Here is a 121,896-nt window from a genome sequence, read left to right as displayed (position 1 = left end):
AATGGCCAGTCAGCCACTTTGCTGAACTGCTGACTTCACACATACCATTTCCTTTTTCAGGTTTTTACAACCCCACATCTTCTGACTTTTAAAGCAGGATGGGGAGGGGGGGAAAGCTATTTTTATTTTCCACTGGTAGCCCTAGAGCAGCTCTAAACTTTAATTTTTAAAATTACTGTCAAATGAGTAAATGTTGACTCTACATGACATAAATTGTTTCTGTTGTCCGTTGATACCAGCTATGCTGTTTAATTTGGAGACCTTACTTTTATGCTGTTCTCATTTATAAGTATTTATTTCTCGTTTCAGGAATTTTTTGGAGAAATCTTTGGTCTGAACCTTGTTAATGTTGCTTTTTAAAATACATAATGCCTTGCTCTGTACTGAATAATAAAGTTAGTACGGTTTGAGAGTTTAGAGAGATTTTTGCAGTCTTGAAATGTATGACTTACTGTAATTACAGTTGCTCATATTCTAAAGCAGATCGTAAACTTACTTGGAGAGAGGGCAGAACATTTACAGGCAGTGTTTTACTGCTGACAGCTTAAAAGTTTGTTTATGCTAATCACTTCATAAATAGTGAGCAGTGCAGTGTTGGTGACTTTCTGAGGAATTTTGCAAGTGCAGAAAATTTCTTCTTGATGTTAAGGCAAATGACATTACAAAATGATATTTGTAAAGCACGAAGTACGCAGTCCCTTTAACAGTTTAAGAAATATTCAGACTTAGTCGTTGTAATAATACATATGGCTAGCTAATATTTGCTCTTCTGAAAGCCTGTAAATTTGAAAAAAGCCTATCTTTCCTAGTTCTGTTTTTATCAACTAGAAGAGAAGGTGTTCACATATATCAGCTCATTAGAAGTTCTCCCGTATGAAAACATGGAAGTTTAATTTCCTTTCATTGAAAGACTCTCACTTTTTTTTTTTTAACAAAGATTGTGACCTAAAAGAGATTCCAACTTGGATCAAATTTCTTGTCAGAACACGGACTGGTTATATATTTGTGTGCATAAATGAAAGAAGACCTGATTTTTAGGTTTTGTTTTGAAATCATATATGTATAATGCTAAATAATACTGATTTTACAGCTACAAAGCTTATGTTACATTTTATAATCTTCTGATACATTTGTGCAAGTTGTTTTTTTTTTTCTTTTAGCCTTTGAGATCTTCCTTTTCTATAATGATGCCACAGTGTGCTCTAAAAGGTGTAAACTGATTCTCTCTTACAGAAAAAAGGAAGTATATGCTGTTGTGTCTTGAAGTATACTAAATGAGTCTACACACTGGGTAACTTGCTGAAAAGTAAGTTTTCAAGTATTGAAAATTTGGAAGTATTGCATGTTCTAGAAATACTTCTTTTAAGTCTTACTGTCTTTATTTTCCTCTTTTCAACTGCTTAAAGACTTGTGAAAATGGTATGAAGTAGGTAACTAAAGTTAAGAGATAACAGATGAATAGATGATTAGGTTTAAAAAAGGTGTTCCAGATTTACGAAGGATAACTTTGAAGGAATGTAGTTCACTTTCAAAAAAAAGTCACACTTGTTTGGGAAGTGACTGGTGCCTGTAGGTACACGTTACCCATGCGGGGAAGCTGGAGCGGGAACCGCAGCTGCCGCACTGTGTATTGGTCCACGGAGGAGGCTGTGCAGGTCCTTTTCTTGAAGGGCTCTCTGTTGACCGTAACAAACAGGAAGAAGGAGGCGAGGAGTGGTAACAGCAATGGCAGCGTGGTGATACTGGCTAGCAGTTGTAACTGGTGGCTCTTATGTTTCTAAAGCTAGCAGCACGTGAGTGCTGTTGGTGAAAGCAAATGTAGGACTTAAACATATGAAAGAGTTGGGGGGGGGGAATATTTCTTTACTTACGTTGCGCCTATTCTCCATCTATAACTGGTTTTGCTGTTCAAACTGCATAATTCTCCCCCCCCCCCGCGTATGGAAATTTGATGCAGAAGCATTTGTAGAAGAAAAAGAATGAAGAAAGAGAGGGGCAAGTAAAACTCCTTGTTCACATTGAGCCTGAAAAATGTCTGCCTGTATTTCAAGCTAAAATTAAGAAGAACTTAATCGATGCTTCAAAGTCGATGTTTTGTGGGATTCCGCTTCTGCGCTGCGTATCTGTATAAAAGAATAGCCTCACTCCCTATGCAGCAGAGGCTGCCCATTGGTGACTGTCCCCTCCTCCCTGGAGGACGGCAGCAATGTGGTCTGAGTTACTGCATTTATACCAGTGGTAGGGTTAAAAAGCTAACTGGCTCTAAAATTGGTGTCTCTGTCTTACCTCTGAGCCTGAGATGCAGAATCATTGACACAAAAACCTTAATCTTTTTGGTGGGTACTAAGCCCACAATCTACTGGTTGCTTAGGCTTCTTTTAAATGTTATATTTATCTCCGTAATTCTGTGCTGTGTATTTTTATGAGCAGGCATGCTATCAAGACAAACTTGCACTGGGAAGCCCTAAATATGCAGGATATTTTTCAGGACATTTGGCTTACTTGAGTGCCTGACTTACAGTGAGAAGGATAATGGACATGCGTAGCAGGCAAAACAGAATTATTTTGACATTTTCTGTAGAGTACTAGCTTCTTTGAAATACAGCAATATGTGTCCTTCGAGTAATTTTTTCAAAATGACGAGAGTAAAGTTAGACAGGAAAAATGTTTTCCATCCTGTTTTCTGACGCGTATTATTATGTAGTAGCAATGCAGAGAGGGCGAAGGCTTAGGCTTGCCTGCTAATATATTGCTTTCTGACAAAGGGCTCGCGCAGTGGGAGGCGGCTAGTAGAAGTGATTTGGGGATTAACAATGAAAACTTCAGTAAGGAATTAAAGGCAGATTAATGCTTTCCATTTGATTTTTTTAAAAAAAGTAACTGATGTAAGGGAACCTAATCAGCGAAAGAATAAACTCAGTTTACAGGATGAATTGAGATGTAAGTGATGCAAATAATACAGTTTGAGTGTGGAGATCCTTTGTGGCTCTTTAAATTGAAGATATTTTGATGATGAATTCAATGTTATCCTAGGTTCATGGATTATGTTTTATTCACTTTTTTTTTTTAAATTTCCTTAATTTACAGCAAATAGTTTCTCCTTGGTGTACGATATGGATTCTGTACTTCCATTCCCTAAATCGGTGGGGTTTGGGTGTTTGCTGTCCGTGACTGACAATCACTATGCTCAGCTTGGTTTTTGTAACTTTGGTTTTCATTCTGCTGCTTTGTGCATCCTAAAGCCATTACGCTTCAGCCTTGCCATTACATTTCTTTGTTTGCTTGTATATTCCTGACCTTGTTTTGTTTCATTTTGCCCTTAGTTTCTAGAAGCTGCTAGATCGATTTCTTAACCCCAGCTTTCTGTATCACTGACTTGGCTTGCTTGCCGAGGTGCACATACAAGAATGCCTTGAGCTCTGTCCTTTCTACATAACTTTGCCAGAATGTCCCTGGAGGTTTCTCCCCTGTATTTGCTGGTGGGTTTCTCCTCTTCTGTGGTGGGTGCGCTGTGGGTTGAACCAGGCTGGTGATGGTGAGTGCAACATAAGAGGACTCTGTCTTGGTTAGCAGAGGACGTAACAGCCTTGCTTACGGTTTGCTGCTTAATTACACGAGGTGATGGAAAGCTTTTCCTAGGTCTGCCCCTGCAAAAGAAGTTATACTTTATTTCAGACTGACCCTGCTCTGTTTTGGAGGTAACTGGTTTTCATTTTGCTATAATTCAGCAGCATGTAGTGGTTGTTAGCTAAAGCCTCAGAAATACCGTTCTTGAATGTTTTCTGTGACAAACAGCACTATCTACAAGCTAATTTAATAGTGGCTCTTAACCTGAATACTGTAGGTGTAACTGGGTTTTGAGTAGCACCTCTTAGAAATAGTAATGTATTGTATTCCTGCAGTTGTGTTTGCCCCATTTCAAACAGCGCTTTCAGAACTTTCAGTTGTCTTATATTTTTAACAGGCTGGTGGGCATGCTGTAAAATAGCCTATCTGGTACAACACAAGCTAATGAAAAGCTGGAATCCTTTTTATGTTCTGACAGACACTCCGGTTGTGCTAAACTTGATGACTATCACTGCGGGGTTGGAATCTTTATTACTGCATGAAGTGCAATCTGGTACTTGGAACAAAAAGATAAAAACCATGCACTGCTTTAAAGTAATCTGTAAAAACAGTTACTTTGACTCTGCATCACCTTTCACGATTTATTACTTGCAGCAGAAAAGCTTTGAATTTTTGGGGGGAGTCTACTAAAGTATCAAGTATTTCAAATTTATTTGATGGCTTAAAAGGATTTCTGTTCTTAATCCTGTTGATCACTTATGCTATGAATGCTATTGTGTAGCAAAACCTGCTTATTTTATGGTAGTGTTCAGTTTTATTTATAACTGCTTTCAAGTCTCAATCCTGAGAGTTTTTGTAATAACTGTCCAGCACGTTCACACACAGCACACTAAATGAATTCTTCAGTCACAGGCATTTTTAAAACCATATTTAATTAGCTTTAACCATGGGACTTGCACTGTATAAAGTTTTCATCATGCAATCCATCACCATAGTGTGCAAGTTCCTCGAAGTTTCACTGAAATGTCGCAGTTTCAGGAAAATACTCAGCTGTATGATGCCTCTCTTATATGCTATATGAATGTGTATTTTTTTTTTTTAGTATGTGAGTATAAGATTAAAGAAATTCCAAGTAGATATTATTCCTTTTATGTAACACTGGAAAGGTGTAGCTTCTAAAAATGTTTCCTTTGGCAAAATTAATCTTGAAAAAAGTATGCATATATATAAATTTTAAAAAAAACTTGAACTTTTGATGATGTCAACTTTAACCTCATGGGAGTTCCTTGAAAGGAAGTGATCAAAGAAGATAATTCAGAAATGTGAATGTATTTTACCCATTATTACTTGAAGAGTTAATGGAAGAGGATAATTAACTTGCTGGCTTTGTTGCTGCGAGGCTAAAAAGCTTCAAATGAGTTTGACTTGAATTGAACACAGTCAAAGTTCAAAAAAACCCTAGATGCTGGAGTAGAAAATCACAGTAACACACAAAAAATAAAGTTTGTTTTTGCTGTTTTACAATAGTTTAACTAATTTGTCCCTTCTAGTTTCTAAACCCTACAGGAATGTGGCTTGTTGCTTTTATCTGCAGTTAGCGTTTCCCTAACAGGTTCTCGGTGCTCTGTTACAAGTCGTAGTGGGCAGGGGTATCACTGAGCACTTGGGCCTTTGTGTAGATTTCTTACATCAGTGTTTTGCTCCCCCTTCTACTGTAGTTGTCCAAGTTAGTGTGTTTTACCCAAAGGTGTTTAAATTGATGATTGTTTAACTCTGTGCAAGTGAGGCAGGATGAGTAGGTTATGTATAAAAGTCTTTCTTCCATTTTTCAGTAATGTTTGTTGGGGAAAAAAAAGGATTAAAGCACATTTTATATCTTTCTTTGATTTGGAAATCCACAGAAAATGCAAATCATTATACAATGAACTGTCTAAAACAATGAAATAAAAGTGTGGGTTCTGTACCCTTGCTACTTTGATATATCCGTTGTTTACACGCTGTTCTTCTACACATAGTTTGTTAAACGTTTGCAACTTAAAACCAACAAGATACTTATACACCAATACAAAAAAAGTCCTCCTTTCCAAAAAAAGAGAAAACCCAAACCCCAACAACAATCTCCCCCCTAACTTGTTGTATTACTACTCCACAGGAAACTGTTGTGCTGAAAGGAAGAATTAACTGGTCTTTCAACTTCAGCCTTTTTATTGTGAGAGGGGAGATCACAGAAGTGTTACCATGGGGAGAACAGCAGCTAAAGGTAAGGCCTGGTAGCTTTTATCCAAGTGGAAAGAGGGAACCTGCTAAATTCTCTTTTTGAAGGTGGTGGGATATTACTTGACAGTTACTATACTGTTAGATTAAAGAAGACAGTTTATGGTATGTACTGAATACAGGTAGGTTCAAACTTAACATTGTTTTAGAGTAAGTATGGTAAATTTGGCTTATCCTGGAGTTCGACAAGTTCAACCAAAGCAATTTTGTCCTGTGACAGCCTTGAAGCCATTATACTATTCTAAAATTGAAGAATGTGTCTAGGTGTGATATTAAATAACATGTAGTGCTTTATTCTGTAACTGCATATAATTTACCAGGACAATAACTGAGTAGTACAAAGAATCAAATTTTACCACAAATGGCATTAGCAGCTGTCTCTTGAAGACAAAATTAACATTTTAAAAGAAGTTCATCCACAAATGCACAGTGTACTACGAAGGTGTGATTTCTGCTTTGTCACGTCTGCAGAAGTTAATTGTGAGTTAAGCGCTAAAATAAAGAGTGAGACTTAAGAAGAAACAAGGGTGTTTGTGTTGGTGAAACAAAGAGAATGTGAAGAGAGAAAGACCCACTGTCTGAAACCAGGTTGCTGCTGCTTTTCAAAGCTTTCAGATGGGTAGTCCTCCCCCATAAAAGGCTGCTAACACTTTTGTACTTTTCTTGAGCTTTCCACCTCAAGCCCAAGCTGCTTTATGTGCTTGTGCGCTCCCTTGGTAAATAATTGTCTTTTGCTATAATAGATTTTCTGTAATGGCAGGAGTCATCCATTTAATTGTTGCACCAAGCGTTTATGGAGGAAGTCTGTCCCTTTCTCTTCTAGGTTTTCTGCATGGCTGTTGTCTAAATACACTAAAGAGACACCCTGTTCCAGGCAGATAAGATAAGAATCCCACTAGGGAAGCACAAAAAGAAGGGAAAGGAGACATTCATACTCACTCTGTCTTGATATCCTCAGCTGTGTGCACTGAGGCTTGGTGAAAGGTAGTTGAAATGGGCTTGCAACCCTGTGTGGTAGGGAGTGAAGGAGGCTCCTTCCTGGGCAATGGTAAGTCTTGGTCTTGTTTTAGTAAACTTGATCTGAAGGCGAGTAACTGCGTGGCGTGGGAATAGCAAATGTTTCTGTCACCCAAAGGTATTTCATGTCCATCAGGAAGAGACAAGGGATTTCTTTGAAAAAAATGGTCTCCTGCCATGTTTTGAACACCTGTCAGAGTTGAAGACTTTAAGGTGGCTAAGAAATAGCTGCAGAAATCTCGAAAGCATGACTGAACTGCTTGATCCCTGCATTGGACAGCAACCAAATAGCAAGTCTTAGAAGATAACACATGTAAGCCTCCTCATGTAGCACACCATTCTGTGGTTGAAACGAATACGAACAAAAGATGTGATGCTTGCCAGTACACAGACAAAGCAATCCTCTTGTTTGTTGAAAGGTTAACTCTTCTCAGAAAGAAATGTTGTGGATTTTTAAAGCATCTCAGACAAGAAGCTGGAGTTCAACATGGGAGTTTATAAGAGGAACTATGCATTGGTCACCAGGATTATCTTTACCAGACCTTATAGTCTAAAGGTGCCTTTTCTGATTGGTTTTTTTTTTTTGGCATTCACAAGTCGGTCAAGATAGCTTTGTTTTCTTTCTTCCATGTCTCTAATTTCTTGCATGATAGATGTGGTTGCTCTTGCCTGTCTTCTGTTGAGTAATCTTATCAGCAGAAGAATTCTGTGGTTACAGATAGGGTGGGAGTAGTGTAAACACATGGAGTTTTGGATCGGTAAGCAGAAAGCACTATGTTAAATAATCTTACTCTAATCTTGTTTTGTATCTGCAGCTTTAGTTTATGAAGTGCACTGTAGAAAAACAGTTGGTGAACAATAGAATATGCTACTTTTGTAATTTTAGCATATGCTGTATTCCAATCTTGCTACCTAGAAGAAAACAATCTTTCATGGGATTTTGAAAATAAGTTTTTAGCCTGTATGTATTACAGTCTAAATGTATGTATATTTACATAGCAAATATAAACTCTATGTACTTATATGTATTACTATATTTTTAAAACTTTCTTTGAAAATGGTATCCCATTCTCTGTTGTTTTTTTAAAGAGAGCTAAGTAGCATGTGAGTAAGTTCACATTTCATTTTCATTTGTGTTTTGACAAAATGGTCTGAAACATACTGTGCTTTACGTTGGAAAGTAGACTGCAACTTGTCTCTTTAAAAATGGACTTTATGAATAGAGGAAGATAGATAATGAATTAAACTGACCTATTTTTTTTGTCACCATGAGCTTCAAGACTCTAGAACTAGTAAGTCTCTTCTGTGTCCAATATATCAATAAAGTTCCCCTTTTCAAGTCCACTTTTCAGGTTTCAAGGAATTAGTTATTGAACGTGGCTAGGTGAAGGAGATGAAAAGAAGATACTTTTTTGTACCTGCAGAAGTATTTCCCTCTTTCATAACTTCATTTTTGAGGTTTGACCTCAAAGTTTGACCAAGCTGAGGGTCATATGCTGAGGGAGACATCTTCCTCAGCCCAGTGATTTGATATAATAGTCTTCCATGTCTTAATTTTGTTTTCAGTGATCTTTCGAAACTAAATTCACTAGAACTTAGGATATCAAAATTTCAAATGTAGATTGGCATACATTTAAAAAAAAGAAAAGCCAAAAAAAGCGCATTTATTTCATTTTTATAAAATTGGATTTTAATAAAATCATTTTTTTTTATGTTGCTTTTGAAGATAAACCATAAATTCTTATCCACCCTAACTACTGACATTGGAAGAGGCATCCCAGACCAAGGCATTATAGCAACTGTGAAGTATAGACTGGGGGAAGTTTTCCGAGGTGGTAGTAGATACAGGGTATCTCATGTGAAAACAGGTTAGTAATTCTTGCTGCTAGTAGCTTTTCATCTGCTTAGACAAAACACTCCATCGTTGTAATGGTCTTCCCAGCGTTGAAGGTTAGAATGCAAGGGGAGCCTTTGGCAACAATCTTGGTCTTATTCAGACTTAATTTTGGATGCTTCTGCATGTGCTGGGTGAGTTTTACTTGAGCATTTTAAAGTGTAAATTTCTGGCCATCAAAAACAAGTGATAGTGATGGTGCTTTGGATTTATTATGAATGAAGATGCCTCTACCTGAAATGAAACAGATGTTTAAATTGCTATTGAGGAATCCATTTCTTCTCGTTAATGTCATCATCTCTTCTTGTTCTCATAGTTTTCTAATGGCTGACGATAAGAAAAATGTGTTGCTGAGAGTGTTCCATTTCAGCGTTCGTATTTATTTGCTGTGATATTTGTGAGATAGGCACTAAACCTAACTGTACAGGAAATAAATAATTTGGGTGGTGGTTGTCAGCAAGAACTCATCTGGTGTCCAGGCTGCAGTTTTTCACATTCTTTCACCTGTTCTTGATGTCTCCCTTCATGAAAGGCCGTCATCTTGTTTGAAATCTGGCACCGTTGGGTAGATAGTCTTTCATGATTCTGTCCTTTCAAGCTTTGGGTGTTCGCAGGAAGCAGTTACTAGTTCTCTTCTTCAATAAGCCTCTTATGTGGGACTCCGTTGGATTTCCTCTTCCGAAACAGGCGGATTGGGAAGTTATCTATTCTGTAAGCTGTCGGACTGATGTCTGCAACAGTCTCATGACCGTTTTTGGGAAAGCCTGACTAACTGAGCTTGTAGAACATTGCAAAAGGCTCTGCTGGTGATTGCCACCGCCCAGTAGAAAACTACCTGCATTCAGCTCAATTCCAAAGAGGCTGGATAGAATATATTTTGATCTGTAGGAGGGAGAAGGTGAATGTTAGCCTTGTGTCTTGTCATTGTTACTGAACTAGTTTTAACACTATCCCTTCTCAGATTCCCACTGGTAGTTGTTGTCAGGACGTAGGGTGTCCACTTCTGTGGGTTAAAGCCTTATTCCTGAGGAAGTACAGGGGTTAGAGCTCTGTGAGCACCGTCCAGAAGCATTTCAGCAGGTCCATCTGAAGTTGACCTCCATAAGGGAGGAAACTTACCACGTAGAAAATGTTTCAAAGCAAACTTTTTCCAAAAGAAAGAGCATGTAAGTCAAGAAAGAAGGCTAAGTCAAGGCGTAAACATAGCATTTTCTTTCCTTTTCAAAGGATCTGCGGTACTCCCCATATCTGCTTTAGGAGAAACAGGTGATACTTTTGCAGCATCTTTTGAGCAGGTATGTAGCTGTAGGTATATTTTCTGGGTTATTCTTGGAAGGTGTCTTGGCCCTGAGTACACTAATAGGCTTTAATGGCCCTGACCAACCTCACCTGGGGCCTCTCCCTGCCCTGCTCAGGGCCCAGGACCCAATGTCAGCCCCTGCCCCAGCGATGCCAGAATAGGGCCAGTCTCCAGCTCCCCACAGCCCTGCCCTGCCTGGCCATGGGCCCTGCCAAGCTGGGCCCACCTGTGGGCACATGTCCCGTCCCAGCCTCGACCTGTACCCAGGGAGGGTGCCCAGTGCTGGGGCTGCCCTCAGTGCCTCCCCTGCCGGGATGGTGGGGTGGCCCTGGCTGGTGAGGCCCTGCCCGGCCACCCCTGAGGGGGCCCTGGCCGGTACTGTGCCCTGGCCAAAGGAGCGCTATGTCCTAGCCAGCACAGAGCCAGGTGGATGGCTTATCCCTTCCTCACTGTTGGATGGGGGACGATTTTGTGAGTGTTGACAGAAGATTGTTATGATTCAGCTCTTGCTGTACATGGCAATTCCTCAATAAATAATGAAAGAAGCGGGACGGAAATTATGAATATCACTTGTCGCTCATCAGTACTCTCTGTTTCAAGACAAGCCTTTCTTACAGAAAACACAGAAGAGAAACACTATTAGGGCTTAATCTTTGCTGCAGAACAACTCATTGTATCTCAAGTGTTTCTGATCACCAAATGCTTCTTATTCTAAGTTAGGATTGTTTTTATTTCAAGTGCAAGCCAATCAATAGCTAAAGATTTAAGTGTGGGCAAATATAGGAAGCAGCTACCCCCACAATCTTACAGTACAAGCGAGCCATCCCTTCACCTGTAACAGTTCAGGTTAACTAGGGTGACCCAACGCATGAGCTGAGGCACAGGACTTCCCAGAGGAGCAGCCCCATTCCTGGTGCTGAGGCGTTTGCAAACAGAGAGAGTTATTTTGCCACACAGAGCTTGATAACCTTTCTAAGTCAGGAAATGTACTTGCATTTTTGTTGCCAACTCAGTGTCATATTTGAATTGTGCTTGAGTCCATGAGTGTCAAAAGCAGGTCACCAAACCAACAAACTTTAAAGACTAAAAGGAACAAGTGGAACTGGCTCCCTCAGTTTTCTCCATTCTAGCCTCCCAGTCCAACTTTGTCTCTCATACATGCTGAAACACGCAAAAATGAAATGACAGCCTCCCTTCTGTATGTGGGTAGATATGAATGACAGAGAAGATGGAGTCTTCTGAATGATTTTTTTTTAAAATAGCTGACGTGCACTTAGATAGCTGCCTGCATTTGGGTATTCAAGAATTTAAATGTAGAATGGAAGCTTTAACTCAGAAATATGCTTTTAGGGTGGGTTTGTGGTTTTTTTTTTTCTTGTTTCTCAGTTCATAGTGGTCTAGACAAGTTGTAAACAGATACTCAGTGATCTTGAGGATCTCAAATTGTGTGTAGGTTCAGTAACGCTGTTAAAAATTAAGACAGGGTTGCTCTTTGTGGAGCTAATACTACATTTTCTGCAACTAGATTTATTCTGATAATGTAAAGTAGTCAAAAGCTCTGCTTTTTCATGCTGTACTTCTCAATATATTTTGAAAGAGAAATAGTGCAGTGATTAAATTTAGAGTACAAATACCTTTTTGATTATGCACTGAAATGAATAAAAGAAAGTCAATATTTGGAACAAGACATCCTGTATTGTTTGAAAGCATTCTGTGTTATGCTGGACATCATTATGATGTGAATATTACATTTATTATGTAATGGAATCTTGTCTTTTAGATTCAAAGAATATTAAAAAAGAGAAAGATGGAAAGGATCAGCAGGCAAACAACCCGTCTTTACAAAGTGGTAGGTATTGCAGCTGTCAGGTTATTAGTTAAGGTACCCTAAAAGAAAAAGTGTGTATTTGGATTGTACTATCTCCTGAGGCTTTTACTGGTGGGTTGTTAAAACCATATCACTGCTTTTGTCTAACTTTTAGGGAAGTATGTTTTGGTATAGAAAATGATGGTTAAAAATGCTTGACTTGAGCCTGATAGTTTTACTAGCCAAGACAAGTACTCTTTGTATATACTATCAAAGATGCTGTGTAAACATTAATTTTTTTTTAGATCATTACTGATTTGTCTGTTCTTCTCATCAGGTATTTCCCGTTTTCATGCCTTTTCTGCCAGTTATCTTCTCTTTCCTTAATATGTTTGCTGGTGCCAAAGAAAGGATTTTCAGTTCAATAGTCTGAATTTTTAGGATTGCTAACTGGATTAAATTGCCTGGGATTCTAATTTTACTTGAAACAATTTCAAATCAATTGTGTTTTTATAATAAACTGAGGAAACTACACACTTGCCAGAAATTATATAGCTTCTTATCAAACTTAGACAGCCTCTACTAACCTCAACAGGTGCTGTAGGGCAGCATATACATGGGATTGCTTGCAGTTTAGCTTTTATGAGCTGCAGTGAGAGGGCAGCAGCATCCTTATATACTCTTTGTATGTTCATGTTGGTTGCTTGAATTTGGGACAGTAAAAATGTCATGAGTGCTGTTGACTGAACAGAATGTGTTAGTTATTTCTCAGTAAAATGTCACTGGGTTACTTAAGCTCTCACTCTGCTTACATTTCTGTGCGCTGTGATGCCTAATAGATGGTCTGGTTCAGAGCTTTTCTTGGGTATCAGCGGAGGAGTTCATTACAAGTAGTGTAGTCACTGAACAAATGAGCTGAGATACTAACATGGTAGCTGGGTAGTTGAGGTGATAACTTTGCATAAAAGATACGATGCCCTGTTACCACCAGCCATAGTACAGCTTTCTGCTGTTACATTTGCCAGACTTAATTCTTCCATTTCTTGGGATCCTAGCAGTCATCTTTGTTAATCTTCCCTGTTACTTTGAGACAGGAAAGGAAGTGTATTTGTGTCTTGTTTTCCCTCTTCTTCAGCGTAAGAGGAGCTCCAGTCAAACTGGACTCGGATAGCATGTCTGTGTCTTAAAATAATGTTGTCTTACATGGCAGACGGAGCCCCATAAGATGCCCCCCACCCACCAACAAAGTGCTTTTCATATGTGGATAAGATAACCATATTTCATGAGTCACTGGAAAACTTCCCTGCCTCCTTCTGCAGTAGAGAGCAAGGTGTTGAAAAAGCTTTGTGGAGAAGCAGTGCTAAGCAGGCAAGCCTTATTCTGTCATCTGTGTTCTTCCACTCAGGACTATGCTATTAATCTAGTATCTGAGCACTGAATTTACTCATGAAATCTAGACTCAGCTCTGTCAAACACTTAGAGAGGAGTGCGTTGCTCAAGATCTCTGATTTTCTGTGGACGAGATGATAATTTTTATCCTGTGTTGTTGCTTGTGGGTGGCAAGGAAGAAAAAAGAGCCTCTTGATGCTGGATGAAGAAAGATGCCTTAGAATCCTTTGGGCTAGAATCCAGGAAACCTCCAGAGTTTTCAGGGGGAATGTGTGATGGGAGAAGTTGAAGAGGAGGGGAGACATAGAGATGTGAGAAGAACAGGTGAAAAAATAGACTAAAGTAGGTAGAGAAAGACAGGAGGAGGAGAAAAATTCTAATTGAATGATGACAACATATAGAGGAGGTACAAGGTATAAAGCAGGGTATGAAATACCTTACACTTAAACTACTACATTTGCAAAAGTATGTAAACCAAAATTAAAAGGAAACCTCATCTTTGTCAAAGAGAGATTGTGGGATGAAGACTAGAAAAGAGACATCTCTGTGTCAAAAGTCTCACATGCATGCCAGGGGAACCTAGGGATGAGATGAGAATACATGAGATGCTCTATCTGCTTAAACAGTGTTTAGCCTATGGTGATACTGTATTAAACTAACGTAAATAAACCAGGACCTTAAATTCTACCTATCTGTAAGTGACACAACGTTTAAATCTTTAATTTAAATTTTGTAAAACTTTGACTTAAACTAAACTGAAGCATTATGTACAGTAGAAGAAGAAGGGACCACTTCAGCAAACTGGGCATTCATATATTCATGGGAGCAGATGGGATGCCTCCAAGGGTGCTGAGGTAGCTGACTGATGTCACTGGGAGGCTTCTCTCTCAATTTGGAGAGATCATAGTGATTGGGGAAAGTTTCGTGATGACTGGAAAAGGGCAAATAGTATGCCCAGTGTCAATAAGGACAAGAAGGGAGCACCTGGGGAGTTATAGGGTGGCCTGCCTGACCTAAGTCTTCAGGAAGACTATGGAGAAAATCCTCCTGGAAGCCATTTTCAAGCAAACAGAGAACAAAGATGAGGTTAGGAACAGCTGAGATGGATTTGCCAGTGTGAAGTGTGTGTGACTGATAGCCTTTTGTGATACGTGATTCTGTAAACAAGGGGAGAGCAGTGGATGTTGTTCGTCTCGACTTTAGCAAAGGCTTTCTGTACGGTTTCTGTTCTGTCCTTTCAGCCGAACTGGTGAGATGTGGTTTGGATAGGTGGATGGAAAATCGACTGGACTGCCAGATGGTGTAAGATCCACCTGGCAGCTGGTGGCTAGTGGCATTTCTCAGAGGTCAATACTAGGGCTGATGCTATTTTATGCCTTACTGACAGATGGGGATGATTGGGCAGAACACACTGTCAGCTGCTTTGTGGGCAACATCTCACTGGGAGGAGTAGCCAGTAGGCTGCAAGGCAGGGCTGTTCTTCAGATGGACCTCCCCATGCTAGAGAAACTGTAGGCTGACAGGAACCTGTAAGATTCAAAGGCAAATGGAGAGTCCCTCCTGCACCTGGGCAGACTGGAGCCCCGCAGCAACGCCAGGTGGGAAGCTGGCTGCCTGGAAAGCAGTTTGGCAGGAAAGGCCCTGGAGTCCTGGCAGGCAGCAAGCGGAGTGTGGGCTAGCAGTGTGCTCTTGTGGTGAAAGACGTCAACTGCATACCGAGTCCTATCAGCAAAACTGTAGACAGCAGGCCGAGAGGAAGGGATTTGCTTCTTTTTGGTATTTGTGAGACCATATCTGGAGTACTGTGTTCAGTTTTGAGCTCTCCAGTACAAGGAAGACACTGCTATACTGGAGCAAGCCGGCTGGCAGCCCACCAAAATAATGAAGGAGCAAGATGTAAGCAGAAAACTGGTATTGAAACCAGAAAAATGGTTTCTTCAGCCACAAGAAGAGAAGGCTTATGGGAGATCACCTTGCTGTCTTCAGTTACCTGTAGAGGGGACAGAGCCAGGCTCCTCTCAGAGGTGCAGTGGAAGGATGAAAAGCAACAGATACTGGCTGGAGCATGAGAAATTCCTACTGGACGGAAGGAAAAAAAAATCTTCACATTGAGGGTGATGGAGCCCTGGAGGAGCAGGAGGTTGAACTAGAGACCTCCTGGGGTCCCTTTTAGCTTGAGTTACTTTGTGATTGCAGGTTTGACAAGAAGTGATAGGGTATTGATGCAGCATTGCAGAGAACATCAAGGGTCATTGACCCATGGGTCATTGCCTGTAATGCAAGCAACTATGGCATAAACTTATTTCCTCCATTTTAAGTTAGTCAGGCTGTTTGTCCATGCTGATTGTCTAAGATCACCTTTTTAGAGTCTCAGACTGTGTTGGTTACAAATGTGTTGGGTTTGGGTTTTTTTTGTTTGTTTGTGTTGTGTTTTTTTTACAAAAGGTCCTCGTTACTTTCTGGTGTGGTGGGTTTTTTTTCCCAGTATATGCTGGTTTGTTCTTCAGCTTAAAAATTCCTTTCTGTCTAGTTTTCACTTTGCTGGTAGGTTATAAAGTTGTGCTTGTTGCATAATGGGTTTTTCTTAAGCTGTTTATTTCAGCCTGCAGGTTTGAGTGGGAAGAGAAATGCATGTTAAATCATCTAGTGTGAGCTAATTTTCCGAAGGATTTCCATTTCTCAGAAGTTGCATGTTTTCAGGGGCTTTAGAATTAGAAATACATATAAAACAACTGCTTCTTTACCTGTGCACACTGAGAATATAGAGAAGCTTTGTGTGTAGAGGTTTTTTTCAACGTGATTATCTTCCTAGACATGCATCTTACACGTTGCAAACATACATTAATCTCCTATTTCTATGACTGGAGTAATTAAATAATAATTAGCACCATCTCTGAGAGCGTGGCTTTAATTTAATACAGCATATCTTCACAGGTGGAGAGGTTCTAATTTAAACTTCAGGTCACTTCTGCTTGATGAAAGAGGTTTTGATAGCCAGGATTTAAAGCAAAGAACCAGGCAATGTTGTTTTCCTCTTGACTTTATCTGCAGCTGGCTGCTTGTGTTACCTTATGTGTCTTTCTACTAAATGTTCCCTGGAAAAAAATATAAAAAAAGCTGTTTGTTTCCCTCTGCACTTCTGGGTCATCCCTCCAAATTTACAGTCCTGTTATAACAATTGAGATCATTTGGGAAATGCTGGAGGACATGAATGGGGGTTTCTCCTCGTGAAAGGTTCTGTCTCTGAAGTATCTACATTTATGTGGTCCTTAACACAGCAAGGCTCTGATTCGTGATTACAGCTTTTACATCATGTTAGATCTGAGACAGCTGGGATGTAGATGACATTTTCTTTTTGCTAGATTTAATTGTATTGAATTGGGTACTTCAAAGTTTACTAAGGTAAACTCTGATTAAAAAACAACTTTGTTTTTTTTAAATCAGAAGTCTACCCAAAGTGGTAACTTTATTAGTCTCAAAGAAGATTTTTTATAAGATGAAACTTCGCTAGCGGTTCATCATATTTAATTTTTGCAGCCTCCTTGGCCTATCAATGAAAAGAGCAACAGATCTGGAGGCTACTTTCTGGAGAAAGTTCTGAAAAGCTATTTCCTGAAATACAAATATCTAACATATGCTTAAGTTAATGTACCCTGCCTTTTGTGAGTAACACAAAATCGATGTAACTATAAATCTGTGAATAAAATTTTCGTTCCAAAATAAGTGGACTTCCAAGATGTTGTGTGGAAACATCTTTGTTACGAGCCTACATACAGTCCGGACCACCAAATTACCAACTTTTGAGATTTTACTGACTTGTTACATAGCTAACAACCACATCGCCTCTGCAGTGCCAAGGACAAAACACTGGTACACTTTTGCGTCTGTTATGCCAAAAAAAGAGGATCTTGGCAGGCCAAGGGGGTAGTTCTCTTCTCCTTGAGGCACTATATATTTTCAATTAAATGCTATGCTGGTGCAGGCAGACTCTGGGTTCAAGCCACCAGGCATCCTTCAGAGAAGCAGTGTGCGAGTGCTGGAAAACACTGCCATTTTCTGATTGTTTCTTTGCTTCTCCTGTGTCCTGAAAATTGCAGAGACGTATTTAAGTGTGCCCAGTGGTGTTTTTGGAAGGATTACTGATAAACCTGGTGCGGTCTTTCCATCATCACGATGGATTTTGCTATAGGCCATGTGAATGGCCTTTGCTGAGCCGCTGGGTGGCATCACTGCATCCTTTTGGGGTTCCTGGGTGATTTCAGGAACATGAGAAAAATGCCAGCGGCCCAAACAAGAAAAATAAGCAAAAGAGCTCACTTAGATGATTTAGGAACAAAAACATTAGCTGTGCCATTGTAGTTTTTCTCTTGCGCTTTATATTAATTTAAGTAATGTTTGCTTCTATCTTTTATGTTAGTACTTCATACTGTTCCATTCATGCAAAACTGATAACACTGATTAAATCAAATGCAGAATACACTCACCCATGCACATAAACAATGCCAATGTTAACACTGGAAAAAAATACCATGATTCTGTTGCTGAACATTGCCATAATATTTACCCTACAAAGAGAAACCTTTACCAGACTTCAGATGAAAAGAGACAAAGATGCAGTTGGAAGGCTGTGCTAATCCTTTTGATTTCTAGTGGACGGGGATAGTATTCCCAACACAGATTTCAACAGAATCAACGTGTGTCTGTTTTTCAACATAAATCATCTCAGGACTCCTATGAGGTTATCAGATCAGTCCTGCTGTTAGGGGAACTAAGATATAGAAAGGCTAACGTGATTTGTGCAAGGCTGCTTGGGAGGTCCTTATTCAGAGAATTGAATCTAGATATTGTGACTTGTATCTTTGTAAGTAGACCAAAAAAAAAAACCACAACCAAAACAAATCTTGGGGAAGGTTTAGATTGATTTTGCCTATTGTGTGATCGCCCCTATGAATTAACGGTACTCTTAAAGCTCCTTCAAGGGTTGTGTGTTTTTCAGAGGTGGAGTTTCCATTTAAGAGTAATCCTGTTCTTGAAAAAAAAACAAAACGTATTCTACAAGATAGTTGGGTTTTTCTGTCCCTTTCTTTCCCCAAACCCCTTTTAATGTAAGTTCTCTTTAAAAATTGTCTGTATGGTCTTTTTTTATCTTATGTCTTCCAGAACTGTTTAATTGGGATGATTATCTGAAAGAGACTGAATCAGTAGCTGCCCCTCTACATTGTTTCAGACAGGTATGCCAGATTGCAAGTTTGTGTGTGTATGTATGCATGTTACAGAGTGATCCTAGAGCAACTTTTATGTTTAGACTGATTGCAAACTTCCTATTTGACTTCTTTTGATCTCTAGTTATCAGTAGCTTACAATTTTGGCAGATGCTAGCTACTGAAGTTTTTCATTCTTGGTTTCTGCCTCAAACCAAACTTTAAGGGTTTCATTAAAATTGTAGCTTTGGACTCTGTTTTCCTTTAAAAATAAAAAGACTGGTTAATGAAAACTGATAGTCTTATCAGAGTTCAAAAAGATTTTCTACTTTTTTCAGTAATCTTAGAGGTACCATGCTTTTAGTGAGAATTAAAATTTGGCTGATTGTCAGAGGAGCCTTTCTCCTGCCCTGTTTCTGAAAGAGTCCTTTCAGTTCTGGCCAGCTACAAGATGTATATGTGTGTGTAGTAGAGTTTATTCACCACTTCTTTTCTGGATCTCTCAAATATGTCTAATTTTGTCTCTTTCTGAGCAGAGTGCTTTTTACTAAACAGTAACAGATATTGAAGTTAAAAAAAAATAAATCAAGGTGAATATATGGGAATACAAGGGAAATACTGGATTCATAATGAAGGATGTTTAATGTACTATTTTATATTTTACATTGTGCCCTACAAGTTTGATTTCCCCCCCCACTGCCTGATGATTTGGTATGTATTTGCAGTTGCAGTTTAAATCTACCATCTTGTGTGAGCTAATGACCTCCAGTTATTCGGCCCTCTGGAGACTGAGCTGACCTCTGCAGGCATCTTTCTCTCTGTAGAGGGAGCCAGGGCCAGTATTTTCCCAAACTGAGGACTATCTTAGCTGCGTGAAGTTAAATAGAATGAGTTTTGGTCTGTATGTCTTCACTGTTAGGAAGATAGGTGCTGAAGGAATTGGATAGTTCAGGTTGATAGAACTGTAATAGGCGTGACAAGCGGTGCATGTCTAGTTTAGTGGACTGGGCATGTTGAGAAAGGTATCTTCTAGGGTTTGTTGGTGGTCTGATGGTACTGTAAATGATACGGGCTTCCAGTGGGGACCAAACAAAAAGCAACACAAACGGAGTAGTCTGAGGAGGAGAGGAACCGTCAGTCAGTGAATCTGAAGTAGTTGCAGGAATGGAGAACAGGGAGAGAGAAATGCAGGTGGTAGCATTTCCTTGTACTAGATGTTCAATCTCAGCTTCCTCTTTGCAGATGAGGATAAAGGACAAAGAGCCCCTCACGTGCTGCTTTCAATGAGAGATGGCTAAGAATAGCAGTGTCCATAGCTCTGTTTGGAGCTTCAGAAATTAATTCTACAGTATGTGTTTTTCATAATGGATACCAGCTCAAGGCAGAGACCTCAAACTCTGCTTGGGTAGAGGCATAGGGCAGTAGTGTATCCTTGGATCATTCTGAGGTTAATGCCATACTCACAGACCGTAGACCACGATGACCAGAGTACCATGGTCTCAGAGAGACCATGAGACTGAGAGATGTAGCTACTGCAGAAAGCTGCTCAGAAGCCTTTCCTTGTGTCTTTCTTGCATCTTCCTTTTCTCTACTAATGCTCAAGGGGTCCAAACCGAACAACTGAATAACACCTTAAATAAAGACACTTAAGTGACATGCGTTGACTGAGATAGATAAATCCGAGTGTCCTGGATTGCTTAAGGGAGCATGTGGGTTGGAAAGAAGAGCTTAAGAGCTTTAATTTCTGTGCATAGCAAATTTCAAAACAATTTACATATGCAGACTTTCAGTTTTTCTAAGAGTTGACCTTTAAGTAGGAAGTGATATACAATGTTAATTAGTGCAGAGCTAGCTCCTCTCACTACATGATGTTCGCAGATTTTAGAAACTAAAGTGCTTGGGCTTTGTGTAGGACTAATTTGACTTTTATTGGGTTACACATGAATTGTACGTGTCATTATCACTCTGTGTGAAGCGAAGAAATACACTGCTGTGGCCAGCCAGAAGACAAATAGCAGAGAGAAGCTTAATTTGACAATTATATCCAGAATTTGTGACCTGTGGGAATTCTACAAAGTTTAAATTTTGTAGTAATTAAAAATTACCTGGGGAGCAATAAATTAAAGCCTCTACCATAAATGAAGATACAGGCACAGACAGCTAATGGAAATTGATTAAAGTATTTATCTTAATTTAGAAGGTATTTTATCTGTTGCTCTAAGTTGTTTTTAATTACTACTTAAGATTTCAATGCATTCCACATCTCTTTCTCTCACCCTGAAACTTTTTTTTCAAGCAGTTGAAAACTTTAAACAAAAAAGCTCAGTCCCTTGTGGTTTGAACACAGCTTAAAACAAGGCTGTTACTGAGCGGGTTTTGTTATTTTGCTGTAAGGGTGAACTGGCATGGAGGAGTTACCTTTTTAGTAGAATGCCTTGAGTTGGTATTTAAAAAGCTCACCTTTTCTACAAACAAACTAACTCCCAGTTTCTCAATTTCAGTTGCGTTTCATGGTTGTAGAATATAACAGCTTGACAAGCAATATCCTGAAATTGAATTGCCCTTTAAATTTAATATGCTCAGGCTCCCCTTTCAGACAGCCTGCTGTCTAAATGCAGCATTGGCAGATGCTACACTCAGTGTTCACTGAATATTGCTCGCCTCTTCGTTATTTGGGCTTGGGGTTCTCCAGGGCCCCTGCTGTTGACCTAGGGTGTGTTGCAGATAGTGCACCTGCACACCATAGTAAGCAGAGCAAGACGTATTTTAAAAAATTAAGTGTGGTGGAGACAAAATATCAGTAGCACTTGTTGCAGTAGCAAATTTCTTTAGCCTTTTCCTCTGTACCCAGACAGGTAAGTGCACCCTTACCTGCTTACTATGGGATCCCCACCTGACCTGGTCAGGCGGGTAGGAGAAGGGACATGGGAATCTTGTGAGTGTGAATGCCCATGGTTCTGGTTTTTCTACCTGCCTACTATATTAGGTTTCAGATTGTGTTAGTCTATATGGGATAGCTACTGGGTTTAAATGTCATGGGGAAGGCTGCCTTACAGTTCTCGGTATCTGTGTTCAAGAGCAGCTTTGTATGGGAAGAGTGCAGAAAAGGGCTTGCAGGGTGACAGGAGAATAGTCATACTCTCCTAAGAGAAACTTCAGTGCTTGGCTTATTCATCTTGTTGAAATAGTACTGAGAAAGGGTCAAGTTGCCCTCTGTAAATACACTGTAGATTTTATTATTATTTGCAAAGGTGCAAAAAAAATTTAAGTTAAATGATAGTGTTGGCAAAAATTTCTAAGAATAAATTTAGGCTGGAAATGAGGAGACATTTAAACAGAACAGTGAGATTCTGGAATAATCTTTCTACATGACTAGGTGAGGCATTCAATCCCAGTTAGTGTTAGTACAAAGTTTTGAACATCATTAGATGATACTATTGCCTATAGTACTACAGTAGGCAAGTAATCAGACTGTGATCCAGTCAATCGCTGCCAGTAGCGTTGTTGGTACATGAGTAAAAAATATTCTCCTTCTCTCTTATTCATCTTTACCTTCTGACAGAAAGCTCAGCTCAAAGACCAAGTTGCATTTGTCACATTTCTTTCCCATCTGCCAGTGTCTTTTTCAAAAAAATCTGATGTCTGCCAATTAAATTGGCATTTCATTGTATGTGTATGAATGTATTCAGTTCTTTATGAATAAGCACAAGCTGCAATTCCTGTCTTAACACAGAAGTTTTATGTGACTTTGGGACTGCCTGTTTTCTTTCTGTAAAATGCAGTTAACACTAATTCCTTTTTCTGTCTTCTTTCTTGGTATTGTAAGCTTTTTTTAATGCAGAAACTCTTTCTTGCCATGAGCTTTTGTAGTGCCTAATGCAGTAGGGTCCAAATTTTATTTGAATTTCCAAGACATTATTATAATGAGAATAACTATTTCTTGAAATTGAAAGCTAATAAATCTTGTGGGGGTTTTTTAATAGTTGAATGTCATGTTTGCTGATGTCCTTGTTTTCCCTTCACTTCAAGTATTAATCACTCCTCCTCCATCTTTATGTTCATATTTTCATCATGATTCCCTTGTTACCCTTCTTAGCAGTGCTTGTCTTTTTAGAAAGCAGCCATGTTTATGCAGTAGAAACATCAAGTATCTGAAATGATAGCTGTTGGGAGGTTATCCAACCTCTTTTTCTCGCTCTGTTAAACGCTCAAAGTTAAAAGGCTTCTTTTTATTTACCAGTTACGTGATACGTTTGGATGAATGAAAGCTGTATATTGCACTGGCTGGTAAATTTAGCAATACTAACAACAATAAGAAAAAGTCTTTTACCTTTTATTCTAGTCTAGAGTTCCACCTACGAATGATTTCAAAGTTGGCATGAAACTGGAAGCCCATGATCCTCGCAATGTTACCTCAGTTTGTATAGCTACAGTAATTGGAATTACCGGTGCCAGGCTAAGGTTGCGGCTGGATGGAAGTGACAACAAAAATGATTTTTGGAGGCTTGTGGATTCCTCGGACATACAGCCCATTGGGACCTGCGAAAAGAAAGGGGGCATGCTCCAGCCTCCGCTTGGTAAGAAACAAAGCTTCTCATCTAATGTGTATGGAGTATTGCTTTCATGAAGTCGATTGTACCTTTCTGTCTTGGCAAATTCAATGGTACCAACATTTCACGAAACCATTATTTAATTGAAAAAGAGGTAAGCAAACTAATTCATGCTAAGTGAATTGTGGCCTTTTCTTCTTTTTGGATTCTTTTGACATAAGAATGAGGAGAATAATTAGTTTGAGTTATGCTGGTTTGGGTTTTTTTTAAGTAGTCCCTTAATATTAAATGGGAGTGACCGACAGCTTTCTTAATTACGAGATACACTGTCATGTGCCCATTCTGTAAATGTTCCCTCATATACACCTTGTCTTATGAGCGTATATGGATGCAGTATTCTATTGCTTGGTGCTGTGCGTGCTTCTTTTAGTAGACCTTCGGCAGAACTGAGCCCTGGGGAAAGCTGGCTTGCCTTTTTCCTCTTCTGTAAATCAGAGCAGCCCACTAGAAGGCGCTCGCTGCTAACCGACCTGTGCAATGCTCCGCTGGGCTGCAGGAGGTGCATCAGTTCGGGACAGTCTGAGTGTTTTCTCGGACACTGAGCAAATTGGTTGTGGTTTGGGAAAGGCAGCATAGAGGGGTTTAACGACGGTATTGCAGCATTCTGCTCTGAGGCAGGAAAAATAGCACTCCAGAGCTTTAGCAAACTGCAAGCTTATATTGCATGTGGTTCTCATCTCCTCAAATCGACAGATGTTGGGGGATGTCTGATCAGGTTGTCATGACTAGTTTGTGAGCATGAAGAATACTCATGAACAAGGTGTAGCTTTCCTATGCTTAGAAATAGTATGCAGAATTTTTTTTGCCTTCCCTGAGCAATATGTGTGAAAACATTATGTGTTTCCCCAAACTGAGAAATAGTGCTTGAGCTTAGTCTTACTGAGGAAGTTTATTAAATGGGGAACTGTACAAAGGAATTCCTTGCTATGTGATGAATAGTCAGAGGTAACCTGGACTAACTGCTGGAGGTAATAAAGTGTGATATCTTTGCTGTGATTAATCTGTATATTTAAATCTGCATTCTTGTACCGTATTTGTTAGAGCTTAAACTTCTAGGTGTGGAAATCTTTAAAGAAACACACTTGTCACATTGGTCTGAAAATAGTTCTGCTTTTAAAAAGAAGGGAAAAATAATGACTGAATTTTCTCTTAACCCCCCTGCCAAAAAAATCAACCCACAACAGCAACACCCCCTCCCGTGTTATCCTTTTATCTTCTGTAATTTTTAGAAGATGCAAGGAGTAACATTCTTAATATAAGAAATTAACTGTAAACAGAAATTGGTTACTGCTGTTTTCCCATCTTATAGTTATAAACCTACTTCTAGTTTGGTATCATCAGTAACACTTACAGATGAGAAGTCACAGGTGCAGTGAAGATAGGTATGCTTTATCTTAGTAGCCTCTCAAAAAACTTGTCAATCCAACTTGTTAACAACTTTCAGATCTTATTTTTGAAAGGTGAAGTGAGAGTATCATTTCACTGCAGTATGAAACCATGATTTGCTTGTAGAGGGACAAACAGGTAACAGGAGCAGTTGACATAACCATTAAGACACCACATAGATTATCAAGGGTAGATTTCTGCACTGTTGCGCTGCTTTAGAAACACAAGAAAAGCAATGCAACTAGGGTGCCAGTCTGGAAGAATGTTAATTTGGGATAGATCGATACAGTTTGAGCCCAGAAGGGGCTTTTTTCCTCCTTTCCTGTGGATGTATAGAGGTTTTGAATGAAAGCACTGGAAATTCTTGACACCTGTGAGAAAAGTTACTTTGTTTAACCTCTCTGAAGTTCTTGGTATAACCTTGTAGAATGAATGCAGTGATACCAGTATGAAAGAGGGTTGTAACAAAGAAAAGTATACCTATTCCTTCAGCTACACATATGTACAGTGTTAAATACATGGCTTCAGTTCAGGAGCATAGTGCTTTTTTAAATGTGTTTCTAAACCAGCCTGATGAATAAAACTCTAGTTATGTATAATGGGGGCAGTCGATCCCGTTAAGAAGAGAAACTTTCCACAATCGTCAGTAGAAAGGTTGATGCCTTCTCTTCGGATACTGTTTCTTACTCCTATTCGGTCAGGCTGCTTGTACTGCAGCACCAAACAAGCAGCTGTTTCCCTGCACCCAGGCATGTAAGTTTACCTGCCCTCTGAACAATTGCTGGTTATTCAGAAAAGAATGCGAGTGCCGTTATTTTGTCCCTCCTGCCCTAGATTTTTCTAGAGATAGGCTAAATTCCAGCAATCAAACATTCTGGCATACCTAGATAAATTTTTGAAAAAGCCTTTTTGGCAGTTTTACAGCATCCTGTTCCTGGGCAAAGCTGGGAGCTAATTGGGTGTATAATTACCTCCTGTTAGACATTTAAGCAACTGATTATTTTTTTTTTTCCTGAGTAGTAGGGAACCTTCTGGATACTAATGTTCTGCTTCTCTCATAATAACTAGCTAAAATAGTCCCTCCTACCTGGTTTTTACATAGGTTTAATTATGCATGTTCTATAAGGGTTTTGAGAAAGTGATTAATGTAGCAAAGGATTCCTGTTCCAGCCTCTGTTTTTTATAGGTGAGCTTTTTCTGTTGTTGAGAGCTTAGTGTTCTCAACAAATTACGTTGAGGATAACATTTTCTCTGGTTTTACCAGCATGACTTAAAGGCCAAATGAAGTTAATTGAAACTGTTATTTAGTTGTCATTCCTCTGTCTTGCATATATGCCTTTTCTGGGCTAGGTGGTTAGGAATATTGTGTTTCAGTAATCACATGTATTTAGATTGTGTAAAGACTCTGATATCAAACCAGGACTGATAATCAGCTCAACAGTCCTCTAATTACGACACCATTTCTCAGAGGTGAACTTTATTCTCATTTGATTTTTGCATAGATAGTTCCAACTTGAAAACTGTTTATTCAACTGAAGATAGCTTAAAGCTACAAGTTAAAGAACCATTATACCATATAATCCAATTTTAGTTGACTTAATGATTTAACTGATCAAGAATGGCAAATATATTCCACCTTTCTAGTTACATTTTTTTTAAGAGACTTGTCGAGGCTTGGTTATGAGGGAACTCAGCAGTTCCTGGCAGATTCTGGTACTATTTGCTTTGTGGAAAAATTTCCAATTTGCTCTATTATGTCTGTTTTTCTGCAGAACTGTGCCAGACATATAACTGCTAAAGATGCAGAAAAAATGTCCACTATGTCTGTTATCTTACTCATTACTTTGAAAAATCCATTTGGAAAGCACAGAAAGCAAAAGGGATTTTTGTTTTGTTTTTTTAACTGGAAAGTAGTTGATTCTGAGGGAAGATTATCTGAAATGAGAATGTTTTCAGCCAAACCTTTGTTCTGCTTGAATAGTTCATCTAAACAAATTTGAATATTATTTGTGCTTTTTATTCACTTGTTAATGAAGAATATTAAAGTAGAAACATCTTCCAGTTTGTTTTCCAATATGATACATGCATTTATTAAAATAAATATATTTTTTTTCTTCCCTGTCATGTGTTCTTTGGTTTTTAAGGCTATTCATTTCTTTATTTATTTTAATGGGGGAGAGAGAAGAAACTGATTGTGCTTTTTGGTTTTTTTTTTTACTGTGGTCTGGTGAAAGAATTACAAGAGTCTTGAAAATAAAAAGGTATCTCCTCAATAAATGAGAGGAGCTGGAGTGGAAGATGTTGTTTTAGAATAAGAGCAAAAAGTGGCCCTGAAAAGTAAGCTAGGCACTTGTGCTGGGGAAGTGCCACTGAACCCGGGACTACATGGGACAACCTAACGATCTGTACTACAACGTCATTAAGTCCTAGATGTTTATCTGTAAAGTCACAAATTATGATGAGTGATTCTGCAAGCATGTCACTCAGAATGGAAAGGCATTGCACAGCTTTCTGCACTGATAGTGACTCTGTTCCTTCTTGGCTACTTTTATTTTGGCCAAGTCCAAAATAGAGGGAATGAGGCATTAGTAAAGCAGACTTTATATCCTTCTCCTCACATTTGATTTTATTAACTGAGAGTAGGGCTATTATATAGAAATAATTTATTTTTTACTCAGGGTTTCAGATGAATGCGTCTTCTTGGCCAATGTTTCTCTTAAGAACTCTCAATGGAGCTGAAATGGCACCTGCAGCGTTCTTTAAGAAGGTAAGAAGAAAGGCACTGCTGGTAAACAACTTACTGTCAATTGGTCCATGGTTACATTTTTTTAATGAGGATGCCAAGGTATTACCCTGTTGTCTGCAGCATGGGAAGGCAAGACTATTGTTTAAAATTACTTTGAACTGGATTGGCAAGCTACAAAGCTAGATGGGAAGCGATCTGCTTCTAGTCCATTGGATGGGCACCTCTTTTCCTGAGTTGAGACTTTAAAGTATGGTGTGTTATTTAGAAAAATTGTGTTAGCTGACTTTTTTGTGTCTCGTGGGTTTAAGATACAATGCATCTCACGTTTCTTAACAGCACCTTATTCATGTGATTGTGCACAGGAGTAAAAAAATTTTAGTAGGGAATAAAAGCCATTGGAATACAGTAGTGCTTGGAAAGGTTTTGTTAAACGTTTTCACTGGGCACATACTCGTAATTTAAAATGTAGTGAGAACGTAGTTGAAAATAGCAGAAAAAGCTGTTTGGTTTTTTAAACATGACTCTAGAGTAAGTTACTGTGAAACATGAAAAATAATATAAAACCAACAGTAATATTAAAATGACTTGGTTCAATTTTTTGTCGTGGTGGTAAAACCCTGCTGTCACATTGAATGACTTCATTTTTGATACTGAGAGTGACATTTACAAGTATGTCAGTAAATCAAACAGTTGGATTCAGACCTGCAATCCCATTGCTTGCGTGTTAACTTTATATAATTATATAGTTTTTAAATATAAAATTATCTAAATTTTCTGAGGCATGATGAGCCACACTTCCCTGTGCTAGACTACCAGCACATCTGAGACGGCTTTTGGATAAGGAGGTTCCTGAGGCTGAGGTGGTAATTCAGGTTCCATTGGGTCACAACTCCTGCTGTCACTTACGCTGGTCACATGGACTTTGTTTTTGTTTTTCTTTTGTCCACTTGGAACTGGTCCAAGGCCAAATGAGTTAACAGAGGCCTATAAATAATGTCTAACACTAATGAATTTTTCATGGATTAATTAGGAGGTGAAGCTTTTACCAGACAGTTATCAGTCCCCAGAAATACCCATTCCTTGCAAACCTCCTCTTCTTTATTAGCGTGTAATAATTTCATTTTAGTGTCTTTGCTGTCTGCTGCCCAGACGTAATGTATTGGGTGCAACCTATTGCTTATGTAAATACTTTTAGCAGGGTCTTTCTGTTGTGGAGAATTTTGCTAATTATCCCAGCTGTGTTTGTGGGAACAGAAGCTAGATTTTTGTAGTACAGAAGAGCAAAAGCAAATTTGAAGTAGTTTCCTTGAATCTACTATAACTTTTTGAGAGTAGTGAGTATAAGTATTAAGGATGTTAAAGAAAAATAGAGGGGTTTTTTTTGGTTTTTTTTTTTTTTTTTAAGAGGCCATAGAAATACAAATATTCTACCGCTCTTACTTTTGTAGGAACCACCAAAACCTGTGCCAAACTGCTTTAAAGTTGGAATGAAACTTGAAGCTATAGATAGAAAGAACCCATACTTGATTTGCCCAGCAACCATTGGAGATGTTAAAGGAGATGAAGTTTTTGTTACCTTTGATGGCTGGAGAGGAGCATTTGACTATTGGTGCAGATGTGATTCTCGAGATATTTTCCCAGTCGGATGGTGTAGCTTGACAGGAGATGCATTACAACCACCAGGGAACAATGGTAAGATGACTAATAATATTGCTTAATTATTTTTCCCCTCAATTACAGCAGAATCTTAAAAACCAGCTGGCTGTATGCAGATAAGACTGAAGATTTGATGTGTGAATAGCTGATGAGGATGAAATGTTGTTAAATTTTCTTTATGTAGTTTAAAGCTAATAGGATAGCTTCTGGGAAACAATTTTTGTCTGTTCATAGTAACTCTGGGAACATGTCTTACTTAATACTCTTAGGGAGGCTTTTTATAATCTTTAATTTTTGTGTGCTTGTGAAGAATCTTGGATTTAATACAAACAGCAAATCTAGTTTATAGATAGTTAAATGCTCCTGTGTAATGGTACTAATATATTTGCTGCGGCAGCACTTTATATTAAGCTAACTGCTAAGAAAGTAAAGTAGTCTTTGCTTCTGTGATGACTGAAGGTTTAAACTATATATTTAGTGTTTCTTCCTTCATATTCGTAAAATTCTGTCTTGAAGTTGCCTATTCTGAATGCTTTATCATCCTCATACCTTTAAGGATGTTTGTACATAGGGTTATAGAGTCCCTTTAACTAATAGCCACTGTGCTTTATAATGTACAGCTATCTACCTTAGAAAGAAGTGAAATGGAATAAAGAGGGATATCCCTGAATGCGACTCCTCTGCTACTCTGGGGACCTCTTATCATGTTTCTGTAGTGTAAGGCTTTTCTGTGAAACTGTTTGGGCTCTTCTATCCTCACTTCCTTCGAATTTGACAGAAAGAGAGGTTGTTGAAGAGGAGAACCGTATTTTAATGAATTACTTTAATATTGTTGACCAGAATAATTTGTTCTTATGGTGAGCATTTTCACAGCTGGTGTTAGGTGAGTAAAGGAACGAGTAGACTGGTATCACAGAACTCTCACTGGAAGTACCAAAGGAACAGAAGCAAGAAGGCAAGAAAACCTTAGCGATTCTGTGATTCTGTGAAATCACTTGTGTTTCCTGCCCTCTCCATCCCCATTGTTTTTCTCAATCTTTTACCAGCAGATCAAGAACCATATGGAAAATCTAAGTGAGATTAGTTAAGGGTAACTCTGCATCCTTGCCCTCCCCTACCTGTCGGTAGTTGCTGCCAACGGTAATAGTACCTGTAATCTAGTTCAGTCCATTTTGGCGGGTTTCGGCAAGGGAGCAACTATGTGTGTAGCTGTACTGGCAGATCCAAGATGATCTGCTGGTACAAATCTGCAGCAAGAAGGCAGGGGGAAGTCAGGTGAGGACAATCTACCTTTGATCAGATGTCATCTAATAGGCACCAAGCTGACCGCAGCCGTAGTGTTTTTGCGCTCCCAATTTGTAAAGTCTTTCTCAGCTTCTTCAGAAGGTTGACCTTGTCTTGGGACATCATGAATGAGATGTGTTGTTATGGTAAGTTAATTACGTTAATTATGGTGAAATAAAATGGCTTTATACAAAAAGGGCTGTGTAAATAAGTGGCGTAAAATTTTTAGAAGATATTTTTGTGACAGTTTAGATTGCCGCGTCCAATTGCGTCTTCTGGAAAAAAAATTATTAAATTGTTTAGTCTACTCCAGTTTCCATGCTGGAAAACCAGCAATATTTTGAGATAATATGTACAGAATTTTTCTTGACTGATTAGTGCTTGATAGAGAGCAAAGAGTTGATTAACAATTAATTAGTAAAGTTGATTATGTATTCCAGTTGTTCAGGTAATAAACCAAACAAAATTCTTGAGTATGTTCAAATTTGCTGAAGGCTTAAAGTACCTACCCAGGTATTTTTATGGATTCTATTGCTTTGTTATGAAAAACAGTAACACTTTAGGCATTAATAAAACCTGAAGCAAGGTTCTTACAGACTTGTAGTCAAAACTGAGAATTTTAGATATGATAGAAACTGGGGGTAGGGAGGTGCAGGCTGGGGATTTTGTTATTTTTAATTCTAAAAGTGAGCCCAAAGTTAACTGCAGTTTTATTAAAATTGTGTGTGCTCCTTTTTTCCCCTGTTCTTTGTTAAAATTGTGTGTGCCCCTTTTTTCCCCTGTTTTGAGCATAAAAAATGTGTTCTTTCAGTTTTGCTTCATGTGCTTATTTTTTATGGGCTCTTTGTGCATGTTACGCGCACTTGTCAAATTTACACACGTAGATGAAATATTTTTTGCTGTCAAGTTATGTTTGTCACTGTTATTTGATCGCTTTTGAGCCATTAAAGAACTGTAATGATAGTCCTTTATTAAGATGTAAATAATAGCTTCAAGGAGAGTGTAATCAAGTAATTTCATTTCAGAAATATGATAATGCTGCAGGATTCTTCATTAAGTCACATTAACATTGACTACTCCTGTTAAGGAAGAAAGTATGACAGATACTATATTGTGCGGATTGACTTGAAATATTATAGCATTATTCTGGCTTGGACTTTTTTCCTGCAGGTTAGTTTAGTATTTCTGCCTTGAATTACTGCATTAGAAAGTGAAAATAATTGACTGAGTGTGGCTTAGATTTCAGAGTGAATATAATGGGCAGTATTCTTGATTTTTTTGTAACTACTTCTTCTGAAAGTACTTAAATGTGTTAAATCACTAGTTAAAGGACTGAACACCCCACCCCCCCCAGCCCCCAGATCTTAGTGACCAGGCAAAACCAATACCCTGCTATCTAAGTATGAAAGCGATAAAAGATGCTTTAAATTTCATCCGTACCTAGGACAACAGTTTCCTGCCATGAGACTTATATTTTAGGGTCTAATTTAGCCCTTTGAAAGAGAGATAAAATGCAGTAAGGGAGACAATATGAAAATTAGGGAAGATTTTGTCTCGGCTGTTTACTGTCTTAGCCATTTAGGATGCCCAGAGAGAATGTAGGACCTTTGTCATGGGAATTTTTTAAGAACAGTTTAAACACAGGCTTCTTAGGTTTGGGTGAATTTATTCAGAACAGATTACGTGCTATATTTAGTCTTTCTAGCCTTATCTTCTGTAACTCGCTTTGGTTTTAGAAAGTTAAGCTCAGGAACTATGACGCAATTAATAGAAGACACAATTAATAGAAGGTACAATGGAGAAGGTGGGTGAAAAGTTGTTTTGGACCAACTGTTTGTAACATTCAGGCCTTAATCTTCATGTTGATCTTTTGTCTTTGGTCCTTATCAGATAATGTGACTTAGGTGAACCTGACTGGGTGTCAGGGTATGCGTACAGTGGTATGAAATGTAGCATTCAATATTTATACTAGCAGAGGCGGTGCTTAGCTAATATTGGAGTTTGTTTCCTTAGAAATATCTCTGATAGTAGTAATTCATGTTATGTATGGTTTGACAGCGGTGCTTGATGTCGGCTTGGCCTGCTGGCTGAAGATGAATATTTTAAGGATGCAGTAGATTGTTTTCTCTGTGTCTCTTGGTCACTTAAGTGCTTTTAGAGACGACTTGTCACTCAGACACATCAGTGTGAACTATAGCTGGTGAAAGAAGTTTACATGATAGTGTCTATGCTGGATCAATCTGAAGGACCATCTGCTCTAGCAGGCTTTCTCCAGCAGTGGCTGAAAGCAGATGTCTGAAGAAAAACATAAGCATATAGGAGAGAGGTTTGCAGAAGTATTCCTAATATCTGGCCATCTACCACCCAGCACATCCCAAGCCCAGAATAATGCTTTTATGCTGAGTACCTCCTGGAGGAGCTTGATCTATTTTGTTCAATTCTATTTTGGAGCCATCTGAACTTTTAGCACTTTTATCCTGTAGTAAGGAGTTCTGTACTTGAGTATATGTTCTGTGGGAAAGAAGATACTCTTTTTCTTGCTTGTAGTTTCATTTGTTGTCCTCATGTTCTTGTACTGAAATATCTTCTTGTACTTCCACTACTTGTACAGGAAGATACAGTAAATAGTCATTCCCTAATTGCCGCCTTCATATCCACCACAACTTTGTAGGCCTGTATTCTAGCTTCCCTCAGCTACCTGTATTCCAAACTTGTAAAATCCTGTTCTGTTTCATTTTTTCATTTTGTTCTGGAATAATTTTAATTCCTGTGATCACCCTGGTTCTTCCGTACTGTTTTCATTTCAGCTATGTCATTTCTGGGCCACTGGAACCAGAAGTGCATGAGGTATTTAAGACTTGGTGGCATTGTGGTGGTTTCTGGTTTGGGTTTTTTTTTTTCTGTTTCTTCTATAATTATTCATGAATTGATATTTGTGATTTTTGGACTACTACTGAGCAATGAACTAATACTGTCATAGAAATATTTATTTTAATTTTAAGATATCATTTTTATATGCATCAGCTAATAGCCCATCATTGATCACAGAAGCTGGGTTATTTTGAATTGCTTGACATTGAATTTCATCTGTTAGTTCCTCTGCTGAGCAACTGCTCAGTTTTACAAGATCTTTTTATACATCTTTACTGACTAAAATAATTCTTCAGCACTTGTTGCCATTTCATGCTTTACTCTTGTCCTAGATCATATATGAATCAAATGGCACAAGCCCAAGCAGAGATCTCATCAGGATGTCTCTAGAGTCCTCTGTCGACTGTGGAATCATGTCTGTTTATTCCTGGCTACTGTTTGGTATTTCCCAAGAAATTCTTTAGAAAGATCATGAGGATCTTCCCTCATATCCATTGCCAGCTAAGGATTTCTTTAAGAGACTGTGGTGTGAGATCTTGTCAAGTGCAAACCCACAGACTAGATCAGTTGACTTTCCATTGTCTGCTTGCTTATTGACTCCTTAAAGAAATTAGTAATAGATTTGTGAGATGTGACTTTTCTCTACAAAAGTGATGACTGGTTCTCCTCTAACACATTGTATTTATCTTTGGGTTCACTACCTCTGTTCTGTACAAGAGTTTTTAGCAGCTTGGCCAGTACAAACATCAGGTGCCCTGTCCGTACCTTGCTGGCTAGAGTGTTGGCATCGCATTAGCCACCTCTAAGTCTCTGAACTTGAGGCAATTTTAAGGACAAACTTGCACAGCACTATCAGTATGGTGGACATTTCATCTTTTCGTTTCCTTAAAATTCCAAAGTGCTGTATGTCCTGCCAACTCTCTACTGTTTGATTTGTCTCCATTTCCTGACCTCTACTACTGGTACTTCATGTCAGGGAACTTTTTTCAGATCCCTGTGAAGAGGGGTTCTGCTACGGGAACTGAAGTGATGAGCTTCCTTGGAGTGAATATGAACACAAACTAACCATTCAGTCTTCTTGTTGCTTTAGTATTATCTTCTGTGTTTGATCATGCTGAAATTTGATAATCTGTTGGGTCCATATAACTTCTGCTTTTCATATGCTTTAAAAAGGCTTTTAAAGTTTGATATCTTTTGAATTTTTTTCTATTAACTCTTTTTCTAAGCCAAACTTATTATGTTTTTCTAGTTAACCACCATAGATTGTAATTTTTATTTTACTCAATTGGATAATAGAAAGGTGTACTATGCCTAAGAATATTCTTGTATTGCACTGTAGCTAGTTGCATTTGAGGCTTGTTATTGAAGTAGATGGCAGGTGACTGGAGATTGTCAGAGCAGTTTTGGTTTGCTGTTTCTATATAAATTCATTTTACTGTTTAGTCATTACATGTAAATGGCAGTTACTTAGGCAACCCACCTTTTTATTTATAATAGAAGTAAAACCATTTTCATAAAAGAGAGAAAACAAAAGAACAACTGGGGACAAGCCATGTGGGAAATGATAAGTAGTTTCACCTGCAAAGATTAATTTCAGTATAAAGTAGTATCTGTCGTTTAGATGTGAACAGCATCTGGAGAGGGATCAGTTTCTATATATCCCTGATCCCCACAGTCTTAAAAAGCCTCATCTTTGATGGATGAAGGTGATGCAAGAACTCATGAAGAAGGAACTGCTGTCTGTGTTCTACAGGAGAGAATTTGGGTGACCAAAGGAAGATGATGTAGTAATCTAAATAAAAACAGTGATACACTGTAGCTTTTATCCTTAGTCCCCTTCCTTCCTGTCTCCCCTCATTGCTTTTCTCCCAATTCAGTGCATTTATTGTCAGAGCAATCTTCTTTAATTACACTAATCAGCCTGTGATGTTAAAGGTCTTCTTCAAAAGCTGTCTGCAGCAATAAGAATAGTAGAGGCTCAAGCACAGATTAAAAAGTATCTTGTTTGTCTGCTTTATGATTTCTTAGTTTAGTTTTATTTAATTTTCAGACGTGTTCTCAATGCTTGCTTTGTGCAGATTTTTCCAAGCTAGCTACTGGAGATGCACTTTTCTGTTATCGATAATGAAATTACGTCAGAATAGCTGTGCTGTATTTTCAGCTGAGTTGTACGCAAATGTGCAACATCAATATAAACTTAAGTACTACTCTGTATGTTTGCAGGTGAAACAAAAGAAGTGTTGAAACTTCAGACAGAGCTACAGTTAGATCTTTGAAAAGACTCTGTGTTGTTTAAAGTAGCCAAAAAATTCAGATAAGCATGGTAATTCTTAAGTTTCATCAAAGAAAAGAACAAATGCTGAAATGATACAATTTCATACTGCTGGAGGTTTCATTTTTCTCTCAGTGCAGCCAGCTTCTTTTCACGATCAGGCACATACAGTAAGCAGATTTATGCTGTCTTCAGAATTGTACATGAAAAGCTCCTCAGTGCTTCAGGCTAAAATCTGATTTGCCACATTCTCTCACATGTTAAGCTTTTTTATTTGGTATTAATGTTTCCTGGCATCTTGCAGCAAGGCCTGGATGGTGCTGCTACAGGGCAGTAATCACTTAAGAAATAATAAAGGGTTTGCCTTTCCCAAAGCTGTGACCTTACTGCAAGTCTGGTTTCCTCACCATCTTACCATGTTTACTTATAAGGTAGTTGTAATTTTCTTTTAAATTGGAAGTACTTCAACACATGTATTTTTGACTGTTAATGGAAAATACTTTTTATATTTGCTCTTGTTCAGGTCTTGTGGATACTAATGTCAACAGTGGTTGTGTTGCCCAACTAGTGGATGGGATTGAGTGGATTTTTTCCAAGTCTGTGTAGTACATATAAGCTATGTTAAGAGTATCAGTGCTGTCATTCAGATATTGGGACAAAACAAATTGTGGCATTGCACTAACCACACTCTGCATTTCTTTTTTTCTTCCCCTGAAGCTTGTTGCATTTTATTGTTTCATTTTGGGCCCACCTTTCATCCTGTTGATGCTATTTGGGGAAAAATAATGGCAAAGCCTGGGCAGAATCAGTAATGATGGAGTGAAGAATCAGGATGTTAAAAGTCTTACCCAATGTGTACAGCTAGGCTTTGCGAGGCTTATTGACAGATTCATCATCAGCACACCTAAACTGTCTTCAGGTAATTAAAGTTTGTGCTGCTTTGAGAGTTTGTCAGGTATTTAATTGCTCTCTTCCTTCTCAGCTTGTCAACAAAACACAGTTCTTTTTTGGTTTGTGTGGTTTTTTTGGTGGTTTTTTTTTTTTTCCCTAGTGTGGTTGCAATGGCAATGCTTTGTTGAAGGGTGAGACTAGAAGCTGGCTTTTCACAGTTCTTGGTTTCTGGAGATTAACTGGAGAGATCTTTCCAGAAGTCTTCCTTTTATTTTGCTTGTACTCCCCCACTCTCGCATGCCCCCTGCCCCAGCTGGGCAATTAAAAGTTGCTTTTTTGGAAGTGATGTGTGTTAGTTTGGTTAGCAGTGGGTTTTGATGGCCCTTAATTAGTATTTTTACAGGTCTGTTCCATAGGTGCTGGCTTGCCTAGCTCTTGAAAATGTGGGAGACTGGGGGTGGGGGTGAGGGACCGAAGGTGCTACAATGCTGCCTGGGGAAGTCACTACGAAAGAAATGCTTTCCTGTCCTCCGGTTTTGTCTTATGTTGCTTGGAGCCCTCCATTTCACCTTTCAGGGCTGTGAAAAGAAGGCTAGGCTTTTTCACAGAAGATAGCAAGAGACTTTTCTTTTTCTTTTGTTATACTGGTAGCAGAAATTAAAATCTAGAAAGAAGAAAATTGCAAGCTATCATGTCCGTGTCTTGCCAAGGTTAAGTTTCCAAGTGCAGTGTTGCTTTTCAGATAGCAAAATGATGACTTATAACTGATTTTGTATCATAGAAACATATCAGTTAGTATCTCGCAGCTACCTCTTAACCAGAAGTAATCCAAACACAGATAGAAAGAGGTGGCATGTATTACAGATACTTACGCTTTTGTATGGCTCTCTTGTTCAATTGAGACATAAGGACATAAATTTTTATAATCCATGGCAGTAAGCTGTTTTGAAAAATTGCTAATCTTTTCCACCTCCTTTACCAGTTGTCAAAATTATCATGATAATAACTTACTGTATTAAAGAAGGTTAATTTTACAGTTAAAATCCCAGGCTAGAACTCAGGAGGTTGGTTTCCATTACTTCTGCTGTGGAATGCTCACATGGGTTTAGGCTAAGTTGCTAAATCTCTTTGGCTCTTTTTTTTTTATCTGTAAATGGGAGAAAGGCCAGGTTTTTATATTTTCAGAAGAACATTCGGCTTGCATCTCAGTGGGGGCATAGGAACAATACCACAGTACAAATAGAATCATTTCTGTCTTGAAAGAAATGCTGGTTTAAACTCTGAATTACTGTTTTTACTGCCCTAATTGGCACCTTCACCTAAGGTAGCAATGCTGTGTTCACAGAATGTATGGCAAAATGGACCCCTACCTTGCTTTGTGTAATTTCACTTCAGCTTTTTAAAGTCTTGTCTTGTAGTTGCTGCTCTGTGACACTAACGGAATGGTAGACTTCTAATGTTTAAATATTACAAAACTGAACATTTTTTCCTCACTTTCCATAAAAACATGGAGTGAAACTGTCACTGTGGATTATCTGAGGGAATTTTACTAATTAGAATTGCATGAGAATTCAGGCTTCTGAGCTGTCATCTGTTCCATCCCCTTCTCAAGTGCTGGAGGTTTCAGTAGCTTCAGATTCCACAGTTGTCTGAAATATCTGGCTTATTCTGGCAAGAGATCTTGGGGATAACATTCTGGGGTCAAATTTTGCAGTCCTGCATGTGTCTGGGCAGTTTTTCTGCTTCTGCAAGCAGAATTTGGCCCTCATCTGAAGTCAAATCTTTCATGTCCTTCTCATGCAAATCAGCTCGGTTGACTCCAGTGGATCTGCTTGTGTGAATGAGGACCAAGTTGTGGCAATGCATCTTTAGGCTGTGAGTTCCAAGATACTGGATTTGGGGTTTCTCTTACATATGTTGGATACAAAGTTTATAGGTGTTGGGATTCTCACAGAACGGTTTGGGGGAAAAAATGAGACTGTTTTGAATGAGCAGTAATTGAAAGTTTGAAAGCTGTTTGTGTGTTGCATGAAGGTAGTCATCTATAGCCCTCACTAACATGACAGTATCACTAGAGCTCTGTGAACTTTGAAAACGCCATTTAGTTGCTGACATTACTATGGTAAAGAATGTTTGTGTAGCGTGATCTCTGCTCTTCAGTTATTGAGGACACTGGTACAGTTTTTGGGTGTAAATAAGAGCCTTGGGAAAGAATGCCATGCAATGCATCCCGCTCCTGAAACTGGAGCAGTGGATATTTGTGTAGAAGAGCAACACAACACAAATGCTTGATTTTGTTTGTGCAAATGAGAAGGCCTTTGTGATGCAAAGCAGCATCCTGAAAAGGCGAATGTGCTTTTTTGGTTGTAAATATCTCAGCTAAATACCACAGTAATTGCAAGCAGAGCTTGGCATTTTTCCTCTCTATTCTCTTTATCGTTATATTTTAACAAGTTCTCATGAGACTATTAAAATGTCTTAGTTTTTGGAACATGTGGCCTGGTGGGGATAACTCTGCCTACAGATGCAGTGGGTTGGCAGCTCGGTTTTGCATGTCTTTTCATTTCCCTCCAGATCCTGTGACCCAGCATAACCTTTGGTCTCCCTCTGAAGGCCGGGGTGAAGGAAGTATGAGCAGGTGACTGATGATCACTGTCAATACAGCCTGCAGACAATATGGGAATTACTTTAGCAGTCTCCCACTCCCTTGCGCTCCCCCCATCCTCTCTTAGATCAACAAATGCAAATAGCAGCCTCCTCATTTGCTGCTATCTCTGGGAGGCTGCCCAGGCAGCATGGGCTTTGTTGCAGTCCTGTCTGTTGAAAATAGCAGCTTCAGCCCTAGGCAGAAGGAAAAATACCAAATGGGACCTGACCGCCCCCTTAATGGTTAATGCTGCTAATATTTGGTCCTCTGGCGTATACAGGTAGGAGGATGCTGAGATAAGGGTACTTGATATGTGTGGTTCAAGAGGGCAGCCTGAAGTGGTTGGAGCTGTTTGCATTGTTACTCTTTGTCCAGTAAATGTTCTTCTGGAAGGGAATAGGGATTGCCCAGTGTCCCGAAACTCATACCTGTGCTCCTAGAACCTGTTGACATTGCAATTAGCTGTGTATTTAACCTTAGCTGTGTCTTTACTGTGCAAGAATAGAAATGCATTTGCTAGATTTCAGCATAGGCAGAGGCACAAAGAATTTGTGAAACAACATTTCTTTTCGAGGTCATGACTGTTTTGTTAAACGCATAGTTGTGTGGCACAAATAAATAAAACTAGCTGCATTTTACATTGGTGTAAGCATAATACAGGACGCAATATGTAGTACTGTATTGCACAGCATACAGTTGTTATTGTTTTGCTTTCCAGATGTACAGCTTAACAGAAGTTGTCATTCAGCAATTCAGAGACAATGCTACGCCAGCATTTGGTTAAATTTCTGTTCATCCTATTTTAAGCTGTCATTGCATATGAAAATAAATTTTGGCATACATAAATAAAAGGAAAGCGATCACTTTGCATATCCAGAAGGTGGTCCTTCTCAGATACCTAGGGATATCATGTCTGTATTTGATGTATTAGGATTGCAACCAGCCATAATGAAGAAGTTTCTTCTGAGCTGCCATTTCGGAATATTAGATTAGTAACCGAATCAGACAAATAGCAATGTATGTAAATGCTCCTACAGCTTTAAAAATGTGTGTCAGTAGTACTTGTATTTTATAAGAAGTCTGTTTGCAGTTTGTATTTCATCTTACTGTGACATTTTCTATTGCAAATACTTAATAAGTTAACTCCTGAATAAAAATTCAGAGTTAAAGTAACAGTTGTAAAGCTAGGTGCTGGGCTGTTAAGTTGAATATAATTCGTAGACCTGGATAGACATTAAAACTATTAATCTTGAAGTGTGTTCTTTTCTCAAGATCTCATTTCAAATTTGTCTTTGAGTTTTATTTCATGTTTTATTTGCTTACCAGAAAGCCTCAACATCCTAATATTTTAGGAGAAGAAATATTCCGAAGTCACAAAAATCCAGGAAATTAACTATTAGTAGCCCCCTATGCTCCACTTTCAGTCTGCAGTAGTGCTTTGGATCAGGCACTGACTGACACAGTCAAAGCCTGCTTGAACCCTGACTTGCAATACTTCTAAGTTGTGTCACATTAAGTTCATAGTATTTAAGGTTAGGGCGAATTACTGGGTTTCATCAGTGAGATGCGAAAGGCTGTGGTAGGGGCAGTGTGATACTATAAAGCCATCTAATTTTAGTGTAAAGGCTTCAAATGATTTCAAATAAGTTATGTGTTCCTTCCCCACAGCTCTCTCAACAAGGGTGGTTTGATGTCACAAAATCTCCCATTTTGATCTTCTAATTACCTCTTCCGCAACTTATGCATCTGTCTGCCTGCCAGTAGTCGGGCCAACAAAATAGAATATTTGTTGGACTTTTGGACTTAGTAATTGCTTTTTGTTGGCTGCAAGTGCTGCTGTAGCATGGTGCAGTACATCTTTTCATTGAGATTATGTGTATCCGTAGCTTCTGTTTGGCATCCTTCTGGTATTTTAATCTGCCCATTGCGACAGGAATTGTTAAAATAAAATCATTATTATTTCAGAGAAGAGTAGTTGGGTGGAAAAGATTGCTAACTAGGAAGTTCTGTTCAATGAAATCTGATTACATATTGCAGCTTCACACCAGATTATAATACGGTCACATCATATACATATTGGATCAATTTTGTATTGGGGTGGGAGATTCAACGGAGAACCACTTCAGTATTAAGAAATGAATAAAAATGATACTTTGTGTCTGATTTTTGGAAGTCCTTCTTCCAAATAAAATTTTAATTCTGGATGGCTCCGGGTAGAAAAATCTGGGTATAGTTATGTGAACGTAACTTTCTAAACTGGCATCTCAGACAAATGCTCATTAATGATACTTTGCCTATCATCAGTTTCTTCTCTTCAGTGGGATGATTTTCTTCGCTGCTCAAAATTGGTTTGTAGCTCCCTAGAAGTAGTTGGCATGTCTTACAATCATGGAAACTGCTCTTAGAGGAGAACAGATGTATTATGGGCTGTATAATTTGTGAAGTATTTTGAAGGCCTTCTTGATGAATGGCACTTAATAAATATCATAATTAAATTATGGAAAGCATTTATAAGGTGAGTGGATTAATTCTTTTTTTTAATTGTTTTGATTTGATTGTTTTTCTCTTAGGAAAGTCCCTCAAAAAGAATGGGTATAAAGAGTTCTTTCTTTGGCTTTAATGAAGTTACATAGTTTAATGCCAACCACTTAAGTTCAAAATATCCAAGTATATTTATTTTACAATGTAAATTGTGCACTACATTTTTATTTTTTTTAAACCTCTGTTAGAAAAGTTGCTTTCCATCATTCATTTTGAGGTTTTCCCCCCCTTCCCTTTTGTTTCTGTTTTTCTTCAGTTTCCATTACAAAGAGCAGTGCAAAAATCCAATCTTCCCCTTCCAAAGTGACCCGGCGTTCAATGCAGTCTCCACAGAAATCTGCTCCAGTACCAGCGCAGCGGGGCAGGAAACCAGGTCGGGGCAAACCCCCTGGACAGTCTGCAGTTCCCAAGAAGGGCAGGTCTAAAAATATTCCCCTGACAAAAAGCACCTCTCATACTGAAAGTCTTAAAACAAGGAAAAAAAGTTTAAAACCTGGAAAAAAGGTTAGTCCGTATCTACTACTTTACTTTATATTGCAAAATTTTGTAGTGAGATTTTTTTTATTATTATTTAATTTTCTGTGTTCTCTTCAGCCTTCAGGGCTTCACTGTTTTCAGCAGTTGATTACAAGAAAAAGTCTAGAATAGCTATTCTGGAATATTTCAGTATAAGCTTCTGTGGATTATTTTATTCCAGAACAAGATTACTAATTTATTTATGGGTGAGTTGTTGGTGTTGAAAAATACTATTCTGGAATAGCTATTTCCAGTAAAATTACAAGAGCCAGAGAAGCCTTTAGGCTTTTTAGTCTGGGTTATTTTGTTACTGAACCATATATATAGTTTGCATATTTTTTTTTAATTTATTTTTTTGTTTCGTGTTTAGACTAAACAAAGGATTAGGAACAGTGAGGGCTTTCTTGCAGAACGTAGGCATCTTAAGCATACAGCTGGATTTGCCAAACGAATCTCTTAGATACCGCCTAATCCTGGAGATGCTAGCATGAAGCAGAAAGCTTCCTTCCAGGCAATACATTGCTCCAGGTGTGGGCCTAATTCTGCCCTGGTCTGAAAGACACGATGCCTTTCTCCCTGCCAAGCTGAGTCGGACCTGGAGTGTTGGCAGCTGCCTCCAGCTTCAGCTCCTCTGGAGCTGTTTGATCAGGTACAAATTGGCACTGCTGTAACCCCCCCTTCCCACTCCCACGTGACACCAACACTGGTGGGTAAACAATCCCAGAGTGAGCTAGTTCAGGGAGCTAAACTGTAGGCAACTAACCCAGCATCCATCTCTCTTACTTCCTTCTTTGTCTGCTCCTCCCCAAAAAAGCACAAATGCTACAGCTGCTGCAAGGAGGGATAGGATCACAGCAGGGCAGATTTAGGGCAATTTGAATTGCCTTGGAAGTACAGTCTAATTTGTGAGGCGTGCTCACCCACTGCAGGCTGTCAAAGAGTAGCAATTACCCCAGACAATTTGTGTCTGTCCCTGTGCTCCTCCCTCCTTTGCATTAGCACTAATGGAGGAGTGGGGGGCATTGTTTTTTGGTTTTTTTTTTTTTTTTTTCCCTCCTCCAACCCAAGCTTTCAAAAAGTTGACATTTTGGGGTTTTTCTTCTCCAGTCTGGATCACTGTGGGCTATGGTGTCTATTGCTAGTGATGTGTGGGAAGGGGCGGAGTAATGGCACAGGTGGGACTTTCCTCTGCAGTGATAGTGTTGATCAGCGTAAAGTGCTAGTGAAGTAACATTATTCAAGCATACCCAGAAGGATCTAGTACAAAACTGGAAGCAGGCACTTTGTTGAAATAATGACCACAAGGTAAGAAATGATTCTGGGGATCAGAAATGGGAAGTCGAGCACTGTTTCCTCTGCTGCCTGCCCATTCCAGTTGGGTATCCAAACTGGTAGGCTACTGATGCAAGCGGTCTTCAGCTTTATCTCTTGCTTGGTGTATAGAAGTGCACAGAGACACAGATTAAAGAGGAGAAAGGTGCTCCCATCCAGACTCGTCTGGTGGATGGGGTGTTCTCCATAAGTCTGGGGGGCTTTAAGGGAGGACATTGAACACAGGACTTCCGTATCTTAAGGACGTACTCAGGTATGGCAGGATGCGCACTTTCATGTAAGAGTTTTGTCCTCTGTGTCTCAGGAAAAAGCAATTGAGAGGCTTTGTGTATCCTTTGAAAGAATAGTTGGAGGCATCTCACCCTTAGAGGAGGCTTCTGGGCTCTAAACGCTGGATGTCTGAAAGTGTCTGCTTGGAGCACTGCATTTGGCACCTGGTCTGTGTGAGGTACTTGAGGGGGGATTTGCTTGGGGAATGGCGGTCACTGCTGGCATTTGAGGCAGTGAATCTGAGGTACCTCTACACACTCCTGATTTCCTCTGTGCGGCCAGGCAACTAAGAGTTAGGTTTTGCAGAATCTAAGTTTGATATATCTAACTTGGGAGTTTTACTACATTAACTTTTGCATTAAAAACTTTAAAAATTAGCTCTTTTTGAGAATCCACAGAAGGTTGTTACTGCTTTGGTACGTGGTTAAATTGCCAAGACATTATACATATGTGCAAGCTCTTCTTTGGACTGTAAACACCTGAGGATGAAGAGAGGAAATGGCTTTGTGGGAGTTCTGCACAGAGAGGGTGTATCTGACATGGAGTGCCATACAGCCTGTATACCTCACAATACATACGCAAATATAATGCAAGTGGTATGTGCCTAGAGGTTTGAAAGGGCTTTCCTTCCCTTCCCCCCCCCCCTCCCCGAGCGATCCAAAAAAATACTCCAGATTTCAGGCTAAGTAATTGTGCTTCAAGTGTGAGCCTGGCTATGTGGTAGTTCAAAACCTGTGTATTTAGGGAGATGGGTCTATGCCTGATATGCTGTAGAGTTGTTTGTCTTTCTTTGCCCTTTTAAGTTTGTTAAGCTGCAATGTTTGTCATTGTGCAGGTATTAACTTTTATTATACAGCTAGGAATGTTGAACTGTTGTGTCATTTTTCTCCTTTATTTAAAAGTTTCTAAGCTTCTCCGTAAGTGAGAAGATGCGTGTCGGGTTTTGTTTTCTCTTTGTCTCCCCCAGTTTGCACTGTATGTTTTTACTCTGTTGTAATGAAGAGCAAATCTCTTTTACACCTCTTTCATTATTTTTAAAAGTACACTTTGCATAACAATGCAAATAATTCCTTCCAGAATTTTTTGAGGAATTGTCTTGGTCCGAGTGTGGATCACAGCCCTAAATTCGACCCCACAAGAAGAGGTTTTAATCATCAGCATAAAGCCTGGGAAGTTGGCTATGTGTTGCCAGACTGTGAGCACTGCTTTCTGCAGGCAAACAGAGCTGGCGTGCCCTCCTAGCTGGCAGGGGCTAGCCAGCAACACCCTGACCAAACAGATGTGCTGAGCCCCCCTGGGAACATGGCCTGCCTCATGAAACAACATGGCTTTGGGATCGCAGTTTGCTGCTCATCAGTTTGGGGTTGCAAAATGAGAACCTCAGCTGAGCAAGCATAACGTACTGTATTTCCAAAACACACGCTCTTTCCTCCTTCTGAAGGAGAGGGTAGGAAATAACCAGCTAGCCTCACCATGCTTATGTGTTAGTGAGGAGGGCGGATAGTTCCTCTGTTTTACAGTTTAGTGTTTGTATTTTGTTTTCATGCCTACATTTCTCCCATTTCTTCCTCTTTCCCCTCAACTTGACCACCCATGTTTTGCAGCGTGCTGACAGACAACTGCCCCCCCAAAGAGTCCCTCTTCCAGAGGGGCCTTCAGGAATGTCAGACTTCGGATCAAAAGCTCAAACTTCCCAAGTGCATTTTTGTTCTCTGTATTAAGGATGGAGAGAGACCTTTCTGTCACCCAATATTAAGATACATAGACAATTCTTGACAAGTAATACATCACTGCTTGGTTCAGTGTCTGATGTGAGCCACCTCGTCTCATTCACAATGCAATGCCAAGCCTTGCAGTCTATTCCTTATGTTCATGGCGATTCCACCCAGTGCCATATTGTCAAGTAGTTTCTCCAGCCAAACCTATCTTCTCTGAACTGGAAGGAGCACGGAAGTTTTCTTTAAAGTGCCCTGGATTTCAGAATAAAATTAATTTATTCTTTATAGGTGTTGCGAAGAAGACAAGCACTGCTGCTCTTAGGAAGGTGTATATTTTGATTGCTTTCTACATGATTTTTAATATATTATTTGGAAAATATGCTGCTTCTAAAAGTGTAAAGGATGAATACTGCTAAATGGAAGAGGGCTTAGCCTCCCTTAGCAACTTGACTGAATTTTCACTTCACTAATTTTAGCAGTAAATCCTTACCACATAAGTAGCCAAGTCTCTGCTGCCTTCAGCAGTGTCAAGACCTTGGGTAACCTCTTACATTCCTAACTTTTTTGGTAGGTAAGAGAATGAGAACATAATCTGTTCTCGTGTAAGAATAAATGGTCTTCTCTCCAATTCATTATTTCTTTTATTTCCGTGTATTTTCATAGCATGTCAATTAGAAATGCCTTCCTTGTGCATGTTTCTCTTTGAAACCCCAGTCCAAACCAAATTACAACAAAATTCTCCCTTCCTTGGGTGGAAGGTAATGCACACTGACCAGTTTCTAAATCTTTGTGCTGCAAACTTTGGTTGTCTGTCATATGATAAGCTGCAAAAAAGTTTGGTTTGGGAAAGCAAAAGGTTTTGGCAACCCATGTGACTGGATTTTAATTACTGGTTTATTTGATATCTTGCATAAAGCACCAATTCTTGAAAGTGATTACTTGAGAATTTCAGTCCCTTTGAAATAAGCTAAGGGAAAATCTAGGTGCACTGTAAAGTTGACGTCTAAATGTGACTCAAGTTTTATATGGGAATATATACACAACCCAACTAACCGATTTGAGTTGTGATAAACCCAGATGATTGGAAGGGTATGGACAGGAAGATAATCCAAAACACCTCTTCTGTGCTCCCTAAGATTTAGAAGGGTCATGAATTAATATATAAAGCTCATTCTTTTTCCACTTTTTAGATAGAGGTGCGCTCCTTCTTAAGTAATTTGTCTTCTGTTGCCTTACTTAAGTAGCTGTAAATGCAGACTGACAGTTTCTGGTCTTCCTTTCCTGGACTTTATCTTCTCTGCTGTGTGTAGTACTTTTGTAATAAGGAACCACACACATTCAGTAAGATGGTAATAGCAGAAAGGTTTTGCAGACTCCTTAATACACATGAAACTTTTTGACTTCATTTTTTTTTCTCTGAACAGAAAAAAAAATTGCCGGAACAACTGACTCCTGCATCTCCTTCTCCTCATTCTTCTCCTGAGGGGGACAGTGGCACTACACAGATACTTAAAGATGGAATTAGTTTGTCTGGTGCAACTGCAGCAGTTATATCCACAGGTAAAATTAATGGCATTTTTAGCGTGAAATGGCTTCCATTTCAAGCAAACTAGTAGTGTCATTTTATGGAAAACATGCTGCAAACTTATCACTGTAAATCATTATCCAGCTACCCTATTTTTAAAAGATATTTGTAGGTGTCAGTGTTACTTTGCAGAACTAGTATTTTGATGCTTGCATTATAGCAAGAAGTGCTGGAGCACAGGGGCTTTTGATAGATCTGCTAGACCTGTCAGTTTGTTCCTGTCTGAAGAAGGAAACTGTACAGTTCTTTCATGTTTGTCCCACTCCTTAATGTATGAAATGGGAATAGATGTAGATAAAAACCTGTATGATACTCTGTGATCGTGCAGGCTGTATTGTAATATAAGAAAATGGAGACTTTACCTCTAGATAGCCTTACGTTAAAAAAAAACCAACTCCGACTGTTTAAACCAAGTAAAGGCAATCAAAGGAAATACATTTCTCCTTCCTCTTATGTTCGCTTGTTTTTGAAATATAATGAGATGTATCTTGAAAAAGGTTGGCAAAAGAGAAATAAGCTAGTTAATGAACTAACTCATTGAGGAACTTGTAACTCTGTAGTGAAACAATTTGTATGTTGTAAACTGAAATCTCAGACTTTCTAAAATCTCCATAAATTGTGATAATTTTGTTTGGGGTGCTTTTTTACATTTAAAAACTGTTTTTACAATAGAAGTTGTCAGGTTCTTCTCACTCCCAACTTCATTCATGCGTGAGGGGAAAATATGTATGTGTCTTCTAGGAAAATAAACCTTTCAGGAGACAGTTGTTGTTGAGCCCAGACAGAAGATGCTATGAAAACTGTTTTTGCTGATTTGTATCCTTGATTATTTGTACAAATAGGTTTCCTCCAATTTGCAGACATCAGAGAGTGAGTAGATATGCATGAAGGCATAAGATCATTAAAATATAGAAATACTTCAATTTTAAAAATACAGGTTTTTAACTAAGCTCAAATAATACTACAGTTCAGAAAATATGACAGTCTTTTGTATAGCAGAATGCTTAGATTGTCTCCTTAATCACTACAGAGGCACATTTTTTCGTTAAGCTGTAATAATGTCTTAGGTGTATTCCTGGTCATGTGACAGCCAAGGCCAAAAAGAAAAAACAATCTTCGCTTACGACTTTTTCCCATGTTTTTCTGCCTTGCCATTCCTTTTGAGAGACAGTTTTGCATAGTCTCTATAAAAGGTAATTTCAAAAGTCCTATTTGATTGTTTTGTGCTAAGTTTTAAACCACCTTACAGTGTTTCTAGAGAAGTATGTTTATTTTATTTAGCAGACAAGGCCAAGTTGCGGTGTGGAAACCATACATGAGTGGTTCAGGGCTTCTGAAGGTACAGACCTTTGATAGCCATTATAGATGCACACAGGACTGTTATACATGCACACATTAATGCTATATGGGTGCTTCAGAATGAACATCAGTAGTAGGTATATACCATAGGGTTGTCTTTGTCACAGATTCTCAAATAGGAGAAAAATTAGGGCAGTAGCTTGGTAAGGCCAGCTTTTTAGAATCACGTCTTGCTAGTTCAGAGTACCTGCCAGTAATTCTTACTTTACTGGAACTATTGTATGAAGAGGGATTAGTCAAAATAAAAGATAAACACAGATTATGACAGCTTTGTTATGTTAGTGGGGCAGAGAAGGGCTTTAGAGACCAGAAAGAAGTGGGTTTAGGACTCGGGCAGGAGAACCTTGATAGAAGACAGAGAGAGCACTTTTTGCATGCTCTGAAAGTATGCATGCATGTTTAGCTTCTTGACTTGACCAGTACATCTTTTCCTGAAGATTAAAACTAAAAAGACGGTTTGCAGTTCTAACTTGGAAACATGTCTTAGTTCCTCGGCAGTAAATATGGTTTGTTCTTTTTCAGTGTGTGTTTATGTCAACAAGCATGGAAATTCTGGGCCTCACTTGGATAAGAAGAAGGTTCAGCAGCTTCCAGATCACTTTGGACCAGGTCCTGTCAATGTGGTACTTCAGCAGGCTGTACAGGCTTGCGTGGATTGTGCCTATCAATCCAAAACAGTCTTTGGATTTCTGAAATCTGGCCATCACGGAGGGGAAATGATAACTGGTATGTGAAGATTCTTTGTTTCTTCTTTTACTTCACTTGGTTGCGAACTTGAGGTAGGGCAGAAGAACTGAAGTAGCTGCAATGAGTTTATATCACTTTTGTAACTAAGCACAGTCAAGAACATGTACTTGTGAACTCCTTTACTAAGAGGGTATTGGTGGTGTGTGATTTATCTCACGCTGGGTCCAGGATGATTAGAACAATTCTTTAAATTAGAATTTAGCAATAACAATGTTAAATTACATATACACAGTACAGTTAGATTCTTATACTAAGTAGAGCTCGTGCACCTCATTTAGCAGCTGTAGCCAAACATTTGTCAAGTAAACTCAGTAAAAGTGAAATATCAGCTTTATTAATTCAAGTAATCCGCATAATCTTATGCATACATAGTGTTTGTGTTCTTAATGCCTTAACCAAGTGAGTGAAAAGTTTCAAACTAATCTGTTCAGCTTCCAGGCAAGTGATTCCACATGTTAAAGTTGCTGCTTCTTCCCTTCCCCCCGCTCCCCAGAATTGTAGCAGTATCTTAGGTCAGTGTTCATCCACTTATGTCCCCTATTATGGAATAGGTTTATTTCTGCTACATATTAATGGCAGGTCTACAGATAAATTATCTCTATATCTCAAACTGAATAGCTGCTGCTTGACATTTTTTTTTTTTCTTTCTAGGCTAGGAAATATTCCATATAGCAGTTAGCACATCAATTCATAATTCCATCACTGGCGATAAAAAGACTTTGCGTTACTTTAATCTCCTTACATTAACACCAGATGTGAAAGATGATTAGCAGAACACAGGTTCAATTAAATCCTCATAAAGATGTTGCTGTCTAACAATATTTAAAAAGCAGCAGCCCGAACTGCGTATAGCAGAACTACAGTAAGCCTTGCTTATGTGTCTCCATGAGTTTGTTCACAAAATGGATGCTGCTTCTTTGCTGTGTAGTAAAGGTTTAATGGCATTGTATACGTGTGGTTTTGAAACCCATATTGCTTTATTTTTGGATTGCCAGTATTCTGCATTACCGTACTCTCTTTGTGATTGTTTATCATGAAGGACAAAATCGTAGGCCAGTGGTGTACCTGGGCTGTGACTGAGTAGTTGAAAGTAATTATTTCACAGAGGAGAGAGAAATTTCAGAATCTTTATGTAGTTGTGGTTTGTTTACATTTGAAAATTGTGTACAAAAAGCAATTACTGTTCCGCACCTGGCTTCACCCCAAGGCCTGGATTCAGAGAAACCAGCTCTGTAACCCCGGATTTGAGGAACTTGGTGATATGGACTACTCCTGAAGCAGAGTCCTGGTCCAGGTGATAGCAAGCCACAAGACCCCAGTGGGTTTCCACTGTTCTTGAGCTCTTGCCTTCTCATTGGCTTGTCAAACAGGTTGCTGAGAAGCCAGTGAGCAAACACTCCATGTCCTTTTAACAAAAATTTGTGTGTGATGTATTTTGAGAAGCACAAAATGTGACTTAGATTAATGTAGCACATTACAACCAGCTGTGCATGTGAATGGTAATGAAGAAGAGGAAAGCTACAGTAGAATAAAATGAGAAATTACAGAATGAAATTGTTGGAATGTTTTCTTGTAGAACTTTTGTTTGAAAGTGGTTTTGGAGTGTGGTTTGTCGTTCAGTTTGTTTTGGGTTTTTTTAGACTGGCAAGAAAAAAAAAATGTTGCAGCAGAGAATAAGCAAAGAAATATTTATCTTTTGTGGACTGATATTTTCATGACGAGTATTATACCTGCCATAGGAGGAAACTGTATGCTGGTGAGGATGTTGATAAAATAATCTTGCTAGAATACATGTGAATAATTAGCGGGTTCTTTTTGTTTCAGCTGCCAAAGAAAATAATTGTTTAGAATAGAATTGAATTTCTCCATCTTTTCTTACTCAAACAAAAGCACAAACAGTTTTATTTTTGCTTGATGCATAAGGTTTCAATTCAGGCAAATATAAATTGAAAGGAAATTAAAGGCTTGATTAGCAAGCCTGCTAATGGTGGTGGTGGTGTCAGCCCATTTTTTTTCTCATTGTAGCAGAGACTATGGCGTTTGGTGGGATGAAATAGGCTGAGGCTCAGATAAATCTTCTCAAGCAGAGAATTAAAATCAGACTCTTGGGTGAGTTTCTTTACTATCAGACAAATACATTTCTCTGATAGTTTAGCGCTCAGCCTTCCTCCTGGCTTGAACCTGGTATTTAAAACATACTTACACAATGGAAGGTGAAGAAATGAGAATGACTGTTCATCTTGGGGGCTGGGATTGCACACGCAAGCTCCAGTCTTTGATTATTTGTCATTAAAGGTTGAGGTAATTGTACCTCAGAAGCACTCCTTTTTATTTTTTCCCCTAGCATTTATCTGGGAAGTAAGAGGCTTATGCTGTCCCCAAGCAGAGCAGACAGTTGAGCCTATGGATCTGGATCCCACAGTCTTGGTTGGAGTTCGTATGGTTGCCCTCAGGTGTTCAGAGTACAAGGGAGCTGAGTTTGCACTGAATCATTATTTTTGGATTTTTCCCGTGGTGTGTCTTGCTGGGGCAGTCACATTCCCTCAACTGTTTCTTGCTTTACCCTCCTGACAACTTTAAGATAATATTGTTCTTTTCAATGCTTCTTTTCAAAATGAGAAATTAAGGCGTGGAGAATAAGTGATTTCCCCAAGGTCTTATAAGAAGATCTGTAACGCTATTATAAAGCATTGTAAATTTTTGCTGTAGCTGACTACTACCTTGCAGTAAATTTGTCAGGAGATCAAGCCATGCTAGGTCTCACAGCCCATTTGCTCTCCAGAACTGGTTGAGTTCCAGGCAAAAATTTGCCTTTGGAGACCCGTTCCCCAAACAGGAGGTAGAGGACCTTGTGTCTGAGCTGCACGTGGGACTGTGAATCATTAGCATCTCATTTGAACAGTGGAGCCTGGAAAAACCGAATGGGCCATGGAAACGTATTCATCCAGGATTTGTCCATGTAGTACTGACTCTTAAACTTTAAGCACTTGCATTGGGTCAGTCTGTCATGGAAGCAAATGAGAGAGGTAGCACGTTGTCGTTGATGCTAGCTGGTTAACTTGCATTAACTCTAATCAGAAGCTTCCTTACATCAACAGTGTAAGTAGTTGACACTTCTGATTTCCTAAGGAAGCCTAAAATATGCTAAATTTGCGCATTTTCCTTGGGTTTGTATATTATCTGTCTCTTTTGTAACACAATATGGAAATGTTCCTTAATTCAGATCTGTAAATAAAGGCTTTCTTGTAATTTCTGTTTGTTTGTTTTTTTTTTTTTTAATGCATCTGCTATGAAGAAAATGTGATCCTTTAAAGCTCTACTTATCATTTGGAAACTTATGTTAACAACAGAAAGCCGCATGACAGGCTGAAAACCAAGAAGACAATTTGATGCATAAACATGTGTTTATGCCGCTTCTTTCTAGCCCTAAGCTTAAGTTGCAGGTTTGTTCCTGCTTTGTCATAATGTCTTTCTAATCAAAAGTAACTAAAAGTTTCAGCTAATGTAATGGTAATTATTTATCTGTATATCAGTGGTATTGAGTCTTTTCAAAGTCTTACTACTTTTTACAAAAAAGGAAAATATCATCAGCTGGACACTCTGTTTTGGGGGGCAAGGATGGAGGTCAACAAGTAAAAAGCATAGGCACATGTCCAGGCTCTTCATAATCACTCAGTTTAAAAGACACCAGATCCCTTTGTGGCTGTTGTGGTATCTCTGCCACCTAGCTCCTGTTGAAATAAATGGGAGCTTGACCACTGTAGTGTTGACAGCAGGATAGATTTCTCTAGTGATAAAATAGCAAATGGCAAAACAGTTTCTGTAGTCAGAATTTCGGTGGTAATGAATGCCAGTACATTACCACAAGTATGCTCAATTCAGTTAGAAACTGAGAAAAAAAAAATTAAAGCTGTTTGCTTACTTTCTTTTTTTCTTTTTTTAATTTTGTATTTTTTTTTAGCAAGTACTCTATAGGGTCTTTTCTGTGTTACCTCCTGCAAATAGGTGGTAGAGAGCTTGCTGTTTTATAAGCAAACAACAGAAATTACACGTAAGATTGTGGTGATGAGGGAATAGTTGCAAGTTTTGTTATGCTGGTGTGAATCCAAAATTATTTTATTCAAATAAGTTCCCATAGAGCAAATTTAACCTGGATCCAACGGAAGGTAAAATCAGTCCTTTGGATGTAAATTTGTTAAACTACCAGAATGATCATTTACTCCTCTCATGTCTTGTGTGGTTTAAATCAAATCTGGATGTCTTCTCCTTTAAGTTAATGATGCTGTTTTACTATACTTCATGATGCTTGGGGGATGTTTGACATCATCTTCTTATTCACAGCTTCCTTTGATGGGGAAAAGCACGCCATCAATCTTCCTTCTGTAAACAGCGCATCATTTGTCCTACGTTTCTTGGAGAAACTCTGCCACAGCCTGCAGTGTGATAATCTCTTTAGTAGCCAGCCTTTCAGTCCTTACATGGGATGTGCACATAGTCCTACGGAGTATGATAGGAACAAACCAGGTACTGTTAAACAGCTGTTACTTGCAAGTACTGATATTTTTGAGAAGTGTGGTGACTTCATAAAATCTAACTTTTTAATCTGTCTTTCTATAACGTGAATTGATTGAAAGTTCAATTGATTAAAAGCTTCAGTTCTTAGTGAATTGGTTCCAGTGCAGTAGTGCTTTGACAGGATGGGATACCTCATACCACATGTGCAAAAATCATTTTGTTCAGCAAACTCCTCCTTGTAGCCAAGCCAGGAAATATATGTATTGTACCACTGTGATACTGCTAAAAGGACAAGCTCAAAACTTCACATTTCGTTTGTTAAATTTATGTTGGGATCATAAAATAAATACGAAAAGATACTTACTGCTTTATGAGAAGGAGCTTGCCCTGAAAGGGAATTCTGTCTAGCCCTTCCCATACCAGTAAAAGGTCCTTTGTTCCCTCTTTATTCACCTTCTGCAGTGGTGGCTCCAAAAATTTTACACCCTACTATGTACAGTCCATATAGTCCATACAGTCCATCCTTCTTCTAATAGAAGAGGTGGGTTTTGCAGGTGGCTGCTTGTGATATTTTGTATGAAGCCAGTATCTTTGTCTGCTGCACCAGGAGCGTAGAGTGAGGGGGAAATGAAATGACTTGTACAAGATCTCCCATCAGGTTGTTTGCAGGGCCTGGTATTACAAGTCCCAGCCCAAGGGTTACCAGGAGCCATAGCTGAGGAAAAACTTGATGTCAGGGCAATTTCAGAAGATTCATATTGGGTGTGAAGCTTCCTCACAGCTGTCTAGTAGCTAAGTCTGTTTTCCCGGTGCTGCTTTAGGAAATAAAATACTTTTTTTTTTTTTTTTTCCCCCAATGGAGGAATTATGTTTACAATTCTGTCTGTCATATGAAAGTCATGAGTTTTAACTCTTTTCAGAAAAGCAGCCAGGGTCAAGGTAATTCGGGTGATGACAATATAAACTAAGCTGTACTTCAGCTTTGAAAGTTTGTATCAGAATGACTGAGTCTGTGTGGCACAGGAAACTGAACTGTAACCTGGTGAATGGCTGACGTATGTCTTTGCTTTTGTCCTTGGACTTTCCCCATGAGCAGCTCTGTGCTAGAATAATAGGTGGTGACTTTCCTCTTCACAGCAAAAGAAGAAATACCTGAAAACAGGAGTGCTAAACGATACTCTCAGGACTCTCCACCATATACTGCTCCTCTTTCCCCTAAGCTTCCCAGAAATGATGCTCATCCATCTGAAGGTAATTACATTATGTCAGGATTATATATGAGGATTATTTATGGTTTCAGTATTTCCAGTCAAAAAGGACTGAGTTCAACGTATGTGTCTGGTTTGTCTCTAGCCTTTGACAGGTCAGGGTGAAAGTATGTTAATTATTGATCACTGGCACCGATTTTGCACTTAGGGAAGATCTACTGCAAGTTCCAGCAGTCCTTTTCCTAAACCTGCTAGCCTTTTTTGTGAAAAGGCTCAGCCAAATAGGTGACGGATGAAGCCTCCTGCTTCATATATGGCTATTTAGCAGAAAACCAATTGCCTCAAAATGGATTAGGAGATAAATTGGAAGCAACTCTTAATAACTCTAGGCTGGTGCCATTAAGTGAGTAAGGCTGTAGCTTGATGATATAATTCAGCTGAGTTTATGGCTAGCTGCCACTGAAAGTTGTGCTGCTCCTGCTTTCCTTGCCTCCTTGTCCCTGCAGTGGGTCCCAGGCCCCCTGGCTGGGTGGTGAGCTGAGCCAGTGAGCAAAAGTACAGAAAAGATTTTGGTGAAGCAAAGGGTAGTTTGCAGTTTACTTCTCTGGACTGACTCACCATGGACTCGGGTGAGCACAGGGAAGTGTTGAATAAAATGCAGCCATGGCCCGGGGAGCAGCAAAGCCTCCCTGTGGCAGCTGGCTGTTAGACTGATTTAGCTCACTGATGAATAGCACCTTTTCCTGTGCTGCAGCTCAGCTGCAGTAACTGGGCACGTGTCTAGTCTTAGTCTGCCTCAGATGTGAAGTAAAGCATCTAGGTTTAAACCTCAGTGAGAGAGACTTAGGAAAACGTGGTTTTATTACTGTGCATTTGCTGCTTAACTGGTTAAGCCATGGTAACGTTGATGTTGACTCGTCCCATCTGATACATACTTTCTTTTGCTGCAAGATATTTGCACAGCATTTCTAAAGGCTTTTTAAAAATATGACAGGGATTAGTTATTTCTTCCTTCATATTATTTTTTTTCCTTCTTTTTGGAGATCCTGGGGTCGTTTTGTGTCTGTTAGCATCAGTGGGGGCAGAATAGTTTCTTTTTCTGTGCAGATTAGAAAGTCATAGGACTACAGTTAAAGCAGAAAAGGTTATCAAATTAAAATGTTCAAAATGATAGCTTATTTAAAATGGTACATATTACTTTATATATATGTAGCATATTCACTTCTTTGTATGTAATAACAGCAGCAGGAAATACAGTTCTGCATTGATTATTGATTTCTGTGTCTTCCCAAAAGAAGTACTGGCTTAATTCCACAGATACATTGCACACCTAAGTCAGATATTTTTGGTAGGTAACTTAGTAAGTGTAGAGCACTTAATTGTACTCAAATGAAGTTGTTTCAGATGGAGCAAAACAAATGTTTGAGTAGATCTGCATTATCTTTTAAGAAATCTTCCTCAAAGTAAACATGCATGCACATACTGCTTTTTAATCCTTGTTTGCTAATGGATCCCTTTTACAGATGAAGTCAGTGTACTCCTTAAAATACATTTTAAGATCAATAGTTCATTATAAATTGCAGTTACTGGGATATAAAATAATTAAAATCAGTGTTTTGCCATGGTTTCAGAGGTTTGAATTTGTAGTCTGTGCATTTCAAGAGGCAAAGTGTTCTCTAGTGTTGTGTGTTTCCCATTAGGGCAATGTCCTCTGTTGAAAATCTGGAGGTAATTTTATAGCGGTCAGTCATGGGTTGGTTAGCAAGAAAGATCTGCGCCCAAAAAGTTCTGGTTCCATTGAGACATAGTTGCCTTGAAATAGTTGTTTTGAAATATCATTTGAAGGCAAAATGGAATAATTGTGGGAAAGGGTCTTTCAAACAGCTCGTTTTCCTTCTGATCTGCTCAGGGATATGTTTTGCAGATTTTGCTGTCTTTCCTGCTCACTAACAGTTTCTTCTTGAAGTTACAAAAGATAAAGAACGGGAGGTGGGGAATAACTCAGTCTCCCTCCCCCTGAAAACAGAGTGTTCTTACTACTGTGGCCGATTACATCATTCCCGTTATGTATGAGGCAGAACAACTGACTTCTAATTCCCAGAGGAGCTTCAAGAAAACAAAATGTCCAATTCCTGCTAAGGCATTCAGTGTTTAAGCAGTCTGTCATCCTTACATTTGAAACTTAAGGCCTTTTATTGGCATTTTATTAATCTACCCCGAGATCAGGCATTCTGCAGTGGAACCTCCCATCCCTTTCCATACCACTGTTACTCACAATTGCTCAAAATGTCAAACTAGAAGTGTGTCATTCGTTGCTCCATGGATTGCAAAGCTCCATTTGCTAGTTGCCAGTTTTGAATCAGCTGTCATACCAGTTGACCACTTTTTCGACAGGATTGCAGCTGCATTTTGTTTGTAGAGAAGCTAGATGGATGGAAAGGGAAGTGGATCAGACACTATAGTTGCTGAACAGAAACACCTTCTCTAAAAGATGATGGCCTTGGGAAATATGCCAGCTTTTCCACCTTGTGTATGTGAATTGAGAATTTACAGTAAGATAAATTCAAGTGCTGCTATCTTGGGGAAAAAAAAGCAGAGTTGATCTTTCCCAGTCCTATTTACTATTGTTTACTTTAGGATATAAAACATCAGAGAGAAATCTGGGATATAATTGGAATAAATACAATTAAATTCTTTTGTAATACAGTCAATTTTAAAAATCTTTGTGTCTTCAGAAATCTTGACAAGGATTATGTAAAGCAATTACTTTTTAAAAAAACTGTGTTTGGGACCTCTCCTTGTTTTCTATAACTACAAAAAGGTTTTTTTCTTAAGACATTACATGGAGTTGGCTGATATATGCTTAAATAGTCTAGTTGAAACTTTCTGCTGGGAAGTATTGTCTCCATTGTTTCATCCTACCTTTCAAGATTTCTGAAATCTGAATCTATAGGTTCAGTCAGTTAAACCTTTGGCTCCTTCATATAGCTTTGTTGTAACTATTTAAAATATCATCTCTGCCTTTTGGTCTTGGACTGAGATTTCTGTTAGTGGTTTCATTCTCTACAGTTCTAATTTTCTCTTGGTTGGCTACCCTTTAATTTTATAGTGTGTATCATTGACTTACATCTCTTAAAGTCTCTCTGAAATTCTATAGAATGATGGCTTTTGTTTTTCATTTTGGTAAGTTGCTGCAACTACTTCAAGCTGACAAATGTAAAGAAGTTAGTTTTCTTGTTTGTTTGTTTTCTTTGAAAACCTCAGTAGCTGCTTCTTTGCTTTTGTGAATTAAATCTAACAAACTAGAAAGTTTTGCAGTGGTTGTTTTGAGGGTTGTATATGTGAAAGACAAGGGCTTGTGTCCATAAAAGCTGCTTTATTCCATGACTAGCAAGTTTAGTAAAAGATGATACATCATCTTGCAGATCTTCTTACCAAATTCAGTAAGTAGGGAGTTGGCTTTGAGTGCCTTTGTTCCCTTTCAGGATTACGCTGTCTTGAAGACCAAAATACACTTAACAGTTCTTCACTGCACTCCACTTTTAAACATGTTCCAGCAGAGAACCGAAGACCTCATGAAGCAAGTTGAAAACATGCTTGAGAAGCTCACTGTTTTTTTTTAGGAAAATTCTCTTCCTTTAGTTTTAATTGATTATTTGCTCAAGAAATTCTTGAAAGTTGTCACAAAGAAGGGTAGTAAAAAGCTTATTTCAGGAACTTGTTTCGCAGAACATACCAATTCTTATCTCAAAGAATATGCTGCTTCACTAGCATATGTTTTATAACTTCACTGGGGTAATTTTCAAGATGGTAGTGTGGGGTTTACACTTCTGTGAACCTGTTAGCTATATTTTCCAGCTCTTAACTCTCCTGCCAAAGCAGCATTTGTTTCATACAGATTTGTACATCATGCCTCCAACTTCTTTCTCGGGCTAGATATTGGCCTGATGCAAATAGAGGAGAATATGTGTGATTACTAGAGAATGGAGTGGTGTTCTCATTGAAACATAGCATGTTTCTCCCAATCAGAGCTGAATTCAGTTGACTGAGAGTGGAATTTCAAGTAATCGAGCAAACCTGGCTCCTGTCTCATGGCACAGGGAAAGGGACCTGCTGAACTCTGCTCATCTGGCTTAGAAACAGTATTGACAGGCTCTAAAAATTCAGGAGTCTTCCTCAGGTGTTGTTTGTGTTTTGGAGAGTAGAATTAGCTGATAAGTGATAAGAACTAAAAAGGGGAATATTGTTATAATCCCTTCCTGGGACCTGATATTTTTTTTAACTTGCTCAGTGGGTTTAGTAATTTACATGTATTTTTAGCTTTCCAGAGTCAGTGCTCATAGACTCTGCCCTGTGCAAAGAACTAAAGGTATGTAGATACAGCATTGTGGTCAAAACATGTTCTGTTGGTGTGCCGTACCTGGCACTCACAGCCTTCTGTGGCTTTGTCTGTAATCTGTTCGATTTTTAATGATGGCCTGTGTGTCTGAACTGTGTCATGAATTGAGATTTAGAGATGATAATTATCCACTTTTTTTGTTTATGAAGTTAGTGACTCCCTCTGCTGTTTAGAACAAATTAAACAATTGTTAGTTAACATGAGTTTTTATTTCTATTAAAAATTTCTTGCAAGATAAATATAACACACCTTTAATGGTTAGCTTTTTGAGAACATGTTTAAAAAAACATAATGAAAATGCTTGACTAAGATTGCTTGGTGTATCAGTATTAAAACCAGCCATTTTTACCTGAAAAAATTTCTTCTGTCACTTCCCTGTTCATAGTATTTAGCAAATACAACTGAAATGATTTATGGAAGACTGTCTCAAACTTGACGCATTAAATCTTTTGCCACAAAAAATGTTTTAAAAATAGAGTAAGAGCCCCATGATTACTTGAGGAAAAGGGGCAAACATTCAGCAGCAGCGATTGCCTCACAGGAGGTTTGTTAACAGGTTTACAATCTGTCCGTATCTGAAAAAGAAAGCATAGCAAGGAGTTAAATAACAAAGGTGTAATGTCCATCACTTTGAACGTACTGATTCTTGCATTTTGTGTAGCAGAAACATTACCTATGGAAGAAAACAGCACTCCCAAAGAACACAGATTTTCTGAAGACTCTATGGATTCTGCACTTAGTTCTGTAAATCCTTCAAGCCTGACCCGTCGAAATTCCACGGAATATTGTACTTCAGGGAGTGCAGCATATTACAGAAATTCCCTTCAGCTAGTGACTGCTACCTCAAATTCAGCCCCAGTCCTGCGCAGGCTGTCCTTGAGCTCTGCTGGGAGCAGCGGGTACTATGAAGTTAGTAGGAATCGAATACAGAGGCGGATTGAAGGTATGCTATATAACGAAACTTTCCAAAGTGTATAACTGCTTTTATTAACGTACAAATTCTGAGAATTATAAATAAAGGAGTTCTTTGCCATAAAAAAGCTTGCATATGGAGTGAAATGTTGTGCTGTTGCTGAGCATGTCAGGCTTGCTAACATAACTGTAAATGCAGAACTTAAGCCTGTTAGAACTAATACTGTGGTGCAAGCCAGGGGGATTCTTGCCTGCTGCACCTTCCTCTCACTGCTGTTATGGACTCTGCCAGACCGAGGAGGCCTAGTTACATGCAGTTCACTTCCTGAGCATCTTACCAACTATTACCGTGTTGCTGAAATATGGGGATATGGTTTCCTCCTGTCCCTGCTGCTGTCTGAATAGCTTAACTTGCCTTTGCCACATTCCCCAATTAATGTTATCTTGGGACCTGGGAGCCAAGTAGAGGTTGAACTAATCCCTCTAGTTATGTCATAGTGCTAATGTTTATGCTGCTGTAAACATTTGCAGTTATATAAGGCATTTAAAGACAAATGGAACAGTTCAATATTATTTGGAGGAAAATGAAACTTCTTTGATTTTAATATATTGCAAAGAATGCATAATAAAAGCTGCATGTTAATATTAGGAATGTCTTATGTAATATGAAATGTCTTATCCCTGTATAGACTAGTGAAACTTCTTCCTTTCAAAATATTTTTATACTAAAAGCTGCAAGTTCCACAACTGGACCAGATCTGAATTCACTAAAGAGGGAGCCTTCAAGAATATTGAATAAGGATCCTTCCACCTGGTCAATAGAGGAAGTAATGCGTTTTGTGAAAGAAGCTGATCCACAGGCACTAGCTCCACATGCCGAACTCTTTAGGAGACATGTATGATGCATATTCATTCTGTTCTAGTAGATTGTGTGTCACGTTAATCTCTTAAGATACAGCTTTCATGTCTGTCACTCTATTTGCAATTGAAGGTAGAATAGACTCTACTCGTATATTAGAGGGAGGCTGAAAATTATTTTTCCACCTGAAACTACTCCTGCAGTATATTTTCTCTGTGTTCCAGTCTTGTTAGACTAATACCCACTGCTTTGCAGCTTATGTGGAGTAATGCCAATACTGGAAGTATCCAAGTTCTAGTGGCCAACATCCATGGTACTCCCGTCATCCCTGGTACCCCTAGAGAAGATGGCATTCTCATGTAGGCCAAATGCCCCATACTGTACATAGATGGCACCTCTCTAAGACAGTCTGTTTTGGAGACTGATTATCCTGAAGCAGAGATGCTGTTATGCCTCATTAGCTTTACACTTGCTCATTAATACTAAATTTCAGAGAATCAATTGGAATGTTGAATTCATCTGTTTTGAAAAACCATGTGTAGAGTTTCATAAGATCTAACTAGATGTTGTATTTAGAGAGATAAACTGTGTCAGTTTCTCTGTGCTGTTTTTGGTCTCCCCTCTTCCTTCTTGCCGTGCTTTTCTATGGCAGGTTGCTCAGCAAAGAGCTGCTCTCTTATTTCATTGTATATATGGTCCTCCAAAAAGAGGTTGGCTTTCTCCTTAGTAGTATTTCACCCTTGTTCTGCATCAGCTCCTACTAACAGTTAAATCTCAGAGTCAGCTGGATTGGAGGGAAAACTCAAAACAACTTTTAATGGAGCTTCCTGTCTTATGTTTTGTTTTTAATTGTATAATAAGACTAAATGTCACTTGTTTTGTCAGGTTTATGCTTAAAAAAAATAAGACAGAGTGGTTTTCTTTATGGTGTTTTAAGGAACTAATTGCCTGCCTACAGTATGTAATGCTACTAAGAGCTTAGGACTGTCACTTCTCAGCAGCTTCTCAACCAGGCAGTTGAAATCTGACTAAGTTGTCCTTGGTCTTGATACTAACAATCTGTCTCATTTAACCTGGACATAGATCTGTCTTATTTCACAGATTTAGATGGTCTGTAACCCCTTCCTCCGTGTGACTGTTTGCATGCGCATGCCAGAATCCTCCCACAGCTGTGTTCAAGGTTCAGTGCAAGACCTCAGTGCTTGGATCATTTAATCTCTAACTGCACAGACCTTCCTTTGCAGCTTCTTTTTTTTTCCCTTGACCCATTCACTTTTTTTCCCAGCTGGTACCTAATTTTGAGGGCTGTTTGGTCAGTTTCTTTTACTTAGTATAATTTTCTTTAGCATCTTAAATACCTTAATCATACATTAAAAAATAGTAAAATAAATTCGGTTTCGGTGGCCATCTGTAAATACCATGTTATGCTAAGTTACTGTTTTATATGTAGTAGATAAATTTTTACTAAAGTATAAACAAATTTAATGTACTTTCCAGTTTTACCATGCAGCCTGTTAAAGTAGTTGTATGTTGTTGTGTTTATTCTCTCCCTTCTGCAGGAAATTGATGGGAAGGCACTACTCTTACTGAGGAGTGATATGATAATGAAATACATGGGACTGAAGCTGGGGCCAGCCCTAAAGTTGTGCTACCACATTGAGAGACTTAAACAAGGAAAGTACTAGCCAGTGGGGATACTGCAAATATGTGTGTTCATATCACACTAAGCTCTCAGGTTCACAGCCATCGCCTTTATTTGAAACTATTTTGCTGATATAGATCTTCTTTATTTTTGAAAGTGCTCTCAAAATGTAAAAAAGACATTCAGGATAAAGAGGCAGGGGGGAAAATGTGTATTACATTCTAGTATTTTGCAAACTGTTTCAGAAAGTTTGCAGGGAAGGACAGTTGATAATACTGGGGGCAGGCGGGTCGGGTAACAGTGCTCTCCGAATCATGAAAGTGCTTCAGCCAACGTGTTCATATTCAGAACCAAAACAGCTGAATCCCAAAGGAAAATAATAAAACAAACCAGCATCAGGTGTTAATAATTTTTACAGGGGTGGCTCTAAACTTTTATTTTGCAAGAAAAAATTAAAATAGAAGATCTCATCTCTGTAGTGAATACTGTCTGGTCCTCCAGCAGAGTAATACTCTAGTATATTATTCTAGATTATTCTTCCTGGATTTCCATAAAGGGAATAGCTGTATGAATTGGTCATGGGGGATGGAGGTGTGGGGAGGGAAGGGTTATGGAGGAGAGGGCTTAATACAAATATAAGCTTTTATAAAGTGTGATTATCAGTCCTTTGGTAAATTATGAGGACAAATGTACGGTATATTGTCAATTTGTGCAGGCAATAAATATTTCTGTTTCATGGAAGGGCATATTGGCTGTATAAACAGCCATTTCTGGGACAGACTGATCTAGCTGGAACAATGCATCCACATTTTAAACATTCCATCTTTTTGCTAAGTTTGGCATGGATATGTGTGTTCATGCTTTTTATATATACACGTGTATGTTTCGGGGAAATACATACTATATGTATAAAAATATACATACACACTGTACATATGTATTCAGTTTTTTAATGTGTACTTTGCACTGTGCCAGAGAGAACTGTACAATTTCTTGTTGGTTTTTTACCAGTAAATTTAGTTGTGTACTACTTTCATATTCATTAGCACCTGTTTAATTTGTTGTTCATTCTTGGAGTCAGAAGGTGACAAACAATCGAAGAGTGGGTTTATTCATACAGGTGAGATCCCTGTACTATGCAATACTCTTAGTTATTCATCCCTTAACTCTGAGCCATATATTCTGGTGTATTTCTGGAAGGACACATTTGGTTCTGATGTTTTGGGCTTGTATTTCCTATAAGGAAGTGCTACTATGTAACCGATAAGCCTTTTTTGGGTAAAATTGGTGCTGTTTGTATAAGCTGCAAGAATGAGTGGTGGTAATAAAGCAGTTTGTTGTCACTGCCAATTGTAATATACATCAGGGACAAGAAAATATACTTTCTGTGTAGGAAACTGAATGTACTGTATGTAATAGTGCAAGTGATAAAAACTATTTGCTAGGGAAGGTGTAGTCCTAAAATGGTAGGTTTTATTATATTTCTTACTGCCTTTTTATATGAAAGCATATAGTATAAATGTATTTTTTACAAATTCCTTTTCTGAAAATGCCTTGCTTTACCAATAGTCTGATATTTCTCAGGTTTCAGCAGAGACACTGCTGCAAATAATAAATTTTGTGGCCCACAAGTGTTCAAGTATTTTGTTAGCTTAAATGACGGCAATGCAATTTTAATTTAGCAAGTCATTGGGACTTTGAGAATTGTTTTTATTATTACATCATTAGACATTTGACACTAAAGGTTATCTATATTGATTTGTTTTGCATATCTTTTGTGGTGCATGTATGCTTAGATGAATAATACAAGCATGCTCTTTATAGGAAGAAAAGGTCAGAGCATTGATTGGAGAAACAGAGTATTTTCTCTTTGTGTTAGGAAAATACTGACTTGATTGTTGGTGTAACCATATGAAAGTTAGTTATATATTGAGGAAAACATCATGCCCCACACGTTCAGTATATTGTTTATACCTTACTTCTTCCACACTTTATTATGCTGAATTTCAGAGTTCTTTAGCGTAAAAATGTCTCATACGATTTAAGTGGAAGTAATTGACTGAAAACAGTTTTAATTTTTTACGTTGCCATTGGCATAAGAAAAACAAAGATGTTTAAATTTTCTTTTTGGGCTTTATGGAATGACATTTTTGTACATGGCACTATTATGGGTATAAATATTTGTTCAAGGCTTTCTGTGCACCCATATGCACAGGGATTACTGTGATGTTGCAGTACCAGAATTTCACTGTGTGCTATAGCGTGGGATTCAAGCGTTCAAAGTGTTGTAGCAGAATATATTTTCTGTTCTTTATTTTCAATGGGATGTTCTTATCTATTAACAAAAATAAAATAGTTTGTTCATTGTTGTAACTGTCCGTTTTGTTTGACGTTGTGTATATGTGTGAGTGCTGTCTGCGTAGGCAAGGGTAGTTATCTTATCTGGCATTCGTCAGTTCTTGACTGTTCATGTAAACATCTGACGTAAGGAAGCTTTAATCAAAAGGGTAAAATAATTTTAATGTTATTTATCTGAAGCAATTAATGTTTGAACTTGGATCGGTCTATGCTTTCAAAATAACAACTTAGGAATATATTCAACTATTTAGTTTTGCATGTAGTATTTTGCCACTTACAGCTTACAGAGTTCTCATATAACCACTGAGGGGAAGAGACTGCTAAAAACTGTTTGTTCTGTGTTCAGATGAAGACCTGAAGTATTTTAAATCAAAGCAGTTAATGGCAATGGGTTTGAACTTCAAATACTTCATGCTTTTTTAGTTCTATGATACAGAAGTCTGTTGTTCTGGTGGCTGTTCACAGTGATCAGCCTGAGCTTGAGAAGTAACTTCAATTGGCTTAACAGTAACCACAAATCCTTCGCAGGCAAGTTACGGCACTTGGAAGTGGGTAGTAGCAATAGTCCAGAGGCATTTTGCATCTGATCTCTTTCAAAAGGTACTGAGTATCTTTTTGGTGCATATTTGATATAGAAGACAACATGATTTATTCTCTTTGTTTCACTGAGTTGCTTTTCTATCAGCAGGGATTCATCTGCTTATCTGGTTCTGTGTCTTTCAGTCATCTTGCAAGACAGTGCCATAACTCCTCAGTACATCTTAAGATCTCTTCTATTTGAAATTAAAACGCTACTGCCTGGGAGGACTAGCAGCTCTCACAATTCTTGTTGCAGAAGACCTATGCAGGTTTGAAATCGAGGATTGCTGTACAGCAGGGCGATTGCATGTTGCAGTTGACATGACTGCACTTCCAACAAATTTGTTGTGGCTGTATACATATTGCAGGACTCTCTTAAGAATGACAGTGAAAGACAGCAACACCATGCTATAAATGTTGGCTCAAAGGGTGGAGCACCTCCCCCTTTCTTGTTGCTTTTAATAAAGGCACACCATTGTTTACTTCAGGTGGTAGACACAGGGGCAAAGATGTTCATCTGGAGATGTTTAATTGGAGGTAAAATTCAGAGAATTAAAACATGGGTACACTGTTGAATTAAAAGTTTATCTTCCTGCTTAACTCGGAGGGCTCCAGTCACCTTTTCCTATTCATGTATTATTCCAGTGGGCTAACTTAGGGTCATGTTTTCATTTAAATAATGAGTAACTAATGGAAGTCTATTCATATGTGTATATATGTGAAACTATAATGTAAATAATTTTTAATTTAAATGGCCTGACATCCAGAACCAAGGAGTTGGAGCAGCCTGCATCCAGCCAACTTGAAGCAGAGGCTGGTAGTCACTATTTTAAGATCATTTCAGTTATACTATTTATCTATTCTGTTTCCAGTTTGAGCTGACTGGTTTTTTTGGGTTTTTTTCTGTTCTGCATTAGCAAAGATTATCTTAAGTCTGCTTGGTTTTTTTGACTAGATCACTTATGAAACTTTTATGCATCATTCTCTATACCAATTACTCTGAACTATATAATTTTTAAAAGCTTTTTCTATAATAGGTGTAAAATAGTAACTGGAAGTAATGAGTGTATAGAAAGCTGTATAGGAAGCAATGCTGCAGGGAAAACCAAAAATACTGCTCAGCATAGACATGAGGGTTTTCAAATTAAATATTGCAGGTTTTGTATCTACAGCTATTTTGTGTTTCTAGGTTTGTCTTGTATCTCTCCTGCTCTAAGTAAGAGTTGAGGAGTGTATCACAGAATCAAGGACTAGTTGAGGTTGAAAAGAACCTCTGGAGATCATCTGTTCCAACCCCTCTGCTCAAGCAGAGCCACCTACAGCCACTTGCCCTGGACCATGGCCAGATGGCTTTTGAATATCTCCAAGGATGGAGACTCCACAACCTCCCTAGACAGCTTGTGCCAGGGCTCAATCGCTCTCACAGTGAAGAAGTGTTTCCTCATGTTCAGAGGGAACCTCCTGTGTTTCAGTTTGTGCCCATTGCCTCTGGTCCTGCCACTGCACCAAGCCTGGCTCCATCCTCTTTGCACCCTCCACTCAGGAATATCTATGAGATTGTCCTTGAGCCTTCTCTCCTCCAGGCTGAACAGTCCCAACTTTCTCAACCTTTCCTCATAGGAGAGGATGTTCAAGTCTCTTCATCACCTTCACAGCCCGTTGCTGGACCCTCTCCAGTATGTCCATGTCTGTGCTGTACTGGGGAGCCCAGAGCTGGACCCAGCACTCCAGGTGTGGCCTCAGCAGTGCTGAGGGGAGAGGAAGGATCACCTCCCTCGACCTGCTGGCAGCACTCCTACTCATGCAGCCCAGGGCATCATTCTCTGTGGTAAGGGCCTATTGCTGGCTCACGGTCAACTTGGTGCCCACCAGGACATCCCAGCAGGACATCCCTGCTCCTTTTCTGCCCAGGTGCTTTCCAGCTAGTTGACCGCCAGCACATACTGGTGACTGGAGTTGTACCCAGGTGCAGGACTTTGCACTTCCTCTTGTTGAACTTCATGAGGTTCCTGTCCACCCATTTCTCCTACCTGTCGAGGTCGCTGTGGCTGGCAGCACAACCCTCTGGTGTATCAGCAACTCCTGCTGGTCATAAGCAAGCTTGCTGAGGGTACATTCTGCCCCATCATCCAGATCATTAATGAAGATATTAAACAGAACTGGACCCAGTATTGACCCCTAGGGTACACCACTGGCCTCCAACTAGACTTCGTGCCACTGATCATCATCCTCTGAGCCCAGCCATTCGGCCAGTTTCCTATGGATCTCACTGTCTGCTCATCCAGCCCGTACATCAACAGCTTGTCTGTGAGGATCTTACGGGAGACAGTGTTGAAGGCCTTCCTCAAGTCCAGGTAGACAATATCCACTGCTCTTTCCTCATCTGACAGGCCAGTCATTTCATCTTGGAATTGTATCAAGTTCATCAAGCATGACTTACCCTTGGTGAAGCCATCCTGACTATGCTTGATGATCATCTTGTTTATGTGCCTGAAAATGGTTTCCAGCATTAGGTGCTCCATCACCTTCCCAGAGATTGAGGTGTGGCTGTCTGGCCTGTAGTTCCCTGGGTCCTCCTCCTTGCCCTTCTTCAAGATAGGAGTGACATCTGCTTTCATCCGGTCCTCAGGCACTTCTCCTATTTGCCATGATCGATCAAAGTTTATCAAGAGTGGCCCCACAATGACATCAGCCAGCTCCCTCAGCACTCGTGGGTGCATCCCATCAGGCCCCTTAGACTTAATGTATGTCCAGTTTGCTTAAGTATTTCCTGACCTGATCCTTTTCCACCAAGGGTCCATCTTTCTTGCTCCAGCCTTTCCCCCTGGTCTCTGGGACCTGGGATTCCTGAAGGCTGGTCTTGCTAGTAAAGGCTAAGGCAAAGCAGACATTCAGTACTTCAGCCTTTTCCATGTCTTGTATAATGAGGTCCCCCATCTCGTTCAGCAGTGGGCCCACATTTTCCCCAGTCTTCCTTTTGTCACCTATAGAGTATAGCCTATTTTAATGCCGTATCATGTTACTAAACACATTTTAAAAGTGGATAGCAGTATTTTGTCTTCAATTGGCTAGCTAGTTACATAATAGACATAATAGAGTAAAATGAGCATTTAATTCTGACATTAGATGTGTGAACCTGTTCTAAAATTTACAGGCATCTTCATCTTTCTGCTGCTGTTCCTGCCGAGTTGAAGCTACGTAGAGTTAGGCTGGCTTGGTTTAAAGAAAAAAAAAAAAAAGAGACCCCCTTGAGATCAATTTCAAAGGTCATATATTCCTCTTCTCTTTTTTTATTACATGTAAAACTATTGGAGTGAGTAAAAAGTGCTCATCTGGAAGTGCCTAAGAGTGATGCAGGGAGGCAGAAGGTGATTTCATATCCATTTCTGTGGTGAAATGGTTGCTGCTTTTTTCTCCAGCCTTGATTATAATCTTTTGCTCTGTAAAGCTTACTAACTAGCCCGTAATCCTGGGATCTTGTTCCCCAACTGTCAGTGCTCCTGTTGTTTCAAAGGTCACGCAGAGCTATTTTGAGACTTTATCTTAAAATCTGAAGAGTCTGTTGTAAACTCACTGTGTTTTGAGTCTGCAACTATGAGACGTTTTATCATTTTTTTTTTTACAGTGAGGACTTCAGAGATTGGGGTTTTTTTTTAAAGTAGCAAAACACATATATCTTAAAACTTTCTCCTCTGACGGTTTGTCCTAAATAAATTCTTACTACTGTGACTGTGTAGATGAGGGGAGTCCTATGTGTACTTAAAATATGTCATTACAGTGGTCCAATAGGCTTTTAAATCTCTCACTTACATGAATCATCCATCCCTGTCCTGGCAGATCATTTTGATTAGCTGTAATTTGTCCCATTTGAATCAGAATTAACTTCCACCAGTGCCAGAATCTCCCAGTCCTGCTGTACAAGCTGAGGAGTCCTGCATGAGCTGTTCCTCCTCGTAGCTTTATGGACCACTGCTAGTTTTATTTCAGTTTTCATTATCTGCAGGGGAACTGTGTAGTGCTGATAGCGAAGGCTGCATGCCTCTACTTCTTTTCTTTTTAAAATACATGAAGACATTTTCATCCACAGAGATTCACTTTTCAGCCTCCGAAATCAAAGCCCTTCCAGGGTGAACAGTACAAGCAAACAGATGCCAGTACAAGAGAAAAGGGAGATTGCATCCCATGTTGTGTGAACAGACAAATGCGAACAGATGTACAGCTTGAAGCTGGCAGAAACCCTCTCTGCCAATGGTTCCTTTCTAGTTATGACAGCTGGAAGGAAATGAATACACCACAAAACCACCATGATAATTGCCATTACCCCGTGTTGGCAGTCTCAGCACTGAGGTCGAGAACTGGAAAGACAGACTCATCTACCCTCCCAGGTGGAAGCTGAGGCAATTGGCAAGGCACTGGGAAAAATCTTAATGAATCGTGGTGCACCTTAGAAATTCTGGTGTTCAATTGCAAGAGGCCATAGGTTTCTCCCTTTCTCATTTTTAGGTATTTTTCAGTACTTATGGAGGCACTCTATTTCCCCAAGCAATTGTGCTAATGCTGTCCAGATCCCTAAGAGTGGGGGTTTTCAAACAGGTCTGAACTCTTCTTTCCTCAACTTCCATCTCTCCAAACCAGTGCTGCCAAGCAGGTCTTCCTCTTATTGGAGACCCTCTGTTTTGAGGGAGGATCTTTGCATGTGCTTCTTACTGCTGTGTGTTTTGAAAAATAAGAAAAGGACTCTGCAGCTTGCTTGCTTGATCTCTGATGTGTGTACTAACTTGCTACTGATTTCTCTCCTTGCCTGGGAATGTTGGTGGTACTCTGTTATGAACAGATGCCTCTTACCTGGGCAATGTTACTCAAGGTGTGGTCTACAAAGTGCTTTTCTGTCTGTCTCTGTCTTTTTTTAAGTCCCTGTGCTCGCATGAACAAAATAGCAGGGAGGGAGAAATTAATAAACAAATACTCAGTTTTAGTCTACCCTTGGTTCATGCTTGTGCTTTAGGGTGAGGTACTAGATGGGTCATCATAATGTACTTGGGACTTATTGCATATTAGGATCAGTGGGCAGTGGTGGGGGGTTGGGAGGGTTTTTTTGGTTGGTTGGTTTTAGTTTTGGGGGTTTTTGTTGGTTTGTTGTGGGGTGTTTTTTTTTAACTGAATGCTGTCAGTAGTTTGTTTATTTTCAAGGGACCAGCTCAGCCAAAGGGGCCATATTGCTTTCATACATCTTTGCATTCACCACAGTGTATTAATTGTAAACTGTCTTTGCCTGGGTGGTGTTTGGCTACAGGAAATGAACAGGTTGGGGAAAGTTTAAATGTTTTGAAAGAAAACAGAAATGGAAGCCTGAGATGAGTGATAGGGTTTGCGTGCAATAAACACGGGAAGGAAAATATATGAAGAATGAAGTAATGGAAAATCGGAAAAGAGAAAACCAGGTGAATATACTAACTTAAACTGTTTCAGATCTGGATGCACTGCCTGTTGAGTCATAACTAGTGTCTTTCTTTGCATTGAACTGGGATTTTAAAGAGGAAAGTTAGAGATGAACATTTTGAGCCATGTTAGGGATGTGAAGTATTTTATCTTGACGTGATATCATCTGAAAACATGGATAGAGTCTTTGTAGTTCCCTGTCCAATTCTTGGGGCATCCTCTCTCTGTCCTTAAATTGTTTCTTCCTAAGTGAATGAGCTGCTGCTACCAACTCCCTCTTGATGTGATTTCTTTTAAAGCCAGACCAATAGAAGAGCCAAAACCTAGGAATATAGGATTGGGTTTAATTTCATATAACTTCATGTCTTTATATCATAATTGTCTAGACTCTCTGTCATTATAGTTTATGGAAGTCTAGCTGACTGAGTTGAGGGTATGAGTGATCTAACAAGATACCAACATCTGCTTTACAAAGAGATGAATAGTGCTCTTGACACTATTGGTTTTATTGACTAGATTTCCAGTATCTATCATGGGAGCCTCGATACCCATCTCACTTAACTTTAGCGCGCGGGTTAATGCCCCACCTAAAGTGCTGTTTGTTGCAAGTAAGATGGAACAATCCCCTTACTTGAGTCCTTCGTTGAAAGACCTAGTTGGCGTTCAGAAGGAGATGTTCAGGTGCACATTGTACTGACCAAGAAATGCTGGCCACATCCCCTGGTCTGCCACACAAGGGATCTCGCTTGATAGTTGAGATGTCCAGAATATCTAGCTCAAAAAGTCTATCCTTAGAGAGTATTTCTGCTCTCTTAGATCCTCATTGTTGCACAGTTAGAGCGCTGTTGCGTATCTCTTGTTTAAAGTGGCGAAAGGTGGACGACCAGCATTTGAATATTCTGTTGGTCTTTTTTAATGCCACTCTGACCCCCCTGTACACAAACACGGGTGGTGCTAGGCAAGTGTGGCATATGCATCATCAGGCTTTAAGATGGAGCGTGGTGGCTTTGTGCTATCATGGTTGAGCTATGGAGGGTCTCTGAAGGGCAGACATGCGCTCTCTTCTGCTGGACCGTGCTCTATGGACCAAGCTTTCAAGGTGCTTACTTTGAACCATTTACTTAAAGAATGAAAAATCTACTCAATACCTTTATAACTGTGAATGCAGGTAGGGGGTTTTTTTTTCCCCCCAATAAACAAATTACTTGTGTATCAGAAGCCTCAAAAATTAATAGCTTTCCCATGCTTACTGATGGGACTTTTAGGAGTTTTCTTGCAGTAGGTAACCTCCAGAAAGGACCTCCTTGTTTTGTGTCACAGTGACGCACCCTTGGTCTGCGGGGTGCCAGACTAGGATAAAACATTGCCCATCTTCGGTTATTAAGCAAAGAAGGATGGGAACTCCATTGACGAGGATGTGGTGGGAAGGATGATATTGAAACAATGCAGAAAATGTGACTGTTTTGAGACAGCTGTGGGCTAAGGAACATTAGTAATCCCAGGAGCAAGGGGGGCCGGGCACAGGCTGGCGCGGGGATGCAATGTGTCTGTTACCAGCACTTCACTGGAAACATGCACTTCTTAATGGTGAAACTAATGTTTCACCTGGGAAAGAGTGCTCCTTTCCAGATTTTTTACTAGATTGTACCCTGCCGTTTGCTCTTTCAATTTTCCCCTCTTAGTTTGAAAATATCCTAATAATTTCAGTATCAGGATATTATGCTATTATTCTAGGAGAGCTTGGGGTATATGGGCACAAAGCAGCGCTAAATATTTTAGCGATTAGTAATTTTTCTCCCCAAACATGAAGAAATGTTTCAGATGGTTCAACAACAGAATGGATTTTCCTAGGAGGGCTGCGATACTAGGATTTTAACAACTGTGGAAAATATGTTTTCCGCACTCAAATTAGGGGATTTGCTTGTGTGTGTAGGACTGCCCCAGAGTACTCTGAATTGCAAACTTCAGCATTAAGAGAATGTGGTATAGTGTAAGAGAAATGCAACTTTAAGTAAGAGGAAGGGGAAGCATTGGAAAAAAAGTGAAAGGTGAGTGAAAAAACCAAATTGCACGAATTAACATCATTAATGTCGTGGTGGCAGACTGGCTGCATTCGGGAAGGCAGGAACCTATCTCAGCCAGAGAAAAAACCAAGGTCTTTGGCTGAGCCCTTCAGCATGTTTTTATAAACTTGAGCACAAAAAGAAACTAAAACATCTGGCACCAGGATATTATGCAATGTTGTTTTATGCTATTTTCATTGTCCAAGGTTCTTCATGAGGACTGCTAACGAGTTGCTTATTGTTGTTGGATCACTGGCCTGAGGTGCCTCTGTGCAAGTGAAGGGGCACGGACTTCTCCAAATCGCTCCCTTCAGCACTTGGTGGCCACTTCTGTGCCAGCCAGTTTCCCCTGAAAGCTTTTGCATGCAGGAAGAGTGTGAAGCTGCTCAGTGAGCCCCTGTGGGTCAAACCTCTGCAGGGATGTGCAAGGTGGTGTAATCATCCCAGTGCTCTGGGGGTGCTGAGCAGAAAATGGGTGGAAGTCATTAAAAAGGAAAAGTTGGCACTGATCAGGAGACATATATTGGCATATCAGTTTTACAGCAGATAGGAGCGTGGGTGGTAGGAGAGCCTAGGTCACACATGTTACTTCAGACCTGTGATAAGCAGAAACAGATGCCTTTGCTGTTCTCCTTCCCCACCCCTTCCCACCAGGCTGGGTTTGCTGCTGCTCATCCACATCACCTGCTGTGTCAGGGCAGGAGCAGGAAGGCCACACCGCCTTGCGTGCTCTGCGTGTGCGTGATTTGATGTACGGTCTCCCCCCACCCTCGCTTCTCAGCTGCCTTCAGCCCAAGAAAATGTTACCTTCCCAGTGCTCAGCGCTCACCTTTCTTCTCACTAAGCCGAGTGGCCCCAGAGCCTTGTCTTTGAAGCTGACACCTTCCTTTTCTCTGTCATCTGCTCATGGCCAAGGGCCACAGCTTTGCTTCTCCTTTTCATTCTCTGGCTGGCTGCTTGCTAACTTTATTAAAGGTGCGATGCTCACAGGCCTGGAGGTAGCTCTTATCTCGGCTTCCACTGCCTGCTTCCATCTCCCCGTTCTCCACCTTTTCCTTGTGCTCGTCATTGTCTGCTTCTTACCTGACTGCTTGTCCGTTCTCTCAGCCTAAAAACCGCCTGGTCCAGGTTAAGTTCTCTGGCTGAGAAGCTGCTCATTCTTCTTTTGGATTAATTTCTGTTGCTAACAGGTAACTCCATGTGCCAAAGCCTTAGCCGTGCACCCCTGGTCCTGGGGCTGTGCCTTGGGCAGCGTAGGGGAAGGGGACCAGTTACCCCGCAGAGGAAAGCTCCAGGCTGGTGTGTCTGAGCTCTTCCACCCCTAAGGCTGCCATTTACCATGGCCTTCACCTGAGATGCACAGCCCTGCTCCCTTCTTCCAGCAAAGCCCCTGCCTGATGGTGGGAGGAGAGCAGAGAAGGTAACCCACCCCCGCACCCCCCCCCCCCCCACCCCACCCCATAATAAAAGCCCACACCCAAAGTCCAAGTCAAAGGAAGTTTGGAGCCAACAAGGGGTGCCCTTGAGGGTCTGCACTGCTTCTCTCTCTCTCTCTACCTTGCATATACCCATCATTGTAAAACATCTTCCTCCTACCATTACGGCTTAATGACTTTCCCTTCAACTTCACAAGAGGTATTAATGTCTCCATTAACAGCCACCAGAAATGGAAGCTCCATATATCACGAATGTCGCTGTGCGTCCTTCTCCTCGTACAGAAGTTTCAGAAGCAGTTAAAATGTAGCCCTGTAGAAAATTAATGGCCCAATATACAAAATCTGTAATTGCTGCTAGAGGTGAGGAGGAGGAGGAGGAGGTGGAAGTGCTCAATCTTGGTGTAATTAAGTACCTTGTTCTGTGGCCGCTTCTCCCCCGTGCCCACACGATGTAGGACTCTTGCTTCACACACGAGGGATGGTGGGAGGCAAATGGTTCCTACTTAGTGTCGTTTGCCCAACAGAGTTAAGCACCAGGAGAGGTCCCGGTGTGTGGCTCCTCTTCCCGTGGCACAGCCTTGAAGGCTGGGGTTGCATGAAAGGGTAGCAGGGGACGGAGCGGGAGCTGCCCTAAGCCTTCCCAGAAAGGCGCTGTTCAGAATATCCCCCCTGCCATTGCAGTTTAAGCAATGGAAAAGCCAGGGAATGGGGTGGGTGAGCCCAGTCCGCTCTGCCCATCCATTTCTAGTGGGGTGTGTCGCCTTGTGGGGGACAGCCATGGTGACCAGCAGTGCTGGGGAGCTTGGTCCTTCTGGAGATGGCCCCATAAAGCCAGGGGGACCAGTCCTGGGCAGGGCAGAGGGGATGCTAGGACGTTCGGCGCCTGGTTTTCCTCAGCCCTGTTTCAGAGGGGGCAGGTTGCTGTTACTCTTGTAACGGCCTGGGGGAAGATGCATCCCCATGGCTGCTGGTCTGGTCTTTACAACCGGTACCAGTTGGCTTTAAACTGAATTAGTGTCCCGTAGGCATCAGGTGTTTTGAAAGTGCTGATATGGGTTTATAATGGCGTAAAGCTGATTTAGCCTAATTTCTCATCAGGGTTTCTGGGGTTTGTGGTCTAAGTTCAGTCAAACCAGGCCACTGTGTGCAGAGCGGGCTGGCAGGTAGCCTGGGCATTGCCGAAAACCTCAGCAGCTGCAGCCAGTGTCGCCGCCGGGCGCTGCTCCGTCTGCCGCAGGTGCCCGGTGGCCGACAGGAGGGGTGCGCAGCGGCTGGACACCCTCCCGCCGCCTGCTGAGGATGCTGTCGGGGCGGGGGGTGACACTCACACAAGGGTGGCGGGGATCAGGGCGGTCGGTGCAGCAGATGTAACCACCAGTGTGAGAAGCACACATTTAAAAAAAAAAAAAAATAAAAAGAAAAATCCCAGACACTTCTTTTGAACTTGCTTCTGTCAACTGCGAAATAAAAATGACAGCAGCTAATGCTGTGACCTTCTTTTTCAATAATCTGGTGTGGCCCTGGGGAAAACGACATTTTCAGAAGTTTTTTGACACTCTGGAACGGGCCTAGCTGAAACAGAGTGGGGCAGTGACAACTGGGATGACTGTCCCAAGGGATGTCGAAATCCTGAGCCTCGGCACTGCAATAACCAGAAGATGACACATTTCATCAGCAGTTTCTTGGAAGGAGCAAAACAAAGTAGCAAAGTATTTTCAATTAAGAAAAAGAATATTTAAAAAAATACAGTCAGATGACTAAATATTAGTGACTCCATCAACAGCTTACGCTTTTCTGAACATTGTCAGTTCTGCCAGCTTTGGGAAAAATAAAAGGCTTTAAAATACTTAAAAAGCAAGAGTTTGACAGGATTTGATGCTACGCTTTTGTGAAAGTCCCCGATTTTCATATCAAGCAAGAGGGCAGCGATCCTTCAGCGCAGTCAAAGAGCAGCAGCATGCCTTTCCTAACCTCCTACTGAGGCTGCGTTTTCTGAATAGTGAATTGGTATCTGTTGGCATCAAATGTTTCAACAGATTTTGGCATGACACCGGTGTCTAAGGATGGCACTAGGCTTCTAACCCTGAAGCCACTTCTTTGGGCAACTTCTCATTGCATGAATGACTGCAAAAACTTTCCCCAAACTGTCCAAGAGCCGTCTTGGAAGTAGTTTGGCTGCAGTTAGGTAAAGGAAGGCACAGTTAGCATGTGACGGTATCCAGCTGCTGGGTTTACAATGACCTTTTTATTTAGACTGTGGGAACGTGTCATTTGCAACAATAAAAAAATAGTTTTTCTGCTTAACAGGTATAGCTGCAAAAAGGCAGCAGCCACCAAAAATTGTTCTCTTGCTCTCACGGTTGATCTTCCGTCGGGACGGGATTTTACAAGCGAGCCGTGTGAACTAAAAAGCCAACATAGAATAAGGCATCTCCAGCTCATTTCCATACACAAGTGCAAAACTGTAACCTACCAGAATTTTTATTTTAATTGTACATTCACATTTCTCCATTGACGTGGGCGGCTTGTACACTGCCAAGTAATAAAGTTACACAGTTCTGCTCTTTCATGTGCATTGATTTCAGCCATCAAAGAAATGTAGAAAACTAATAAACAACTTTTCCATATATCTGTAGTCAGGCTGGGAAAAATTATGTGACTTTTCCTTCCCCTCCCGCCCCCTGGCAACCGAATTCCCCTGACTTTTAGGCTTTTCTCTTTTAAATGACTGCTAATATTACATAGTATTTTAAGATGGTCTCCTATGGGTCTCTTGCAATGAAGCTGGTGTTAGGTGCGCACTGGGCTGTAGCGCTCGCTCGCTCTTGCTCCGCCGGAAGCTCATTTGGGCGCATCGTTAGCGGCTGTTGCGACGTGCTCTCCGACACTGCTGTGGGACAATATAATTTTTCTTAGCCTGTTATTTTTTCTTAACATTTTAGGCTGATCACAAATCAGTTGCGCCGCTTTACAGTTTACAGACTTTTTGCCAAACCTTCTCCGTACACTGAAAGCAATTCAGAAATGACAAAAAATGCTGCAACCAATTAGCACGTACAAACATTTATTTTGAAATTTCCATTCCGACCGTTATGAAGAATTACATCATCAAAGCACTTTGTGGCAGTGAAAATAGCTCTTACCCCTCTGACTCATCCATTACTCCATTAAAGCTGCAAAATGTGCAATCTGCTTGAAAAATAGGTTGCTTTTTATTCAGTTTCCCATGAAAAGTCAAAATTTGATAACAAAAAACCCAAAAGAAAAAAAACAACAACCCAGCTTATAGGGACTCTACATCCGATCCTCTCCCCCTTCCCCCAAAAATAACTTACAAAGATAGTTTAAAGTTTTAAATGAGTTTAAAACCAAGTGCATCTTTTTTATTATTTTTTCTTCTTCTTCTTCTTCTTCTTCTTCTCATAATAATCTTAAAATTCTAAAAACCCATAATTTACTTTCTTGGAAAAAAGGCAGCGAGCCGTTGCTTCTTGATTGGAAGAATATGTATCTCCGGCGAGTTCATTTTCTTTAGCTTTACGCTCCTGTTTTTGACGGGTTTCCTGAGGGCCTCGGCGCTGTCCCGGGGCTCAGGCGGGCTCTTCACGTCGTAGCACTGCAGCACCGAGTCCTGGGGCAGGTCCCTTTTGAAGGAAAAGTTTTTGGTGGAGACCCCCGACAGGCCCTTGATCTTGCCGCAGAAGATGGTGGGCACGGCGTCCTTGACGGAGACGATGACTTTGGCTGTCTGTGAGGTGCTGACGATCTCGATGTTGTTGCTGGCCTTGGGCTCACAGCCCGCCCTGCCGGCCTGCTCCACCAGCCACTTCTGCGGCTGCCGCAGCAGCTCGCTTGCCCCGCCGCCCACCCCCCTGCCCTCCGCCTTGCCCGACGCCTCCTGGGGCTTGCAAGGGGTGAAGGGGGCGGCTGGGCCGGGGAGCTTGTCCGGCACGGGGTGAACACCAGCCTCGGCGGTGGCGGGGCCGGCGCCAGCCACCTCCCCGTGGGGCCCCCCCGGCTTGCGGCAGGAGGCGAGGGACAGGTCCAGGGCCCCGTCCTCAGGCGGTGGTGGCGGGGCAGCCTCGCCGGCCCGGGGCGTGGGTGGCCCTTTCATGGAGAGGTCCAGCGCCTCATTCTCGCCGCCCATCTTGATGACGGTGTGGCGGCTCAGCTGGGGAAACTCCCGTGGGTGGAGGAGGTCGAAGGGCTTCGTCTCCTCCTTCTCCAGGGGGGTCTGAGTCCCCTTGCAGGAGTGGGGGGTGAAGAGCGGCGGCTTGGGTGGGTCGGGGGCCGCCTTGGCTTCGGCACCGTGGGGCACAGGGATGGGGACGGGGATGGGGATGGGGACAGGGACGGGCAGGGGCACGATGACGGGGTAGGGCACCAGCAGCGTGGCGGGGGGCACCAGCGGGGAGAGGGGCGAGCTGAAGGCCTGGGGCGGGAGGGCGGCGTAGTCGGGCGGGGGCTGGCAGGGGGTAGAGCCCAGGGCACCCTGTGAGGGAAACAAGTCCTGAAGGACAGCGGCAAACCCCGGCGTCTGAAAGACGGGGGGCAGGACGGGCTCCTGGGCTTGGCCGGAGGGCTTGGGGTCCAGCAGCTGGGGCTGCCCAACAGGGGTGGGGGCGCTGGGGAAGAGGCCGGTGTGCAGGGGGCTGGCGGGGCAGGCAGCCCCCGGGGGCAGCACCAGGGGCGAGTTCAGGTGCTGGAAGACGTGCTGCTCCAGGAGGACGGGCAGCGGGACGGGGCCCTGGGTGGTCATGACGTAGGGGGTGGCAGCGCTGGTGGCTGGCATCTGCGGGGCGGCGCTGCCAGCGACCTGCAGGTGGATGGGCAGGACGACGGGGCTGTCCCCCAGGCAGATGGGCTGCAGCACGGTGGCCGCCACCTTCAAGGCCACCCCGCTCTGAGACTCGGCCGGCGGTGTTAGGATGGAGGGTGCGGGGACGGTCACCAGCGGGGACAGGGCCTTCTTCATCAAGTCGGCCGAGTTGATGTTCCAGGCCTCCGCCGTGATCAGCTGGGCCACCCCGTTCTCCAGCTTGTTGTTGGCCATTGCCGAGGGCGAGCTGGTGACATCCATAGGCAGGTTTGGGGCGTCCTTGTACAGCTCCTCCATGTCGCAGGGCTTCTCGGGCTCTGCCGGCGCCGCCTCTACATCGCCGTCAGCGGGACCCGCGGCGGCTCCAGGCTGCCAGAAGCATCGAAACAGACATCATCTGGCCTGCAAAGCAGAAACATATTTTAGGCACCGCATAAATCTCCTCCTTAAAATAATATTTGCAATTGCCTTTAAAGACCCCATCGCCAAAGAAAAGCCGCTAAACATTTCCACGCTTTAGGCTAATGGCTCCATAATACAGTGTAGTATATATACAGAGATGCTGGATATGCATACATCCCTGAGTGCTGCACAAAGAGTTTTGAGGAACTTATATTTAGCTGTAAACACAGATAATTTAAAAGGCCTCAAGGGCTGCCTGCAGCCAAACCCACCCCCCAGTACGCAGCCTGAAACAAGGACTCGGGCCGTCCGTTTCACATTTTTAAACAAAGCTTCACATAATGACAGCGCATGGCAGATCTGAGCGACAGCGTGCTGTTTTAACTCAACAAAAGCCCCAAAAAGAAAAATTTCTAAAAATATCGTGGCTAAGAAATGTTCCACCGTGGGCGAAGGGTCCTCGCTTCCCCTAAAATACTTGTCCCTTTTTCATCCCAGGGGGATTCACTAAAGGCAAGCAGGCGAGCACTGCATGCTGCATACAGCACCTCCAAAACTGCCGTGTGCAGGGTGAGAAAGGAGCAAACCCAAACCAAGCCCCGACAGAACTAGATAGAGACGGTCATGTGAACCAGGCACCTGAGTCATAAAAGACACGAAGAATAAAAAAAAAAATCTAAGCAGCTTCAAATTTATTTTGACAGCACAACCCTTCATATTAACCAAGCAAATGGCAATTAAAAAAGGGCAGAGCGGGTTTCCATTTGTGACTGTGGTGAAATTTGCAGCCTATTTCCTAAAAACATTTTAACACCCCCTTCCCCTGAAAAAAAAGAAGCAGCAAACTAACGGCACTGCAGATCCATTTATTCAGAGGGCTAAATAATTTCCGCCCCGCGAGCTGCTGCCGGCAGACTTTGGCTGGGGGCTGGCCTCTCCGCCTGGCGCCGCCCGTGCCTCTCCCGAAGTGCACGGTGCATCCTGCCGTAGTAATAATCACCATGGAAACTTGTCCGGTTTCAACTCCGTTACCATGGGAAAGCACCGGTGCACCCCAAATTTACATTTTTCACCTGCACGCGGCTGAATCCTGCTTGCTCCCTGCGAACGAAACGTGCCATCGCCATCACAGGGCTGGCCGGGCCAGTGGGAGCAAGGTGCTTCCCCACGTCCCACAGGCACGCTGGCATTGGGATGGTAGGGAAGGCAGCGCCACTCCGAAATTGGCTGGGTGAGGAGTCCCAGCCCGAGGATGCGTCTGTGTCTGAGAGCACACAAAGGGCTCCACCGGCTCTGGCACTTACAGAAATGGTTTGCTCACATAGGTGTTTGTAGGACCTACAAACCCACGAACTAAGAGGGGACAGGGTGAAGCGGAGGGAAAAAAGCAAACCCCACGAACAAAGGCTAAAAAATGGCCAAGGCAGGGAAGCAGGAAATCTCCCAAGTCTCTCCTGAGACCTGTAAATCCTTGGATTTGGCAGCGAGATGCCACGGCGACTACAAGACTACAGAAATGTTGGGAGTTAATAGTGGAGGCTGGTTGGGTAAAATGCTAATAATTTATCAGGCGCGTTTGAGTTCTTAAAAAGGATTTTTAAAAGTAAACAGATGAGTCATTTCTTTTCCTCTCCTGCTGCTGGCTTAAGGAGAATAATTCTGGATTTTTCTCATCTCATAAAATGTTCTGCAGAAAACATTCACAAATACAGGGTTGAGGGTTTTTTTGTTTGTTTCCTTTTCCAGCCTTGGCTGAAACAGATTACAGGCAGGCAGAGATGCCCAAGCACTGAAAAACAGGAGCAAAAATCAAATCCCTTATTCAGAAAGTGATAAGTATTGGTACAAAAAAAGAATTGGGCCAGTCTTGGTTGGGGGGGGGGGGGGAAGAGCAGCAATCATTTCTAAAAATAAAAACAATGAGGAGACCGCTCAGCAGATTCAAGCTGAAAAAAAAAGATGACGTTGTTTCTGTTAAGGAATTAAAAAGCCATTTTCTACTGCTCTTACATAATCTCTCCCTCCCTCTTTTGAACATGACCATTTTAAAACCCTGTGGTCTCTGCAGCGCACACCAGCATCTTTGCTCCTCCAGCTGCTGCAGCACAGCTGAGTATTTTGCACATGACACTGGCTCTTCCTGATATTTCTGTTTGCTTGAGAAGCGTGGGATCGCGGTGTTTTCATAGGGAATTAATGACCTGACGGGGACAGGAAATGACCCCCTGTTCCCCTGGAAGCCCATTTAACGCTGAGAAATAGAAAAATTAAGATGAAAACTATGCTGTGTAAGAGACTTGAGGGATTAGCATGCTGTACGGACCCACGGAGAGACAGACAGATCGCTGCCGAAGATGAAAGTATAAAACATAATAAAATCCCCCCATTGCTGCTTGAAAAAGGGCTGGAGGCAGAGGAAATACCTAGATGAGGGGAAGAAGAGCTCATCTATCACCATCAGACACCTTGAAGAAATGCCCGTGGGGTTGGCTGTTTTTTTGGGTTTTTTTTAAAGCATAGTCAAATATCATTTTCCACACTGAATCCTATGTTTCTGGGATCTGTAAATACATATTGTTGAGCTCACGGTCCTACGCTGCCTCTGGCAGTGCCTTGCCATGCGAGAGGAAGGGGAAGGAGAGAAAGATGAGGTGCAGCCCTCGACCCAGGTTTATGGGCTTGGGGTGGGCTTTTTCCCCCCTTACCTTTCCTATGTGGAAGCGTACCTTTCTGTACTTCCAGTCCTGCTTCTTGAGCATGTGATAGCTACAGAAAAAAAAATAACGTATATAGACACTTAAAAATATTTCGTGATCCTGCCTGCAGCCTGCAGCTTGGCAGTAGCTGGCTGCCAGGTGCAGAGGAGTCCCACCACAACTGCCCCCTGTGCTCTGTAAAGCAATTTTCGGTTTCACCCAGGGAGGCAATCCCAGGGCTGCTAAACATGGATTACACTAAACACCTATTATCAAGGTCAGTAAGCAGACAGAATGAAAAGGATCCAAGTCCCCAAGCCTCAAAAGAGGAAGATCTGGGATCAAGAGACAGTTTGAAGTTGTCCAAAGAGGTGTTTTGTAGTTCCCGGACTCCTTTTTTATACTATGTACACCAAGTACACGGTACAAAACCATAAGTCAACATGGAGATGACTTAAACTAAAGTAAATTTTCAATGCTGGTATTAACAGTGATAGCTCTACTATATTTCTCCTTTAATAAAAATCAACCTGAAGTATGTGCTGGGTTTGGGGGTTTTTTTTGTTTGTTTTTCAAGACTGGTGCTTCACTGTATTCAGAGCTACCCAGTTTTTTAAACAAATTTCATGTACCTAATATACACAAATGAAGGTAATATAATTCAGTGAAATTGCCTTAAGTTTCCGCTGCCTACCACACCTGAGTGCTGGAAAATCAATTAATTTCACTTTCCCTACTTATCTATTTAATATTTAATTTGCTGTTTGTTTTAATTGAAAAGAATCTTGCAACCCTGAGAAGAGCCCTATTGTAAATAACCCGGACTTTCCCACCGGGGTGCTGATAAGAGTTAAGTTCATGGCACTACACAATGATGTGTGTAACTGTACAGGAAATGGTATGTTAGCTATACAGAATTGCCATGAAAGGGGTGGTGATAACTCTGGCTTATTTTTTTTATCTCCTGCTGATGGCTGTGCAACAGACTTTTCTCAGAGCTGTTGCGTGCCTTCCTGTGGGACCGCAGCACTGCACCATGCGCAGCTATCCCCGCGCTCCACTTGCTCGTCCATACCTTGCTATTGACACAGAATTCAAATTATACCGTGAACACTATGGAAAGGGTCTCAAATGCTCCCGTTGTGGGATGCCCTGCTCAGTATCTCCTGGAAAAATTGGGTTTCCTTTCAGTATAAACACAATATCAAACACACACAATATCAAAACCAAAATGAAATTAGAAATCTTGACTTAATGGAACAGCCTGGGGACAAAATTATGGTCGGATTTGTACTTCAGTGTTTTGCCAAAACTCCCTGCTTGCTGTCACTGATCCTCCTGCCAGAAGCAACATGTTTGATTTTTGCTCTGCAGAAGCCTATTAACAAGGGCTGTGGTGAGAGCATCCCCGACAGGGACGCCCCACCGCCCTTCGGGAGGGCGGCAGACCTGCCGAGCACCCCCGGCAGCACGCGCCCAACCAGAGCGCCGTGCCAGGTCCTGCACGCCCAGCTCCCCATCGGGCTGATCCTGCCACCGCATGGCAGCACACCCCATCACCCTCCATGCACCACGAAACCACACACCCAACCTGTGCCCTGCTGAGACGTGGGTTTCTTAAGGAGCTCAGGGTTGGGCCTGCCCGTCCTCAGCAGTCTCAGCGGCCGAAGCCTGACCCATCTTTCTGCATCCTTCTGCAGTAAATACACAGATGGGCAATGAGGACACATACTGACATAGACCAACAAATGATAAATCATCTTCCATCCTGCAGTTTTTGCTTTGTATATTTCGAGTCATACACAAATAAAGGCTTTACCGTATTGTTATTGGTGTCTTGTGCTAGAATAGAAAAAATGTATTTGAATAAAGTGAGCTTTCATATTCCAAATACATGGAGCTGTTACAGGACATCTTGAAAAACAAGTGTTAAAAGCAAGTAAGAAGAATGTAAAGAAGATACTTCATAACAACTGCACCTGGCACTTAGACATATTAGAGATAAAGACTGTCTTCACTAACTCTCTGCTAACTAGCAATAACCATTAGCACAAGGACGAGTTGTAGAAAAATAGAATGGACTGCCAAAATAGTGCCCTAGAGTTAACTTGTCTCATTATAATCTCATTATAATACTAAGGAACACGCCTCCTAGCTAGAAAAGCCCCAACCCAATTAAGCCCCCTACTCTCTGAGCATGCGTGGTGAATTAAAAGAGAACTGTAACTTTAAGATGAAGTAAGAAAAGTATTAACCAATAGTTAATTAAGGGGTAGAACCAGTAGGCGTAACTAACTTTGTTAACTGTTTTAAATACCTGTCACGATTTTAACCCGGTGTGCAAGCTTTGAGGAGAAATCCCCTTGCACCCGGCACCGCAATAAACACGCCTGCTTTATAACTCTGTGTGAGTTGTGAAGTTTGTTTCTGCGTGTCAGAGCTATTAATACACAAATAGCGTCCTGGTTGGCTTTCCCATACATGCCAACCACAGATGATTTCAGCAGTGTTTGCCTCTCACATTACTCGCTGATCCACGTATTCAGGCACCTCGGATTGACAATCCTGGCCATCCCACATACCCTTTTAGTAGTAATCCTCGAGCACCAAAGGGCCGAGGAGTAACCAACTGACAGCTAATGGTGAACTAACCTTTCCCCCTGTGTTTCATCATCTGTGGTGCTGCATTTGATACCCCCCCCCCACCTCGGCCAGGTTCAGAAGCACCAGGAGGGCTGGGGGGACCTGTCCCCTCTTTGCTCGCAGGAGGGCTGACGGCGACCCCCTCCGAGGTACAGGGCAGGCAGACCGGAGGAGACCCACAGGCCATTTGTAAAGGCAACCAGCCCCTCACCCTCCTGCTGGCTCACAGCCAGACCCCAAACGCAGTCCCAGCACCTCTGGAAAGGGGGCTCGATGCCCCCTTGGTCATCACCAAAGGGGAACCGCTGGGAATGCACTTCTCTGACCCCTCCAAGGGGCACCGAGGAAACATCCCGGTTTAGCCCTGCGCTCTCTCCCTCACTCCCTTGGCTCAAATACTCAGCAACTACCTGTTAAGATTTAGGAGGCACCATTCAAAAGTGACTGAGGGCAAGGTGAGAAAGACATTGGAAAGATGGCCAGGATTCACTCTGGTATCAGCCAGAGAGAGGAGGGAGGGCTACACTTGGGGTATTCCCGCTGGTATGAAAGTTACACCCGCAGCCTTTGCTCCTCATCACTCTGCACAACGTCCCCATGTCACCGCACACCTACGTGCTGCCCCGAGTTACTTCTCAGTCTACAGCAGCTATGTCATGGAGGATGAGCTGGACGCTGCCAGGGAGCAGTTAAAATCAGAGCATCTCATCAGACAACTTCAAAAGACGCCGGAGGAATAACAAGGCTCCGATGCAGCTCATGCAACAGGTACTCTTTTATTTTCCACCGCTGCATTATGGATCCTTCCGGCAGGCGAACCTGTTTGTGTTAAGGCTCCCATCCAGGCTGTTAAGCCCTCGGGGAACAAGAGGGAAAGGAAATCACTACGGCAGCGCAAAATGGCACGTTATAGACGGGACATTGACAATATGTATACACTGCTTCGGCACACAGTACGATCGTTCTCAAATGCAGCGGCTTGCCTGGCTAATCGTACTTTGTTTTTTTTAATAGTTCAGCTGAGAAATACCACGGTGGTCTGCCTATTGCACAGGCTAATCGCCTGCAAAGAGCCGTGTTAGAGTCATATATTTGTTAACTATATTGCTGTTGTCAACAGCCTGTAGTTAACAATCCATTCCAGGGAGGAGAGAACTCACTTTCTTCTCATTTAAAAACAAATCAGACCAACTGAAAAAGAAAACCCGTCACAGACCTGAAACCAGTGTCTTTACTCCCAAGGGCAATATATACAAGACAGACGATAAATGCTGTGGAAGGAATAGAGCATTTGCCTGACAAATTTCAACCTGTAGTGAATTTTTATACCCAATTTGAAAACCTCGCAAAACCCCCTACATTTGCAGTGGAAACTGTGACATACCCCAAGCGTAAGGGAGACAGCACACGCCACCATACTGCCAGATGCCTTTTCCCTTCCTCTGCTCCATTCACATTTCTGATAACTGGATATAATACTTAACCGAAGGTCTCCTACTTTCAAAAGGACTGCCGCTCCTGCAGTACGTAGTATTACATATAAGCAGGCACTATAAAAACAGGGCTACTTTGCAATGACTTGAGATTGATCTTGCTAGTCCCAAATGCTCAAGTTTCTCATATCCACAGCACATCCCAGTTCTTGGAGTCTCTAAACTGTTACGCTTGGAGGAACCTTGCAGCAAGTTTCCAAACATAAAACCATTCAAGAGGTGGTTTATTTTCTTCCCTTAGCATAATACAGAAATGCCTAAACAGCGGCAGCTTGCTTAGCCCGCAGTAAGCAGAACACACACTCCAAGGCGGAGACAGTGCACGGAAGTCTGATGTATTAAACTTGACATGTGAAGGACAAATATAAATTTGCCAGCCATAATTATTGCTGAGTCACGTCCCAAACAGTTCGGTGACGTCCCTTTGATCCAGCAGGCTCTTCCAACTTGTTGCAGCTTTTGTGCTCCAAATTTCTGTTCAAACAGGGAAAATGAGTTACCACTTTTGCGACTGCAGAAGTATCTCTTTTAATCAGCTTTTCCTTGATGCTGCTGGTAGCGTGCAGATGTCTCCTCCTGGAGCATGACATAGTCCCTTGGGATGGGGATGTCGGCAGCTGTAGCAGCGTGGTGGGACAGGTGCATTGGGGACACAGCAATCACACCCCTGCCCCAAGTACCTGCGGTGGGGAGATGCTCCCTGCATGGCCCTGGGGGAACATTTTCTCACCAGCAGCTCCCCAAAAGCCAAACTGTAGGGCTGCTCGCTCCTGGGAAAGTCCTGCCGCACTCCCCTCCCCGCTTCTCAGCCCCTTCATGCACCTCTGCTTGTTCAGAATCACAGAATCACAGAATCACAGACTGGTTGAGGTTGGAAAGCACCTCTGGAGGTCATCTGTTCCAACCCCCCTGCTCAAGCAGGGCCACCTACAGCCACTTGCCCTGGACCAGGGCCAGGCAGCTTCTGAATAGCTCAAGGATGGAGACTCCACAACCTCCCTGGACAGCCTGTGCCAGGGCTCAGTGGCCCTCACAGTGAAGAAGTGTTTCCTGATGTTCAGAGGGAACCTCCTGTGTTTCAGTTTGTGCCCATTGCCTCTGGTCCTGCCACTGGGCACCACTGAGAAGAGCCTGGCTCCATTCTCTGTGCACCCTCCCTTCAGGTATTTCTATACATTGTTGAGATCTCCCCTGAGCCTTTTCTCTCCAGGCTGAACAGTCCCAACTCTCTCAACCTTTCCTCATAGGAGAGGATGTTCAAGTCCCTTCATCACCTTCACGGCCCGTTGCTGGACCCTCTCCAGTATGTCCATGTCTGTGCTGTACTGGGGAGCCCAGAGCTGGACCCAGCACTCCAGGTGTGGCCTCAGCAGTGCTGAGGGAAGGGGAAGGATCACCTCCCTCGACCTGCTGGCAACACTCCTACTCATGCAGCCCAGGGCATCATTAGCCTTTTTTTGCGGCAAGGGTGCGTGGCTGGCCTATGTTCAACTTGGTGTCCACCGGGACCCCCAGGTCCTTTTCTGCCAAGCTGCTTTCCGGCTTGCTGGACCTCAGCACATACTGGTGCCTGGGGTTGCTCCTCCCCAGGTGCAGGACTTTGCACCTCTCCTTGTTGAACTTCATGAGGTTCCTGTCAGCCCATTTCTTCTGCCTGTTGAATCCCTCTGGATGGCAGCATGACCCTCTGGTGTGGTATGAGCCAATCCTCCCAGTTTTGTGTTATACGCAAACTTGCTAAGGATACGCGCTGCCCATTATCCAGATCATTAATGAAGATGTTGAACAGGACTGGACCCAGTATTGACCTCTGGGGTACAGCACCAGCCACTGGCTGCCAACTTGACTTTGCGCCACTGATCACCACCTTCTGGGCACAACCATTCATCCAGTTTCCAATCTACCTCACTGTCTGCTCATCCAGCCCATACCTCAACAGGTTGCCTATGAGGATCTTATGGGAGACAGTGTCAAAGGCCTTCCTCAAGTCCAGGTAGACAATATGCACTGCTCTCCCCCCTTCTACGAGGCTTGCTTCTCATACAGTAAGTCAGCTTCCCCTGGGGAAGGCAATCCAGCAGCAGGCAAGAATCTAAGAAAGTCTAAATTAAAATAATATCAGGGAAAAACTGGACTTACTGTAGGGATATCTCTTGCATCAGAGCTCCTGAGATTTACTATACCTTGACCTTCATGGTTCTCACACACACGGTGCACCCACATGTTTACTTTTGGAATGAGATCATAGGAAGAATGCAGACTCATGCTAGCATTAAAAGACTTCTTAGGCTTGAAAAGTAAAGTGCATGATTTTCCTATGGGAAAAAATATTTTAAACAATTTTTCCTGTCATTAAATATCCCATTTAACTTATTATTTAGTATCGTTTTCAATCAAAACATTATATTCGCCAGCAAAGCAAGAAAAATGAGCTGTTTTGAGAACACAGAGCTAAACAAAACAAACAAGAGAGCCCTTACTTTACAGTAAATTTTAAAAAACATGCATTTTGTTTTCCCAGCAATCGATACACCAATGATAACAAGATGAAAAGGATATCAATTAAACATAATTGCCAGCCCTGCTTCCCCCAAAACCCAAAACAAAAAGCACTCAGTGTCAGCCTGATAAAATATTTGCTCCTTTCCCAGTCAAGTGCTTTATTAAACAGTCCTTAAAGCATCTCAGTTCTTACAAAGGATTTCCAAGTTTGATGTCAGTGAAATGACTTCAAAGCCTCATTAGTTCCCCAGCGGAGGTTTGTTCTCCACTCAGAGACACTTGGCTCGCTATTTTGTCCTGACCCACTCCACTCATCCCAGGCTGAGATATTTTTACTACATTCATTTGATCTTCTCAGATATCCAGATGAGAATTGGTATTGGTGTGGCAAAGGCCAATGTCCATTGCCCATCTCTTCTTGCTTACGTGAATCTGCCTTGCTCCTGGCTATGAAGGATGGGGTCCCCTCACGGACCAGTTACCAAGTCTCAGCCAACAGGTGAGTGAGGTAAAGTTAAAATCAGTTTTTAAACTGCTATGGCACTTTTGCAAGCAAAACGTCTGACTTTGCCCCATTACACCAGCATGGTTTCAACAGTTTCAGCTGTCTCCCGACTAGCCACACAAGCAAAGCACGCTAGAGTACCCCTTGAGGGGTAAACCAGCTTCACCAGCTCAAAACCCATAAACGAAGTGAGGTGGCACCACCACCACACGCACCCCAAGAGCCCCAGCCCCTCAGACATGCTGCAAACCCTTTCCCATCTCCTCCTTACGGTATACCAGCTCCAGTTAAAAACCACTTTTTCTTGGTGCAGACAAGGCCAGAACAGGGCTAACGTCAGCACCGATGAGGGGACTGCCCTTAAACTTGTCTTGCTTCTAGACCTTCTTGAGACAGAGGGGAAGAAGAAGCAGAAACCAGTCTGAATGTCTTTTAAAGCCATAGGGGTTAGAAAAGCAAATCCTGACACTTCTGTAACTCATCTTAAATGAACTGAGAGCCAAATTTTCACATAACCTCTCATCGTCCTAATATCATCTGGCTTAAATAAATAAATAATGAGAAGAAAGGCAAAACTAAGTAAAAAACAGAATCGCGGAATCACTGAGGTTGGAAAAGACCTGTAAGATCATCAAGTCCAACCATCAACCAACACCACCATGCCCACTAAACCATGTCCCACAATGCCACGTCCACACCTTCCTTGAACACCGCCAGTGAGGGTGACTCCACCACCTCCCTGGGCAGCCTGTTCCAATGCTTCAGCACTCTCTCAGTAAAGAAATTTTTCCTAATATCCAGCCTAAACCTCCCCTGGTGCAACTTGAGGCTGTTTCCTCTTGTCCTGTCACTCGTCACTTGGGAGAAGAGACGAACACCCACCTCTCTGCAACCTCCTTTCAGGTAATTGTAGAGAGCCATAAGGTCTCCCCTCAGCCTCCTCTTCTCCAGACTGAACAACCCCAGCTCCCTCAGCCGCTCCTCATAAGACTTGTGCTCCAGACCCCTCACCAGCTTCGTCGCCCTTCTCTGGACACGCTCCAGCACCTCAATGTCCTTCTTGTAGTGAGGGGCCCAAAACTGAACGCAGGATTCGAGGTGCAGCCTCACCAGAGCCGAGTACAGGGGCACGATCACCTCCCTGCTCCTGCTGGCCACACTATTTCTGATACAGGCCAGGATGCCGTTGGCCTTCTCGGCCACCTGGGCACACTGCTGGCTCATATTCAGCCGGCTGTCAATCAGCACCCCCAGGTCCTTTTTGTCTGGGCATCTTTCCAGCCACTCGTCCCCAAGCCTGTAGCACTGCATGGGGTTGTTGTCACCCAGGTGTTGGACTCGGCACTTGGCCTTGTTGAACCTCATACAGTTGGCCTCGGCCCATTGATCCAGCCTGTCCAGATCCCTCTGTAGAGGGAATTGAACCTTACAGCTCACAGATCCTTTTTGGTGAGGTACAAATGCTCCTAGAGAAGCCACAGGTAAGGACGGGCAGGTGATTAACCACACACACGCGTGCCACCCAGTTTGCCACGGTGGGCCGAAAGGGCAAACCCCTTCTCCCGCCTGGAGCTTTGATGGCTCTCAGTGGCACAGATATTGTCCCAAATGACAAGATTTAGGGGTAGGCCAAAGAGCTGAGGACCAAAACCAGACTCATCAGCTTCTCTTCTCTTGTGGAACAGGGTCTCACTTGGGAGCATGGGCAGATACAACAGCGCAGGAGTATCGGGGGGCTGTTTGGAGAGCAAAAAGGTAGAGGAGTCTTCCCTTCCCTGGTGCAACATGTGGTTATTTCATACTTCATCCTTCCCACTGGCATGAGTAACCAAATGCTCCTTCAGCTTGCCCCTTCAAGATCAAGTTTTATGTTCGTAGCTTCAGATTTATTAGACTGACTCTCCCCTTCCTCCACCCCATCACTTTGATAAACCAAGCCCAACATTTCATCAGCTACATGATGGTGCTAATCCTCAGGAGATTTCAAACCTGCCCTACTCTTGCACCACCCTATCTAAAAATGTGTGGATGGAAACCTTTCAAGCAAAAATAGCCCCTTATTTTCATCTTTGCAAAATCTGTAAGCAGCTGCAAGGATTTTGTTTAAAAGAGGCAGAAAAATGTAGGACTTCTGTGATGTGAGGAAAACTGCAGCATTTTTCCTTTGAATTTCCATCCTTTTAGGCACTCGATTTCACCCCAGTGTCTGTACCGTTTCCTGGTCTGACTCTGAGAGGCAGAGAACTGACCTCTTCTCTCCGTCGTGCCATGATGCACAAGATGTCAGCCTTCTGACTGAATTCAAGATAACAACAGGATGAGATGCAGCATTATGGTGCTGATGGATGTACCGAGAAGACCTCACAACTTTTCAACGTTTTCACCCTCAAAATCAGTTTAGACCTCCTAGAAGCCCCTGTGCTGAACTGTGACATATAGATGCCTCTGACCACAAATAATATGTAAATAACAGAAAATACTGAAAATCTGTCTTGTTGCATCTCAGTGCCACTGAGGTTACTGCTGCTTAGTTAACCGGTCCAGGTTAGTTGTGACACCTACAAACGCCCCACATGCACATACATACATGCATGCATTTATGATCTGCAAGTGCTTCCTCTCTAATGCCCTTTGCCTCATTCATTTGACTGTGAGGTCTTCTGGGCAGCCATCATTTTGGCATGTGATTAGCACAATGCACAGACCTCAGTTTGGATTCCAGTTACCACTGCAATCTAGATTATCCATCACTCATGAGGATGAGTGGGCACACGCTCACTGAGGTGGCACGGGACTGCCTTCCCTCTCGGTCTAGCTGCTGGCCACTACTTGCGGTTGCGTTCCTCCAGCATGCCTTTTCGTCCCATTTCATCAAGGTCTACCGTGTTTCCTTGCTGCTGCAGCACTTATAGTCTGTCTAAGTGTGAATGTTAATGTCCAGATTTTACTAATTTGACGCTATATGAACAGAAACCTTCCAGCCAGTTCAAAGGAGTCTTCTCCAGCTGGGTAGTCCTGCTCTGACTGACGCACTGCTTGTACTGCACGGAGGTGAGACTATTCCAAACTGTGCCCAGAATACACAAAAAAGTAATAATGCTTTTTGTCATCAGGGATCCAGACTCTGACCACTCAGAAGAAAAGGGCTATATTTCAGGAAATGCAGGCAGGGCAAACAGCGCTGTAAAAATAGCGCTGCTATTGCAGGTAAAAGTAAATACTGTTTTCCTGATACTGTAAGCCAGTCAACATGAACAAATTTCACAGACACATTTTGCAAAAGGAAACAAGGTTGGTCCTGCCCATACTTTTCAATCAAACCTTTGGAGACCATCATGACAAATACCAAATTTTGTTATTATTACTTCCCCTATCTTGATGGCTGCGTGGTACCAGAAAAGGAGCGTGCTGCCATAGGATATAGAGCCCCTGACATATTTACTGCAGCATTTTTCACCAGCAATTTCCACTGCAATGTGTGCTATTACATGTTCAGAAAAACTTAGGGAAACCGCTGGATGCAGAACGACAATTACATCTTTCCCAGATGAGACTACTACGTTAATGGATCGGCGTCATCCATCACCATAGATCGTAAGTCCTCTGGGGAACGTCACCAGGCCACTCCAATAAATCTGACCGGGAGATTTTGTATTTGGCCATTCAGTTCAGCCCTAGGAAACAGTTTAGCAACACACTCCACAGCATGACTACAGCTCAGCTCTCCTGGTGAGCTGACGCTCTATGGCCGTGAAGCTCTGGATGTAGGAGGTCCTGCATGCCGGTGTGGAAGGGCACACAGGGCTGCAGCCTGGCGTTAATTCCTCACATAGCTGATTCTTCAAAGAACTGAATTTCAGTACACAGATCGTAGACTGTGAAGGAAGAAAGCTGACTGCGCAGCTTCGTTCCTTTACCAACAACAACAAAGAAAAGGAAATGAAAAATAAAGAAGAACAAAACTAACAGACAAAAAAATACCTGCCAGCAGACCGGTGCAGCTCTGAAGTAAATTTTTTTGCTGTCAATCTTCTTGATTCTTCAGGCCACCTCAGCAGGCAGAGCAGACTGTCTGCCGTGAAAATGTAAGGTGATGCTCTATTAGGGAAGAACATACTTCTCACAGGCTCTTCCTTCAGGAAAGCCAAACAAATAACCCACAAATAAAAACCTCCATGGCTGTGCCATGTCCTAGCTTATCCTTGTAATAACAGGAGAATAGGACCTGAGGCTGTCTCCCCTCCTCTCCTGCGCTAATGAAAATACAGGAGCAGTGTAAGAGCAGGCTGAGGGGAAGGTCAGCCCCATCGAAGCCCTTTTGGGAGGCAGCTCCGAGTGAGGGGGTCCGAGGGCACTTTTGTCTCTCTCGTTTTGTGTACGTTCTGTTTCAGGCTACGATATATTTTCCTGACACGCCGCATGTAGCTGGAGCTAAGCATTTCCTCGTACAGTACTGGGGGTGGGGATCTGCCACAGCATCGGCATCGCTGCTCCCAGCCTTAACCCTTTCGAGCCCTCTCCTCCCTTAGGCACCGGCTTTCACCAGCCACCCCACCCCACGCCTGCCCCAACGCCGGGGCGATGCACGGTCCTTCTCCCTCACCCCCGGGTACCCAAAGCAAGGCATATCCACACCAATGCCTGTTCCCACCAGGATGGGGCCACCACCAGGCGTGCTCCCCAAAATGGGGGCAGTCTCGGGGTGCCGCCCGCGCCTTTCCAACCCTCCCCATCCCCACGCTCCAGCCCTTAAACTCCTCACCCCTGGGGTGGCCAAAGCCCTCCTGCTGGCTCCCTACAGGTGCACTGGGTTTGGCCAGAGGAGCAGGGAGGGAGACCGACAGCTTGAACTACTGCAGGTCCTGCAGCAGCGAATACCTGACAGTAGCCAGAAGGGAGCACAACAGAGTTTGAGTTTAGGAGATTAGCAAAACAAGGAGGAAGTAGTTTTAACTGCATAATAATTTCAGGGGATAAAAACTGCCTGTAGCCTGTGTAAGTCGTGAGAAATGGCACACGCTCGTCTTGCCTCAGGCAAATCCATATGTTGGTAGACAAGCTCAGCTACAAAAATGATACCCTTTTTTGCAGATCGAAACAGCAAGAGCACCCAAAAAGTACAAAATAATCAGTATTTTCTTGGCGGGGTGTTAGAGAAAACAACCATGTTCATTTAAGAGCTCGCTGTTGGCAAAGGGGGAGGCAGACGCCCCCAGCACAAGCACTCCACCGTCCCTCTGGCAGGGCAGCCAGCCAGCACCAGGTCTCCGCACCTGCCCCCTGCTCAGGGGGCTAAGCGGCTGCTGGAGGGGCTGTTGCACCTTTTGGCTCCTCCTGGGTGCAAAATGGGTTCTGCCCCACACTGCCCCAAGAAACTGCAGCTGGGCTGTCCCGGCCAGGCACCCCACACTCAGGGACGGGCAGTCTGCGAGGTGCCAAGGCAGCACATGCCAGGCCGCTGGGCTCCTGGGGGCCACTGCTGGCCAGCCTTTGCCTGGGATGGCGGCTGAGGGAAATCAGAGGAGTCTGCAATACGAGAGGCACAGCAGGAACAAGCTGCATTGTAACAGGGGTTGCAAAAGAAGCCCAGAGAGCTAAGCTGGCAACCAAGAAAAACCTCTGTTTTCACCACGTGTCAGCAGATGCACTCATGTGCCAAACTGTTGGCCAAGCTGGTTTGCTGTATCTGAACAGTGCAAACCAAACCAGAGGAGACCGCTGTCCCCTGGCGAGCACAAACCCTTTGCGACCCCACCTGAATCTTGCCCAAAAAGGTGTCATGATCCATAGTTTGAGAAACGAAGCGGACAGCTGCTGGCCACGGCTGCACCAGGAAGGGTGGCCACCCGGGCAGGCGTGAACGACCACAGGCGAGGAGCTGAGCTCTCTGCCAAGATGTGCTCCACAGTGAGAGGGCACCAGAGCCACCCAAAACTCAGCATCCGCAATTTTTGCAATGGGGAGGACAGGCCGGGCTGCAATGACCAACCTGCATTTCCTTGGCTGCCTCGTACAACTAATAGGGCCATCTCCACATAGTGCATTTCCCAGAAAACACTTCACGCAGGTTAACACCAGTAATCTCAAGGGATGGCAGCCAGCTGCCAGCTGCTAGGAGCAGCACTTGCCTCCGTTTGAGCAAAGGCCCTTGGCCAGACCCCGCTGGCAAAGTCAGTGTGGGCGCCCACAGCTTCTTGGATGGAGTATGTGGCCACGGGGAGCAGGTCGCCGGGGCGCACCCATCCTGCCAGCCCCAGGTGTCCTCCACGTCCAGTGGATATGGTCCTGCAGCACGCCGCAAAAGCATGAAAAATCAATGGACTCCATTGACTTTTTGTCTGACATTAGCAATTTTATAGCTTAATGCTAACCAGAGTAGCAGGAGAGCACACTGCTACCAAAAGTTAATTAAAGGCGGGGCGGATCGCCAAAGACCCCAAAGTCACCCAGTACGATGAATGTCTGGTAAACCCTGCCCTGTCCTTACAGTGACTAAGGACGGTTCGGCCCCTGCTCTGGGACGAAGCTTTCGCCAGGACCCAGCTGCCAGTGCAGGGTGGCAGAGGCTGAGGGGCTGGAAGAGGAGCAGCCCGGGGTCGGCGGGTGCCCACCACCCCCTGTGGCAGGTGGCACCAAGGCCACTGACCCGGCAGCAGCAGCAGCACCGGGCACAGTGTTGCGGGGCGCTGGGAACATGGTGCTGGAAGCCGGCTGTTTGGATTTAGCTGTCTAAACAGGCACGGAGGGATTAGGTCCCTTTGCATCTTCAGCGCTAATTAAAGGTTGTTTATTATCTGATTGTTCCTGATGATAGCATATATTTCTTCTTTGTGTAAACACAGCCGATGCCGACATCTAAAAAGCCCCTGCAAAATCAAAAGGAGTGGAAAGGTCTGTGTTTGAGCGAGTGATGGGGTGCAAGGGACGCCCCGCAGCCCGCCCTGCCAATGCCCGGCTCTCCTTGGCCGGCAGCCACAGGCACGGGCACTCGCTGCTGCCCGCTGCCGGGCCGAACACTGACTCCAGCTGTTTCTTCCACACTGGTCATGACTTGGGCAATAGTTACCAGGAAGAGAAGTTTTGGCCAAAGCATTCACTCTCCGAGCAGCAGCAGTTATGTGTAATCAGAGTTTAAGCGAGGTCGCTGGAGCGAGCGCGCTCCCAAGGCAGGGTAAAGTCGTTACCAGAGCATCCCGGGCATTGCTTGTACACAAAGACACACAAAACGTGCATCTGGAACAACGCGCAGCATGCCCTTAACTACAATTTTTGGGGCCCTAGAAAGGTTTTACCTAAATATAGTTAAACAAGGCCCTTGGGCAATATTTACGTCCTTGATACAGCCAGCGGAGAAGGACGGGTGTCTCCTCCAGGCCTTGGCTTTAGGTGGGCCGTGGGCACCGAGTGGGTTTGGCTGGGACTAGAGCCCCACCTTTACATTAAAAAGCCACTGAAGCTGCGAAGCCAGGCACTGAGGAAAAGAGAAATGCAACCTTCTCTTGGTTGCCTATATGCTCCTGATTCTGCATGGCTGCGTTACGATGCATTCTTAGATACACAGTTATCCCCTCTTTTTCAAAAGGCCTTATTATGCTGCAGAAGGACATACGCAAAAGGAAAAAGCAATTTTTTTCATAGGCCTCTCTGTAACTTCCAAGCATCTGACTCTGAAATAAGTAACAATTTTTTCACGCAGATTTGTATGTGTAATCTAAAAAAATTAAATTGGTCTATGAATCTGGTTTTAATGATGCGATGCTATGTGCTACCCTTGTAAAGGTACAGAATTATTTTAGTCTTTCTATTGCTGCATCTTACAAAGGCAATATACTGTAGTTTCAGTGGTTGCATTTTTAAACATGTTTATCTGGGTCACTGCTACTTACAGCGTAAGAAGATTTAGTGAAGCCAGTTTAGCATCAGTCTGGTGCAAAGGAAAAAAATTCTTTAATTAAAACCAAAAGACTTATATTGTTTGGTGGGTAAAAAAATCTCAACATTATCAAATTAAAGTCTTTGGACTGATTCAAGAAGAAACGAGACCTCCGGGCAATTTCATTCAAAAGGCGCTTGGGGTTTTGGGGGTTTTTTTTGCTCATCAGAAATTATTTCATGTAATTGGCAATTTCAGGTACAGAAAAGAGAACTGAGAGCATTACAACATCAGGATGACTTTTTTTTTAAATGGTATGATGCAAAATCGCAAACAACGGAAGAACGTGACTCCTGATAATGACGGCCCGTATGATGCACATGGAGCAGCGCCGGTGTGCGTGCCAGCTTGCCCAGAGAGGCTGCACTTCGTTGCCGTGTAGTGGCCATCATGGAAGGTGGGGGAGAAGGCAACCTGTTTTGATGGCACTGCTCCCAGATCTTTCCACTAAGATACAAATAATCTGCAGACAGAATAAAGCAGGGTGGACATTCGGAAGCCAGGAGGGGCACCTATGTAGTCTCAGTGTGTTTCCAATGTAGTCTCAGTGTGTTTCCAACGGTCCTAGCCTACCTTTCCACCGTCATTGAAAATGCCAGAAGAAAGGAAGATGTTGTTCAGGAAAGGCGAAGCTGCCACTCACGTGGGAAATGATGTGAGAGGCTGAATGGCCACCGTGAGATGAAAGTCTGGGCGCGCCCGTGTGACACAAGAACAACATCCCTCGGCATCACGCTGCCCATCGGGTGACAGGGAAGTGACTCAGAAGACGAGTGCACTTCAAAGGTTCGTGGAATACTGGTTTATTTTAGCTGAAGCCCATCTGTGGCGGTGCGGGGAGGACCGCAAGCAGAAAGCATCCGCTCTGCATCCTGCGGTCGCTGCCGGAGTGGTTCATCCCCCAGGAACAAAAGCCTTCCTCCTCTTTTCCTTTTCTTCTGGTTGATGGAGGAGGGCAGGCGGGGAAATAGCTATCATTCCCGCTGCCGAACCGCAGTCAGTGGAGGCTTGATGCCACAGTGGAGGGGGATGAGATGCTCGGCACCCGCCCTGACACGCCCCACGGTCTCTATGACAGAAAGCCCAACAACTGTCTGTCCGTCAGTAGGGTATAGGTGTGACAGAAACATTACGTTACAGCAGCCACATCACTGTGATCCGCAGTTAATTATTCCCCAGCTCCAAACAGCATCAACACAGGGAGGAAAGGGACGAGCGTGTAGTTGGTAGTTTGATCCTGTTATCGATTGCATGCTAACAGAGACTGCAGGAAATAACTATGAAATATTTCCCGTGTCAAAAAGAGGGAGGACAGATGATGGATTTTCTCCAGATTATTGGGGGCAAGAAAAGAAAGTCATAAATTCTCAAAGCCCCAAAGTTTTTACTTAGTTTTTTTCAAACATGGCAGATTTTTTCCAGGTTTTCGGGGTTGCTTTTTGGGGGTTTTGGGTTTGGTTTTTTTTTTCCCCCCAGTTTTCCAAATCTATTCCTTGCTGACAGACAGCACACCAGCTATTCACTGGATACGGTGACCTACAGCTTCAGTCCTTGGGGTTCCCGTTTGATTGCAAGGGGGCAGCTTCTGGCACTCCCAGCCCTGCTGCAGCAGAAGTCATCTCACAGCCAGTGGGGCCAGCCACAGATCATGACACTGAAAGAGTAAAAGGCTCAGTGTCTGGCCCCTAAGTTACAGAGGACTGATTTTATCTTACTGGTTTTAGAGATTTATCACTTCCTTTACCTTCCTCCATACGCACAGTGAAGAAAATCTGTTTTAAACATGTGACAGGCACGGTTTCCATCAGCGAGTAAATTTTGAGGATAAATAAAGAAAAAATTATCTATTTTTAAGCCAGAGATGATCACCATACTGATGAGTGAGCACAAGTGTCTGAACACAAGTGTTGTTCAACATATTTACAAGATCAGGTTGCCACGTCATTCTTCAGGTGATCTAAGATCACGGGAACCACTTTCCTTAAAAATATGGCTATAAGAAGTAATTAAATGTCAGCTTGGGGTTTGTGCACATAGGCATGACCACTTTCTCCTCAAGCATCTTGGAAGCCTGCTGCTGGTCCTTACAGAAAAACGCATTTAGCCCTAATATTAAGTCCCACAGGTTGTGAAGGCCTACATTCAACTTGGTGGGATTTTGGTGCAACAGCTTCAGACCTGTATTGGATCAATGCCAGTAATGCAGATACCTTTGCAAGCAGCTCGGATACCAATCCTGTGGAGACCAGGAGCATGCCCCAAAAAACTGAAGCAAGGGGCAAGAAGAGAGGGAAGGAGGATAGGATGCAGAGCTCCTGACATCTGTATCGCAGAACTGCAAGGACCTTTGGGTTGTCTCCAGATCAAAGGACCACTTGATAGCAGCCACCAAACGCCTTCTAGCAGAAGACCACCATTCATCTCATCCTTTGCACATCCTCCCAAGAGAGGCCTCTATGTTGACACGCTTCGTGATTTATTCCCATGAGTAGCTGCAATGGAAGGAAGTGGCAGCACATGGAGACCTGGCACCGGCAGAGAGACTGGGGGATCCAGTTCTGGGGACACACATGGCGTTGCTGCAAAACGTGGAGATGGTGCAGGGTACAAGGCACAGGGAGCTCTGGGCATTTAAAAAAAAAATCAGAAAAAAAATGTATGACTGCTGTAGGGAAGATGAAAAGGGGAATGAAGGAGAAACACCTAGAGCTGCTGACACAAGGAGTAAGATGAACGAAGCTGCAGAGAACACCTGAAGTAGAGGGGGGTGGAAAACTGAGTTTGTTAGGGAAGATACAGAAAACAGTGACAATAAAGAGCTGCTGTGCAGTGCCCTTAGCTTGCAAAAATAAGACTTGTTGAGGGATGTTTACTGTCTTTCTGAAATAGTTGCCAAAGACAGATGAAAAATTCCTCTGACCACAACTGAGGAAGTGATCTATTTCCCTAACTTTGAAAGCTGGAGAAGAATCGGGGTGTCTTGACCATACTGCAGAAAGCCAGGTCATGCAAACAGGTGTCCTTGGGCGGACCCATACTCTCCTTTACAGACCTCCATGGGCTCCCCATGGTCTGGGTGTAAAGGTCTGATCTGGATTGAAGGCCCGAAGGAACTGGTTGGCCAGCAGTGGAGTCCCAGGGCACCTCCACAGCATGATCTGCAAAACTGTTCTCAGCTAAAATTGCAGGAGCTGAGTTTGTGTGGAGTGAAAATATATTGAGGACAATGTTTAAGGCTCTTGAAGAAAAATATTCTACTTTCTGTCTGCAGTCACTCCCATGTACAAATCCCCTCACGCTTTGTCTTCTAGAAGGAAAGAATATTACACTGAAGCCATTCTTAAGCAATAACGTATCTTGAGATGACTGAAAACCAACTTTAAATGCATGTTGTCATTCACTAAGCCATTAAGAATTTCTTATCACTGCCTTGAAGCCACAAATTCCTGTGGCCTGCTTAGACCCACTTTGCGCTTCAAATTCTCAAATCAGCACAATAGTAAAGATGATTAGAAAACGTGTGTTACACTGCAGCCAGTAAACACCAAGGAAAACGTCCCAAGCTTTACAACAAAAGGTTACCGCAATTTAACAGACGGCCTCCAATCTGAGAAATAAAGTAACTGAAGCAAATAAAATGGAGTCTGAAAAACAAAGAAAATATATTCTCAGGCCAAAATGTAAAAGAAACTGAAAGAGCGAAAGAAGAGTCAATACAGATTTTAAATTTTATTACTTTGATTTAATAAAATTCTTTGGATAGTGTTCGTTGCTTAGTACAACCAGAGAAATTGGAATGGCAAATACTGTACTGTGATTTATAGATTGAAAGGTTGTCTGATTTCATTATGCTGGTAAATATAGCAGTGCAGACACGTTCTCTTGGAAACCTATTTCTAAATTGCTACATCAATATTCAGATAATCAAAATTGATATTTACCTTCTACAGGAACAGCACCTGTGTGTATGTCCACGTGTGCATGCGTGCACACACACACACTTACATTCTTAATACTTCTCCATCTTTCAGCTCACAGGAATACATGCTATAGGAACTGCTGCTTTATCCCAAACCAAGACCTATGCAGTTGCAAGGTGCCTAGCCCTTCACGTAGGACATTTCTGCTAATTGTACACTCCTCTCTCACTAAAATAAATTCAAGCAGAAGTACCAGGAGAGGCTCAGGTCAACTATTTGTTATTCCAGATCTACGAAAGCGTAACTTCACCTTCAGTTTACAATGACATAATTGATGGATAAGTCACTGAAGCCCTAAAACACGCAGTCCAATGCTTATGTTAACTCTATTTATATTTTTCAGTCGGAGTAGAGAACAGTAAATCATTTTTAACTAAACCTTGATTTTCACTGATGGTTTTGCAACAGAAGTACATAGCTGGCCGTTAAGGCAGACCTCAGGAACCAGAGTCCACGTGCCGCTACCTACGGCATCCATGGGGCAGGAGGCTGACAGGGAAGCGAAGGATGCGATACGGCACCAGTGAAGGAGAGAGAGGCAGAAGCAAGGAGGCAACGTGGCCAGAGAGGGATGAGGATGTCCCTCTGCAAGGTGGAGCCTGGTGTCTCTGCTGACCCCCCCTTGCACACCTTGCGCCATGCATCCCTCCTGGCCGTCCCCGAAAGTCCTGCCCTGGTCACTCTTCCCTTCTTCCCCATAGCACTGAGGTCAGACTTCAGGAAGCCACCTTAGGGGGTGAAGAGAGTCAAGGTCCCAAAGCAGGCATTTCACACACTCCGCAGTGCCAGGGGAGCTGCGAGCATGGGGACAGCCCTCGGGCATGCAGACCCACAAAGCCGGCGGGTGCTGCAGCCTGGGCGGCCAACAGCACTCCTCCACGGCACAGACTCGGCGCCGGGCTGGCCTGCGAGCCATGCCGCTGCAGCACGTCCTCCACAGCTGGTTTGCACAACCCGCATCCCCCGGCCCTTGGGGCAGCGTCTCCAGAGGGACGTCTGAAAAGGGTCGGGATAGGATGATGGCGACGGCAACAGAAGCTCCAAGGACACGCACCCATCCTCTGCGGCAGGCGGAAGAGTGAGGGCATGTCTAGCCATGATAAATAAACCAGGCCACATCCCCATTTCTGCACGCCGCCACAGGAGCCCACAGGGTGATCCTTTGCCTTGTCCCCCTCGATCATTGTCACCAAGAACAACAACCGGCTCTTATCAGCAGAGACGTCTCTGGGAAGGAGTGACTTCAGGACACAGTGTCCTTCCCCGGTCCCTTGAACCCCTGAGACAATTTACAACGCTGTCACTCATACGTGCTCCCTCCTCATCTGCACAGTTCTTGCCTCTAAATTTAACATTTTGATTTCTCAATAAATGCCTTTTCGAGCTCTTACAAGACCTTGATGATAAGCCATTTTATTGATATTCTGGTTCACTTTTCAAAATATTTGCAAATTATAGGATAAACAGTGTTTGCTTTTATTCCTTCTTCGGGAGATAACAGTTTGGTAACTTACGTTAGCCAGATGAAAGTTTATTGGTTAGCATTGGGGAAAGCAGATCCTTTCCAAAATCGGCCTTTGACCCAGTTAGTCTTTCATAAACAAGCAATGATTTAAAAAGTCCTCAGCGGATACGAGATGTTTGCAGTCCCAGCATCGACTTGCATGAATGTTAGAAGGTATAAGGATAACAAAGCTACATCATCCATATTTCACAGCATCAAGCCCGGGGATGAAAAACTATGGAAAACTTCCCTAATGAAATGTCAAAGCCAACTAGCTTCACTACAGCTAATCCGCAAATCTTGATGACGGTGCAGATTACCCAGGCTGCTAAACTGGCAAGTGTCCAAGGAAGCTCATCTCCCAGGGATTACACCTCCATTTAGGTTCGCCTTCCTCTGAATTATTTGGAAGAGCCCCGGAGGAAACAAGTTGCAGCTCATCTATTTCCTTCTCAGGGCTTTCAGCACACTACCCCGTCTTAAAGCGTCAAGCGACAACAGCACATGTACACACACACAGAGACAGAGCCCCAAATATTGACATTACTGTGCAATAGGCCTGTCACCCGCAGATACCAGGCGGAAAGCTGCTGACAGATGCTGAGATATAAACCTCCTAAGAACCTTCAGGTTTGGTGAAGAAACCCCCTGTTCTCCATCTACGCTGCCCTGACACTTGGATCTCAAACACGCCCGAATTGAGGGATTATTTTTTTCTCACACTGGCTATCTATAGAAGATCCTTTTTATAAGTCTCTGTTGTGCAGCTCCTGAATGTCAGGCCCAGCAAATCAAAACATTTTATTGTAATTTCATATTGTTTACTTTTGCGAGGCAGGATCTTGGCAGAGACAAGCGTTTCCTCCAGGGAGGAGGAGGATGGGGCTGGGAGGGGGGGAAGGACAGAAGGATGGAAGGAAGCATTTTAATGCAGACTTCCTCATTGTCTGCTTTAATAGGGACCTTGGCTGAAATACAAAGGAAGAGGTAGCTAAAAAGACCTTTGCTACAAATTTAGAGACGCCGGAGAATGGGTGTGAGGGCACACCAGGGCCAGCCTACGCAGGCAGCAACAACAGATTAGGGATGCGGCACGGCAGCAGGAAAACGCCAGCAGCCCTTGCCAGCACCCCCGGCCCACCCGCTGCTGCCTCCCCAGCAGGGTCAGGCAGGATCCCGGCGTCCTCTCTGGGTGGGTGCAGACCAGAAGGCCGGGGCCGAGATGGCGCGGGGAAGGACAAGCCTCCTCCCTGCTGCTCCCACCATGCTCCCACGCGCCCCCGCAGAGCCAGTGTGTCCCCCCCAATCCGGGGATGCTCCTGGCTCCTTCCCCAGACCCTCCTCCTCCCTCCCCAGCCCCAAACCACGGGCAGGTTGCCCTCCGAGGAGGATGGCACCGCCAGAGCATTTCCTCCCCGATCGGGACCCTCTCGCTGTCTTGCCCCGAAAGGCCCAGCTCCTGCAGCTCTCTTGCCACGTGCCCATCGCATCTCTCCTGGGAAGGAGAAGGGGAGGGTCCTCGCACCCCATCCAGCCGGGAACACGGGAAAGCACCCGTGATCCCACAGGCGTCTATTTTTCACTGCACGTTTCCAGGGAGATTTGACTCACAACGTTGAAATGTTTGGGTGAGCAGGATTTAAGCTGATGAGAGCGTTTAAGAGCTCTAGGTTGGGGAATAAGGCATTTGTACTTTGACACGTCACATTCACACCCCTCACACAGACGTGGTTTCACTTTGAACCGGAGGCACCCTCCCTGCCCGCTGCTGAAGCCACGATCCTCCAAGGAGCCTGCAGGAGATGGACGATGCCAGGACAGCGGTATGGCTGAAAGGGATTTTACTGGCTTTGTTTTGTTCCCAACTGTCTATATCAAGGGCTCAGACCTTCTGACTGCCTTTAAGCCCAGCTTCCTTGGGTTGCTTTGCACGAGACAAAGACCTGGGACCAGGCACACGGAATGCCTTGAAGCCATGACTTGCCCTGCCTCCGGGACTGCCCGCGGTCGCAGGCAGACAGGCAGAGGCAGGCGACAGCCCCCCGCTCCCGCGCGCTGCCTGGCAAACCTCAGCAGAGCCCGGCTGCCGGCTCTCCGTGGGCTTAACAAATCTCCCTGTCCTTCCGCATCATCTCTCTCTCCTCAAGCCTTGTTTGGGTAGAGAAAGTGGTTCACAAAGACCTTTGCACAAACCCACCCCAACAACAACTGCCTTACTACGTAACATGATTCACTGGTGTTTAAAAATCCCACAAACAGGAGCCCTCGCCGACTTTATGACCGACTTCCCATGAAGGCACTGAGGCCGGCAATCGCTAATGCTCTGTCTGGCATCAACTCCCCGCGAATATCTCTCAGCAATAACAACTGATAGCAGAGCTTGGAGCCTACACATCATTCTCCTGTTTGTACATAAATTCCCTTTAAAAGGATTTCGGCATCCTCACGCTGCTTCTTCCCAAGCGTTCAGGCTCTTAAAGCCAAGTCAGCCAGACAGAATGGTGCCACGCAACTACAAACAACACGGGACAATTTTTTATTACAATACACGGCACTATTACTTCTAAAAGCACTGACAGTAATATGCAGCATGTAAAAATACACATTCATCATAAAGAGGTTAGATACTAATTCCTGCAGCTTAATTTTTTCTTAAGGGCACCAGCCCATTTTTCAATTAAAGCAGAATAATATTATTAATCATAAAAAATTGCTGATGTGTAAAATTGTTTCCTTTCTAGCTAGCATTGGCTGAGAAACGTCAGACACGCTGCCTCTGAATTAGTCTTACTTCGTGGCAGTACGGAAGCTGTAGCATCCTTTTCGTCGAGGATTCGCGCCGCTCCCAGCCTTGGCCGCAGAGAAAGGCGTATTTCCCTGAGAAGCACATGGATATAGATTCCCATGGAAGAGCAAGCACCACCCGCTGTGGGGCAAAATGGCTGGTCTCACAGGGCAGCCCCATGCCAGGAGCGTGTTTTAATGGCCTCTGTTGCCTGAGCATTTCCAGGATGCCATGTTTCAGCACCCCCTGAAGAAAGAGACGGGGTTTCTGTCCCCTCCCTAAATTTGGCACTACGGGACTCTCTGCTGAGGTCATCAATGCTTTCTCCTTAATGGTTTTTCCCCCTTCCTCTGCCGCTGAATGGGTTTGCCTAATTCCTGCCAAAATAACTGGGCACCTTCCCTTCAGACTGGGCTGCCAAAAGCGGCATGAAGAAAAGAGAAGAATTAAAAGAACAACCTGAACCCTATAAAATAGTAAGTTAGGAATAACAAAACCTCTCCTTGCCCTCTAGTAAGCAAGAGAGACACCTGGACTGTGGCTTGGCAGGCCCTGAGAAGATGCTGCAGAGGTGCAGGCACGTGAGGATCCTCCAGACGGAGGGCAGCTCCCTGCCGCGGTACTCCCTGGTACCCGGCTCCTCACCCTGCCCAAACTGGGGACCTCTTGGATCATTCCTGGTGCGAGTGCCCAGGTCTACCCCAGGCTAAACATGTGAATGCTGCAGGCGGACAAGAGGGGACCGGCACGTGCCCTTGTCTTGCTCCCATGGGCAGCTGGCCGTGCCTGCCAGGAGCCCTCCACGGGACACAGGCAGGAGCACCCAAGCAAGGAACAGGGCTGCCCCAGGCTTCTCTGCGCCAGGGTCAGGAGACGACCCTCCGGCAGGTTTGCTGGGGATGACGGAGCTGGAGGGAGGCAGCCTGGCTCCTGGCTCCACAAGTGCCTGATGTGTACTTCAGTGGCACAGATCCAGACAAAACGCCTTGTCTCCAGCCATGTGTCCAACCCTCTTCCCATCTATGGGCACTTTCCCTCCCACACATCAATAAGTCATATATACCCTGACTTCTGTTGAGATTTTGCACTCCCCCGCTTACAGGACCTCCCACGAGCAGCTCATGGCAGTTATCTCCTTTGCAGCTCAACCTTTGCCCATCGCCTGGAAAACTTTCAGCATCACTCTCAACTTGCGTGCCCCCACCATTCATCTCCTCCCTCCCCACTCTTGCTTCTTCCCTGTTCTGGAAACCGCATCCTCCCTATTTTTTCCCCACAGTGACCAGTCTCCTCCCAGCTGCAGAATCTCCCTCCTGTTTTTCCCCCACACGATCAACTCCTTAACACTATTCCCAGTTATCTGCAGCCTTGTGCCATTAGTTTTCTGACATCACCGAATACTTTCTTATCTGAAGCTGGTTTTATTTATATATACATATATATAAAAGGCCATCCTCCACCATCTTACTAACTGCTGACCAAGAATAAACTGCGTAAAGAGAAAAGGCCAGACACTGGGACAACCTTGGGGGATGTCCCACCCCACAGTTGTTGCCTCTTAGCAAATGCTACCAAGAGGAGCACTTCACTCTGAAGTCTGCAGAGGCAAATCAAATAAATAGAAATTGTGAGTTTCAGCCTTAAAAATCCTTTCTGACAAGAGTCGCTCCTATTCATATGACTAGTCTCATTAAGATCAATGAGAACTGGAAAAAGCTGCAGGACAGAGTTTGCATGTGTCTCCTGGCTGAGATGTTCAGCTATATTTTCCCTTGTGAAAAGGAAAACTAATCCTGTACCACCAAAGCAATAAACATAGTGGGATTACTGGTCAGCAACACGCCGGATACCACTTCCAACAGTGCTATAGTTAGTAACTACTCACTGACAGTAATTGTTACAAACAACTGAATTACCAGAGAGAGATTTTCATATTATCAATACACACACATATATATAAAAATATCACTTTGTACAAATCCAAAGTATGTGAGGTTAAACTTAATGGGCTAGCATTGTTGAGCATCTCAAAAATCAAATTAACTGCAATCAAATTCATGGCACAACTCAGGGTTCATTTCATTACTTTCAGAAAATTCAATCTCTGAAATCTTACAATATTAAGCTAAAGCAATGATCTTTCTGTTAAAGTTCTTTCTTTTTTCATTTTAAGGTGAGAAAAAGCTAGCGGGCCTGGGGAAGATGGGGGTGGGGATTCCTGACGGATACTACCGAAAGCTTGGCAAACATTCAATCAATTACTCTTATATAAGGGAAAGAAAAAAAAAGCATCCTTTCAAACACATTCTAAAATACATTTTGCAGTATAAATTCTACCTCTTGCATCTATTTCTACGTCATACCTTTTCTTGCAAAGATTAAGTATATACACACATGCACATATATAGGCATATACGTATTTAAAATCAAAATACAAATCCATGAGGGAGCTATTTAAATCTACTCATTGCTGCAATAACTAATCATCTTATCTCTGTGCCGTACTGTATGTGGGAGAGTCAGAAGTTCACTGCATAAACGCAGGCATTTTCCTGGTTTTAATGAAGCTGCCTTTTTGGTTTATTTTACAATAAGCACTCTTTAACCTGACTGCAAGACCTAGCTGTAGAATACTCACTGCAATTTCAGCCTCCTTTTTTGTCCCTCCTCTTCAAGGTTCCCAGCTAGGTTTCTCCGCGGGAGTCAAGTGTGGTTTTAATAAGGCAGATGAGGCAGGGCTTCTCAACTGCTTTTGATAGAGGTGAGGTGGTCAGCCCTTTATTGACTTTCTGCAGTACTGCAGCTATGGACCGTACAGACAATCTTGCTTTATGAGCATGCACCAGGCAGGAAATGGGCCTGGAAATTTCCAGCCGGCGGTGTTTGATGCACTGTTTGAAAAGCTGCACGATGTGCATATAAAGGAAATGAAGGAGAGCCTTTTTCCTGTTGTTGTTGTTGCTAACCCATCCCCTGCAGTCGCTACACGTACCTAGGAATGCCTGCTCAGGAGCCATTTTAAGAATTAACATGTCTCAGCAAAAGGAAGAAAAACAACGTCGGTTATTTTGTGCACGTGAGAGAGTGCTGTGTATCAAAGATCCTTTTATAAATGCTTGGAAAAAATCACATGGGAGGTAACTAGCCGCTAAACGATTTTACTGTCCCTTTCTCATGTAAGCAGCCACAGCACATATACACGGTATACAGTACCCAGCTGCACCAATATACATGCATCCTCACAAGGGGATGTGGAAAAAAGGAAGCAATCACAGGCTGGTATCATGTACTATTAAGGTTTTATTGATACCAGCACGGAACAACTGCAGTGCTAATTAATGGATGCTCACAAGCTACACACATCCTTCCAATCAAGTGGCAATAAAACCAGGTAGCCTTCTTCACCCTCATACATATATTACTTCGGCTATTTACCCTCCTCCCTGTTTTTCGGTCTTCTGCATGCCCCCTTTCCCCTCGCCACCCCACACCTACACGAGCAAGGTATATTCCTCTGCTCCGGGACTGGGGAGATGCACGCTCATGTCCCCACCAACGAGCTTCCCCGTAAGGCAGAGCGAGCCACTCTGAGCTAGGTTTGTAACGGCAGACAGGGTCCAAACTACGCAGACAGGAGGTTCTGAAAAACCCCCACAGAGATGGCTCCACATATGCAGACATGAAAATAACTTTTAAAATCAGACTCGACATCTCTCTCTGCCTCTTCTTACTCCCTGCCAAAGGGGGATAATATCCTCCTGCCCCAGAGGAGCGCAGTGACGGTGAGCGGATCAAAGACGGCAGGAAGGTTCAGACGCTCTGGTGACAGCAGCCCTACAAAAGCTAGGACAGACTTTTAGTTACTACGAAAATGCCACCCGCAGGTACCTGCACCCGGGTGGTGCTGACTGCACTGTGGATGCAAACTCCAGCTCGCGCCCAGCTGTGGCAGCAGCAGCTGCAGAACTGCTCTTGTCAAGGACCCGCTGAGGAAGCCAGGTCCCACCTCCCGTGGAAGCACTGCACCCGAGTATCCAGAGCTGTACGGATGCTGTGCCTTCATGCCTTTCAGCTAATAGTAAAGCTCTTGGGGACCCTGATAATAAAGATATACACACTCGGAGGGGTTCAAAAACCTTATAGCTGTAGTGTTACTATCAGAGCGTATGCCTTATTGCACGTAAGATTTAACTATACGCTTAAATTCTGCCAACTTCAGTAGGACATAAGGATTTGCTTAACTTTCATTGTGTGCTTAAGTGTCTTTTCTCAACAAGTATGCTTTCCTGCACAAGAACTTTAATGTATGCTAGTCATTCGTTTTATAGATACCTGGATAATATGTCTTGCCTTTCCAAGTACAGCACTGGGCTACTTCCACCGTCAGGTATTATTTGTTACACATAAATGGAAGACCAGGTAGAAATTGGGGCAGGCTGGATTTTTAGTTAGCTACCTGAAAAACACGGGCAATGGTGGGCAGATGATACTGCTGCACGCTGCAATGTTATCTGAGTGCTCGCAAATTTTTGCCTGCTAGATAAGCATCAGTGGACAGCTATAACATAGTCCTTAAAGGAAGGTGAGGAAAGGACAATAACCCATAGCACAGAGAATTTCCATACTGCGTTCTGCATTTTATATTTAAAATGCAGCTACAGGGAACAGGCATCCTGTGAAATAACAGATGTTAGACTCTCACCGCACGTACACTGCTTTAATTCAGATGACCTCGCTGAATTAGGAAGCTAAATACAAGATAAATGTCCACCTTCTCTCCCCAACGCCTGTCTTGAGCAGACCTGGTTTTGCTGGTGTCTGGCTGATCTGTATTTCCTCCCAGTTCCCCATCTGCAGTTCCCCAATGTGTGTTCTTACAGCAGTTCGGCTTGTTTTTCCAAATCAGATGCTGCTTACTTCATGAATCTCATGAATTTTCTTCGCTGATAGGAATTAGCGACTGCTTCACTTTAACCCTCTGGCTTGGCAGAAGCTGGAGACTGGCCTGGACCTGCTGCCAGCTTGTGCTCTGGGTCTACTCCCAGTAGGCAATAGATGCTCAAGGCTTCTGGAGAGTCATATGCAACACATCGATTTCATCAAAATTACATGCAAGTTTCACTCTTTAAAGCCCAACTTAAACAGTCAAACGATTAATGATTTCTTCAATTCTTAAGGTCTTTTTTCTGCACGTGTTTAAAACACTCTCAGAGAAGAAACAGACTGGCATTGTCTTTCGGTCTTTTGCTGGTGGCAAAGCAGATTATTCCTATCATATTCTGCAGGGGTGCTGTCAAATGCTGTTCCAGGCTATGGGCCAAAACCTACCCCCAGTCCATGTGCTCAGTTCCCACTGGCATCAATGATATCTCCACCATGGACTGACAGTAGTAAATGGGCAGAGATGTGCTGGCTCCTCAAATAGCACGATCTATGTGCTGAATAATTCATTTTAAACTGTTGCACAGATGTCAAAATGTTATTGCTGATTTCTAGCCAGCAGAATGGGCGTTTCTTCTCCCAGGACGAGTGTGTCACTGCCTGTAACGCCAGAGAAGATCTGGGGGATGTCTCAGCAAGGCAGCAAAGCCCATACATGGCATGCCTGCGAACGTACAATTAAAATGCTCATTATAGGCCACCTTTCACTCTCCTTATTAGGGTCCTCCTGTGGATGCACTCACCCATTGCCTCCAAAAAATTTCAGAAAAGCAGGTTAAAACATGCCACAGTTACATAGGTTTGAGTGTGTGGTCTCCAACAATCACTTCAGCCCTTTGGATTTTCTGTAAAGTCCCACAGAAAACCTCTAAGTCCAAACAACTTAGAGTCACAGCCAAGTTTGGACAACAAAATAAACCCAAAGAAACAAAAAAAACCCCACCCCTGTAAAAGCAGACCTATCCTACAGAGTTTGTCAGCATGGCCATGGCAAGAGTCCCACGGTAGAAGTCAAAGATCTCCCTCCCCTCCAAAAGAAAGGAAGAGAAAAGGAGTTCTCCTGTGTTTCCTCTTTCGCTAAACCTGGAACCGCCGGTCTTTTCGGCTGGGCTTAGCACTGAGGTGGTCCGGGAGCTGGGTTACCCACCAGCCAGCCAGGCGGACACCAGCTGCTGACGGCAGCAGCCACCTCCAAGAGCGAGGTGGGACTCCTGCGGGCATGTGGGCTTGGGTGGCATCATGGGCGGTGGCCAAGCGTAACGGGAGAGCTGGGAGAAGAATGGGAAAGATGCAAGAAAGCCACAGGTTTTGAATTGAGATCAGAGACTGGGGATCTTTGACACAAACCAAAAGAGCGAATGCACCCCATGCCAGCCCAGGCGCATCTTTACTAGAGACGTGTCAGCTAAAAAGCGTGATTTTTCATGTTCCTAGATGGGCTTTTTCATGTCAGCTGGTCTGTGTGGAAACAGACCTAGGCTTAATGAGGTCTAATTTGTTTTAAATCCATAGGTTTCTTTTTAATAATTAACAGTCCCCATCGCTCAGCAAAGCCATTCCTTATCCCTGACTACTTGCTATTAGGAATGAATTTACTGTGAAATACTGCTAAAAGGTGGAAAGCAAGTGACATAATTCAAGATTTAATTAAAAAATATATATATCACACAAAGCAAGAGCCCTAGAAGGAATCATAACTGAGTAAGCAAAAAAAACCCCCAACCCAACCCAATGCCTACTCTCCCCAATTACCCACTTTATTCTTTTCATGCTATTTGAATTCTTGTAATTGGTTTCTCTTACTGGATGCCCTGTGCCCAGATCGTATGTAAGGTTTTCTCTCTGCGATTCCAGGAACTAGAGAACGTGTCGGCATCATTACCGTGAATATTACACATGCTCACACGTGAGGGTCCAGGAACTACAATTAACACATTAAGAAGTAATAACTGCCAAGGGAGCAACGGAAGATAAACAGCATGGAGCTGATGTAGCAAGAATTCTGCTTGGAAAAGGGCTGTCTCTTGGGTAACGGGCAAGAGAGAGAAATCGAAGCGCCGTGCAGCGCTGCCCATTTAGTGAAGAAATCCCTAAAACCGGTTGAACAACTGTTTATACATTAATTTCTTGAAATTTAATTTCACTAAAAGTATTGCTGGCTTTAAACTGGATTTCGAAGGAATGTGAAGGCTCGTGTTTACAAAGAAATAATAATTGTGTCCCATTCGAAAGTTTAAACTTGATATGGTTTTTGCTATTTGAAAAATTGTCCTGAAGTGCTGTAGATTTGTTGTTTTCTTGTTCTTTTTTTTAATAGAAGCCAGAAATACTTATTTCTTTTATACATATATATATTTTAGATACATATATTAAAAAAAGGACTTTTTCCCCCTGCTGATATCCATTTTAATGATTGCCTCTTTTTTGTTTTCTTTTTTTTTTTAAATGAAATTGAAAGAATTAAATTATTTTCAAAAATTTCCCAAGGATTTTTAATGAAAAAAATTCTTTAGATCCCACAGTCTTCTATTTAAAGCTTCCAGTCTGAAAATGTTTTGTGTGCGTAGTCCTGCAGAGCTGCCTAACAAAAGCCTGCAACAGCATGCCCACCATTTGGGTATATATTTTCACCACTGTCACGAACAGAAATCATGGACCATGCTGGTCTTTTTGGATACCAGTCTTGACTTTTGCTATTGCTTTCAGCTCAACCAGCCGAAGGCCTTAGTACTTTATTTTTCACTGAGATTAGAAGACGAAGGAACACGATGGCTCAGGCAAGGCTTATCAAATGCTTGCCTTGCATCTCTCCCACCTTGGGGCTGCACAGCCACAGAAAACCCAATAAAAATATTGCCATTATAACCCCTTTTCTCCATGTACTCAAATCCTGCTGAGGGAAAAGGGAGGCAGAAGAGGCACAGACAGGAGGGTAGGATTAGCAGCCACGCTCAAACCCACCTTTTGGGGAGAGAAGGGCGACCCCCTCTCAAGGTGGGGCGATGCCCGTTACCCATTTGGGGACTCCGGCGTGGAGTTTCTGTGACAGGCGTGATCCCCCACGCTGCCCCCAAGCATCGCTCATCAGTCAACTAAGACATTTCAGCAAATCACATGGCACTTTGTAAAAACATAATTGTTTTTATTTTCCAATTTTCCATGTTGTGTGTAGAGTGCTGCTGTGTTCAAGCGAAGTGAATAAAAGCATAAACAGTAAGCACCATCTGGAGAACATTCTTCCAGCACGCTGAGAAATAGCAGCCGCCTGTGTGCTACCTGCTATAAATAAATGTCATTAAAAAATGTCCAAAAAATTGTTTGTTCCTATTTGATGGAACTGCAGCCAGATAAAATTTTCCTTAACCCTCTCTTCGAGTACCTGCCATCTTCACAAGAAAAAAATAAAAATGTAGATGTTTGGTTCTCAGTCCTTTATGTTACTATTGGTATCACTTAGAGAATATCAACCCTACACATTATTCTAATAACGGCAACAATTTAAGAGTAGCACGTGAACAAGACATTGAAAATCCAAATGCTTTTTAAACTGTACCAGGTTCACAATATGGTGATACCCCTCAGCCTGCTAGCAAGAGGATGGGTAAAATTATTCTTGCTGTAAACTGACAGTGTATCAGTTTGGGGGGGAAAAAAAAGAAGTCAGTAATTTCTTTTCAGTCTAGCACAAAGCAGCTCTGATCTCCCTCTCTGCTGACAAAATACAGACCAAGTTGGCTGTGGGGTTGTGATGAGGCTCCGTGAAGGGTCGGCATTTGCTGTGTTTGTTTAATCACTGCAATTAGAGCTATGCAAATAGTGAAATTGTTTGCTATGGTGGCCAGGCTGGGGAAAGAAAATTAAAAAGAAATGTTTGGGTTGAGCAACTTAAGAACTATTTTTTCTTTTTTGGAAAAATGAAAAAATAAAACTGTTTTGTTTGTTCCACTTGGAGGGCAGCGAAGCCTTGAAAGAACCCATTCAGTTTGAAATGAAAAATACATTTTCACACTGGAACAAAGCGTTTGAGCATTTGACATTTTTCCCTTTTTTTTTTTTGTCAGACAAACATTTTCAGCACCCAGGAAGGGACGATTAGGAAAGCTTACTGCTTGTTGGGGGAGGTCTTTGCGTAGGGCAGGGGGTGAGCACTGCAGCCTTCTCCCTTGAGGAAGCCGCCGCCAGCTCTTGGCTTCCCCGCCGTGGTGCTCCGCTCCGGGCAGCCCCCCAGCTCGGGGAGCCCAAGGGGGATCTTCCCACTCTCCCCTGCGGCGCGGGGCTGGCACGCTGCCTGACAAAGCGTGCCGGATAGGCACGGCTACGGGAACAGCAGCATTGCCTCTTCTTGGTTATCGGCTGCGCAGCCACAACGTACACGTGCAAATAACCTCACTGATACCGGGCCGAAGCTTGCACCCCACTTACACCCATGCCATTGTGAATCGGCAGCTAATGAGGTTGCAATTGGCCCCTGGTTTTGGGAAGAGACAGTTCTGATCTCAGGAAAGTTAGTGAAAAAAATAAAAACAAGAATAAAAGGACTAAATCCACAGCGATTAGGGTTGGCGAAACCTCGGGGGAAGTGTGACCCCGGTGCCCCGGGCACCCCAAGATGCACGCTCCTCGCTCCTCGCTGCCTCTGTCCCTGCGAGAGAGGGTTCAGCTGTCTGTGCTGAAACGCCTTCCTTTCCCAGTGCTTCAGGGAACGCTTCGGTCAGATTTCAGGTGGGAGGGAGGTGCACGCACGCCTCAAGGAGGAGGCTGAAACTGCCCATGGACCTGGGGAACCAAGTAGCCCCGCATTGAGCACCCAGGTCTGGGTGAACCGACCGCCTTGAATCTTCCACAGCGGTAACAATTTACGATTGTCTATTAAAAAAACAACAACCACCTAAAGTCAGAACTAACCCTGGCATGGTGTGGCTCTTCCCAGGGCAGCACGGCCCCTGCGGTCTGCACGAGGTCGGGATGTGCTTCATGGTGCAGCACGGGGCTGAGGCAGCCGGAGGCTGATGCAGGTGGCAGCCCGAATCCTCGCTGATGAACCGCCGGCCACCAGCCGGAAGAAGGACTTGAAGAAGTTTTAGGGGTTTTTTTCTTTTTATTTTTTTTTTAAACCTAGGATTAGCAAGTGTCATGAAGCAATGGGAGTGAATCTGTCTTGTGAAACAACATCCACAAAAACAGGCTGGGTGCCTTGAAGGAGACGGTGGCTGTGATTCCCAAGGCACGGGGCGCATCACCGGCCTAGCTCCCCATCACCATTTCAGGGCAAGAGTGGAAATGGTGGACATAAATCAGATTCGGTCCTTCCCTCAAGCTATGCTGCTTTCTCCAAAACCAAAGTTGTTGTACGCTGGTATGTTCACAGAGCAGCTCCGCTAAAGCCTGGCTTTCGGCTGGGACTGGCCACCGTTCCCACTGGAAGCAAAGGCATCGTTCCCACCGCATTTTATTTTCTGTTTTCACAGAGACTCGTTGTGCCAGAAACCATATGAATAGGGATATGTACAGTCTCTTCCCTGATGAAATCATCATCTCAAACCCAGCAAGGGCAGGAAATGATAACATGGTTATGGTTCCCATTAGCCGTATTTTCCTAATATAAATATTTTAGCTACTTTTATTTATGGAGTCCACTCACACTAGTTAAATGAGATACTTTGCAAAGGGATACTTAAGCTGTCTGGAAATGAAGACTTGGACTACTGATTTTGTTAGGATGATGATTTGCCTAGATGAACAAGGTTTTCCTGGACCAGGTGTGCAGGGAAGGCAGGTGGTGGGAGCATGTCCCTCTGTCTGTCTGTGCACGCACACAGGCGTGCGTCCATGTGTGTGTGCAGCGGGGGGAGGGTTGTTCTTTGTTTTGTTTTTGCCTTTGGTCAAATTCAAACAATGTTCAGTAACAAGAAGTAAATGTCATTTTCCTCCCATCCATCTTAATTTGGCATCCATTTTAAAGCTTACCTTTGACCTTTTAAAATGTTAATACACTTACGCAGATATAAAAAACACAAAGCTCCTGGAAAAATTAATCATGGCCATATCACGATGCTCGTCTAAAAATGTAACATCAGTTGTTTCCCTCTAATTTTAAGAAACATGTCTGATGCAGCACCAGTAACTATGCCACAATTAGCTATTATTTCCTTTTCAAACGAACAGCCACCTTAAATGCTATAGCAAAATGCTATCAGCATAAGCAGCACAACCTACTAGGAATGTCTTTTGTTGGGTAACTGCCTAGAACCACAGAAAAGGTCCTGAAAAGGACCTTGAGAAGTTGCCTAACCCATCCCTCTGCCGCAGGCAGGACCAGCTATATCTAAACCATTCCTGACAGGAAACCTTATTTAGTCTTCCTTGAAGTAGCAGCCTTAAATAGAATGGGAAAAATTTGCACAAATCAAAGTATGTAAGTATGAAAACAATCCATATATGTGCGTTACGTACACAAATATGAAAACAGAAGGAGACAATCCCGACCTAAATGATAACTCTCCCACTTCTGACTACTTCATACCCTTTAACCAAAGAGTTCAAAACAGGAAACTCTAATAAAAACACCTCCTTCCGTTTTAAAAATAAAAGGCTGCTAGCTTGAGAACCTCAGTGCCTTGGGAATGCAGTGGCACCTCTTCTCGAGAAAAGCAGTTTCAGAACCACTAGGTCCCAAAATATTTGGGCCGTTATGCTTCAAAGCAAAGGCTTTTGAGTTCCGCCAGAAAGCAAATAGGAAGCGAGAGTGCTGACCAGCCCCTCCAGTAACCAAAGCAAATCTAAGATGTCTGGAGCCTGTTTGTGATCAATGGCATTCAGCTCGTCTTTTGACTTAACTGTTTCAGGTGGGAGGCTGCACCAGGTCCCTCCAGGATGGCCATTGCACAGCTCTGTGGTTACATGCTATGGATGTGGGGAGCCGAGGCGCACAGCCATACGCTGCTTTCACTTTCTTCTCTGTAGCATCTGATGGCATCCAGAGCTATCCCCATCAATTTAATAACCCCCTTTACAAGTCAGAAAGCTACGGTGACAGGCAGAAAGTATCCTAAAAGACAGGTGATGGTTTCATGGCTAAACACAGCTGCTACCCCAGCATCCAAAAAAATCACTTAAGGACCTAAATGGCAAACCCAAACCAAAGGCAGATGCATTCCCTCAATGAGTGGGGAAATATAACTCCTTGCAATTGCTTTCTTCCACCTACCAACGTTACTTTGGTTCCAGCACAACTGGAGCATGGCCAAGCAGTCTTCCATACACTGAACACCCGCTGAGGTACAATGGTGGGGGGAGAGGTGAGATACCAAGCTTGGCACCATCAGCCCCATGAGAGAACAACACCCTTTCATGTACCCTGCACGTGCCAACGCAGAAGAGCTGTAATGCAGAGCCCAGCTTCTTCCATCACGGAAGCCTTGTGAATCCACCCTAACCGTACATAGGTCCTTCTGTAGCAAAACGGCAAGAGGTAACTCCATCCACCCCCCAGAGATGAATTAACAGCATGTCACAGCTACAACAGCAAGGCTCCTCCATGCATTCCTTCTTCTAGGATACACTTGTGCAAGTATGCGTGTGGGCATCTGCCTGTGTATATATATGTATTTATTTATATCTACACACTATGTGCCCTCTTTGGTAGAGAGCATCCTGTGCCAAAGGGACCCTTTGCTGTCACACCAGGAGACCCTCCAGGACTGCAGACCCATGCTTCCACTGATCTTCTGGGTGGAGCCCTCTGGTCCAACCACTTTGCCATGGGTCTTGGAGAAAACTCTCCCCCAAAGCCAGGCGTCTTACATAGTGGGCCCAACGGGCTTGGCACCTGCAATAACTGCGTCTGAGGACCCCAAAGACAGCTGCCCAAGTTAGTAACACAGACAAGATTCTTCCAAACAAGGAATGATCTTTCTCATTTTCTTCCCTGGGAAGTACACAATGCTTTGGGGGGAAACAAAAAGTACAATAACATACATCTGTACATACGTTCCTACTTCCCTCTGGCATTCCCTCAGCATCCCACGGGCTGGAGAGCAAGGCTCAGCCACGCGAGCAGTCCTCTTCCCCCACCTTTCTGCGGGGCAGACCTCCCGGCCGAGAGCTGCCTCCTGATCTCCAGCCTCATTACCAAGGCCAGAGATGAGGGCATCTATTATTCAGACAGTGATGCTCAGTTAGGAAAATCCTGATTAAAAAACAACGCATTGCCCTTCCTGTTTACTTTGCAGTGGCCTTGTGTGGATCCAGCTCTACGGCAAGCGATCCATCACCAACAACCAGAAAGAGGCGTCTCATACACACACAAAAATACTTCACATTTCACTTAGTTTTTCCACGTGTTCCATTCTCATTGCCCTTCCGCATCATCTAGTTCAATGCTCCTCAATATCATTTCTTTAACTTAATTATAATACATGTATATAAGGGTGACCTAATTATTTTTTTAAACCAAGGACCATTTTGTCCAGTATTGTCACATAAGCTTTCAAAGACAATCAAACTTAAAAATAAACACAATGAATACACATTTCTCACTTCGCCATTCCTGACGCTCTATTTTGGATTTTATGCTTCCACGCAACAGAATGCACAAGCTTGCGACTGGTTTATTCACCATCTTCTGATACTCATGGACTATAAGTTAAGTAACACTCCTCTAGCTAATTAGTTGATTCACTAAGCACAGATGAGTAACTGATGAGCTACAAAAAGTCGCTATTGTTTGAGTCAGTCACCAAGTAACTAACTTGGCCACTCAACCAGGGAGAAGTTTTCTTCTCTGAAAGGTGACAAGTAGCTATGTAATGACTTCTATTATTTTCTCAATAAACTCAGAGAAAATAGGACATTGCAGCTAGAAAAACACAGAAAGAGAAATTAGCTGCTACTGTCATTAAGGATTCAGAGGCTGAAGAAGAACAATTGGTGCAATGCAGCTGGAGAGGCGTTTTGGAGTAAAGTGATTATTCTCCGGCCATTAACGAATTATTTTTCGCTGGAATACAAGACCTGCACTCCTCCAGATAACCTGGCTTTGCTGTGAGGAGCGCGCCGTCTGCCAGGGCAGGCGAGAGACGTTGTCCTCTTGGCCCTCCTGGTGGCCACTGCACTTCTCCCACCTCTTTGTTTCCATGCCACAATAAAAGCAGAGAAATAATGAAAAGGTGAAGCACGTGTAGGTGTTGGAGGAGAGACTGCTCTTCAAAACTAGTCTGACCAACTGAATTTGGAGCTACAGCCTAGGATGTTCAGGGGGGTGCCTGCCCTCAGCGGCCCCACGGAAGCTCAGTGAGGTGTCACGGCAAACTTCCTTCACCTCTCTTACCCCTCAGAGCTCACCCCCAATCACTGGCTCAAAGATAACAAGGTAATAAGACATTTATGGACATGGTCAGTCCGGGGGCTTGTTCCGAGATCTTTGCATCGGCCATGGGGAAAGCAGGGCGAACCCAAACCCAAGCCTGGCTTGCCCTTCAGGCCAACAGCAGCCACTTTCCTTCTGCTATAGTGATTGTGCTCTAGCCACTTCAAGGGTGGTGCAAGCAATACAGGGATGTGGAAGCCATGAATCTGAAGGATGCTTTTTTCTGAGGAGGGTGAAGGGGACAGGAGACCTGTCCCAGGCTCTTCGGTTAATTTCTAAGAATGTTTAGGCCCGGGACCGATGCCTCAAAGAAGCATTTTCAAACAACTACATACCCTACTAACTAGCAAAAATAAAAGGGTGCTGGAAACAGGTCCATCTGAGAGGGGTCCAGTCACTCGCACCCAAAGCCAGCGCTGCCGCAGGGGTCCCCCAGGACACCTGGTCCCCCACGGGACTGGCAAAGTCCCAGATGCAACCCTGTAAATTCACCCGACACACATTACAGCACTGCTCTGCACGTTAAAGGATAGCATGGATAGACCTGTCTGGGGGGAAAAAAAAAAAAGGAAAGCCAGAACCAACAAGCAACATTAAATCACCCGGCAGAGCAGCTCCTCCACGGAGTGGCCTATTTACAGAGCTGCTCGGTGCCCTGAGAAGGATGGACAATATCGCAAACCCAGGAATGGAAATTCCGGAGGAGAGCTGGGACAGGTTAATAATGATCCTCCGCAGCCTAGGACCTCTCGCACAGCCACCGTCTTTTTGAAATCTAGAGTCTGCTGGGAGAATTTAGGCCTAGGGCTTTGAACAAAAAATAATGAAAACTTTTTCTTCCTGAAGACAGTCTATGAAACCCAAGCAATCCTGAAAAGTGTTTTACTGTGTTGTTATTCTGTAGATGCTGTTTCTGGAGGCGTGACCCAGTGCAGCCTGATCTCGAAACAAGCCATTCGTGGCTAGCACCGCACATCGCCAACCGACTCCTTCTGCTCAAAATAAAATTTGGGAAAAGAAAAAAAAAAAAAAAGGCAAGTACCCCCATAAATCATTCATCCATCCCAGTTTCATAACAAGAATATTTTTCAGCTCCCATTTTGCTTCCCTTTCTCCAGCTGCCTGCTCAACAAAGCCACCATTTCAGCTGCCTGTGCGTACAGCCCGGTGGGCACGCTGCACCGCAACAGCTCCTGCACCCCCATCCTCCCGCCTGCGGAGAGGATGGCCACCACTCTCCCCCAAACCTTCGCCCACACCGCCAGAGACTTTTCAGGGGATTTTTTTAAATATATATATACATATATATATTTATCAGTAGCTCTGGGGCACCCATCAGATGTTCTCAGCTCCTGTAACAATCACGTGATTTATGTAGAAGTAATTGGGGTTAAACTATCTGCCACATCAAACTCTTCACATTTGGCCCCATCTCTAGGACCTAGAAACATCTGAAATAAATAAAGCCATGTGTCATTTAACAGGGTCTGGGCTTAATTAGGATCATTCTGGATTTTATGGGAGAAATCTTGTACTGCCAGCTTTATGTGGCTAGTCCATCACTTGCAAGGTTATCTGCTTTTTTTTACTTTAGTATCTGCATAAAAATATTTCTATTTCCACAGAGCTTTTCTTTTTTTTTTTTTTAATCCTCCAACCAGCCGGATGACAACCACTCCTTATCTTTGGCTGTCTTCCATGCTAAAATAAGAATGCCGTTGTTACGCCGAGGGAGCTGCACCCTTCCACCTCCGTTCCCTCCCGACGTGCACACAGCTGGCTGCGCAGGAACGCCCGAGGTGCCATTTTCTGGCCATTTTTCTGTGATGTTGTTGCAATTTACCCTCTAGCTACGATTTGTATTTCTAAATCACACCAGGCCTCTCTCGTGCCATGGATTTTACAAACCTCAAGTGACAGACGGGCTCTGGCCTGAAGAGCTGGTGATACTCAGCCCATCTTCGCTGCCACCGCTTCCCTGCCTTGACGTAAGCTAGCCGACACGAGAGCGAGCACGCAGCCAAACACCGCTCGAG

General features: G+C 42.7%; 2 protein-coding genes across 2 annotated transcripts; one reads left to right on the top strand and one right to left on the bottom strand.

The window, feature by feature from the left end:
- The first annotated feature begins 5,698 nt into the window (after window positions 1-5,698).
- SCML2 (Scm polycomb group protein like 2) lies at window positions 5,699-62,673 on the top strand. Its single transcript, XM_059817909.1, has 14 exons — window positions 5,699-5,827; window positions 11,833-11,901; window positions 18,409-18,479; window positions 22,792-23,026; window positions 27,124-27,212; window positions 28,640-28,883; window positions 41,610-41,857; window positions 46,614-46,749; window positions 48,656-48,859; window positions 53,222-53,404; window positions 54,533-54,646; window positions 59,664-59,945; window positions 60,647-60,810; window positions 62,333-62,673. Exons 1-14 carry the CDS (start codon window positions 5,806-5,808, stop codon window positions 62,456-62,458), a joined length of 2,187 nt encoding a protein of 728 aa, XP_059673892.1. The 5' UTR covers window positions 5,699-5,805; the 3' UTR covers window positions 62,459-62,673.
- A 15,001-nt stretch (window positions 62,674-77,674) lies between these two features.
- On the bottom strand, window positions 77,675-79,406 carry RAI2 (retinoic acid induced 2). Its single transcript, XM_059824345.1, has one exon. It carries the CDS (start codon window positions 79,404-79,406, stop codon window positions 77,745-77,747), a length of 1,662 nt encoding a protein of 553 aa, XP_059680328.1. The 3' UTR covers window positions 77,675-77,744.
- Window positions 79,407-121,896: the final 42,490 nt, after the last annotated feature.

The sequence above is a fragment of the Gavia stellata genome, chromosome 1, assembly GCF_030936135.1.
Source record: "Gavia stellata isolate bGavSte3 chromosome 1, bGavSte3.hap2, whole genome shotgun sequence".
Taxonomy (NCBI): domain Eukaryota; kingdom Metazoa; phylum Chordata; class Aves; order Gaviiformes; family Gaviidae; genus Gavia; species Gavia stellata.
The sequence above is the reverse complement of the archived record's forward strand: the minus strand, read 5'-3'. Positions and strand labels throughout refer to the sequence as shown.

Excerpts from the sequence above, each read along its gene's own strand:
- SCML2 (XM_059817909.1), top strand. The coding sequence starts at position 5,806 with ATGGGGAGAACAGCAGCTAAAG. Across the intron at positions 41,858-46,613 it reads GTTTAAAACCTGGAAAAAAG|AAAAAAAAATTGCCGGAACA; the intron begins GTTAGTCCGTAT and ends TTCTCTGAACAG. Across the intron at positions 54,647-59,663 it reads TGATGCTCATCCATCTGAAG|CAGAAACATTACCTATGGAA; the intron begins GTAATTACATTA and ends CATTTTGTGTAG.
- RAI2 (XM_059824345.1), bottom strand. The coding sequence starts at position 79,406 with ATGGAGGAGCTGTACAAGGACGCCCCAAACCTGCCTATGGATGTCACC.